At 41.7% G+C, this 112,226-nt stretch overlaps 2 protein-coding genes and 1 long non-coding RNA gene across 3 annotated transcripts; 2 read left to right on the top strand and 1 right to left on the bottom strand.

Moving 5' to 3' along the window:
* Window positions 1-8,532: 8,532 nt before the first annotated feature.
* Window positions 8,533-56,125, bottom strand: gpatch8.S (G-patch domain containing 8 S homeolog). Its single transcript, XM_018238055.2, has 8 exons — window positions 55,968-56,125; window positions 43,441-43,515; window positions 31,351-31,423; window positions 18,302-18,369; window positions 17,031-17,117; window positions 15,329-15,472; window positions 13,536-13,666; window positions 8,533-12,688 (listed from the first exon to the last, which is right to left on the bottom strand). Exons 1-8 carry the CDS (start codon window positions 56,013-56,015, stop codon window positions 9,073-9,075), a joined length of 4,242 nt encoding a protein of 1,413 aa, XP_018093544.1. The 5' UTR covers window positions 56,016-56,125; the 3' UTR covers window positions 8,533-9,072.
* A 1,911-nt stretch (window positions 56,126-58,036) lies between these two features.
* Window positions 58,037-59,333, top strand: LOC121398987. Its single transcript, XR_005964678.1, has 2 exons — window positions 58,037-58,538; window positions 59,267-59,333. It is a non-coding gene; the product is annotated as an uncharacterized LOC121398987 (long non-coding RNA).
* Window positions 59,334-77,504: 18,171 nt separating this feature from the next.
* fzd2.S (frizzled class receptor 2 S homeolog) lies at window positions 77,505-80,402 on the top strand. Its single transcript, NM_001090360.1, is given in 1 exon segment — window positions 77,505-80,402. A coding segment is annotated over 1 exon segment (1,656 nt). The 5' UTR covers window positions 77,505-77,900; the 3' UTR covers window positions 79,557-80,402.
* The last annotated feature ends 31,824 nt before the right edge of the window (window positions 80,403-112,226 follow it).

The raw sequence follows: 112,226 nt of genomic DNA, 5'->3' as shown, positions 1-112,226 counted from the left end.
GGCAGCGACCATTGCAAGAGAGGGAGATCAGGGGAGACGCAAAGCTTCAAGCAGGGAGAAGTCTGGGCTGGTGGGGCCCACCAGGTTTTTTCCCAGTGTCCTGCTGGTCCAGTCCAACCCTGGTCAACTGTTATTATTTTTTAAGATAAGGATTGAAGCTGTAGGATACAGAGGCTCATTATCGAATGCAAAACACCATCTTTTTACTCTCATGGGGCTTTCAATTATATCTCACTTGTCCCACAAGGGCTAGATTCCCTCTGGTCCGACCACCTATGGCTTTTTTTTTTTTACTCTATTCATGACGCAACACTCTCCTGCTTCCCCCCATTGGAATAAAACCAGAACAGGTGTCATCACAAAACTGGAAGTGACCTCATAGAAGGGTGTTTTCTTAGATTCCTCACTATAAAAGTGCATATACTTGGAATATCTTGAAAATTTAGTCAGCAAGACCTGGTGAGGAATTGCATTTGAATAATGAAGGCGAGTGTGGACTAAACACACACCTCACAGGCTTATTATTTAACGAATGAAAATGTTGATTACAGTGAGGAGATTAATGTGCGTGGCTTGGAAGCCAATCAGATCCTTTTTGCCAGGTTTAGAAGAACGAGAGGACAACCAAGAGCAACCTGAGATGTGAGGAGGGAAGATCAGGACAGAGACCCAGATCTGAGCATCATTAGCATAAAGATGGTACTGAAAGCCTACAGAACTGATGAGCCAAGGAAAAGTTCAGTAAAACGAGAAGCAGTTCAAAGAGGGAGTCTTAAGGGACCCCAATAGAAAGTTGTGAGATGGTTTCACCCAGGAAAGAGAGAGTAGGATCAGTTAGATCCAGGAGTATGTGCTGTACCCTGCATGCCAAGGGAGAGTTGGGTGTTACAGAGGAACTGATGATCTACTGCGTCAGAAGCAGCCGAGAGGTTGAAGTGTATTAGGATGGAAAAATGTCCAACTCTATATAGATATGTTTGCCTGAACAATGTTTCAGTATCCAGGCTGGTTGCATTTCTGATATCCATTAGCTACACCACATCGTGCTGTTTAAATATTTAGCCACTCACAGAGCAGCCTGAAGGAGGCAGAAGCAATCACAGAAAGGTCACGTGTCCCGCCCAAGATGCATCTCAGTTCCCACATGCTTCAACCACATTCATTCGCGTTCTTGGGCAATTTTGAAAAGTTCAGGCTGTCAAAGCGAGAAATCTCAACTAACATTCCCCAAAAGGTGCAAATATACACGGGCAGATAATAGCGATCAATGCATCATGGGCCCACAACGAACACCTTCAACTGATATCTGGTCAGGGTTCCTCCAGCCATTGATCAGGCCAGACAGGAAAACCCTGGAGAGCTGAAATGTCCCTGGTTTTTAATGATCTCCCTAAAACCCAACAATCTACCTTCTTCTGGTTTTAAAAGGAAAAATAACCCCTTTTAAAATAGTGTGTTGGTTTTTCAGATAGAGTACAGAGAGGTGGAGGCAGTGTTGGGAATGGGTTCACTTGCTGGCAAATTATATGTGGAGTCTGAGACCCTTCTTTCTTTGGAAAGTATACATTGCCCTCAATAATATTTGGACGTGATTAAAATGCACATTCCAGACTTTAATTGCAAGTTATTTGCATACAATTCAGTTTCACCATGTAGAAATGACAACACTTTTTAAACATATTCCCTCCCTAGTTTCAGGGCACCATAAAGTTTGGGACAATTAGTTCCCAAGCTCCCGGATCCGAGGACGTACGGACGCGCTGTGAAGGTGACCCCGGGCGCCAGTAGCCGGTTACTCCAACACTCAGGTGTGTTGCGTTGCTTCAATAGTGCAGGGATAAAACACCTAGGGCTTGCTTCTACCATTTTGGGGTCTGTAGAGTCTGCCTTTGTTCAACATGAGGAGAAAAGCTGTACCAACGAAAGTCTAGTAATCTATTATGAGGCTGAAAAACAAGAATAAAACCATAAGAGACATTGGTCAAACCTTAGGATTACCAAAATCAACTGTCTGGAATATCATTAAGAAGAAAGAATGCTCTGGTGAGCTCTGTAATGACAAAGGGACTGGTAAGCCAAGGAAGACCTCCGCTGCTGATAACCAAAGAATCCTCACTATGGTAAAGAAAAATCCTCAACAGCCTGTTTTACAGATCAGACACACTCTTCAGGGTGTGCCTTTGTCAGAGATTACGATCAACAGAAGACTTCATGAACAGAAAAAGAGGTCAGTCAGTGTCGGGCAGAGTAGGCTGGGGTTCCGACTATGTTGCTTCCTCTTGCTGAAAATTCGCTGCAGGTGGGGGGATTTATGAGTCCAAACTAGGGGAAGACAGCAGAAGAGGTACATGCCTGCACCGATCTACTGTTGCGCCCTAGGCACTTGCCTCTTCTGCCTACCCCTAGTTCCGGCCCTGATAGAGGCTACACTGCAAGATGCAAACTACTGGTTAGCCACAGTAGTTGTGAGAGTGACAGCAAGAAGAAATTGTGGAGACTAAAAGGAACTGCCCAAGATCATCTGTTAAACATGGTGGTGTCAGTGTTAAGGCTTGGGCATGTATGGTTGGCACAGGTGTTGGCATTCTCCATTGATGATGTAACTGCTGATGACAGTTGCACAATGAATTCTGAGGTGTACAGAAACATCAAAACTGCACAAGTTCCAGTAAATGCCTTCAAACTCATTGGACAGCACTTTATCCTGCAACAAGATAAAGTCTTTGTCCTAAACATTGTGGTGGGTATGTACGCCACTGTACTGCTGATCTAGGATGCTGGGAACTAAAACCACAGGGGAGATATCCCTACAGTGTGCACTGAACATGAATATATACAGGGTAGTGACAGCCAGAATATAGGAATGAGCAGTGCAGTGGATAACGAAGGTGTTTTTCCCAGGGTACAAGCCAAATGTCTTCATCAGAGGGCGTTCTTGTCAGGTGGAAGAATCAAAGCTAAAATAAAAAAAGATTTGTACATTAGTGGTCAACATTGAGCCAATGAGAAAGATTAAGAACCTCTACAGTGGTTCTATTGCACTTACCTTCCACATGACAAATACAAAATGTGCCAAGAGAAGAAGTCCTCCGAGGGGCCCCCACAATTATCCACCAAAGAGGGATCTTCTTCTGGCTGGAAGAAGATCGCTGCGTGGTGCTCACTGGAAGAACCCCAGGGCTGGTGCAGTTTTCTGCTGATAGGAGCACCGGCACGGGTTTTCAGGTAAGTCAATACAATCACTTGGGGGTGCCTAACATTTTTCAACCCCAAGTGGAACAAGACTTTCCTTCTCCTTTAAGAATGGAATCAGCATCCATAAAACAAGAGCTCTTCTCTAAAGGGAAGTCCTCAGCATTGAACCCATCCTGATCAACGTCCCCTAGAGGAGCAATGGAAGATCCAAAACGGCTGTAGACTTGGGAGGAGGTGGTTAAAGAAGATTCAGGAGGTTAAAGCTGAATCTTCTGTTTTCACTCTGTAGATACACGTTACGTATACCTGTCCAAACTCCTGGAGTTTCCGGCCAGTTACATGAAGAGAGAGCTGTCCCAACAGAACATTGTCCTTCCTGCAAACACAGTCATTTACCCCAGCAACCAAATAGCAAAATGCTCAAAAACCTCAAAATACAAAAAAATAAATAAAAGTTAGAGGTCATTGTAAAGGTTCTGCAATATGACTGGCTGAACTCTAGAGGGCAGCAATAGGATAGTATTTGCATTTAAGCGTGTTGCATGAAATAAATGCGTGTTTTTTAAAAGCATCGTAACTATTCTACACTTCAGTGTTATCTTTGCTTCTTTATTTGTTTACCTTTGGGCAAGACGCCCGTTGTCTCAATTGAGGGCTTATTTTCTGCTTTGATTGGCCACAGTCCTTCCAGGCTCTCAAACTGCTGCACTGGGTTCAAGGCAGGGACCCCAATTTAACCCCCACCAATAGAAAGCTCTGGTAGTCACACGCAAGTCTGTTTATAGAGGAGGACATCCACCCTGGTTAATAAGTTGGACCAAACGTACCCATTGTTGTAGCAGCAACAGTGACCAAAGGAGGAGGCAACCTATAGAGCAGAGAGTGCAGGTTTGTTAGCAAGACTTGAACCCTTTATGCTTCTATAGGAACAGACCAGGGGATTTCACTACCTGTGGGTTCCTCTGTGAACAGAACTAAGGATCCCTCTGAATTATGAGTATTTACCTAGTTTTCCTATGAAGCTGATAAAAAATTTCCATGGATAAGTAACGGTGTAGATTTTTTTTGACTTCTTTGCTTGAAGGCATAAAAAAAGTCTACTGCTAAACAGACTCCCGTAGGCTGTCAGTCCACATTGGGGCCTTCAAACATTTAACCATGGCCCTTACCTGACACCCCATGAATGTTTTTCATGCTTGTGCTGCTCCCCAACTCTTCTTTATCTATGAATGTGGCTCAGTCATTTTTATTGGGGTGCATGTAAAGCACAACACAAAGGGTGAACCCTGCATTAGTGGTGACCCTGTGGATAATAAAAATCATGCAGAAAACCTAAAGTTTTGAGCGTCTGCTTCAAGTGTGCACATGAAACATTGAATGCATCTTCAGAATTATCCAAATAGGTTGGCTCAATCCACCCTGCCCAGGGCACACATGTATAGAGCTTGTTGTACCCATTAAAGATGGTACTCAAGTCTCTACTCTGTGATGGTTTAAAACATGGGCTCTATTGTGATTAGAAGTTGTCTATGTGTCAGAGGCCTGGGATGAAGCCACAACCAAAGCATTGACTACCTAATTTCATCCAGAGACAGAACAATACAGTTTAAAAATCGTACATCAATTTTATTACTCACCCGAGCGACTAATTTCGACAAGACAATAGGGTGAACTGCCCAAGATGCCAGGAACCCGAGGCCTCATTTCTTCACATAATATGGTCATGCCCAGGCATTCATCATTACTGGAGGAAAGTGGTGAAAGAACTACACTCCAATCTAAGCTTCCCCCCAAGTTGTCTCTCCTGAGGTCTGCCTGATGGGAATTATTGATGACATAGTCCCCCAAAATAATCAAAGGTCTATGTTTCGCACACTCACGTATTAAGCTCGGAAACTAATAATCACAAAGTGGCTGTCAAACACAGTACCAGCACTTAAAGGGGAAGGAAAGTCTTATTATATTTACTTACCTGAAACCCCAGGCTGGTGCTCCTTTGTGTGGCTGCGCATGCGCATTAGAGTGAAAAGCCAAACTTTAACTAAAAAGTCGCTATTTCGTTCAACTGCGCATGCGTCTGCCCCGGGAAATTTGAAGAAAGAAGAAGCCGGAAGAGGATGGCTCCGTGGTGCTCACTGGTATAACCCCAGGCCGTGCAGTTTTCTGCTGATAGGAGCACCAGCCCGGGGTTACAGGTAAGTAAATACAATCACTTGGGGGTGCCTAACATTTGGCACCCCCAAGTGCAAGACGACTTTCCTTCTTTTTTAAGGAATGGAGAGAAACAATAACAACAGCACTGCCTCTCATTAAACTTACATATTGGTCTAGAGCAGTGGTCCCCAACCAGTAGCTCATGAGTAACATGTTGCTCCCCAACCCCTTGGATGTTGCTCCCAGTGGCCTCAAAGCAGGTGCTTATTTTTGAATTCCAGGCTTGGAGGCAAGTTTTGGTGCATAAAAAACAGATGTACTGCCAAACAGAGTCTCCTATAGGCTGCCAGTCCATATAGGGGCTATCAATCGCCAATCACAGCCCTTATTTGGCACCACCCAGGAACATTTTTCATGTTAATGTTGCTCCCCAACTCTTTTTACCTCTGAATGTTGCTCACAGATGAAAAAGGTTGGGGACCCCTGGTCTAGAGGCTGCCCCCCAGAAGCATGATAATATCTAGCAAACATGGGAAGATGCATAAGGAACCAGAGATCGTAAATCCCAACACCTGCACCCCACTCAGATATATATGTGATTAAACAAACCGTAAATGTGACCTCACTCTGATCCTGAATTCTTATGCACGCATGTGTGATAACATTGCTTATCCTCCGTTTTCTTTTAATTGATTCTTGTTTTGTTTTTTGCTCCTTGCGTTTGTTTGAATTCTTTAAATAAAGCCTTTAATTTTTTTATTACAGGTATGGGACCTGTTATCCAGAATGCTCGGGACCTGGGGCTTGCCGGATAACGGGTCTTTCCGTAATTTGCATCTTCACACCTTAAGACTGCTAGAAAATCATATAAACATTAAATAAAGCCAATAGGCTCATTCAGTTTCCAATAAGGATTAATTATATCTTAGTTGGGATCAAGTACAAGCTATTGTTTTATTATTACACAGAAAATGGAAATCATTTTAAAAAATTGGGATTATTTGATTATAATAGAGTCTATGGGAGACAGCCTTTCCGTAATTTGGAACTTTCTGGATAATGGGTTTCCGGACAACGGATCCCATACCTGTACTAATTTACTATTTATACTATTATTATACAAATATACTATTCGACTAGTGATGTGCGGGTCGGATTTTCCCCGATGATGTCACAAAAGGGGCGGGCCAAGCAGAGATGCAGCTATAAAACTGGAAGTCGGCATTTGAAGGCGAAGAGGAGTGCGAGGTCGGCCTGAAAACGCCCGACACGCGAGTAAAACTGCGAGTATATGGCCGGAACGCACATCACTAACTGATCGATCTGCAGGTTCAATACCATATGAGGGACAATACACAGTATGGCCACCATTGCAGTGTTTCTTTCCAACAGAATGGAATTTTCAATGCATAATACACTGTCCAATCGAGGAACAAACCAATAGCCATAGGGTATAGCCATCAGGCGTGTGGGTCAGCATATACATAACGTAAATCAGCCAAAACTAGTTGTATCAGTACCTGCTTAAAGAGCATTTGTTTTTTAGATGGGGTCGTGACCCCCATTTGAAAGCTGGAAAAAGTCAGAAGAAGGCAAATAATAAAAAAAACTATATAAGACCAATTGAAAAGTTGCTTAGATTTGGGCATTCTATAACATCCTTAACGTTGACTTAAAGGAGATCTAAACCCTAAAAATGAACGTGGCTAAAAATGTCATATTTTATATAGTGAACTTATTGCACGAGGCTAAAGTTTGAGCTTGTCAATAGCAGCAATGATCCAGGACTTCAAACTTGTCACAGGGGGTCACCATCTTGGAAAGTGTCTGTGACACTCACATGCTCAGTGGGCTCTGATTGGCTGTTGAGAAGCTAAGCTTAGGGCTCGTCCCTAATTATCCAGCAGAAAATGAGCTTCCCTGGCTGTAATATAAGCTGATGCTACAGGTTTGCTGATTATTCAATTCTGATGTTAATTGCACTGGTTTCTGTGCTGCCATGTAGTAATTATGTGTATTAATTACTAATCAGCCTTATATTGTGACATTTCTATTCTATGTATATTGTGAGTGGCTCCCTAAGCTCAGTAAGTGACAGCAGCACAGAGCATGTGAATCAGTGAATCAGCAGAAAAGAAGATGGGGAGCTACTGGGGCATCTTTGGAGACACAGATCTTTACTGCTAAAGGGCTGTGGTTGCCTTGGGCTGGTACAGAAGCACAAAACATCATGTACAACATTTCTACCTACTTCTTTAGTCAGGTTTTAGTTAAGGTGAAATCCATCTCCCCTTCTAGTAAAGCTGGCACATTTGAGGGCACCAAACGAAGGCTTCTTTCACCATTACCCTTATATCGGTCTTACAGCCACATTGAACCTTTATATTGCCCTTTCCTATATCACAAAAACCAACACTGGCTTTTAGACAAACGATTGTTCTTTTATTAGTCTCTTACAATATTATGTTTTACTCTGCAATCCTCAAAGGTTTTATTACTCTTTGTACATTTGTATCATACATAGAAACGTCAAAAAAAAAAAAGAAAAAAGATAAAATATACATGCCACAGCAGCAGAAATACATTTTTTTTTGCAAAGTAGCTGAAAACTCTACATGTTTACAATTCAGAAGTAGATTATTGTACAACTACAGCAAGAAACAAAAAACTAATATTTTATACAGAGTGCAGATGCCTTATTAAACATATTAATAAGGGGGTGGCTTCTTCCACCAGTACGTCCTCAGCTTTAAGTTCTGTTGACATCAATCTACTGCAACAATATGGGGGGAGGCCGATGCGTGGCTCGGACACTGCTGATAATAAATCATTTAACAAAGTGTGACGCACTGGTTTGGGGAGGAGCAGTAAATAAAAGTCTGCCACCTTCTGGCTGGTGTATTTCCAGATGCCCAGAATAAGAAGAACATGGGAGTTAAACCCTCACACTTAAAGGATAAGTAAATCTTAAAAATAAGTCAATGTAAAATTGATGAGGGGTCTATTCTAAGCACTTTCGTCATTTACATTCATTATTTATTTTCTTTTTATTCCGAGATATTAAGGGATACATGTGCTGTTAATATGAATGAATTATGTTACAACAGCGCCACCTGCTGGTCAGTTTCCCACCAGTCTGACCACCAAGTAGTCAAGGAAGTTGTCAGGAGAAAGAGGCTGATGTTCTTCTGCTTAGGAATAAAATTAGAAACCTTTCTCACATCTTTCCTAAGCAGAAGAACATCAGAGCAGCCTCTTTTTTTCTCCTGACAACTTCCTTGACTACTTGGTGGTCAGACCGGTGGGAAAACGACCAGCAGGTGGCGCTGTTGTAAAAAAAAATAATTCATATGAACAGTACATGTATCCCTTAATATCTTGGAATTAAAAAAGAATAAATAATGAATGTACATTGCAAAAGTGCTTAGAACAGCACTCATCAATTTCACATTCAATTATTTTTAAGGTTTACTTATCTTTTAAGGGCTAGCCTAATTACCAAGGGTGTACTTAAAAGGAAAAGAGGAGCACAGCTAATCTGAAATAATGTAAGAAACATGACAATGATCCACAGAATGTGCCCTACATTGTCCCCAGCTGGAAAGTGGAGTGAGTATGGAAGGGTAGTGTGGTCTTCATTTGTGGATAGTACCAGCTGTGTCATACACAGACACCCTAGTGATATATCAGGTGGACTTGTAACAATTAGGAGAGGTGTGCATTTCATGTCCCATGGCTTGGTGGGTGTTGCAGGTCTTGGCCTGAGAAAATAGGGTGAAGTAGAGGGTGAAGATGCAAAGCAGTGGCAGCAGCAGCGGCACTTGCAGGCCGAGGAGCAAGCAAAGTTGGATAAAGGGCAGCGTGGGGAACATGGTGAAAGGTGAGGGGTCCAGCAGGGTGAAGAGCGGAGGCAGGGATGATGTGTATGGGATGACTAGCAAGAAAGGCACCTGGATGGCCAGGGAAGAGGGAATGAGTTAGATGTGAAAGGGAGATTGGAGCAAAGTGGTGCTGAGGGATATGGTGCATTTGGGCTAAGTGTTGATGGTGCTGTGGAATGCCAATAGCTGCAGCGGCGGCGGCATGCTGTAAAATAGCATGCTGAACAGTGGTAATGGAGGTGGCAGATGCTTGCGGGGGCGCCTGATGTATGTGAATAGGCTGCAGAGCTGGGGAAACAGATTGGAGAGCCGGTGTAATGGCACCAGCTGGGAAGTTCTTAACTTGTTTGGCCAAAAGCTGCTGTTGAATATGCTGCTGAGCTGCCTGCTGTAGTTTGCCGTACTTCTCCATTTCCTCAGGGGTAAAAGTGATTGGCTGGCTCTCCAGTGGGGCCAATGAACCATCATCTTCATCTTCATCCTCTTCTTCATTATCATCTTCCCCTACAGTACGGCCTGAACCTGGATCTACTGCTATGGGTGGATAAGTGGGTGGGTGGAAGAACTCGGTCTCAGGAGGTGGGGGCATCAAACTTCCTTGAATCGGTGGAAATGGCAAATTTCCATTGCCTAGCGGATGCTGTTCTGTGCCCTCTCCAAAACCTGGTGGAGGAGGGTTGAAACAAACTGTTGCTTCAGGGTTCAAGTGCTCTGTGTTACTTGCAGGAGGATCAGGTACTATAGGGTTTTCCATTTTAACAGACTTCCCTTCTTGCTCCTGCTCTACTTCTACAGTTTCTGGCAGATCTCCTGTTTCATTCTCTCCCTTGCGAGGCGCCCCAACTTTTTGAGTCGCTGGAAGTTTTCCAATTAGCGGTAACGTCTGTGGTTTAGGACCAATTGCAGGGGGTAGCTTGGGGCCAAAATATCCCTGAGGAGGGTCTTTTACTTTAGCCCCAGGCTTACTGCTACCAGAGCTGCCTTCGTCTCCAGTGCACGAGTTTTTCTCCATTCGCCTTAACCGGATTTTTTCCAGTAACTGCTTAGCAGTCAGTGAGCCTCTCCCCACATCTTTTTCAGTGCTCCTGCGAGGAAATGTGGAACCACTGGCACCTCTTGATTCAGTCCCTCGACTACCTTCTCTTCTGCTTCTTGATCGGCTGTAATGGGGGGACTGTGATCTATATATTTTAGATCTATTGAAGTCCCTCCTGTCACCTCTACGGCTGTCAACGCTATCTCTCCCACGTGATCCTTTTCCAGAGTGGCTGCGGGCACTAGTGCTCCGATCTCTACTGTAGCTCCGGCTCCGCTTCCAGCTATGACTGGTTAGACTCCGGCTTCTCCTTTTGCTGCAACTTCGACTGCTACTACTTGACCTCCCTTTGCCTCTACCCCTACTCCCCCTAGAGCGGCTTCGACTTCTTGATCTACTCCTACTGTAATCAGATGAAGAGTATTTACGCCTAGTGGAATGTCTCTTAGAAGCTGCAGAGTCCGAGTCTGAGCCTGGTGAACGCTTGGATCTGTGTCTTGAGCCGCTGCTGTAGCCACTGTAATCACTGTCAGAGTAACTTTGGTTGCGGCTATATCTGCTTCTGTCTGTGGACCCTCCAGAGCTGGAGGAGTAAGAGCGGCCCCTTTTTGCTGATCTTGATCGGCTCCTGGAGCGGTCACTGGTTGAATCGTCCTCATCGCTGTATCGGGACATGGATTTTTTCCTGTTTGAGGAGGCATCATCTTCGCTGTCATAATCTCCACTGCTTTGCCGACTCCTGGCCTTGTTGGGGCCATGCCGATGGGAGGAGGAGGAGGATGGAGCAAGTGGAAGGCTAAGAAGGGGTGTTGGGTTATGTTCTGCTTTGGTCTTTTTATTCTTCGGTGGGTCTTTAGAGGAGACTGCAGGCTCTGGTTTAGTGTTGCTAGCAGCTGCTCCAGCTATATTATCATCTAGTGGTTTTTTTGGAGCAGTCTCTCTAGTGCAACTCATCTCTGTTGGAGACATTACAACCTCAGTCTCTTCCAACTTTACTGTGGTTTGGGAAGCACTCTTTGACTTTTTGTGCTTGTGTTTCTTTCTTTTCTTGGATTTCGGCTCGACTCCTTCCTCTGCTTCCCTATGTTTACGTTTGCGCTTGCTACTCTTCTTGTGTTTCTTTTTTTTCTTGTGCTTGTGTGACTTCCCAGTAGCATCCTCTTTGCTTTCATCTTGAGTGTGTTCAGGTTTACTTTCCCCTGTAACAGAAGTGGTAGGTTTCAACGGGGTCCTGCATGTGTGCACCGCTGAGTTGACTTCCTTCTTGACTTCAGCCGTACAACCGGGACTATTACCTTGCTCATTAACAGACTGAGTATCTTTGCTTGTCTCTGGAATATCCTTGGATTTCTCAGTTCCCTTGCCATCTTTGTTCCGGGAAAGCTTAAAGTCAAAGTATAAAGGATTGCAACTATAGGAGATGGGTGGATCAGTCTGGGTGAATATCAGGAGCTCAGAGGGCCACTGTAGGATAGTACTTTCATCCTTGCTCAGGACTGGAAAAAAAGGACCAGTTGGATGCTTGGGCCTCTCTAGCTGTTCCTTTTTCGGCACCTCTGACTCCTTGGCAGGCTCTTCGCTTAGTTTAAGGTTAGCCTTTGCCTGATCAACTACAGCTGCACTTTCTTTTTTTTCTGCTTTAGTATCACTGAAAGTAGCGCTGGTCTCCTGCTGCAATGCTGCTGCCTTTGCCTCAGTAACTGAAGACATTTCAGATTTATTCTCTGGGGATTTCCCAGTTTTGACCTTGCTTGGGGAAGCAGTTTTTTTTTCTTCCTTTTGAACAACATTCTCAGCTTGAGTTTGTTCTGTGGCTCTCATGAAGAGCAAGAACTGGAAGTTAGGTTTTACTTTACAGTGTGCAGGTGGCATGTAGTGATAATACTCTGGCTCCCCAGCCTGCCCCACTCTTTCCTCACCTTTCATCTTCTTCAGTTTCGATAAAGTGCTTGCAAGGGATGCACCACTATCAACTTGAGTTTCTTCTTCTTCTTCGTCTGCTGCTGCTTTATCGTCAATTGCTTTGCTGCTTTCCACCTCACCAACCTTAAGACTCCCCAAAACATCAAGAGGTGCTTTTTCCTCCTCTTTTTCCTCTTCCACTAGTCCTACCTCTTCTCCGACATCTTTGAAGACTGCAGCTGAAGATTCTAACTTCAGTGGAGTTTTTTTAGCAAAAGAGAAAGAAAAGCCCAGTTTCTGTTGAGAAGCTGCGTTAGCTGGGCTTTTGAATCCAAAGCTGACGGCTGGGGCAACAGATTGCGCCACAGAAGATGTTTGAGGCACCTTTTCTTCCTGTGTAGATTTAGGACTATCTTGAGCTGCTACGCTGAAACCTATCGATGTATCATCATCTTCAACGCCGTCCTCGTCAACAGCAATCGTGGTGGCTTTAAACATGGGACCACTACCCGGAGCACTGCTGCAAAGACATAAAAAAAAGAAAAAGAAAATTTTAATAGTCAGGAAGATAGTAAAAAGCATAAAGACCATCTATCATAAAAAATACATTATTACAGTTTAACTGCCTTGCATAGCAAGTTCAACTCAACATCAGAAATCATGGGGCTACTATTAATTTAAGAACTTTGAGTATTAAAAGTCAAAACACATCAATGAAACAATACCAAGCCTGAGATTCTGCATTCTGTGGAAAGTGTACCAAAAATGTTACATTGTTGTATATTATGCACAATATATTTCCCTGATTTTAAATTTTTCCTGGATTTTACACCATTTATTTCTGGTCCCCTGAAAAACATATAATCGGGGTTCTACTATATCATGTATGGACTATTAAACAATGGTCAAAACGTATGGCCCTTTCAGCTGAGTTTACATAGAAGAGATAATGAATAGCTATTTGGGACAGAAAACAGACCATGCACTAGAGCTCACAGGTTAGTAATGAAGCCCTACATTACTAAGGGTAGAAGGAACCACACACACTTATGAATAGTATTTTTCCAGGACTGTGGTGTACGGCACTACATAAATAAATTGCACCCATCAAGCCATACAGCTCTGTACCCACAGGGACAAATTAATTTTTTATGCATTAGTCTCAGTAGCAAAGATACAGATCCATAGGGCACCAGATTAATAATTAAGTACCATCTGCTAGAGTTCTCTGCATCACCCAACATGCCAATTACACAGCCAGTGGGTTTGTAAACGATGATAAGTTCTATTCTTTAACAGCGTCCAACAAAAAAACAGACCTTTCCATGCAGAAGTAATTCACGTGGATTAAAGAAATCTAAACTTACCATTCTGCTTGCTTACGCTGTTCTGCTAGCTCCAGTAACCGACGCAAAGCCTTTTCCTGCTTGCGCTCATCCTTCCTTGAGCGAGACGATACATTGCGGGCAAATTCTCTCTGCTTCAAGTCCTTAAGCCTCTGGAGAATAAATAAATCGGATAGCGAATTAACCATTTAAAGTCTCAGGAGTACCCCTATAGACAGCAGGGTGATTCGTCTGTGCCTATAAAACCCTGCTTTTCCAGTGCTTTTGTTTCTAGCTGCTCTCAGACAAGTCTTTCCTCTGCCATGTTCATTGTACTCCCTGGTGGATCTCCTATTTCTGGTGCGCTCTTAAACCTTGCCTTTAGTCTGTCTGCACTCATGGCTAGTCTTTCCCATGACACTGCTTATGGCTTGTCTGAAGTTACAGCCTGATGTCTGGGCCTATTTGTAGTCTACATTTAAAAAAAACAAAGTGAAGCAATCCTATACTTCCAAATCCGCACCAAATGTTTCTTATCTTAGGCACAATGTGTTTATCACAAGCATTTTTCATTAGCAAGAGGGTATATTTTCCCTTTATATAAGCGATGAACTTTCAAAAGTTGTGAACATTAACTGGTGATTAAAACAGTGCTGTTCATTAAAAGTAGGGATGCACCGAATCCACTATTTTGAATTAGGCTGAACCCATGAATCCTTAGCGAAAAATTTGGCCGAACCAAATCAGAATTTGCATATCCAAAAATGACAACTCTGTTTAAATATGTGGAAAGCTAATTTTCATATGCAAATTAGGGATGGGAAGGCAAAACCATTTTTACTTTCTTTTAATTTCCCTCACGGCCCCTAATTTGCATATGAAAATTAGGATTCGATTTGGCCAGGAAGAAGGATTCAGCCGAATCCAAATACTGCTGAAAAAGGCTGAATCCCGAACCGAATCCTGGATTCAGTGCATCCCTAATTAAAAGTAATTTCAGGGTCAAACATTGTCTATCTGCTGTAGTAATAATAATAATAATAACTGAAAGCAAAGAAAGCTGTAATATGGCTTTAAAGGAGAAGGAAAGGTTAAAATTAAGTGAGCTTTATCAGAAAGGTCTATATAAATACACCAGTAAACCCTTAAAGTAATGCTGCTCTGAGTCCTCTGTCAAAAGAAACAGCACATTTCTTTCCTTCTATTGTGTACTCATGGGCTTCTGTATCAGACTTCCTGTTTTCAGCTTAAACCTCCAGGGCTTGGGCTTGAGCTTGAGCATGCTCAGTTTGCTTCTCTCTCCCCCTCCCTGCTGTAATCTGAGCCCAGAGCTATGAGTGAGCAGGGAGAAAATCAGGCAGGAAGTGATGTCACACCAAGCTAATATGGCAGCTGCTATCCTAAGCAGAGTTCTAGAGCACTTTACACAGGTATGGTTAATCATTCTGCAGAATAAATATAGTATTATAGCTTGCACTATTGTGGTTAATCTATTGGCAATAAACTGCTTCGGTAGCTTTCCTTCTCCTTTAAGAGCTTCAAGAAAGAGCAGGACACTGCGTGTATGCAGCACTCCAATCTGCCTTCAAAAGGGTTAGGGCAGTATTTTAGGGAATAAAAGTTGCGGTTTATGAAATGTTGGCACATAAAATAGCGGTCAATCTGTAAATTATGTATAAATGATCTAGTGCTGGCTGTCTGCCTCCGGGAACATTGTCTTTGACCACTGCCACTGAAGAGGTAATTTGTTTCCTATAGGCTCTACGGCACAGCCATGTTTTCCCACACACATATTCCGGGATGTACGAGAGAGGGGATATAGAGAACAGTCCCACCTGCTTGTGTGCGTGGTCATAGGAGTTGATGTGATTGTCAAACTCCTGGTGCTTCTGGTACTGCTTGTCACACAGCTCACAGTAGAAGTTGGCCCGTAGCTCCTCCAGGGCCTTTGCTATCGCCTTTTCCTTGTCCACAAAATCCTACAAAAATGACACCTCTGTTTAAATATGTGTAATACCAATTTGCAGAAAGAAAAGGATACGTCTACACAGTGGCGTAACTAGATGTTGCTGGGCCCCACATCAAATTAATTTTAGGGCCCCCAACATATCCAGTGTTTGTCTTGTTTTACCAATATATGTTCAAATTGCTCATCAATGAGAGCCTCATGGGGCCCCCTGTACCTCCTGGGCCCCCCTGCAGCCGCAGGGTCTGCTTCCTCTGTAGTTACGCCCCTGCGTCTATAGAACTATTAAGCAGAGTTTTCACTTCCATATATTTTCCCTTTTATGTAAATTAGCCATTAGTTTTAATCAGCTTCAGGACAACAGACTAATGATGCACACGCTGATTTATGAATAATTAATGCCATGTGTTCTAAGCAAAGATATGCCTATAGGCTGCAATAAGTAAGGTTAAAGACCACGGATCAGAAAAGACTTGCTTTTGAAATGTCTTCGTTGGGCAACTCTAGTTCATCACCTGAAAGATCTATTCTCCTTAACATGGCTCTCACCCATATCACACACACAAGGAGAGATTTATTGAGTAAGTACACACTATGATCCCAACGGGTATTTTTTATAAAACCAACTGCATTGCACAGGCCTCTACTTAACGCGTGACTGGAGTGTCACAGACTGCTATAAATCCTTAAAGGGATACTGTCATGGGAAAACAAGTTTTTTTTCCCCAAAATGCATCAGTTAATTAGGGATGCACCGAATCCAGGATTCGGTTCGGGATTCGGCCTTTTTCAACAGGATTCGGATTCGGCCGAATCCTTCTGCCCGGCCGAACTGAATCCGAATCCTAATTTGCATATGCAAATTAGGGACTGGGAGGGAAATCACATGACTTTTTGTCACAAAACAAGGAAGTAAAAAATATTTTCTCCTTTCAACCCCTAATTTGCATATGCAAATTAGGGTTCGGATTCGGTTCGGTATTCGGCCGAATCTTTCACGAAGGATTCGGGGGTTCGGCCAAAATAATGGATTCGGTGCATCCCTACAGTTAATAGTGCAGCTTCAGCACTGAAATCCGTTTCTCAAAAGAGCAAACAGAGTTTTTTATATTTAATTTTTAAATCGGACATGGGGCTACACATTGTTTCCCAGCTGCCCCCAGTCATGTGACTTGTGCTCTGATAAACTTCAGTCACTCTTTACTGCTGTACTGTAACTTGGAGTGATATCATCCCCCCCCCAGCAGCCTAACAACAGAACAATGGGAAGGTAACCAGATAGCAGCTCCCTAACACAAGATAACAGCTGCCTGGTAGATCTAAGAACAGCACTCAATAGTAAAATCCAGGTCCCACTGAGACACATTCAGTTACATTGAGTAGGAGAAACAACAGCCTGCCAGAAAGCAGTTCCATTCTAAAGTGCTGGCTCTTTCTGAAATCACATGACCAGGCAAAATGACCTGAGATGCAGCTACACACCAATATTACAAATAAAAAAAAAAAATACACTTGCTGGTTCAGGAATTTAATTTTGTTTTATAGCACCATCAGTTTACAATATAAAGTACCTTGTATTTCTGTCTTTGTTCTTCTGTGTCTTCTTTCTCCACTTCCAAAACTCTGCGGCGCTCTGTGGCATCCTCTGCATAGTCCAACTTTTGAAGAAAAGAAAAAAAAAAAGAGTCAAGTACTCTCCTCTGGCTACACAAGAAATTACAAGAGAACAATTTTACTAGAAGTACATCTCATGGATGTAAATTTGTCCATGCAATGGGCCAGTGATCTGCAACAGCACATTTCCGAGGGCATGCTAGCTATTAGGGATGCCCGGATCCACTATTTTGGATTCCGCCGAATCCATCTTGGAAGATTTGGCCAAATACCGAACAGAAAAAGTGGGGAAAATTGGTTTGCTTCCTTGTTTTGTAACAAAAAGTCGTGTGAAACCCTGCCTTCCCCACAATTTGCATATGCAAATTAGGATTCGGATTGGCCAGGCACAAGGATTCGGCCGAATTCGAATCCTGCTGAAAAAGGCCGAATCCCGAACTGAATCCTGGATTCGGTGTATGCCTAGAACTATTTTGTCATTACCAAAAAGATCTATGGAGATCCTGGACATGTATGGGGTTCTACAAATCTCTAAGGGCCACATATATCCCACAGACCTCCAGTTGGAAAGCCCTGGTCCGAGGACTTGCAGTTTCTCTTTTATCCTATTTGGCAGAAAGGCTATTGCTGCATGTACATAGATACGGAAAGTTCAAACCTTCTTATTAAAACGATTCCATAAGGCCATTTCTTGCTAGTAGTGTAAGCCTACGGGACTACTTTACTACTAGTCATTCACGTGAAAGGAAAGTGCCTGTGAAGAGCCATGTTATCATGCAAGGTGACTATATAACCTACACAAATTCAATGGTAGGTAGGCATCAATCTGGAACACCACAAACTATAATTCAGGAGCCCAAAATTCAAAAAGTTTTTATTTTACATTATGTTTAAAATGAAACTGCCTTACGCCCTTCGTGTCATCCAAGGACACTTAATTATAGGTTAATGATTAGCCTATGATTAGGTGTCCTTGGATGACACAAAACACGTAAGGCCGTTTCATTTTAAACAATGAAAAAAACGTTTTGTATTTTAGGCTCCTGAATTATACTTTGTGGTGTTCCGGATTGATTCCTTGACTGCTATTGAATTTTTGTGACGTACTCCCCCCTTGTTGACGGTCTGGGGCATGAGCACCCAGACCCACCGTGGATAATTTAAAGATTATGACTTCATGTAATTGTGGAATATATGTACAATGATCATAAGAAAGCATTCCTCTTACCTCCATCTCCATGCGTCCCATTCCCATGACATCGTACTTGAGGACAATCGGGATAGGGTCTGTCCTGCCTAGAAAAGATGAGCAGAATCGGGCATTAATTACTAATCTGATTATACAAAATAATTACACAATGGGTTGGGGTGGTTAGAAAATCTTGCCTTGGAGTGCAGAGACCAGAAAGCTACAGTGGATCAAACTCAAGTCTTTCTCACAGCTTACATGTTTCAAGGACCCCCCATCCAACCCACAGACGCTTCAGGGGTTGGGATTTCTCTTCCTGGCAACCCAATATGATAAAATATCACAGTCATCAACTCATCATTCATGAACTCGGGGGCCTACTTTAATTCAAGGGCATAAAGCCGGATTACTGAACGGGCTGGACAGTACTACAAGCAGTAAAGTTATATTATAACGTGAATATAGACTAAATTGACAGGATTTATTGCCAAAGGTTGCAGGGAATTCCTACTCCCAGGAACTAAGCTGATGCGGTCAATGGTCAGTAAGCTGTGAAAAAGGCAAGATGCAAAAACCAAAAGGAGAAAATAAATTGACTTGACTAAATCAAACTAGCGGCAGATTTTATTTTATTTTTTTTTCTATTGTTTTCTTGCTTCGAGGAGTATCCAAAATCCACTCAGAACCAGCCAAAAGCAGGAGATGGGAGGAAGGTACGAGAAATGGGAAGGAGGGTATAAATTGGCACAGAGCAGGTAAGCAATTCACTATGGCATTGATTCTTTGGATTGGAGCAGATACCTTTTTATATGTTACATCTCCACTGGCGCTGAGTGGATGTAAGCCCAAGGGTCACTTACCTGTCTCAGCTGGTTACCTTAAGTAAAAAGACAGAGGGTTAACAAATGGAGCTTTCTCCATCTGCCTACGAGATGCGCCTGGATATTATACCATCGGGCTCACTTCTGTGCATATGGGCAAAGCACAAGGTCAACCTTGTAGCGGAAAAAAGAAACGCTACCATATCAGAAATGTATACACTGCTTTCTTTCACATTTGCAGAGACTGGGAGCCAAGTTCCACCAATACTGTAAGCGGAAACTTGAACGAATTCATTTTGTATTATCACAACATGATACGGACAATGGCACGCGGGTTAAATGGTCGGCTGGTACGGGATATTGGAACGGGACTTTGCTGGCAAAGTACAAGTTAAAGGGATTCTGTCATGACTTTTATGGTGTAGTTTTTATTTCTAAATTACACTGCAAATAATTCACTGTACAATATAAAATGTCATTCCTGAACCAGCAAGTGTATTTAGTAGTAATATTGGTGTGTAGGTGCATCTCAGGTCATTTTGCCTGGTCATGTGATTTCAGAAAGAGCCAGCACTTTAGAATGGAAATGCTTTCTGGCAGGCTGTTGTTTCTCCTACTCAATGTAACTGAATGTGTCTCAGTGGGACCTGGATTTTACTATTGAGTGTTGTTCTTAGATCTACCAGGCAGCTGTTATCTTGTGTTAGGGAGCTGCTATCTGGTTACCTTCCTATTGTTCTGTTGTTAGGCTGCTGGGGAGGAAAGGATATCACTCCAACTTGCAGTACAGCAGTAAAGAGTGACTGAAGTTTATCAGAGCACAAGGCACGTGACTGGGGCAGCTGGGAAACTAACAATATGTCTAGCCCCATGTCAGATTTCAAAATTAAATATTAAAAAATCAGTTTGCTCTTATGAAAAACGAATTTCAGTGCAGAATTCTGCTGGAGCAACACTATTAACTGATGTGTTTAGAGAAAAAACATATTTTCCCCATGACAATACCCCTTTAAATTGGCGGCTGGGATAAGGGAAAAAGGTACGGGATATTGAAACGGGACAGAAAATAACATCTACCGGCAAAGTCCCAGTTAAACACAGTTTGGGCCTACGCTATAAGGGTGAAGTCACAGTGGGTGTTTTTACGTTGTGATTTTTTAAAAACGAGAGGTTGAGTGTAAATACACACAAAATAAAGCCCTACTGAAAATAATGGAACACACACTATAGCAATTCCCGAGTCAACATCTGCCACGCAAGTCAGTATTTGCGGTTTTCCGCAGAAATGTCAATACGCCAAGGCAACGCCATATTATTGAGCTCTATGGCAGTGATCCCCAACCAGTAGCCCATGAGTAACATGTTGCTCTCTAACCCCTTGGATGTTGCTCCCAGTGGCCTCAAAGCAGGAGCTTATTTTTGAATTTCAGGCTTGAAGGCAAGTTTTAGTTGTATTAAAACCAGGTTCACTGCCAAAAGAGCCTCAATGTAGGTTGACAATCCACATAGGGGCTACCAAATGGCCAATCACAGCACTTATTTGGCACCCCAAGAACATTTTTCATACTTGTGTTGCTCCCCAACTCCTTTTACTTCTGACTGTTGATCCCTGCTCTATGGGATCTTGTATTATCAACATGGCGGGCAAACACTTGTGAGAGGGATTGTGTATATACGTATTTCTAACTTTGTCTGCTGGTGATGTAATTACGCTGTGTATTGACGATCAGTCCGGCAACATTTAAATGTAAATTGCTTTTCCGCTTGTCTTTTTTTTTTTTTTAACATAAAAGTTTAACAGAAATGCTGGGAACAAGAAAAACGAGAAATGCACATTGGGAAAAGAAAACTAGAGGCTGAAAAATGCACATTATCATGCGAGTGTGGTTTCATTGGCGTATTCGACCCGCGCTTTTTAAAAAAACGCAATGTGAAAACACCCAATGTGACCTAAGATCCACTGCCTCAGTCTCTCCCTGCTCACTCATAGCTCTGAGCTCAGATTACAGCAGTAGGGAGAGAGGAGCAAACTGAGCATGCTCAAGCCCTAGCCCTGGAGGTTTAAGCTGAAAACAGGAAGTGTGATACAGAAGCCCATGTGTACACAATAGAAGGAAAGAAATGTGATTTCTTTTGACAAAGGACTTTGATGGTTTACTGGTGTATTTAAATATACCTTTCTGATAAAGTTTACTTAATTTTAGCCTTTCCTTCACCTTTAAGCCTCTCAATCTCCACTGGCTGGGCAAAGATTACCTTACCCACCGCCCTTGGGGTGCAACAGCTGCTGCCCCATCATTTCTCTAAGATTGCTCAGAGACTGTGCAGATTGGTTCCCATATCTATTAAACAGATCTCCGAGATTAAGCAATAGAGATTGGATTCACTAGCTTGATGATTTATACAAGGGGTAAAGAACATTGAATTATCCAAAAGCAAATCCAGAAAGGTCTTACTGAAAGATAGATCTTTTACATCTAAACTGCAAATGTGAAAGCAAGTAATATCAATGTTAATACCCAAGATATAGCAATATCCACCAGGGGCTTGTGTGTATTTCATTTAGATTCTGACATGATTGTTGAGTTGTATCCAGCAATTAATCACATGGACAACATGAATATCTTGTAAATGATATCCTTAAAAATGGTGAGTTCTGATGTCATCAGTTATAAACAGTGAGTTCTGATGTCATTTCTGTCACATGACTCACTGTAATTTGTGTATTATAATTAAGTACCCCCAGTTGCAAAATATAAGGATATTAGAAGTTACCTCGGACTTCCATGACCTGTATAAAAACACTCGGCATTCGGCCTCGTACTTTTATATGGTCATGAAACTCCTCGGTAACTTTTTATATGGTCATAAAACTCCTTGGTAACTTCTTATATTCTTATATTTTACAAGAGGGGGTACTTTATTCACTATATATATATATATATATATATATATATATATATATATATATATATATATATAGATAGAGATAGATATATAGATAGAGATAGATATATAGATAGAGATAGATATATAGATAGAGATAGATATATAGATAGAGATAGATATATAGATAGAGATAGATATATAGATAGAGATAGAGAGATATAGATATATAGATAGAGATAGAGAGAGATAGATAGAGAGAGAGAGATAGATAGAGAGAGAGAGATATAGATAGAGAGATATAGATAGAGAGATAGAGAGAGATAGAGATATAGAGATAGATTATATATATATATATATATATATATATATATATATATATATATATATATATATATATATATATAGTGAATAAAGTACCCCCTCTTGTAAAATATAAGGATATTAGAAATTACCGAGGAGTTTCATGACCATAAAAAAACACGAGGTAACTTCTAAAATCCTCATATTTTGCAAATGGGGGTACTTAATTTATTATAATACTCAAATTTCAGTGAGTCAAGTGACAGAAATGACATCAGAACTCACCGTTTCTAAGGATATAATTTACAAGATATTTAAAGCTTTTGTGTAATATATATATATATATATATATATATATATATATATATATATATATATATATATATATATATATATATATATATATATATATATATATATATATATATATATATATATATATATATATATATATATATATACTGAGCCCAATGGTATAATAAAATAAGCAAAAGAGAGAGAGGAAAAGGACCGAATGGGTAAACTGGCTCTAAAGATGGCTATGACGCTACCATTTTTAGATGTAAGTCGCAGGCTTTGCTCTCATCTGGTCAAAGACACCCCACATCTTTGTTTTTGGTTAAAGAAGAGGTTAGAAGGCATTTTCCATGGGAAAAAAGGGTTTATTAAATGAATTTCAGGCCACAAATGCTTGACATTAGCACTGACAGTGAAGTCTTTACTACAATTTAATTGTGGCTTAGCAATCAGACATGCGTGATCTCACACCTTCATTCATCTACAATTTGTTAACTGGTCTCATGTGCAAGCCTGCTTTCCAAAACCTTCTGTCCTTTTCCACTTCACTGGAAGCAGCATTTAGCCTCCTATTGTCAGTTACAGCTAAAATTCTAGTATCCACGGCTTAAAGCAAATACGGATAAAAATCAATATGGACTTGGTTAGAATTTCTATTGATTTTCTGTACTGTATCATCTTAAAGGGGGACTATCAGGACAATGAAAATTTCATATAAGCTTGTTAAATACTGAAATAAGAAGTTTTCTAAATATAATCAATTCAAAATTCTGTAGCGTTTCTGAATTAATCAAGTTTATCCTCACTATTCCTCTCTCAGCATCTGTTTCTCTTCATTCTGTCTTCATGCAGCAGTTGGGTGTCAGATATTCATTGACAGTTAGATCCAATATATCTTATAGGGGGGCTCCTTTTGGCTAGAAGATGTATCAGAGCTCACTCTATTAAACTCACCAGACATCATGTCTCTCTACATGCAGAATTTGTGCAAAAGGCAGTTATTTAGAGTTTGTACTGGAATCAGTTATTTGAGTGAGCTCTAATACATCTGCTAGGAAAGGAAGCCCCCCTATAAGATATATTGGATCAATCATCTGACTCGGGCTTCCTTTCCTAGCAGATGTGTTAGAGCTCACTCAAATAACCAATTCCAGTACAAACAAACTCTAACAATAACTGCCTTCTGCACAAATCCTGCATGTAGAGAGACAGGATATCTGGTGATGTTCTCTTCATTCTCTCTTCATGCAGCAGTTGAGTGTCAGATATTCCTTGACAGTTAGATCCAATATATCTTATAGGGGGGCTCCTTTTGCCTAGAAGATGTATTAGAGCTCACTCTATTAAAATCACCAGCCATCGTGTCTCTCTACATGCAGAATTTGTGCACTGGGCAGCCAGTGATTTTGTTGGATTATTTTTTTTGTACTGGAATGATTTGAGTGAGCTCTAATACATCTGCTAGGAAAGGAAGCCCCCCCCCCATAAGATATATTGGATCTAAAGCTGGCCACAGACGTCTCCCGAACGACCAATTCTTGTGTAATCGCTCAAATTATAGTGGGAATTAAAGGATTGTGCATCTAACAATTTATCATCGACGGTCAGAAAATTGATCAGCCAGGTTAGAAAATTTTCATCAGTCACAGTGAAATCCATCTATTGTCCAATTGTTTGCAGGGCCAAGCAGGCAGCTACCCTCAGTTTTCCTGGCTTCAACTAGACAACATTGCTTGAAATGGTCTTTTTAGTTGATGGACAAATCGTACATTTAAACCAGTGATCCCCAACCAGTAGCTCGTGAGTAACATGTTGCTCTCCAAACCCTTGGATGTTGCTAACAGTGGCCTCAAAGCAGGAGCTTATTTTTACATTCCAAGCTTGGAGGCAAGTTTTAATTGCATAAAAACTAAGTAAGTGTAGCTGCCAGTCCACATAGGGGCTACCAAATATCTAATCACAGCCCTTTTTTTGCACCCCAAGGGACTTTGTCATGCTTGTGTTGCTCCCCAACTCTTTTAACGTTTGAATGTGGCTCACGGGTAAAAAACGGTTGGGGACCCCTGATTTAAACGATCGTTTCAAGATAAGCTTGGTCTTACGATAATGAAAATCCTATATCCAGTTTAACAGTCAATGAATATCTGAAACCCAACTCCCAAAGAATGAAGAGAAACAGATGCGGACAGAGGAATAGTAATTATAAACTTGATTCTTTCAGAAACGATGCAGAATATTTAAATGATTGCAGTTAGAAAGTTTTCTTATTTCAGTACGATGAAGCTTATATTTTTGAGATAGTTCCCCTTTAATTTCAGCTGTGAAGACTGAAGGAAAAATAGGGAGGAAGAGGACAGGTCAGGAGTGGGGAGGGCAGGCTGCATTTTTATGAAAACACCAAATAAAATGAAAAAGAAACAAAAAAGGCCCCGTTGACATGTTCCATTTAATGGACGAGGATCAGACACGTGTGCATGGAGAGAGATAGAGGAAGGACGTTCCAAGCAATATATGAACGTTACGACAGGACAGACGAGAGAGAGAAGGAAGCCTAACATTGTGCACTGATGACAAAAGGTAGTCAGTCTGAACAGAAAGTTTAAATTACCACGGCTAAGTTTACCATCACCACAACAAGTCCCGGGGTATTATGCTGTAAAAAAGAAACACGGTTGGTTAGGTAGCAAATCACGTGGTGGAGGGTGGAAGGCACCAATAGCAGGGCTTCTTCATCGAAAAGGGAGTGTTCTGAGCTTGAGCCCCAATCAGGACAGGGAAGGATAATTTAGGCAAGTACAGATGTGGAAGTGATGTAAACGTTATCATTATTCCATAGGTTTGGATTGGATTCCTATATATATATACAGCCCAAATGGCTTTGAATAACTACATCAGTACTAGTATAGTCAGCTTTCCTTACAAGCAATCAAGATGCCACTAATCAACCTCCACAAATCAATGGGGGGAATTCACAAAAGTGTCGTTAAAATACGTAAAGGTGGCCATACACGGGCCGATAAAAGCTGCTGACAGACGGCTTATTGGCCCGTGTATGGGGCCCCCCGACGGGCTTCAACGATCGAGATCTGGCCGAAAGTCGGACAGATCTCGATCGGATGGGACTAAAAATCCCGTCGGATCGCGGCCGCATCTATTCGTTGATGCGGTCCCGCGATCCGACCGCCCATTGCTATTAGTTAGGATCCGATATTGCCCACCTCATATCGGAGAGAGATCCGCTTGTTTGGCGACATCGCCAAACGAGCGGATCTCTCAGTGTATGGCCACCTTTAACCAGAAGTGGCAGTTGCCAAATTTGTAAAATGTCGTACAAACAGCAAATTCACAAAGGCAGGCGTTACCGTCTCTCAATGTCTCGTAATTTTCTTAAAATGTTGTGTATCTTTTCATCGGACAGACGACATTTTACCGAGCGTTTACAAAAGACAATTTGACAGACATTTTCATTTTGGAGAGCCCGTGTCGGAAAAATTGTCGGCAAAACAAATGAGTTTACGAGCAAAATGTCATAAAAATGTCGGGAAAAGTGGCGGCAAAAAAACCCACGGCCACTTTAAAAAGACGCCATTTCAAAAGTGTTGTACACGTCGGAAAATTAGCGGATATATGCTCTGTGAATTTGTAGACTGTTACTATGACACTTTCTACGAAAGACATTTTTTTCGTTCCAGACACTTTTGTGAATTCCCCCCATTAAATTCTACACCAAGATGGAAATGTACTTATTCCGTTATCCAGAAACCAGTTATGCAGAAGGCTCCGAATTACGGAATGGCCGTCTCCCATAGACCATAATCCAATAATTAAAATTTTTAAAAATTATTTCCTTTTTCTCTGTAATAAAAATAATTTAAACTATAGACTCCATTGTATCCAATAATTCAAATTAAAAATGATTTCTTTTTTCTCTAATAATAAAACAATAATTTAGACTAGAGACTCCGTTTTATCCAATAATTCTAATTTTTAAAAATGATTTTCCTTCTCTGTAATAAAAATAATTTAAACTATAGATTCCATTTTATCCAATAATTAAAATTTTTAAAAATGATTTCCTTTTTCTCTGTTATTACAGAGAAAAAGGAAATCATTTTTAAAAATTTTAAAATAATTTAAACTATAGACTCCATTGTATCCAATAATTCAAATTAAAAATTATTTCCCTTTTCTCTATTCATAAAACAATAATTTAGACTAGAGACTCCGTTTTATCCAATAATTAATTTTTAAAAATGATTTTCCTTTTCTCTGTAATAATAAAAATAATTTAAACTATAGACTCCATTGTATCCAATAATTCAAATTAAAAATTATTTCCTTTTTCTCGAATAATAAAACAATTATTTAGACTAGAGACTCCGTTTTATCCAATAATTCTAATTTTTAAAAATGATTTTCCTTCTCTGTAATAAAAATAATTTAAACTATAGACTCCATTTTATCCAATAATTAAAATTTTTAAAAAAGATTTCCTTTTTCTCTGTAATAAAAATAATTTAAACTATAGACTCCATTGTATCCAATAATTCAAATTAAAAATTATTTCCTTTTTCTCTAATCATAAAACAATAATTTAGACTAGAGACTCCGTTTTATCCAATAATTCAAATTTTTGAAAATGATTTTCCTTCTCTGTAATAATAAAAATAATTTAAACTATAGACTCCATTTTATCCAATAATTCAAATTAAAAAGGATTTCTTTTTTCTCTAATAATAAAACAATAATTTAGGCTATAGACTCCAATTTATCCAATAATTCTAATTTTTAAAAATGATTTTCCTTTTCTCTGTAATATAATAATAAAAATAATTTAAACTATAGACTCAATTTTATCCAATAATTCTAATTTTTGAAAATGATTTCCTTTTTCTCTGTAATAAAGGCCCCATCATCAATAAGTACTTGCCCCCTTTATCTTCAATGACATATTTTTCGGTTATCATCTATTGGCCCCCCAAATGCTTGGCATCTTTTAAACAGCCTAGAGCAGTGGTCTGCTTAACCGAAGTTCAAAGATTTTAAAGATGGTTATTTAATGAACAAATCAAACAAAAGTAGTGGATACTACTGTTCAATACGGAAGCCAAGATTTAATTCTGAGAAAAATTATAGAAAATATTTCAATATTTTTTTTTTAAATTAAAATAATTAAAGGGGTTGTTCACCTTTAAAAGAGTTTTTAGTATGATGTAGAGGGTGATATTCTGAGATAATTTGCAATTGGTTTTCATTTTTTGTTTTTTTGGTTATCTTTTGATTCAGCAGCTCTCCGGTTTGCAGTTTCAGCCATTTGGTTGCTAGGGTCCATATTCCCCTAGCAACCATGCACTGATTGAATAAGAGACTGGAATATGAATAGGAGAGGCCTGAATAGAAACAAGTATCAATAACAATAAATGTGTAGCCTTACAGAGCATTTGTTTTTTAGATGGAGTCAGTGAGCCCCATTTGAAAAACGAAGAAGAAGATAAATAATTTAAAAGCTTTGAAAAATAAATAATGAAGACCAATTGAAAAGTTTCTTAGAACTGACCATTCTATGACATAATTAAAATTTAACTTAAAGGTGAACAACCCCTTTAAAAGCCAGACACAATTTGCATTGTAAAACGTTTTATTTCGACTCTGGCGATCAAATGTAATTAATCAATCCTAAAGAGTGCAAAAATGCCAGGTATGGGATCCATTATCCGGAAACCCGTTATCCAGAAAGCCCTGAATTCCGCGACGGCCGTCTCCCATGGACTTTATCAAAATAATCCAAATTTTTAAAAATGATTTCCTTTTTCTCTGTAATAATAAAACAGTAGCTTGTACTTTCATATAGGAGTACACCCACAACCCTCCTTTTTTGTACTTGAGCCCAACTAAGATATAATTAATCCTTATTGAAGGCCAAACCAGCCTATTGGCTTTATTTAACGTTTACATGATTTTTAAGTGGACTGAAGGAATAAAGATCCATATTAGAGAAAGATCTGTTATGCAGAATACCCCAAGTCCCGAGCATTCTGGATAACAGGTCCCATATCTGAATCAGAAGAATGTATGTGTCTATCTTGGATCCATCTTGGACAGCTGAATTTGAATCTTGTTACAAATAAAATAATCTTGGAATGAATTCAAATCCCTTAAAACAAATGTGCATTTGGCACTTTATCATCTTAAAGAAACACAGTCAAAAAAACACGTTCAAAGGCTATTTGTTACAAGCAGACACAATAGGATTGTTAATGGCACCATCATGGAATAGGATCTACCTGCAAAGTTAATTAAAGCCTTTCATTCAATGACAGCAGCAAGTGCTCAGGTATCGAGGGATGGGATCAAGTGATTGGCCTGAGAAGCCTGGAGCCATCTTTATCTTTCACCCGATGCTCGAAGGTATAAAATAACAGACCAAGGGTGGGGACCCAGCAAAGATCTCAGAATATCACATGGCAAGGGATAGATTACCTAAATTGCATAAATATTCTATTCAGGTGAGGTGGCACAACATAAAGTCCGAGAGATATCAGCCAGGTAGAAGGCAGTGGTATGATACACTGTACATAACTCATTGCTGAAAGGCATTTTAGTTAAAGGGGTGTGTTCACCTTTAAATTAACTGTTAGTATGATATAGAGAGTGATATTCTGAGACTATGTGCAATTGGTTTTCATTTTTTACTATTTAAGATTTTTGACTTATTTAGCTTTTTATCTACTCCTCATTTTGCAATATCAGCCATCTGGTTACTGGGGTCCAAATCCCCCTAGCAACCATGCATTGATTTGAATAAGAGACTGGATTATGAATAGGAGAGGCTTGAATAGAAAGAAGAGTCATAAAAAGAAGCAATAACAATACATTTGTAGCCTTAGGGTCAGTCCACATGAGCAGTCCACGTCTGGTGACTAATCGCCTCTTCATCTGGGAGACAATCTCCCCGAACTGCCTTTGCATGTCTTCCCGTCCACTATAATGAAAAGTCGCCTGCACCAAAGCACACGAGGAGCTTTGTTTTCCGAAGTCGCCCGAAGTTTCCTCGTGAGGCAGGTGCTTTAACGCAGGCGACTTTAAATTATAGCGGATGGGAAGACACAGGGAGACACATGAAGGCAGTTCTGGGAGATTGTCGACCAGAAGAAGAGGCGATTCTCCCCAAATCTGCTTGTTTGGACTGACCCTTACAGAGAATTTGTTTTTTTAGATGGTTACAGAGAATTAGTTTTTTTTAGATGGGGTCAATGACCCCCATTTGAAAGCTGGAAAGAATCAGAAAAAAAGCCAATTAACTAAATAAATAAATAATGAAGACCAAATGAAAAGTTGCTTAGAATTAGCCATTCTATAACATACTAAAAGTTAACGTTAAGGTGAACTACCCCTTTAAAACAAGGTGAACAAGTTGGATGTCAAACCTGATTGGCCCTTGCCAAATATGCTAAAGGTGACCATACACGGGCAGATTTAAAGGAGAAGGAATACCATTTTAAAAGTGGGGTGCCAAGTTAGGCACCCCCAAGTGACAACTTTTACTTACCTGACACCCCGCTCCTATCAGCAGAAAACTTTTTAGTGATTCTCTTCCTGCTTCTTCGCTTTTTAAATTTCCCTTGGCACCTCCAAGTGTAAAATGGTATTGCTCCTTTAAGCTGCTGATTTGGCTCCTTTAGACCTATTTGGCAGCTTATTTGCCCATGCATGGGGCACTTAGACAGGCCTCCCTAATCAATATCTGGACAAAAATCGTCCAGAACTAAATCGGAGAAGTGGAGGACCGCATCGATGAGCCAACTTTTCCTATCCCCTTCTTTGTAATGCAATTGTTTGGCCCTAGAAGCAAATGATCGCATAGGCACGATATCACCCAAGCCTATCAGAAAATAGATTTTCTCGTTTGGAGACCTCATCGTACACGGGCATTCTTTATACTAACGGAAATTCCGAGTAAGCAGAAAGGTTTTCCAGTGCACGGCCTATTTGGTTTCATGCAATTGTCTCTGGTTTTGCACACGGGGAAGATTAAAGGAACAGTTCAGTGTCAAAGTAAAAACTGGGTAAATAGATAGAAAAAATGTTTCTAATATAGATAGCCAAAAATGTAATGTATAAAGGCTGGAGTGATTGGATGTGTAACATAATAGCCAGAACACTACTTCCTGCTTTTCAGCTCTCTAACTGTAGTCAGTGGCTATAAGGGGGCCCCCATGGGACATAACAGTTCAGTGCGTTTGTAATGTTTTTGTTTAGATTCAAAAGCAACAGTTATGACCCATGTGGACCCCCCCTCAAGTCACTGATTGGTTATTGCCGGGTAACCAATCAGTAGAAACCAAGAGAACTGAAAAGCAGGAAGTAGTATTCTGGCTATTATGTTACACATCCAGTCACTCCAGCCTTTATACATTACATTTTTGGCTAACTAACAATTTTTATTTTGCACAGCCTATTTACCCAGTTTTAGTTTTACACTGAACGGTTCCTTTGTTTTCCAAAGTTGGATCACAAGGAAACTTCAGGCGACTTCAGAAAACAAATTGCTCCAAGTGCCATCCCGACGGCGATTTCAATTCTAGCCGGCAGAAAGGCTTTTCCGGGAGATTAGGCGCCTGAAGAAGAGGCAATTTGTAGCCAGGCGACTAATATCCCCGAATCTTAGCGTGTGTCCTTACCCTAAGAAAGGGGTGGCAGGAGCAAATAGGAAAGGTGTAGGAGTATGGATATTGCAACAACATAACAGACATAGAAGAATGTATTAAATGTAGTCCTTACCCTGCATTGTTTTCCCAAGTCCTTGCCCAAGTTTCCAGCCATGCTTCTGTAGTAGTCTGTGTCCAATGTTATCCTATCGGATGAGGAGTAAAGGAGGGGAAAAAAAAAAAACGAAAATATTCCGGTAATAAAATCATCCCCCCGCCCCTCTTCCTTGCCATCAATTATACACCAGTGTTTGAATTTTGTGATAGTTGACATTCATGCAAAAAAAGGAGGAAAAAAAAAAAAGGTTTGCTATAATAATAATAATAAGAAAAAATAAATAAAAGAAGAAGAGAGAACTAGTGTACGGTGACATAAAACTGTGCTCCCTGGAATACAGACTGAACACAGGAGATGGAACTTTGATTAGTTTATTTTCTTAGAAGGCGTGCAAGTATTGTTTTACCAACTAGTAGTAAAGCGATGTGCAGAGACACGTGTTTTTACGATTTCCAAAGGTAAAACTGGGAAACAGGACAGTAAAACTCAAAGCAAACATCTATCCGTCACCTAAACCATAAAGTGCCGTCCCACTGAGGACCAAAGAGAGCGGCTGGCGGGGATTGGGCAAAGCTAATCCTCATAGGTCTAAAGGGTTTGTATCAAAAAAGAGATGTGTAGATACCCACTAGTCCCACTTTTATAGGTGGTCTAACTACGGAGCAGATTTATCAAGGGTCGAATTGAAAATTTGAATTTTCGAATTCTTGAGGGGTTTTTTTTGGGCCACAACTGTCAAATTCGACTAGGGAATTGTTAAAACTAGATTTGAGTTTTTTTAAAGGAGAATTCAACCTTTAATAAAAAAAACCCTCCCTCCTCAGCCTGCCTGAGACCCCCCCCGGGCAAATACCCCTAATTTTTTACTCACCCCTCCGTGCAGATTCTGACCTCGGGTTCAAGGACGCCATCTTCTTTCTTCGGAAGTTTAGGCGCATATACGCAGTTGGAGTAAATTTCAGGTTTTGAACCACTGCGCATTCGCAGACAATTTCCGAAGATTTACTCCAACTGCGCATGCGCGAAAAGGCCGTCAATACACAAAGATTACCGGAGAAGAAGAAGATGGCTGTCGTGAATTCCGAGACCAGAATCTGCACAGATGGGTGAGTAAAAAATTAGGGCCATTTGCCCCGGGAGGGGCAGGTAGGCTGGGGGGGGGGGGAGGGTTTTTTTTATTACAGGTTGAATTCTCCTTTAAAAATTTGAATTAGATTTTTTGAGATTTATCATACTCTGACCCTTTAACAACTCAAATTCGGCACCGAAAACCTGCCGAATTGCTGTTTTAGCCAATGGGAGACGTCCTGGGATCAATTTGGAGGTTTTAGCGGACATCTTGAAATTCAAGTTTTTTTTTTTCAGAGAAGAAACTCGAGTCAAGTTTTTAAAACTCGAATCGAACTCGACTCATGCTTTTGGGTCAATCCTATTCACTTGAGTTTAGAGAATTCGATTTTTTTTTAAAAAAAAAATAGATTACGATTGGTCTAATTTTGAGTTCATGGGAGTTTTAAAAAACGCCTATGAATTCAAAATGTAACCCTTGATGAATCTGCCCCCAACTGTCAGCTAAATATATTAAACATATAATTCTTTGAAATCGTGAAGACTATCCGTGCAATAACTCCTTCTTTCCCACAGCTGCCATTTCATTCTCTTTAGTTCTGCGTGGGCCGGCACACTTCAATCCAAAGTCATTTGGTTTCATTTCTTTTTTTTTTTTTTTTTTTTTAAAGGACCAATTGCGGTGGAACCAGAAGCACAAATATAGAAGCAAGGCCAAGGCAGATACTTGATTGGCTTCCGACTGCCTTTCTTGATTTATGTTGGTTTTTGACTTACACAGAACTAAAAGCATGCAGCGAAATGTTTTTTATTTTAAGAAACCATTGGTGTTAGTGTTCCAGAACAAAAGTAATCATGAAAGGGGAACTATAGCGAAAATGAAAATTTAATATAAGCTTCAGCATCCTGAAATACGAAACTTTGTCGATACAATCAAATATTCTGCATCATTTCTGATAAGTTTATCTTCAGTATTCCTCTCTCAGCATCTGTTTCTCTTCATTCTGTCTTCATTCTCTCTTCATGCAGCAGTTGGGTGTCAGATATTCATTGACAGTTGGATCCAATATATCTTATAGGGGGGCTCCTTTCCTAGCAGATGTATTAGAGCTCACTCAAATAACTGATTCCAGTCCAAACAAAATAACTGCCTTTTGCACAAATCCTGCATGTAGAGAGACATGATGTCTGGTGATTTTAATAGAGTGAGCTCTAATACATCTTCTAGGCAAAAGGAGCCATCACTCACATAACTGATTCCAGTACAAACAAAATAACTGACTTTGGCACAAATTCTGCATGTAGAGAGACATGATGTCTGGTGATTTTAATAGAGTGAGCTCTAATACTGTACATCTTCTAGGCAAAAGGAGCCATCATTCACATAACGGATTCCAGTACAAACAAAATAACTGACTTTGGCACAAATTCTGCATGTAGAGAGACATGATGTCTGGTGATTTTAATAGAGTGAGCTCTAATACATCTTCTAGGCAAAAGGAGCCATCACTCACATAACTGATTCCAGTACAAACAAAATAACTGACTTTGGCACAAATTCTGCATGTAGAGAGACATGATGTCTGGTGATTTTAATAGAGTGAGCTCTAATACATCTTCTATGCAAAACTGTCAATGAATAGCTGACACCCAACTGCTGCATGAAGAGAGAATGAAGAGAAACAGATGCTGAGAGAGGGATAGGGAAGATAAACTTTATTATTTCAGAAATGATGCAGAATATTTGATTGTATTTACAAAGTCTCGTATTTCAGTATGCTGAAGCTTATATTAAATTTTCATTTTCGCGATAGTTCCCCTTGAAAGAGAGGGGAGAGGAAGACCATGGTCTTGTAGGGAAGGGGCTATGAGATTGAGTGATGATTTACTGCATAGCCTCTAATGCAAAAGGATAACACAGGCTAGGACAGAGTTAACAGCCACGGGATGTTTAAATGCAAGGACAAAACATAACAGAAAAGAGGCGCAGGGGGATATGAGGGTGCCAGCAGAGTGTCTTATCTCCATGTAACATGGAATTTGGCTTTATACAATAATAGCAGTTTCCCTATACAGTATAGTCCTTGCTTGGTATTTGCTTTCTTGATATACAGGTATGGGATCCGTTATCCGGAAACCCATTATACAGAAAGGGCTGAATTACGGGACCCTTCCTTATAATTGAATAATCCAAATTTTTAAAAACTCTCTCCTTTTTCTTTGTAATAACAAAACAGTACATCGTACTTGATCCCAACGAAGATAGAGTTCATCTTGAAGGCAAAACAAGCCTATTGGGTTTAATTATTGTTCAAATACTTAAGGTATGAAGATCCTAATTAGGGAAAGACCTGTTATCTGGAAACCCCAGGTCCCAAGCATTCTGGATAACAGTTTCCATACCTGTATAATTAATGCTTATTGGACGCAAAACCAGGCAATTGGGTTTATTTAATGTTTACATGATTTTCTAGTAGACTTAAGGTATGAAGATCCAAATTAGGGAACGAACCATTATCCGGAAAACCTCAAATCATGAGCATTCTGGATAATCCCATACCTGTATAATTCCAGTAGCGATTTACCTTGTAACCACCCAGAGAACGACTTTCCTGTAGCACCTACACAGCAGTGGCGATGAAATGAACCTCCAATGGGATTTAAAGAATCCGCTGGAGCTATTCGCCTTTATTTATGGGGCAGCTAGTGATGACACTTATACGAGCAGTGTTTAAATGAGGAATTCATCCATAGGGAGGAGGCGTGCGTAGAGTCGGAAATGAAGGGTGGCAGCAAGCAGACGCCACTTATTCTTTCAAAGATGATTTGTGATCGTCTCCTCCGGCACAAAATTTCTATTGGTGGGTGATTTATGAGCTCAAGGGTTTGTTGTATAGACTGCAGATTAAAAGGGGAGATGCTCATTCTAGATTATACGTAGAGGAGGTACCAAACGGCACCGGAGGAATATAGAACAATAGGGAGACTGCAGGATGGAACAGCGCAGGGCCTTGTTCTGCAATATGATATGCAATGGTGCACTGCACAGGACATATGCAATGGTGCAGGACCAGTACATTGGGATGTTAAAGGAAATGTTCAGTTTAAAAATAAAAACTGGGTAAAATAAAAAATGTTTCTAATATAAACATTTAAAAAATGCATTGTATAAAGGCTGGAGTGACTGGATGTCTAACCGAATAGCCAGGATAACGAATCTTACCTTTTTCAATTTGGATCTTCATACCTTAAGTCTTCTAGAAAACCATGTAAACATGAAATAAAGCCAATAGGCTGGTTTTGCTTCCAATAAGGATTAATTATATCTTAGTTGGGATCAAGTACAAGCGACTGTTTTATTATTATTACAGAGAAAAAAGAAATCATTTTTAAAAATTTCGATTATTTGGATAAAATGAAGTTTATGGGAGATGGCCTTTCTGGATAACGGGTTTCCAGATAACTGATCACGTACCTGTTCTTAATCCCAACTAAGATATAATGAATCCTTATTGGAAGCAGAACCAGCCTGCTGGGTTTATTTAAAGGGGACCCGTCACCCAAAAAAGTTATTCAAAATCATATTTTATCACAGGGTGACAGGTCCCCTTTAATGTTTACATGATCTTCTAGCAGAGTGAAGGTATGAAGATCCAAATTAGGGAAAGATCCAATATCCAGATCTGGATGACACCTGTATAAGATACACAATGCATTTCCATGATATTACACCATTTCTTTCTGACCCCCTGGATAACGTAAAATACGGGTGAATGACATTTAGACGCAACTCTGGAAAGAAAAAGCTTCCCACATCTAAGTTTCCTATATAAATGTATTCATTTATCATCGCTTCCACTGCCATCTTTAATTGCAACTTATTATAGACATTTTCTTATTTTTACTTATTCCCAGATCAGGCTTATTTTTGGCAGATTTTCTCAGCCCTCGTGTGCTTCTCTACCACCGAGGAAGATAAATGTTTTTTTTTTTAATTCCATTTAAATTCCACTAAAATCTGGACACAAAACAAGGGGCTCGTGCAAGGAGAGGAGGCACTCTGCTGGATAAAGAAGGGGAAAGGTCGCTATGAGTGTTCTACAAAAGAGGTTAAAAAGACAGACAAAATGGGGGAAGCATTGCTAGTTTCCAAAAGAGAATACAAGTGGAGTGGAAATACGAACCTGGCTTTAAAAACAGGGCTGTCAAAGGAACAATTAAATGTAACACAGTAAGAAACACAGATTTGTCTTTTGTCTTTTTTTTTATTTTTGCATTGTCATCAAGCCACTGCTTGCAAGTTAAGGCTTTCATAGAGAGGTGAAAGCAGGGAGATGATAAAGGAAAACAGACAGGAAAAAAAAAAGAGATATACAAGAGGGCTGGATGGTGCAGAAGGGGGTTGACAGAAGACTGGGTTTAAAATATGAATAAGTAGGAAAAAAAAAAAGAAAAGTATTGGAAAAGAAAGAAAAGGTGTTATGGTGGGTGAGAGCAGTGGAAGCACTGGTCAGGTGTCAGCTTCACTTACATAACCAGTCAAGAGCCCGGTTCAACATATATTCCCTAATCATCAACTGGCATTCTAAAGCCCTCCCATTTCTCTGCTTAGGACTTGTGTATGTATAATGGGGAAAGAAGGATGGGAATAGCTGTGGGACATTGTGAGGGTGGAGATGGGCCGGTCACTGCAAGTTCCAAACAGGAAGTCAACGGGCCGGTCACTGCAAGTTCCAAACAGGAAGTCAATGGGCCGGTCACTGCAAGTTCCAAACAGGAAGTCAATGGGCCGGTCACTGCAAGTTCCAAACAGGAAGTCAATGGGCCGGTCACTGCAAGTTCCAAACAGGAAGTCAATGGGCCGGTCACTGCAAGTTCCAAACAGGAAGTCAATGGGAAATAATGAAGCTTATGCTAGAATATCGGAATACTCTTGAGTTCAAGTGGATTTAGAAGGTACAGGTATGGGACCTGTTATCCAGAATGCTCGGAACCAGGGGGTTTCTGGATAATGGATCTTTCCATAATTTGGATCTTCATACCGTCTACTAGAAAATCATGTAAACATGAAATGAACCCAATAGGCTGGTTTTGTCTCCAATAAGGATTAATTATATCTTAGTTGGGATCAAGTACAAGCGACTGTTTTATTATTACACAGAAAAAGGAAATCATTTTTTGATTATTTGGATAAAACTGAGTCTATGGGAGATGGCCTTTCTGTAATTTAGAGCTTTCTGGATAACAGGTTTCTGGATAACGGATCCCATACCTGTACAGGGATATAATGCAAAATAAAGAGAGGGGATAGTGCAATATTGAGGCCTGGAGAGAAACGGTGTGAGGATTACTTTATTTTTCTAAATTATAGGGATGCACCGAATCCAGGATTCGATTTTGTGAATGAGCTTCGTAAAAAAAAAAAAAAAATGGTTCGTAGAGGGCAATCTGAAACATATTAATTGGACTGCTAGGCAGGACACTGTATAGGATCCATTATCCAGAAAGCTCCAAATTACAGGAAGACCATGGTCTATGGACTCCATTTTAATCAAGTAATTAACTTCTAAAAATGATTTCCTCTTTCTCGATAAAAATAATAAAACCGTGCCTTGTACTTGATCCCAGCTTATTGATGGCAAAACAATCCTACTGGGTTTATTTAATATTTAAAGGAGAAGGAAAGCTACCGAGGCAGTTTATTGCCAATAGATTAGCCACAATAGTGCAAACTATAACACTATATTTATTTTGTAGAATGCTTTACCATAGCCAAGTAAACAGCTCTAGAAACTCTGTTTATTAGTTTGGTGTGACATTACTTCCTGCTCACTCATAGCTCTGGGCTCAGATTACAGCATGGAGGGGAGGAGCAAGGAGGAGAGGAGCAAACTGAGCATGCTCAAGCCCTAGCCCTGGAGGTTTAAGCTGAAAACAGGAAGTCTGATACAGAAGCCCATGAGTACACAATAGAAGGAAAGAAATGTGCTGTTTCTTTTGACAGAGGACTCAGAGCAGCATTACTTTAAGGGATTACTGGTGTATTTATATAGACCTTTCTGATAAGGCTTAGAAAGGTCTGATAAGGTTAGTTTTCCTTCTCTTCGTTTTCCTTTCCTTCTCCTTTACATTATCTTTTAGTAGACACAAGGTACGAAGATCCAAATTATGGAAAGTTCCCGTATCCAGAACCTGACTAATAGGTCCCAGACCTGTACTAGACCATAATATACGGGGCACGTTACAAAAAGGAGTGCAAGTCTAAGCGGATCTGGGTAATATCAATAGCGAATAAAGATGCTGAGAGAAAGCTAAATGGCATGGGGAATAGGAGAATTGGCAGATTGAGTGTGGGATGAAAGGAGAATTTTGCTGTTGGAAAGTGTAATGCAGACCCTACGGCTGTCCCGTCCCCGCAGCTCTTGAGTGGGTGTTAAGTTCTGCTGACCGTGCTCTGTAACAAGAACCGGATGCTCACTGTGGGATTCTCATGCAAATCGCAGGACACAGAGAGATTCCCCCAGCTCCTAAAAACCCAAATCCTGCAGCTCACTACAAGTTGACACCACCAAGGCCGGAGCAGAGAGGAAGCAGCACAACTAGGCTATGCCGACCAGCACCAGTACAACTCTCCCTCTCCAAGGACTGGCCCCACCCCTGTTTCACAACACTGCCACAAATGAGTGCCAGCAGAAGCACGAGTGTGGCCCGTGCAGGGGTACGACAGTCTGAGAGTCCACAGATCCTGCCAGTTGCATTCAGCCACAAAATGCCGATCCCTTCCCATTTTTCTGCAAAGCATTTAATATTAATTCCTTTGGAAGGAGGGGGGGGGCTAGCTTTCGGAAGGACCCGGGCAAAGGGAAACTCCATTCCAATGCCCTTCCAATAAATAGAAATAAAATCAATGTAACTAGCTGCTTATTTTTATACTTTACTCAAATAGATTGCCCCAAAGAGACTTCAAAAAGGAGTTTTTCTGTTAAAAGGGACAATAAAGTTAAAATATGTTGCTCTTATCTGAAAGAGTCTGATGGATGAGCAATACATATATATTTATGGGCAGATTTGTCAACGGTTGAATTATTTTTAAATGTATTCAAACAGTCAACTTGAATGTGAGGTTATTTAAAGTGGAACTATTACGAAAATGATAGTTTTTGTGAATGAAAAAAAAAACAGGTTTGGGGAACTGCATCAGTGCCATAGGCAGCCATAAAACGTAATAGGAATAATGTATGAAATTGTAGAAATGGGACTATGAGAAAACACACTTACAGCAGCCATTTAATGTGACCGAGACCTGGGCTGGGGAAACTTTACAAGGCAACTCGGGCTGCCTAAAATAACTTTTACGCAGATTTATATGCAGTGTCTCATCGTCGTCTTCTACACATTTTATATGCACATGTATTTTTATAGTTCTGTCCTATAGTAACCAAGCCTTCATAACTAAAAATTACTTTTGACTGCGGCTTCTGCACTCTCCCCCTGTCTCCCCCCCGTGCCAACACCCCGTGCTGCTACACTCTCTCCCCCCGTGCTGCTACACTCTCTCCCCCCGTGCCAACACCCCGTGCTGCTACACTCTCTCCCCCCGTGCTGCTACACTCTCTCCCCCCGTGCTGCTACACTCTCTCCCCCCGTGCTGCTACACTCTCTCCCCCCGTGCTGCTACACTCTCTCCCCCCGTGCTGCTACACTCTCTCCCCCCGTGCTGCTACACTCTCTCCCCCCGTGCTGCTACACTCTCTCCCCCCGTGCTGCTACACTCTCTCCCCCGTGCTGCTACACTCTCTCCCCCCGTGCTGCTACACTCTCTCCCCCCGTGCTGCTACACTCTCTCCCCCCGTGCTGCTACACTCTCTCCCCCCGTGCTGCTACACTCTCTCCCCCCGTGCTGCTACACTCTCTCCCCCCGTGCTGCTACACTCTCTCCCCCCGTGCTGCTACACTCTCTCCCCCCGTGCTGCTACACTCTCTCCCCCGTGCTGCTACACTCTCTCCCCCCGTGCTGCTACACTCTCTCCCCCCGTGCTGCTACACTCTCTCCCCCCGTGCTGCTACACTCTCTCCCCCCGTGCTGCTACACTCAATCCTGCACAAGTAAAATAACTCATTATGATGACTGTACCCTGCCAGTTCTAAAGCAGTGCTGTTCAACTTTCCCCATGTAGTGGGCTAATTGCCATTCCAAAGACTGAAAGACTGGAATATATTATGTCATACAAAAAAAAGTCTACGCAAAAGGGCCATTGAATTTCCAGGAGGACTAGTTTCAAAATGGTATTTAAAGCTAAAAATAAAATGATGTAAGTTTACTTAGCTCCTCTAAGCACTGCAGTGTGTATTCATGTTCTATTATTAGTGGCAGATTTAGCGAATACCAGCCTTAATAGTTCAATTTGAACTGCACCTTTATGATTAACTGCCTACAGGACTGCCGAGTCAAAAGCCTGGGATTAGCATCATAAAAGTGCTAGTATCAGACACCAAAAACACCCAAAAAACTAGAAAATGAAAATTAAACATACTCCTTTCCCCAAAAATGCTCATGAAATAATTATTAGTTTGCAGGCTTCCCTGCAAGAGATCAATGTTTTTACACGTATACATCCATTGTGCTCTTTCCTATAAGAACAACTATACTTTAGTGTTATTGCCCCATCATTTTTTTTTAATTCAGCAATACAGGTACGGGCAAGTGGCTCCCCAGGGCAGAACCCTCTTACGATCAACTCCCCCTTCTAACTGGTTTCCATTTAGCAGGTAAATTAAAAAAAGCCTCGTAGCTGGGATCTGCAGACTCATGGAGGAGGGTGGCCATAGCCTAACACCCTGCTCTTCCCCGCAGGTATTGCTGCAGAGGCCGGCTACCACCCCTGAAGTCTGCATTTATACACGGCAGGGACCTTGGCTTCACAGTCACAGATTCCTGGGGCAATAGGAGAAGCTCACTTCATAATCGAGCACTGGGAATGGCATTTCTAAACACAATAGAACCCTAGCATGATATTGGAATGACTGCTATCAGTCCACAGGTAGCAGATACATATTTGTACAGGTCTGTGCAGTGCAAGTCTGCAATATAACTTGCAAAGGTTGTGTGAAAAACAATGTAAAGGGTAGGGATTGCTTGGAATTCAAAGATTCTTGTACAGCAAAGAGCCATTTGCTTTCCTGATATTGCCTCCCACATTGGCCATTTATAATGCCAATAAAAGCCTATTTGGATAATGATTTTCTATAATAATTCATTAAAGGGGTTGTTCAGCTTCAAACCCTTTTTTCAGTTTCAGTTGACCAGAAATAAAGAATTTTTCCAATTACTTTCTATTTTCTAACATTGAAGTGTAAAGTTTCATTTTTCACCTTCTATAGCAGCTCTGACTATTTGATGCTACAGGGCTGATTAGTAAATTCTGATGCTAATTGCACTGGTTTCTGTGCTGCCATGTAGTAATTATTTGTATTAATTACTAAGCAGCCTTATATTGTGACATTTCTATTCTATGTGTACTGTATATTGTGAGTGGCTCCCTAAGCTCAGTAAGTGACAGCAGCACAGAGCATGTGCAGTGAATCAGCAGAAAAGAAGATGGGGAGCTACTGGGGCATCTTTGGAGACACAGATCTTTACTGCTAAAGGGCTGTGGTTGCCTTGGGCTGGTACAGAAGCACAAAATATCATGTACAACATTTCTAGCGACTTCTTTAGTTAGGGCTTAGTTCTCCTTTAAAACAACTGACCTGCAGTTTTTGGCCAATAACATTTTATGCATCTGCCAGGAAATGTCTATATCTAAAATTAACCCCACCTTCATTTTTGCAGATGTATCTAGAGCATGTTGCTAAGATGAATCTCCACGTGTGAATTGGCCGGTCTCTAACTGATGATATAAAACTAAGGCATGGCCCAGCCACTGAAAGATTGTTATTTTAAAGCAGCTGCGGGTTGTGGTGTTGTTCCTCTGCAGCATTACCTTGAGCAAAAATTAGCTAGCAACATGCCAGCACATAGCAGGGGGGGGGATTATACTATATATACCACACAGAAATATACTCAGTGCTCACTGGACCAGTACAAAAAGGAATAGGGAGGGGGAAACAGGACAGTCCTAGAATATTAATCCCCTTCTCTGCCAGAGACACCGGCAATACATGGTATTACAGGCCCCTCTAAGTAGACAAAGGGTTCGAATATTAAAAAAAAAAAAAAGTAGGAAAAATGTATGTATAAATATATAGAAAAAAGATATAAAACAAGGAAATAAAAAAATAAAAAAGGCAGAGCGTGCAATACAAACCAGGTCATGAGCAGCTTAGCTAATATTGGGATCAACTGCTGTGGAAGAGAAAGGCCAGATAGGGCCAAAGTTGTGTAAAGTTCTGTATACCATCTACACACGGACACACACACACACACAAACACAACACAGACCTACTCTTTCCCGAGTGTTGCACATTGATCTTTAGTGGTTCAAATAGAGTTCTGGGAATTCCTATGAGATCTGCTGCTGACTTCTTCCTCCCAAAGAGGATCATAATGTTGGCATGGTTTAAACTCAACACTTACCAACCACTGCAATGCCTGGGCCGTAAGATTGGATTGCCCATGAATCGTTTCAGTCTGGGACGGCTGAAAAGCCTTTATATGAAACAACATTAAGAAGGAATATCCAAAATTTCCAATGAACCTCTGTTTAGAGATGTGTGGGTTCCACAGCTAAAGTTCAATGTGCACTTCACTTAATTCACCAAGTAAGAAAGGTGGATCTCCGAACTCAGACAGAACCACCTGAAAACTAAAAGGACTTCATGAGAGCTACTAAATATCTAACCCCTCCACCAAACTTGTTATATCTCATGAGTATTTCCAAGATGCACTTGCCCTTAACCAGTTTGCACACCATACAAAGACACCACTAACTGATCTGGGGTGGGGGTCCTATGGTCTCTAAAAACCTAACCAGTTTGGGGCCAAATTAAAGAGTTATACAGAAATATAAAAGCCTGTCCCAAAATGCATCATCTTACCGGTTCAATTGGCTTGTCCAGAGAAGCTTGCTCAATCTCCAGGTGTCCATCTTCATACTGGTCAAAATGGTTACCCTACAAGGAAAGCACATCAAGAGCAACATAAGTGAAAATTCTATTTATCAAACGCTTTAGAGTGGGGTTGTCCTGCTTCAGTGACTAAAGGTGGCCATACACGGACAGACCAAGTCGGCAGCTTATTGGCCCGTGTATGGGGCCCCCCCGACGGGCTTCCCCGATCGAGATCTGGCCGAAAGTCGGGCAGATCTCGATCAGATGGGACAAAAAATCCCGTCGGATCTTGGCCGCATCTGTTCGTTGATGCAGTCCCACGATCCGACCCCCGTTTCCCATGCGTTAGGATCCGATTGTTGGGCCCACGATCGGATCAGCTCGATATTGCCCACCTCAAGGTGGGCATATCGGAGAGAGATCCGCTCATTTGGCGATCTCTCCGTGTATGGCCACCTTAATTCAATCTGCCCATTGAGGGTACTCATTCATTCTTGCACTGAAAGACTGAGTAGGACTAAATTTAGACTTCAGTTTAACAGGAAAGCCCCGTTTGCCAACACAAAGAAATAGTGCGATAGATTTATTACAAAATAAATATCTATAGGGTATTTTCCTCGCAGAGTCAGACGTCTCATACACACATATCTGAGCAGATAAGAGTACGAAAAGAGCTGGAATGATTTATGAGCTTGCTGTTGCTGCAGTGCAGGGATCCATTGGGATCTGTAATATCTATTTGTGGATGGCACATGCAACCCAATTTTATAACAGCTGTAGGTTCACCATCTCTGCTTTATATCCATAACAAAGTATCACAAGAATGCACAGCTATCCAATAAAGATTAAACGATATAGGAACCATGTTGAAACCGTCTTTTAACAATTAAGAATCAATCTGACCTTTAATTTATAAGTACATTTCATGTAAGGCATTATTTACCTTCTGATAGTCTGGGCACTGGTGCTGCCATATTCCTGAACGATTTAAAGGGGAACTATCGCAAAAAATGCAGATTTAATAGAAGCTTCATCATACTGAAAGAATACACTTTCTAAATACAATTGTTTAAAAATTATATACGGTTTCTAAAATAATCAAGTTTAACTCCACTATTCCTCTCTCGGCATCTGTTTCTCTTCGTCTAGCAGAACAGGTGGCTAAAGCCAGACACCATGTTTGAAGGGGAAATAAAGTGATAAAGAAATTTTTATATAAACTTTGTCATACTTGTATAAGAAACTTTCTAAATACAACCAATTAATTAAATTCTGCATTGTTTCTGAAATAATCAAGTTTATGTTCACTAATCCCTATCCCAGCATTTGTTTTTCTTCATTTTCTCTTCATACAGCAATTGGGTGTCAAATATTCATTAACTGTTAGATCCAATATGTCTCATAGGGGGGCTCCTTTAGCTTAGAAGATGTATTAGAGCTCACTATTAAAATCACCAAACATCGTGTCTCTCTATATGCAGAATTTGTGCAAAAGGCAGTTATTTGTTAGATTTTGTTTGTACTTTAATCAGTTAATGGAGTGAGCTCCAATACATCTGCTAGAAAAGGAGCCCCCGCTTCACATATTGGATTTGGCAAATTTGGTCCCTGGGTAGCAAATGTCCTCTACATCGTCTCCTTTTATTCCAGAATACAAAGGGAGAGCAGCCAAGAGTAGATACCTTTTTAAACTATATTCTTATTTTCAGTAATGATTTAGTGGCACATTAAACAGAGAAAGGTTCCATTAGAGCAGAAGAATATCTGCCGCCTTGGGAGACAGTAAAACACTTGGGGCTAATTAAAAACGTGATGCAAGGATAAAAATAATGCTTCCCGGAAACATCATCTCGTCAGTTCCCTGGTGATAGAATGGCTACGCTTTAGACTGACAGACAGTCCTTGGGCATGCTAGTCACCGGTCTCATATACCATTTATTCCTGTTAGGAGAAGAAGTGTCTGTAGAACATATTGCGAGATGCACCTACTATATGGAATTATATCATGAAATATTTTGTATTATAAAGCCCTAGCCCATCATGGTTTTGTTTTTGCCTTTACAGCATCACTGTTCTATGCCTAGAACAATGGATAGCAGCCTAGAACAATGGATAGCTGCCTAGAACAATGGATAGCAGCCTAGAACAATGGATAGCAGCCTAAAACAATGGATAGCAGCCTAAAACAATGGATAGCAGCCTAAAACAATGGATAGCAGCCTAAAACAATGGATAGCAGCCTAAAACAATGGATAGCAGCCTAGAACAATGGATAGCAGCCTAAAACAATGGATAGCAGCCTAAAACAATGGATAGCAGCCTAAAACAATGGATAGCAGCCTAAAACAATGGATAGCAGCCTAAAACAATGGATAGCAGCCTAGAACAATGGATAGCAGCCTAGAACAATGGATAGCAGCCTAAAACAATGGATAGCAGCCTAAAACAATGGATAGCAGCCTAGAACAATGGATAGCAGCCTAGAACAATGGATAGCAGCCTAGAACAATGGATAGCAGCCATGCTCTGTCAAGGATTGCGCTATAAAGAAGCTCATTATACAGAAGGCTTATTTGTAGGCTGCCAATCTGATTAACTGCCTTTTCCCCTCACAGAAAGTGTAACTGTTCTTTTAAAATTTTAATATTTGCCTGTTTGGCAAATTAAATAACCAACAAAAACATATCTGCTTACTAAAACAAGAGACAAACTGTATGTTCAGCACAAGGCCTTTTCACTGCCCTTGTTTTGAAGTTGCTATACTGATCCGTTAAAGGAATACTGTCATGGGAAAGCATTTTTTTTTTCCAAACACATCAGTTAATTCTGCACTGAAATCCGTTTATCAAAAGAGCAAACAGATCTTTTTATATTTAATTTTGAAATCTGACATGGAGCATATAGACAGATTGTCAGTTTCCCAGCTGCCCCCAGTCATGTGACTTGTGCTCTGATAAACTTCAGTCACTCTTTACTGCAAGTTGGAGTGATATCACCCCCTCCCTTTCCCCCCAGCAGCCTAACAACAGAACAATGGGAAGGTAACCAGATAGCAGCTCCCTAACACAAGATAACAGCTGCCTGGTAGATCTAAGAACAGCACTCAATAGTAAAATCCAGGTCCCACTGAGACATCCAGTTACATTGAGTAGGCGATACAACAGCCTGCCAGAAAGCAGTTCCACCCTAAAGTGCTGGCTCTTTATGAAAGCACATGACCAGGCAAAATGACCTGAGATGCACTTGCTGGTTCAGGAATTAAATTTTATATTGTAGAGTGATTTATTTGCAGTGTAAACAGTGTCATTTAGTAAAACGACATCATAATCCCTTTAAGCATTTGCATCACAAGAGCCTGTTACACTGATAAGGTTATAAAATCCTCCAATGAACTGATATAGTTATGCTAAACAACAACAAGGGCAGGTCCCATTAGGTGTCTACTCCCAGGTCACCAGTCAGGACAAGAAATTATAGAAACAGATGTCTGTTTTCCAGGCTGGGTTATTTGTGCATTCCAAGCATGTCTCTCTGAATGTGCAGCACAAATGATCAGTGTATGTCAATGAGAGACACAATGTTCCATTATCAGCAGCCAGTAATGCACAAATGGCATTGCCTTCATGAGAGCCGTGCTTATAGCTATGTCAATTCAATTTTACATTACAATACATTACGTGGATTCTTTTAGGGCCCTGGAAGAGCTAAAAGGTTCACCTAGCATATTATTTGTTTTGGAGATCCTTAGGCTTGCACTTAAAGGGATACTGTCTTGGGAATACATTTTTTTTCAAAACACATCAGTTAATAGTGCTGCTCCAGCAGAATTCTGCACTGAAATCCGTTTCTCAAAAGAGCAAACAGATTTTTTTTTTATATTTAATTCTGAAATCTGAAATAGGGCTAGACATATTGTCAGTTTCCCAGCTGCCTCCAGTCATCTGACTTGTGCTCTGATAAACTTCAGTCACTCTTTACTGCTGTACTGCAAATTGGAGTGATTTCCCCTCCCCCCCAGCAGCCTAACAACAGAACAATGGGAAGGTAACCAGATAGCAGCTCCCTAACACAAGATAACAGCTGCCTGGTAGATCTAAGAACAGCACTCAATAGTAAAATCCGTAAACAGTGTAATTGAGAAATAAAAACTACACCATAACAATCATGACAGAATCCCTAGAAAGAGGCATGATGTGAAAGCAAATGCTAACTAAAGTGGCCAGCCATTCTATCAGAATCTATGTGGCAAAAGTACTTTTGAACGACTGATTTTAGCCCGACCAATCCTTCGAAATTATCGTGCGGTTAGTGGGATTCGAACGATCGTACATCTTACGATTTTTCGTCCGACATCTGTCAGGAAATTGATCGGCCAGGTCAAAAAATCTTTGTCGGTCCCAGTGCAATGTATCTATGTTTGCAGGGCCAAGCAGCTCCCCTTTGTTTTCCTGGCAAATTGGTCTTTTTAGTTGATGGTAAATTCGTACGATCGTTCCGAGAAGATCGTGGTCTCACGATGAGGATCTGATCTTTTAAAAATCTCAACATCTATGGCCAGCTTAAGTTGCAAGGGTTAAAGTTCTGACCCTGCAGTTTCCAGGGCAAAGAGTTTCTTGGCGTTTCATAGAGCAGATTACAATACACACAATAAGGGGTTTATTTATAAAAATTAGATTTTTTCCAATTTTTTAAGTAAAAAAAAGTCAGACCAAACTAGAATCCACAATTTGACCTTATTTATCATTGAAAAATCAGTTCAGAAGAGAAATTTAAAAAATTGCGGGGAAAAAAAAAACAACAAGTTTTATGCCAGAAATGCTTTCGTGAAATCGCTCTGGATTATTGGCCAGAAACTCAGAGCAGACCATGAGATCTTCAAATTCTTAATTGGACCATTTGCCATTGACTTACTTATACATTGGACTTTTAGCAGCCTTGGGGTATAATAAATCATGAAAGATTTTAGGTTTTTTTCCACTAAAAATACGGATTTTATAGTTTGAAAAACTAAAATTTTGTAAATATTGGCCTTCAAACTTTAATAAATAACCCCCTCAGTGTTGCCCCAGGGTACCAACTCATATGACTTTGAGATCAAAACCAGTAGTAAACGGGGCATTTCTGGACATAGCAAATTGTTTTTCTTAGTCCAAAATAGGCTTCCATTTCCCTCTTTAATGATAGAAGGGTCGTTAGCAAGCAAGTGATTTTGAGTGACGGTTACAGGGGGCAATGTTGGCCGATTCAGAGCACTCTGTTGCAGATTTGTGGCAGATGCATCCTCATGTACAAGCCATAAAAAGAGAGCCAAGAGCATTGCTCGACGTTACTATATCTTTAAACTAGCTCTGTATGTATCTAAATTGCAGATTTAAAGAGCAGAGCCAGATGGAGCTGTAAGGAGAGCAGCTGTTGCAACACAAAAGTATATCAGCTAGGCAAGTTTCCATTGAAGTCACACTTTCAATAGTGACTCTAATCTAAGATCCAGCAAACAGAGATCAGTACATTGCCTGCGTACAATCTGAACAACGGGCAAAAAAAGAAAAAATCTCCATTTCAGGCGGAACACAAACGCCCTGTTGAGCGGCTACACGCAGGAGAGCCAAGGCATAGAGCAATTACTCGGGAAAGTGAGGCTGAGAACAGCTGACAGTTCACTGCCCCTTCCCCAAATAGAAGTGATGTCACCCCCGAGCAGGGGATCTGCTGCTAAATGAAACACATGGGAGACGGGCCACTCTTTAGCTATTCCAGGATAAGAGAAGCACGGTGTGGTCTGGTATAACATGACAACTCACTTTGCATCAAGAATCCATAGGAGCTGCTGCGTAGACATTTATATAAACTGCTTATCTGTTATCTACTGTGTATCCTGTGCTTGAATGGCTGCCCCCATGGCTACACAGCAGCTTGTTTATATAAACTATAGTAGTACTTATCTGTTATCTACTGTGTATCCTGTGCTTGAATGGCTGCACCCATGGCTACACAGCAGCTTGTTTATATTAACTATAGTAGTACTTATCTGTTATCTACTGTGTATCCTGTGCTTGAATGGCTGCCCCCATGGCTACACAGCAGCTTGTTTGTATAAACTATAGTAGTACTTATCTGTTATCTACTGAGTATCCTGTGCTTGAATGGCTGCCCCCATGGCTACACAGCAGCTTGTTTATATAAACTATAGTAGTACTTATTTGTTATCTACTGTGTATCCTGTGCTTGAATGGCTGCCCCCGTGGCTACACAGCAGCTTGTTTATATTAACTATAGTAGTACTTATTTGTTATCTACTGTGTATCCTGTGCTTGAATGGCTGCCCCCGTGGCTACACAGCAGCTTGTTTATATAAACTATAGTAGTACTCATCTGTTATCTACTGTGTATCCTGTGCTTGAATGGCTGCCCCCGTGGCTACACAGCAGCTTGTTTATATAAACTATAGTAGTACTTATGTTATCTACTGAGTATCCTGTGCTTGAATGGCTGCCCCCATGACTACACAGCAGCTTGTTTATATAACCTATAGTAGTGCTTATCTGTTATCTACTGTGTATCCTGTGCTTGAATGGCTGCCCCCATGGCTACAGAGCAGCTTGTTTATATAAACTATAGTAGTACTTATCTGTTATCTACTGTGTATCCTGTGCTTGAATGGCTGCCCCCATGGCTACAGAGCAGCTTGTTTATATAAACTATAGTAGTACTTATCTGTTATCTACTGTGTATCCTGTGCTTGAATGGCTGCCCCCATGGCTACACAGCAGCTTGTTTATATAAACTATAGTAGTACTTATCTGTTATCTACTGTGTATCCTGAGCTTAAATGGCTGCCCCCATGGCTACACAGCAGCTTGTTTATATAAACTATAGTAGAGTGGTTGGTCACTTTCCAACTTTCCTTTTCAGTTTTCAGATTGATCACCAGAAATAGATTTTTTTCCCAATAGATTTCCATTTTTTTTTTTTTACCGTGTTTCTAAAATTAAAGTTGAATGTTTTTGTTGTTCTAGTCTGGCAGGTCAGTGATCCGGGAGCGGATTCTGAACTGTTACAATTTGCTCCATTAGCGGATACATTTCTCAGCCGTATCTGTGGAATATCAGCAACTATTGTATCAATTCTAACAGTCGCTTTTATTGAAACTCAGGGATTCTGCTCAGCAGGGACACAAATAAGAAATGTATCCACTTAATGTATCCATTAAGAACTGTTTACAGAGTCGGTGACCCCTGCCCTGAGCTGCTTTAGAAAGACATAAGAAGGTGAAACTTTTTTTTTTTTTTTTTTTTTTTTTTAAAACCTCAACATTACAAGAACGGTGACAGATAGGAAATAGAAAGTAACTGATAAAAAGCATTTATTATTTCTGGTGAACTAAATGAAAACAACTGACCTTAAATCATAAACATTATGTAGATCAGACTGAAGTAGAGGAGACTTTAGCCCCGGTTTAAATCAGATATATAAAATGCAATTGCTCATGCAATGTGAATGGAAACTATCCTATATTTAGAAGTTGCCTGAAAGAACCTGGCGCATAGGGGGGAGGTCAGGGTTTTTTTTTTTCTCACTTATGGAGCAACAAACACCCCAAATGTGCCCCTGTGCTATTGCCCTACAGCTGATCTCAGGAGCTTGCCTGAATCAAGGATTTCTTTGGGATTTGGATGAATTGCAGGATTTTTTTTTTTCAGATTCTGGTGGATCCTAAGTGTTCAGCCTAACCAAATCCAAAAATGATGGATTTTGTGTATCCCTACTTCCCAGGAAAAGTCCCCTAGGAACCAGGGATGCACTGAATTCAAAATTCAGGTTCAGGAGTCAAACTGAATCCAAGTGTCTGGCCGAACCAAATCCGAATACAAAAAATCACAAGTTTTCATCAGAAATTGTTTTGACCATACGCTGTTCGCCCTTTTCCTAACTTACATATGCAAATTAGGATTTGAATTTGGTTCAGTATTCGGCCGAATCCCAAAATAGTGGATTCTGTGAATCGCTATTAAAGGAACAGTAACATCAAAAAATTTAATTGTTTTTAAAGTAATAAAAAATATCATGTACTGTTGCCCTGCACTGGTAAAACTGATGTGTTTGCTTCAGAAACTCTACTAGTTTATATAAACAAGTTGCTGTGTAGCCATGGGGGCGGCCATTCAAGCACAGGATACACAGTAGATAACAGACAAGTACTACTATAGTTTATATAAACAAGCTGCTGTGTAGCCATGGGGGCAGCCATTCAAGCACAGGATACACAGTAGATAACAGATAAGTACTACTATAGTTTATATAAACAAGCTGCTGTGTAGCCATGGGGACAGCCATTCAAGCACAGGATACACAGTAGATAACAGATAAGTACTACTATAGTTTATATAAACAAGCTGCTGTGTAGACACGGGTGCAGCCATTCAAGCACAGGACACACAGTAGATAACAGATAAGTACTACTATAGTTTATATAAACAAGCTGCTGTGTAGCCATGGGGGCAGCCATTCAAGCACAGGATACACAGTAGATAACAGATAAGTACTACTATAGTTTATATAAATAAGCTGCTGTGTAGCCATGGGGGCAGCCATTCAAGCACAGGATACATAGTAGATAACAGATAAGTACTACTATAGTTTATAGAAACAAGCTGCTGTGTAGCCATGGGGGCAGCCATTCAAGCACAGGATACACAGTAGATAACAGATAAGTACTACTATAGTTTATATAAACAAGCTGCTGTGTAGCCATGGGGGCAGCCATTCAAGCACAGGATACACAGTAGATAACAGATAAGTACTACTATAGTTTATATAAACAAGCTGCTGTGTAGCCATGGGGACAGCCATTCAAGCACAGGATACACAGTAGATAACAGATAATTACTACTATAGTTTATATAAACAAGCTGCTGCGTAGCCATGGGGGCAGCCATTCAAAGGAGAAAATGTTTAAGTTACACAGCAGATAAGCTCTCTATTGCTACGCAGCAGCTTGCTTATATGAACTATAGTAGTGTTTCTGAAGCAAACAGATCAGTTTAATCAGTGCATGATATTTTCATAAAACATTTTCATTTTTTGGTGTTACTGTTCCTTTAAGAACACAGGTTCGGTGACCCCAAGCAAAGAACTGCATTTCCAAGGACATACCTGCAAAGAGCAGTATCCTTTTAAACCTGCATCTGAAATGCGAATTTTTTGACACAGAACGGCAGCAGTATATCTTACAATAACTGTATCTACCCTCGGTATCTGCATGAAAAGGAAAAAAAGGAATATTTTCACTGATGACAATCATCTCTCTGCAAACAAGAGGGAGTCACCATGGCGTCTTATAATAAGAATGTTTAAAAAAAAAAAAAAAAACAGCCGACATGAATGCAGCTATTGTATTTCAGGATATTAAAGGCACTGGGGATGAACAAATAAAAAAATCCTTTTCATTTGGAACGATCCCAGAAGCCAACAGTGTAAATGGTTCCAGCTACAATGTAGCAGGTGGATCCAGCACACAGAAGAGCTCTGTTACTAGAGGAGACGAACAGTGGAAACATGTGAAGAATAAACAAGGCAGGGAAGGGAGAAGATGAACAGTAATAAATATAAAGGAACGCAGCTCGACATCCTTTATAAATACAAATGCGCCGACCCTGCTGGAGAGATATTGCGCCTAACTACGAGTTACTTGCACATCTGTCATATGCGATGAATTCAACAGGACAAAAGTGCTACACAAATATAATGCCAGTAGTGAGAGAAGATCAAAAATCACAGCTACGTAGGTTTAATGACTGGCAGGGGAGGGCAAGACAAATTATTTCTGTGAATCGCTGCCACTAAGAAGGTTTCAAGGGATGCGATCAGCTTTTAAGGCTTACATTAAAGGGATTCTGTTGTGATTTTTATTGTGTCGTTTTTATTTCTATTTAACATTATTTACACTGCAAATAATTCACTCTACAATATAAAATTACATTGTTAAACCAATAAGTGTATTTAGTTGTAATATTGGTGTGTAGGTGCATCTCAGGTCATTTTGCCTGGTCATGTGATTTCAGAAAGAGCCAGCACTTTAGGATGGAACTGCTTTCTGGCAGGCTGTTGTTTCTCCTACTCAATGTAACTGAATGTGTCTCAGTGGGACATGGATTTTACTATTGAGTGCTGTTCTTAGATCTACCAGGCAGCGGTTATCTTGTGTTAGGGAGCTGCTATCTGGTTACCTTCCCATTGTTCTGTTGTTACGTTGCTGGGGGGGTGATATCACTCCAACTTACAGTAAAGAGTGACTGAAGTTTATCAGAGCACAAGTCACATGACTGGGGGCAGCTGAGAAACTGACAATATGTCTAGCCCCATGTCAGATTTCAAAATTAAATCGAAATTAAAAAAATCTGTTTGCTCTTTTGGAAAACGGATTTCAGTGCAGAATTCTGCTGGAGCAGCGCTATTAACGGAGGTGTTTTGAATTTTTTCCCCCCATGACAGTATCTCTCCCCATAGACGCGACGATTCTTCTTGCCGAACGACCGATTTTAGGGAAGTCCGACCAATTCTTCGAAATTATCGTGCAGTTAGTGGGATTCGAACGATCTTTCGGCCGACATCTATCAGGAAATTGATTGGCCAGGTCAAAAACATCTTTGTCGGTCCCAGTGCAATGTATCTATGTTTGCAGGGCCAAGCAGGCAGCTCCCCTTTGTTTTCCTGGCAAATTGGTCTTTTTAGTTGATGGTAAATTCGTACGATCGTTCCGAAAAGATCGTGGTCTCACGATCAGGATCTGCTCTTTTAAAAATCTCAACATCTATGGCCAGCTTTACAGGAAGGTTTGGGCAGAGCTGAAATCAGGCAAAAAAAAAAATTTGGACACCTTTATGTGCCATAGGGACCTACAGGGATACAGGTCATTGGGGTCAGAACGGCATCAAATCAATGAGGATATACTAACCTAAGTGGAAATTCAACAAATTAACTCTATTAACCCTGCTTCAGGGGCCTCCAAACCTCCCCTCGCAAGCAGCAAAGACACATCAGGACCGCAATCCCCCTCCGTGCCCGGAACCGAGTTCAGTGAGCAGCGCTAATAGTGGGTTTGGCCCAGTCCGACCCTGTCCAGAGCTAGGGAACAGGACGACTGATACTGATTGTCGAAGCCCGTCAGAGGCCCCATACACTGGCCAATAAGCTGCAGCTTATATCCCTGGCCATAAGGACATGACACTTATCACTTATAGGAGCCAATACAAGTCATGTGACATATTGAGACGTCCCCATCTCCCTGGGTTTCCTCTGCACCATAAGCCACAAACCTACAGCCACGTTGATCTCCTATTGGTCAAATGAAGCCCAAATGTGCAAGGTAAGTAGAGTGTAAGCTCCAGTGTGGCAGAGACCGGTGAGGATGAAAAGCAGTATCTGTAAGGGCAGTGGCAAACGCTGCTACTGGGGGAGATTATTTGCCCAGCAACAAATCGTCTCTTCTTCGGGCGACTAATGTCCCCTAAATGTCTCCCCGCCAGTTAGAATGTAAATCACCGGCAGGGATGACTCTCTGAAAGCTTCATTTTCCAAAGTCGCCCCACGAGAAAACTTTGGGCGACTTCGGAAAGCCCAAGTGCTCCAAGTGCCATCCCACCGGCGATTTACATTCAAACAGGCGGGGAGGCATTTAGGGGAGATTAGTCGTCCGACGAAGAGATAATTTGTTGCTGGGCGATAAATCTCCCCCAGTAGCAGAGTTTGCCACTACACTAAGGGCAGAGACACACGTGGAGATTAGGGGAGATTAGTCGACAAATCGCCTCTTCTTCAGGCGACTAATCTCCCTGAACTGCCTTCCCGCCGGTTAGAATCTAAATCGCCCGCGGGATGGCACTCAGAACAATTCGGCTTTCCGAAGTTTTCTTGCGAGGCGACTTCGGAAAAAACGAAGCGTTGCGAGTGCCATCCTGCCGGCAATTTCGATTCTAACCAACGGGAAGGCAATTCAGGGAGATTAGTCGCCCGTAGAAGAGGCGATTTGTCTATTAATCTCCCCGAATGTCCATGTGTGTCTCTGCCCTAATACGGTGGGGCCCTAACAAAAGGAATGTCCAGACAGGGAGCTGAGGGGCGGGGCAATCAACAGGGGGCGGGGCAAGCAGGAGGGGCGGGACTGGACAGCCCATACAGTGTGTACAGTACAAATATCCAACTATTGTTACACAGTCTCCTCCCACAAGGGACCCCTGAGGGCCCAAAGCAAATACCATCTTTGCCCTTCACAGATACAGGACTAAACGGCGGAAAAAGAAAGCAACACAGAGAGAAGGGACAATGGGTCCGAGTGCGAGTTCATCTGAGGTAAAATTCAGAGGGGATCGGAATGACGCCCGGGGGTCGGACAGGCACTAAATCCCTTAGGAAGGTGACGCTATACGACAGGATATAAATAAAGCGCACAGGCCGGTTCCACTGCTCACAGCCAATCACACGACACACGCTGCTCCCCCTTTTCGGCCCTACGGTACCTGGAAGTCCCGGTCTTCGTTAAATCTGGAAAATCTATCAGCGGCCATCTTACTGCGTCTGTGGTGGATGAGCAGCGCATTCGAGGAGTCTCCTCCTCCCTCTCGTGGACGCGCACGCTGTAACCACGCCTGACAGACGAGGACACGCAAACAGCCGGGAGTCGTAAACAACGCCGTGGGACGTAGGAACGTTCCAGCCCCACCCACATCCCTGCAGGCCACGCCCTTTGTCCAATAGAGCCGAGGAAGCAAAACGATTCTCCATCGCGGTGGGCGGGGCTTTTCCCGTGTTCCTCCTGAGAGAACTGACGCGCGACATTATTATTATTGTTATTATTATATCTCTGCAGACTTTCGTGTTTCCCCTTCATAAACCTCGTAACTGAATTAAGACCGTGTCTCTCTGACATTCGGAGGAACCCCTCGTCTAAAAGGGATTGGTCCTTAAAGTGAAAAGGGTTGTTCCCCTTTAAATGAACTGTTAGTCTCATGTAGAAAGGGATATTCTGAGACAATTTGCAATTGGTCTTCATTTTTTATTACTTGTGGTTTTTGACTTATTTAGCTTTTTATCAGGTTGCTAGGGTCCTAATTCCCCTAGCAACCACATTTTGGAAATGTTGGGAGGGACAAAAATAGTTGCCGGTGAAAAACAATGACCACTTCCCTTTTTATGGCCACACCCCCTAATTACCAGGTCCATTTTACAACATTCGGCAGGTTCTGAAAGTCTGAACACATTTCTGGGGTTTTAATGTGTTGTTACATTTTTTGAAGGTGAATTGCCCTTTAAGCTGCGAGTCACAGTTTCTCCAAGAGACATGTTCTTGGCTTATCTTAAATTGTTACAAACATATCTAAGTGCTGCATATTCTGGGCTCTCTGCCAAAAGCCAATTAAGTTTGGGAAACGTTGTATCTTTTTCTGGCTGTTCAGTGCAGGAGATCAAAGAGAAAGTGAGGACGTTTCAGTAACAAACTCGGGACTGTGGGCTGTGATCGGGACGGTCCCACTAATAATGGGACAGCTGGGAGGTATGACCATTAAGGTGGCCATAGACGCAAAGATCCGCTCGTTTGACGACATCACCAAACGAGCGGATCTTTCCCCGATATGCCATTAACGAGCATGGCTATATCGGGGGTAATCTGAACGTTTGGCTGTACGGCCGATTACAATGCGCAATGGGCTCCGGCGGGATCGGTTGGGTCAAAATCAAACCTGTCCGATCGACCAAACGACCAATCTCCGCCGGACGAAAGATGTCGGCAATCTCCACACACGATCCGAAAATCGTACGAATCCTCGATTCGTACGATAGGATCTGTGCGTCTATGGCCAGCTTTAGGGATGGTCATACGGAATTCGGCCTTTTTCAGCAGGATTTAGATTCGGCCAAAATCCTTCTGCCTGGCCGAACCAAATCCGAATCCTAATTTGCATATGCAAATTAGGGGTGTGGAGGGAAATCCGTGACTTTTTGTCACAAAACAAGGAAGTAAAAATGTTTTCCCCTAAATTAGGATACGATTCGGTATTCGGCCGAATCGTTCGCGAAGGATTCGGGGGTTTGGCCAATCCAAAATAGTGGATTCGGTGCATCCCTAATTGCACCATGCATTGATTTGAATAAGAGACTGGAATATGAATAGGAGAGGCCTGAATTGAAATAAATTAACAATAACAATAAATGTGTAGCCTTACAGAGCATTTGTTTTTTTAGATGGGGTCAGTGACCCCCATTTGAAAGCTGGAAAGAGTCAGAAGAAGAGAAATAATTCATAAACTATAAAAAAAAAGAAAAGAAATAATTATGAATGCACCGAATCCACTATTTTGGATTCAGCTGAACCCCCCATTCTTTCGCGAAAGATTCAGGCAAATACCGAATCCGAATCCTAATTTGCATATGCAAATTAGGGGTGGGAAGGAGAAAACTATTTTGACTTCCTTGTTTTGTGACAAAAAGTCACGTGATTTCCCTCCCCGCCCATAATTTGCATATGCGAATTCGGTTCGGCTGGACAGAAGGATTCAGCGAATCAGAATCCTGCTGAAAAAGGCAGAATCCCAAACCAAATCCTGGATTCGGTGCATCCTTGGAAATCATGAAGGCCAATTGGAAAATTGCTTAGAATTAGCCCTATTATATCATATAGGCTATAAGCTCTTTGGGGCAGGGACGGGACGTCTATATTGAAACTCATAAGGGCACCTGTCACTTGGAAAATGTCATCCCTAATTCTACAAGACTATGTCCTGTAACTGTCACTTACTCCTGGGCTGCGCATTGGGTTGTCACTGGCCAGTAAAAATGATGGCTGATCCCAATGTTATTAATAGGGAAAAAAGATTAATATATAGGCTGGTGTTTTTTTCCAGAAAAGGTGGCAACCCTATTGTCTAATGCTGCATTTCCTTTCACTAGACATTCCCTTGTATTTGCTCCTAGGAGCTAGGGATGATGGGAATACCAAATCCTTAACTCATTAAAGATGTTCCCATTTTGCTGCCCTCCTGCCTTGGCCCTCAGGTTACCGAAGCCCCACTTAAAGAACTAAAGCCTAAGAAGTAAGTAGAAATATTGTACATGATGTTTTGCGCTTCTGTACCAGCCCAAGGCAACCACAGCCCTTTAGCAGTAAAGATCTGTGTCTCCAAAGATGCCCTAGTAGCTCCCCATCTTCTGCTGATTCACTGCACATGTTCTGTGCTGCTGTCACTTACTGAGCTTAGGGACCCACTCACAATATACAGTACACATAGAATAGAAATGTCACAATATAAGGCTGATTAGTCATTAATACACACAATTACTACATGGCAGCACAGAAACCAGTGCAATTAGCATCAGAATTTAATAATCAGCAAACCTGTAGCATCAGCTTATATTACAGCCAGGGAAGCTCATTTTCTGCTGGATAATTAGGGACGAGCCCTAAGCTTAGCTTCTCAACAGCCAATCAGAGCCCACTGAGCATGTGAGTGTCACAGACACTTTCCAAGATGGTGACCCCCTGTGACAAGTTTGAAGTCCTGGATCATTGCTGCTATTGACAAGCTGAAACTTTAGCCTCGTGCAATAAGTTCACTATATAAAATAGGACATTTTTAGCCATATTCATTTTTAGGGTTTAGTTGTCCTTTAAGCCCATAACCAGGTCATGGATATAGAAAAACATTGATCCAGACACAGTCTCAAGAATATCCAGGGATAGAAATTAAGTTTTCACCTCAAATCTCATTCTTATTAAAGGCCGCTGGGTTCTTTGGAAATTAATGTTATTTTTTTGTTTCAGCACCAGGGGGCGAACATGAACTGCAAATTGGGGGAAAGGCGCATGTGCTAGTAGTGCAACAAACTGAGAAAAAAAAGAAAAGGTTTGTTAGTGTTACTGTATCTGAACTGAAAACTTTGATTCAACAATAATGTTTTACTTAACAGATATTGTATATCATTTAAAGGGATGGTTTAAGTTTAAGTTAGCTTTTAGTATGTTATATAGGGTCCGGTTCACTAAAGGTCGAAAAAGTGTGTTATTTATAGCATGTCTTAAAGGATAAGTCAAATTTAAAATAAGTGAATGTAAAATTGATGAGGGGGCTATTCTAAGGACTTTTGCAGTTTACATTCATTATTTATTTTCTTTTAATTCCAAGATATTAAGGGATACATGTACTGTTAATATGAATGAATTTTGTTCCAACAGCGCCACCTGCTGGTCAGTTTCCCACCAGTCTGACCAGCAAGTAGTCAAGGAAGTTGTCAGGTGAAAGAAAGAGGCTGCTCTGATGTTCTTCTGCTTAGGAAAGATGTGAGAAAGGTTTCTAATTTTTTTCGTAAGCAGAAGAACATCAGCCTCTTTCTTTCTCCTGACAACTTCCTTGACTACTTGCTGGTCAGACTGGTGGGAAACTGACCAGCAGGTGGCGCTGTTGTAACAAAATTCATTCATATTAACAGTACATGTATCCCTTAATATCTTGGAATAAAGGTAATTATGAGTGTACATTTTACCAATGTTTTTTTTTTTTAACTTGTGGGGGGAGCTGTGAATTCTGATGTTGGCCCTGATGTACAATAATAGAAAGCATATAGAAGCAGAAAATACTTCTTTCTAAAGCACTGTGAAACCAAGGAACATAAGCTATATCTATCTATCTATATATAAATATATCTATCTATCTATATATCCAAATATATATATATATAAGATAATCAAAGGACTCGCACTCCAATTCCTTTTTCGTGAATAAAAGTGTTAATTTATTTTTAGTTGCATTTTTCCAACATTTCGGCCCACATTAGGGTGCGGAACATGTGCATTATATATATATATATATATATATATATATAGACAGTATATAGTGACATAGTACCGCACTAAACGGGAATACTTGTGAAAAAAATCAAGATTTATTGAAAAAATCAGACGTTTCGAACACCAACTGTGCTCTTTCTCAAGGATATCCTTGAGAAAGAAAGAGCACAGTTGGGGGCCAATTCACCAAGCTCGAGTGAAGGATTCGAAGAAAAAAAACTTCGAATTTCGAAGTGTTTTTTCGGCTACTTCGACTATCGAATGGGCTACTTCGACCTACGACCTACGACTTCGACTTCGAATTGAAGGATTCAAACTAAAAATCGTTTGCAGGGGCGTAACTACAGAGGAAGCAGACCCTGGGGCTGCAGGGGGGACCAGGAGGTACAGGGGCCCCATGAGGCTCTCATTGATGAGCAATTTCAACATATATTGGTAAAACAGGACAAACACTGGATATGTTGGGGGCCCTAAAATTAATTTGCTGTGGGGCCCAGCAACATCTAGTTACGCCACTGATCGTTTGACTATTCAACCATTCGATAGTCAAAGTACTGTCTCTTTAAGAAAAAACTTCGACCCCCTAGTTCGCCATCTAAAACCTACCGAACCCAATGTTAGCCTATGGGGAAGGTCCTTCGATCGTTGGATTAAAATCCTTCGAATCGTTCGATTCGAAGGATTTAATCGTTCGATTCGAAGGATTTAATCGCTCGATCGAACGATTATTCCTTCGATCGCAGTTCTGGCGCTAAAATCCTTCGACCGATATTCGGAGTCGAAGGATTTTAATTCCCAGTCAAATTAATTAACCCTCGATATTCGACCCTTGGTGAATTTGCCCCTTGGTGTTCGAAATGTCGGATTTTTTCAATAAATCTTGATTTTTTTCACAAGTATTCCCGTTTAGTGCGGTACTATGTCACTTTATTTACCTTATTTACCAGCACCTGGGCAAGTTACTAAACAAGTTTAGGGTGTGCTCCTCCATGTTTATATATATATATATATATAATATATATATATACATATATCTTCAATGAAAGGGGTTTTACGTGCAAGTAACTGTTGGGATATTCCCAGAATTCATGTCCAGCAGCAGTCATACATACTCTTTAGGGAGCTATTGAGATGAATTATATAAGGCACTTTATTCCCTTGAAGCACTTTATATTTAACTAACCAATGAATTTATAAGGAATTGTAATTACAGCATTGAGACACCCACATGATGAACTTAAATGCAATTGATACACAATGAACTATTTGATGATCACAAATGAATTTTGTACGCATGAAATACATTTATTTAACTTTCTTTTATTACACCACAATCACGGCATATGGATGGTGCGACGCATTATAACTCTTCTGCTCGTTCTCTTCTTTGTAACCCCCATAACTCTTCCCATTGTTCCGTGTAGCCCACCTTAATTATATGCCTCATAGTTCAGAACATCCCTGAAATCCTTTGCAAAGGGCAGGACCTGAGCATTATCTTGTACTAGTTTGTCAGACTGGGGTAGAACCCAACAGGCAGTTGCACAGAATGTAGTTGTGGCAGAAAACCACCCGGCTCTTCCTAATGTTTTTGTATAAACACAACAAGTCATAATGAATCCCCTCCATAACATCTTTCCCTATGAGCCCAGCTATAATCGCCTGTATATTTTCAAGCTGCCGAGGGGGCTAATCCCAAATCCGTCTGGGGAGGAAGAGGAGGGGGAAGGATTTTCTCCCTGAAAGCAGACCCTTTTTTTTCATTGTAATTCATTGGCAGTGTGAGAATGGGGGGCCCTATTATGTATTATGAATCAGTAATTGCAATTTAATGAGGCCTTATTTCTAGGACTGGACCAGCACGAGGGAACACTCTGCTTCCCCCTTGGTCTCTGTCACCCATAGATGTGACACTAAGGGGCTGATTCACTATGGGTTGAATATCGAGGGTTAATTAACCCTCGATATTCGACTAGGAATTGAAATCCTTCGACTTCGAATATAGAAGTCAAAGGATTTAGCGCAAATGCTACGATCGTACGATCGAAGGATTATTCCTTCGATCGAACGATTAAATCCTTCGAATCGAACGATTCGAAGGATTTAAATCCAATGATCGAAGGAATATCCTTCGATCAAAAAAACTTAGGCAAGCCTATGGGGACCTTCCCCATAGGCTAACATTGACTTCGGTAGCTTTTAGCTGCCGAAGTAGGGGGTCGAAGTTTTTTTTAAAGAGACAGTACTTCGACTATCGAATGGTCGAATAGTCGAACGATTTTTAGTTCGAATCCTTCGATTCGAAGTCGTAGTCGTAGTCGAAGGTCGAAGTAGCCCATTCGATGGTCGAAGTAGCCCAAAAAATACTTTGAAATTCGAAGTTTTTTTACTTCGAATCCTTCACTCGAATTTAGTGAATCGGCCCCTTAGACATAAAAGGTTTCCGATTGTTCCTTCCAACTTGGATCCCTGTGACATTTGTCGCTGTTGTAGAATGGAGGGGACAGGGGGATTAGCTCTGAGGGGCCCTTTACAGAAATGCATTATGGGATAGCCAACTCTCATGGACACAAGGCATTCTGGGAAAGACTGGGGTGGATCACAGACATGTACAGCAAGGAACATGGTAAAAAAAAAACAAAACTAAATTTGAGTTCTATTTATTATTTATTTATATATTCCTACAGTGTAAGGGTATCAGTGGGATATATCCTGGTACCTGTATATTAGAAATGGCTGACGGGCCCTTACCCAGATACCCCCTCCCTCTCACTCCTCCAGGGTCATTTATGAACGACCCACAAGTGCAGCTTGTCCAGAATGGATGCAATGGGGAGTACATAACAGTTAGGTACTTGCACCCAAAAACATGCCCATTCATCTGACCTGTGGGTGCAACTGCATGTACTGATGCTGGGGAAATATGGAACTACCGCCGCCCTGCTGGTATAGACTGTGATATAGACTGTTATATAGAATGTGATATAGAATGTGATATAGACTGTGGTATAGACTGTGATATCGACTGTTATGTAGACTGTGATATAGACTGTTATATAGAATGTGATATAGAATGTGATATAGACTGTGGTATAGACTGTGATATCGACTGTTATGTAGACTGTGATATAGACTGTTATATAGAATGTGATATAGAATGTGATATAGACTGTGGTATAGACTGTGATATCGACTGTTATATAGACTGTGATATAGAATGTGATATAAACTGATATAGACTGTGATATCAACTGTTATATAGACTGTGATATAGACTGTTATATAGAATGTGATATAGACTGTGATATAGACTGTGATATAGACTGTGGTATAGACTGTGGTATAGACTATGATGTAGACTGTAATATAGATTGATATAGACTGTTATATAGACTGTTATATAGACTGTGATGTAGACTGTGATATAGACTGTGGTATAGACTGTGATATAGAGTGTGATATAGACTTTTATATAGAATATGATGTCTACTGTGATATAGACTGTAATATAGACTGTAATATAGACTTCTATATAGAATATGATATATACTGTGATATAGACTGTAATATAGATTGTAATAAAAATTATCTTTGCCATGTGCACTTGCAGTGTTGGACTCGGCTGGGGCCCACTGGGAAAAAATCCAGTGGGCCCCGGCTCTCATGGGCCCCGGTCGCTGCAGCACGAAGGAATAGGTAAGAGTGGGGGGCCAGAAGGAGCCGTGGCTTGGGGGAGAGTGCTTGCGGCTGCAGGGCCCAGGGGTGTTGTGGGGGCCCCTAAGACAGCAGGCCCCCCAGTCCTATTGTGCACTTGTGTTCTTACATAACCACTATATCTGTGGATAGGCAGGAGTTAAAGGAAAACTACACCTCCAAAATGAACACTTAAGCAACAGATAGTTTACATCATATTAAGTGGCATATTAAAGAATCTTACCAAACTGGTGTATATATTTAAGTAAATCTTGCCCTTTTACATCTCTTGCCTTGAGCCACCATTTTGTGATGGTCTGTGTGCTGCCTCAGAGATCACCTGACCAGAAATACTGCAGCTCTAACTGTAACAGGAAGAGATCACCTGACCAGAAATACTGCAGCTCTAACTGTAACAGGAAGAGATCACCTGACCAGAAATACTGCAGCTCTAACTGTAACAGGAAGAGATCACCTGACCAGAAATACTGCAGCTCTAACTGTAACAGGAAGAGATCACCTGGCCAGAAATACTGCAGCTCTAACTGTAACAGGAAGAGATCACCTGACCAGAAATACTGCAGCTCTAACTGTAACAGGAAGAGATCACCTGACCAGAAATACTGCGTCTCTAAAGGTGGTCATAGACTCAAAGATCCGCTCGCTTGACGACATCGCCAAATGAGCGGATCTTTCCACGATATGCCACTAACGGCATGGCTATATCGGGGGTAATTCGAACGTTCGGCCGTAAGGCCGAACAATCGAATTACGATGCACCAAGGGGCTCCGATGGGTCGGTCGGTTAAAAATCAAATCTTCCCGATCTATATCGTGGCCAGATATCGATCAGAAAGACCCGTCGGAAGCCCCCATACACGGGCAGATAAGCTGTCAAATCGGTCCAAACGACTGATATCGGCAGCTTTATCTGGCCGTGTATGGCCACCTTTATTGTAACAGGAAGAGATCACCTGACCAGAAATACTGCAGCTCTAACTGTAACAGAAAGAGATCACCTGACCAGAAATACTGCAGCTCTAACTGTAACAGGAAGAAGTATGGAAGCAAAAGACAGAACTCTGTTAATTGGCTCATGTGACCTAACATGTATAGTTTGTTGGGATGTTTGTGTGCACAGTGAATCATACGATCCCAGGGGCCGGCCCTTATTTTTTAAAATGGCAGTTTTCTATTTATTCTTACCCAATGGCACATACTACTAGAAAAGTATATTATTTTGATAATGGTTAATTTACATGAAGCAGGGTTTTACATATGAGCTGTTTTATACAATATCTTTTTATAGAGACCTACATTGTTTGGGGGGTATAGTTTTCCTTTAATATGTATGAGGGATCAATTATCTAGCATATATGTACAATTACATACAAATAAAGAATTGTGTTCCTTGGCTGATTCCTTAAACAACACTCCTATTTTCTCTCCCCTCTCTGTCTCTCCCCTCTCTGTCTCCCCCTGGCCCCTAATCCCTCTCTCTCAGTGGGAAGGATTAGCACTGCCATTCACTGCACTTCCTTAGCTGCTGACTTGCATCGTTTTCAATGGGGGAACCTGGCAGGGGTCTTGTCCGACATGCAGACACCCCCAGTCCCCTGCAGGGAAGGTCAAGCTACACCCAGCGCCAGATTCACCATATTGATGCCAAGTAACCCTGTCACTGCAAGTGTATTGTGCTCCATTCAATCAAACACCGGTGCATCAGTATAATAAGCCCCCTTTTATCATGGGCTGCTCTTAGTAAATGCATGAGTTAAAGGTGTTATGGTGTCGTTTTTATTTCTAAATTACACTGTTTGCAAATAATTCACTGTACAATATAAAATGTCATTCCTGAAGCAGCAAGTGTATTTAGTTGTAATATTGGTGTGTAGGTGCATCTCAGCTCATTTTGCCTGGTCATGTGCTTTCAGAAAGAGCCAGCACTTCAGGATGGAACTGCTTTCTGGCAGGCTGTTGTTTCTCCTACTCAATGTAACTGAATGTGTCTCAGTGGGACCTGGATTTTACTATTGAGTGCTGTTCTTAAGGTGGCCATAGATGTAAAGATCCGCTAAACGAGAGGATCTCTCCCCAATATGCCCACATATAGGTGGGTGATATCGAGCTCATCCGATCCGACCTAGGGCCCAACGATTGGATCATAATGCATCCGATACGGGTGGTCGGATCGCGGGACTGCATAGACACACAGATGCGGCCGCGATCTGACGGAATTTCTTAACCTGCCCGATATTTTTGGCCAGATATCGATCAGGGAAGCCCGTCGGATGGCCCCACACACGGGCCAATAAACTGCCGTCTGTCTGCAGCTTTTATCTGCAGATCTACCAGGCAGCTGTTATCTTGTGTTATGGAGCTGCTATCTGGTTACCTTCCCATTGTTCTGTTGTTAGGCTGCTGTGGGGGAAGGGAGGAGGGTAGATATGACTCCAACTTGCAGTACAGCAGTAAAGAGTGACTGAAGTTTATCAGAGCACAAGTCACAAGACTGGGGGCAGCTGGTAAACTGACAATATGTCTAGCTCCATGTCAGATTTCAAACTTAAATATAAAAAAATCTGTTTGCTCTTTTGAGAAACGGATTTCAGTGCAGAATTCTGCACTATTAACTGATGTGTTTTTTTTTTTGTTTTGTTTTATTAAAAAAAACCCCAATTTTTTCCCATGACAGTATCCCTTTAAGCCTGCAACTACACATAAATTGCACAAGGGCAGTTGCCAGTAACAACCAATCAGGGTTTGCTTAGCTGAATTCATTTAAAAGATAGGCACTGCAAATTGTGTTATTCCCATTTATACCCCATATAATCACCTTTCCCCATATTATAAGTCGAATGTTTTGTGAGAGGGGTTATTAACCCCTTGTTAACTGGGCAGATGATGTTATGGTAAGAAGCAGCTGGCTCAGTGTGTATCTAGCAGGCATGATGGATATGGGAAAGGATAACACTCGTGTCTATGTGGGTTGGAAAAGGGGAAAATCTATCAGGGTCCTCTGACCCCGGCTTTTAACCCCGTCACGGCAACGAGAAGCAGTGAATCTGGGAGAAGTGTGAACCTAATAACACACAGTCGGGGACAATTCATCAGTCGCAGGACAGGAGAAAGACAGGTGGTTGGAGGGGTGTGTGAGCGACACTTTAGACCTGGAAGATCTTCTGTTGCATCCTGACTCCGGCCATGAGTTCCAAAAACATATAAATATACGTACAATCGGCACAAAATGTTTATAGACCTAAAATGTTGGTAGAGGGACAGGATTTCTACTCATAGTCTGTCGGCTATGTGATAACTTATAAGATAACTTCAAAGATTTGATTTATAAACATTGTAAGATTGACTATATGTGATACTGAGATAGATTGATTTAATATACCCCACTGATTTAATATACTATACTGAATGGCTACTAGGATGCTATGTGTATTAGCCTTCTATGTAACAGATGAGCGGTGTTATTCCGATTGGTTTTTAATGTGGGAGGGTTTATTGAGAGTGTATAAATATTTGAACTTTTTCACTTGTTCCTGAGATGCCTATGCAGGGCCAGACTGGGGGGCCAGGGGCCCACGGGACTGCTGTCCAGGGCTCCCCTACTGTGATGCACCGATCAGAGCGCATTCTTGAACGCCACGCGCATCCGTGAACTGCGTTGCTTGGTGATGGCACTGCGTGGAGCTGAATTTTATATATTTTATATATTTATATTATTATTACTACAGAAGTGAATACTTGGCAAATGCAAGTGGCATAATTATAGGGGGCACACAGGGTGTTCTCCACATAACCAGGGCCGCCATCAGGGGGGCAGTACCGGGCCCAGACCTTAAGGGGGGCCCAGCTGTGCTGCACTTTTTTTTTTAAAAAGCTGGGCCCCCCTTGACAGCACCGAAGCTGTGGCACCTCTTCCGAAGTCCTGAAAAGTCAAACAGCTGAAGTCCCAAAACTTCGAAAAGACCCAAAGCCACGAAAATAGACGAAGTGGAAGTCCTGAATCGGCGAAAAGACCCGAAGTCACTAAAACAGACAAAGTTGAAATCCTTAAGCGCAAAAAGACCCAAAGCTGCGAAAATAGATGAAGCTTAAGTCCTGAAGCGACGAAAAGACCCAAAGTCACTAAAACAAGTTGAAGTCCTTAAGCGGCGAAAAAAAAGACGTGAAGTCACGAAAATGGACAAAGTTAAAGTCCTAAAGCCACCAGTTCAATTCTACTGAACACCACTGTGTCTTTTTTTATTTTTTTAAACCTCGGGCCACCAATGTATTATTTTAATACTCCTGGGGTGGGAGGGAACTAGGGGGCCCATAAAATTTTCTGATTTTCGTGATTTCTGATGGCGGCCCTGCACATAACCCTCCCTATTAATGATGTGTGGGCCGACCTGTACATCACTACTCCCTATAACTCCACTTCTAACCCTTCTATGGGCCTGTCTAACTCCATTCACTGACCCATGCAGCCCCTTCCAATTACTCCAATGTATGTGGAACACAATGAAACGAGAAGAAGTGAGCAAATTAACCCCTTTGCTGCTTTGACACTTGGACAGATGACTTGACGGCTCAGAGCAGCTGTTTGTCTGACAAACATGATGGACGTGGCAAAAGGTTGGTCTGTGTGTCCCTCCTGTCTGCGCGGGTCAAGGAAGGTCAAACGCTATCAAGGTCCTGTGACCCCATTTTTTAACCCCACCACAAAGATGAGTAGGGGCAGAATCCGGAACAGCATGAACTTAATAACACACAACGGTAGACAATTCATTAGCACAACACATAGAGGGAAACGCTAGATAAGGGACTGTGACACGTCAGCTTTCATTCACTTTCACCTATACAGTACAACCCCCATTTTAAGTTTTTTTCAGGGGACCCGGAAAAAATGAGGTAAAATCAGGGAAATGTGTTAAAGTAATTTTTTCTTCAAGTACTGAAAGGACAAAAGCACAGGAGTCCGTTTTACTTTAAGATACAATATTTACTGTGTTATTAACAAGGCTTAAGCATTGCAGTGTTAAACATCAAAAATGTTTTTAAAAAAATTCATTAGTAAACCACGAAAGAAAAACACCAAGACACATTAAACGTTTAAATCGCACTGCCTTTATTAAGAAATAACTTACCGAAAATCCGCTTGCGCTCCTCTTCAGAAAAGGCGAAACACGCGAAGACCATCGTTCGGCACTCGATTTCTGCTCCCCGGCTATCTCCTATAAGGCAGGGAGGAGAAATCGAGTGCTGCGCGATGGATCGTCGGGTCGCCTTTTATGAAGAGGAGCGCAAACTGAGTTTCGGTAAGGGCTCTTACTGACGGTTGTAGCTGGACTCCCCTGCGTTCCGTTTCTCGTCGTTCAGCCGCAGGGGAGCGCAGGAATAGACGCATTACATTTTTTCCAATGGGGCTGTAGCCGCTGAACGCAGGTTGAGACGCAACATGCTGAATTTTCCTGTGTTCGGCGCCTACACGCGCCTGTGTGAGTACAGTCCCATTGGAAAAAATGTAATGCGTCTATTCCTGCACTCCCTTGCGGCTGAACGCAGAAAAACAGAAACGCAGGGGAGCGCAGCGACAAACGCTCGTCAGCAAGAGCCCTTAGTTGTTTCTTAATAAAGGCTGTGCGATTTAATAGTTTAATTGTAATTTAATTTGTCATTCTATACTAACAGATTTTTTAAAAACATTTTTTTGATGTTACTGGTCCTTTAATGTTACACTATGGGGGGCATGTGCAAGACTCTCTGTCAGTCACAACCTAAAACCATAAGTAATTGGTGCAGGACTGTATAAGGGGCAATTGACCATTTATAGGCAGATATACCTGGTTAGGATTTTAAACCTCTATTTCTCAAATAATAAAATTTGTCGAGGATTAAAAAAAAGCAGTTTTTCGGTACATCAGGACAAAATTTTGATGTAAAATCCGGGAAAACATGACTTAAAATCAGGGAATTTAAAAGGCGTTATAAATTGGTGGGACCACAAATAAAAAACATAAAATGACGGGAAAACTTACAATCAGGGTACTTAAAATCGAAGTTTTAATGTGTTGTGAATCTGACCGCATCCTTGGACTCATCAATAATCATTAAATACGGGCAAAATTGCCTCCGACAAATAGCCATGCACTGGTGCCTACATACACTCCTTTATACTTGCGCTCTTGCGTTGGATGCAGCATGCACTGGCCTAGGGGAGCCCTGTATTTTTTTGTTTGTTCTTCAAGTGCAATCACCACCCCCTCCCCCAAAAAATGCCGTATTTACAGCGTAATTGCGGTAACCAGGGTTAGATGCATTAAAATGGACACACTTGCACCCGGTTGGCATCATATTCAGTGTGAGAGGGACGCATGCCGTTGCCTGGTGGGTTGTTCATGGTTCCCAGGCACCAATAAGCACAACATTGAATGAGAACAGGAGGCAGTAGGAAGGAAGTCATACTCAGTACAACTATATAAAGTGCAAGAAGCACATACTTTGATTTAATAGGGTTTTTCTTGCAGCTGACTGCAGGCAGTAAAGTAAATGACCCCTATGGCATTCCTGAAGCGGCACACCCCCAACTTTATCAAACGGGTGCTACTTTTGGGACCAGACCAGAGTCAATGTGTAGCATTGGACACAAATTTTACAGCCCTGGCTTTCCACATGTCTTAAATTACACCCTAATACTACTCCGTTCCACCCTTTTCTAGTTTTCTGAATAACCAACATAACGAAAAAATATTTTAAAATGCATTGTGGGTGAGAATAAAAAGCTCAGGTTGAAAATGTGGGTTCCTTTCCAGGAATTCCTTGTGCCAAACCAAGTTGTTGAATAACACACTCAGGATCAATACAAAGGGTAATGGTAGGGATTAATCAATACGGGTGCAAATATGAGCGATAGACGTGTGGGTGGGATGACTCTATACATCAGCTAAAGTGCATTCTCTTACCCTATGATCCAATTAATCCCTATTATTACCCTTTGTATTGATCCTGAGTGTGTTATTCAACAAGTTGGGTCTATTAGTGTTTGCTGCAGCTTTTATCCACCACTCGAGGGCCATCGGAGTGTCCTTGCAATGGGTCCTTGTACTGGTCAGTAAATAAGATCCTCTATTTGTATTTGAAATGTTTGTAATTCCAAACTTACCAGACAGAGCCTCCCCTGAGAGAGAGGGAGAGGAGGTCCGGGCAGACAGGGGGGAAGGGAGACTGAAGAAGGGGAGGAAGGATAGAGAAGAGAGGGGGGATTGAAGAGAAAGAGAGTGGGGGTGCCTAGGGGTATATATACATGGGAATGATACAGGGGGTTGTATACTCAGCACATGAGTGTATAGAAAGTTGTATTCTTACTTTATTGCTGAGGATTAATAACGTATTCATGTAGGACCCTGCTTCAAGAACTTACAATCTAATTTGTGTCTGTATGGCTATAGGAATCATATGTGATAGAAGCCATTGAGCCATTCCTTTTACATAAATTCATCCCTGTGTTCCCAGAGACTAATACCCCCCACTGTGCCCCATCTATATTCCTGCCTGCCCCGTTCCTATTTCATCTTCACACACAGCAAATACTCAGTGTAAATGTAACTGGACTTCATGCTGAAGCCACTGCTCAAAGCCCCATCAGAACGGTCATGGGATCCGTTATCTGGAAACCCACTATCCAGAAAGCTCTGGAATGCACAAAAGCAATTTCCCATACACTCCATTTTAATCAAGGAATTCAGATTTTTAAATACCCCAGGTTTTATGGATAACAGGTCCCTGATACTTATGTGGAACACACATGGTGACTATAGTTATTATTATCCTTTATTTATCTAGTGACAGTATATTCCACAGCACTTGCGCAGACAACATCACGTCGGCCCCTGCACCAGCAGAGCTTACAGTTCAAGGTCCCAATAACATTCGCAGTTTTATCCGATGACAATTAACCTTCTTGTATGTTTTTGAAGTGTGGGAGGAAAGTGCAGTACCCAGGGGAACCCACTATTGTGTTAATTCAATGTAATGAACTTAATTATTTCATCTATGTTCCTATCACTCATATTTCCAACAGTGATACCCTTAGTTTGTTGTACGGGGCCTACATTAGAGGGGCCTTTACAGAAACGGAGACACTCGCTGTACACTGCTGGTTCCTACATGGTAGTGTCTAAATCTGGCTTTGTTAGATGGATCCAATGATCGATACTGGCATGAGGTCCAACTTTTCCAACCCATTACAAACATTTCATTTCATCTTTCACCACTTAGTCTGTTCTAAACTCAAGCCCAAGACTCATCCATCTCATTGTTCCAGCAAATCCCTTCAATGGCTCCCAATTTCATCTCCAATTGAATTCAGACATCCAAGACTAATATTCAAAGACCTCAACAATGAAACCCTACTCTACATTTCAGCTCTAATCTCAAAACACACAACTTTATGTTCTCTGGGCTTTACTTCTGACCTTCTGGCATCTGCCTGTCTCTGGAATTCCTTGCCCTTTCCTCCAAACCTTCAATTGGTCCCTTTAGATACACCTGTTTAAACACTAAGAAGCCTACTTTATATACCCCCTGGATTATCAGAAGTCAACATACCATAAAAAATAACCACAACAACCCTTAACATCAATTGTCCCAACCATTTACATTGTAGACTCAAGCAGGGCCCTCCTTCTTCCTTCCCACTGGAGCAACTATATGAGCTTAACATAAGCACCTTCACCAAGGTAAACTGCCTCCTATGCAACATTCACCATCTCTTCAATCACTGCCTTCAATATCTAATGAAAGTAAAGAGAAATCCATCATTCTTAGGGGAAAATAGAGAGGCTGCTCTTATGGTTACCAGATGGAACCACTTTGTGTTCAAGAGAAGCCCTGGGCCATGCAGAGGAGCAGTTGTAGTTAGAAAGAGAGGGGGAAGGCTTGGTAATGTGCCCCAAGTTCACCTTTTCACAGTTCATATAGAACAGAAGAGCCTATAGTAGAAATGGGATTTCAATTCTGGGAAGGGATGAAGTGTAGAGTCAGGGCAAACTTCACCGACCACCAATGTCAGTTTATTAGCACATTCATTATTTGAAATATTTCCATGAAGTTCTTATTATAGCTTAACATCATGGGATCGATTTACCGATTTATATGAGCTATCACCTACATGACCTCAGCAGGGCCCAACAAAATGTTCATTGCCCCCACGGATAGTCTTTATGAACATATGTTGCAGCTGCTCCTACTATACCTGCTGTGGGACAGCAGGTCTCTGGGAAGGGAGTGTGACTGTGGGATAGCAGGTATAGTAGGGAGAGATGTGTCTATAGTAACAGTGGATAATAGTCTCTGGGAAGGGAGTGTGACTGTGGGATAGCAGGTATAGTAGGGAGAGATGGTGCCAATAGTAACAGTGGATAATAGTCTCTGGGAAGGGAGTGTGACTGTGGGATAGCAGGTATAGTAGGGAGAGATGGTGCCTATAGTAACAGTGGATAATAGTCTCTGGGAAGGGAGTATGACTGTGGGATAGCAGGTATAGTAGGGAGAGATGGTGTCTATAGTAACAGTGAGATAATAGTCTCTGGGAAGAGAGTGTGACTGTGGGATAGCAGGTATAGTAGGGAGAGATGGTGCCTATAGTAACAGTGGATAATAGTCTCTGGGAAGGGAGTGTGACTGTGGGATAGCAGGTATAGTAGGGAGAGATGGTGTCTATAGTAACAGTGGATAATAGTCTCTGGGAAGGGAGTGTGACTGTGGGATAGCAGGTATAGTAGGGAGAGATGTGTCTATAGTAACAGTGGATAATAATCTCTGGGAAGGGAGTGTGACTGTGGGATAGCAGGTATAGTAGGGAGAGATGGTGCCAATAGTAACAGTGGATAATAGTCTCTGGGAAGGGAGTGTGACTGTGGGATAGCAGGTATAGTAGGGAGAGATGGTGCCTATAGTAACAGTGGATAATAGTCTCTGGGAAGGGAGTATGACTGTGGGATAGCAGGTATAGTAGGGAGAGATGGTGTCTATAGTAACAGTGAGATAATAGTCTCTGGGAAGGGAGTGTGACTGTGGGATAGCAGGTATAGTAGGGAGAGATGGTGCCTATAGTAACAGTGGATAATAGTCTCTGGGAAGGGAGTGTGACTGTAGGATAGCAGGTATAGTAGGGAGAGATGGTGTCTATAGTAACAGTGAGATAATAGTCTCTGGGAAGGGAGTGTGACTGTGGGATAGCAGGTATAGTAGGGAGAGATGGTGTCTATAGTAACAGTGAGATAATAGTCTCTGGGAAGGGAGTGTGACTGTGGGATAGCAGGTATAGTAGGGAGAGATGGTGCCTATAGTAACAGTGGATAATAGACTCTGGGAAGGGAGTGTGACTGTGGGATAGCAGGTATAGTAGGGAGAGATGGTGCCTATAGTAACAGTGGATAATAGTCTCTGGGAAGGGAGTGTGACTGTAGGATAGCAGGTATAGTAGGGAGAGATGGTACCTATAGTAACAGTGGATAATAGTCTCTGGGAAGGGAGTGTGACTGTGGGATAGCAGGTATAGTAGGGAGAGATTGTGTCTATAGTAACAGTGGATAATAGTCTCTGGGAAGGGAGTGTGACTGTGGGATAGCAGGTATAGTAGGGAGAGATGGTGTCTATAGTAACAGTGGATAATAGTCTCTGGGAAGGGTGTGTGACTGTGGGATAGCAGGTATAGTAGGGAGAGATGGTGTCTATAGTAACAGTGGATAATAGTCTCTGGGAAGGGAGTGTGACTGTGGGGTAGCAGGTATAGTAGGGAGAGATGGTACCTATAGTAACAGTGGGATAATAGTCTCTGGGAAGGGAGTGTGACTATGGGATAGCAGGTATAGTAGGGAGAGATGGTGTCTATAGTAACAGTGGATAATAGTCTCTGTGAAGGGAGTGTGACTGTGGGATAGCAGGTATAGTAGGGAGAGATGGTGTCTATAGTAACAGTGGGATAATAGTCTCTGGGAAGGGAGTGTGACTGTGGGATAGTAGGGAGAGATGGTGTATATAGTAGTAGTGAGGATAATAGCAAATACACAGGAGTTTCACAGTGCAGCCCCAGGCAAATTCTGAGTTCTGCTTCAAGAGAAAACATCCTGGGTTTTGTTTTGCTTTCCTTTCTAGGGAATGTAGATTTAATGTCAGTAGTAGAAGTATGTTGAGCACAGGTGGAGTGTATATGCACTTTCTCCCCTGAGATCTGAGACAGGTGAAACCACCTTTACACTCTCCCCGCTGCTTTACTTCAGAGCCAACAATTGAAAGGTTCAAGACCATCGATTTTGGCCTTTGATTTTTGAAGCCGAGGCACCTCTCCCGCCCCCTCGTGTATAAGTCCCCCCAGCCCTATGGTTTCAATTACCTTGTGAAGTCACAGGGGCCTCTTTGCAGAAAGCTCCCTGATTGTTACCTCTGCCTGGGACACCAGCTAGAGTTACACGGAGAAGAGGGAGAGGAGAGGGGGAGAGAGAAGCTAAAAGAAAAAGAAAATGATAAAAAAAAACAAGAAATAGAGGGAACTGGGGGCACTTCTTTATAGGAATAAACATATTTATATCATTTAATACCGTATCATACACAAGCTTTGTGAAAAGTAAATTAGTAGTAAATGTTACACTGATCAGATGATACAAGGAAACATCTCACTGGTTACAACGGGTCACAGGGCTGGAGTTATATTTGCATTTCTACAACTTGAAACGTGTTTTTTTTTTATCATGTGTTTTTCCAAAATGAATTAATAGAAACATTTCTACAAATTGAATGGGTGGAGTAGTGGGAAAAGATAAAGAATGAAAGTAAGAGCAGAAAGCGAAGGGGAAGTGCTGCAAAAATAAATGGAGAAAAAGGCAAGAGATTATTCGGCATTATCTGTACATGAGACACATCACACCCCAGAGGTATAAGACAACGACAGAAGTGATCATTAAAGGACAAGGAAACCTAAAATCACTTGGAAGTGCAAAGTATTAGGCACCCCCAGAGTTTGTAGTTGTTTTTCTCCTACCCAGGGGCAGCACTTGTCTATAGAGTGAGTAGTAGGCAGAGAGTACAGCAGGCTATAGAGTAAGTAGTATGTAGAGAGTGCAGCATGCTATAAAGTGAGTAGTAGGCAGAGAGTACAGCATGCCAGAGAGTAGGCAGAAAGTATAACATGCTAGAGAGTGAGTAGTAGGCAGAGAGTACAGCATGCTAGAGAGTGAGTAGTAGGCAGAGAGTACAGCATGCTAGAGAGTGAGTAGTAGGCAGAGAGTACAGCATGCTAGAGAGTGAGTAGTATGTAGAGAGTACAGCATGCTAGAGAGTGAGTAGTAGGCAGAGAGTACAGCAGGGTGTAGAGTGAGTAGTAGAGAGTACAGTAGGGTGTAGAGTGAGTAGTAGAGAGTACAGCAGGGTGTAGAGTGAGTAGTAGAGAGTACAGCAGGGTGTAGAGTGAGTAGTAGAGAGTACAGCAGCTTGTAGAGTGAGTAGTAGAGAGTACAGCAGGGTGTAGAGTGATTAGTAGAGAGTACAGCAGGGTGTAGAGTGAGTAGTAGAGAGTACAGCAGGGTGTAGAGTAAGTAGTAGAGAGTACAGCAGGGTGTAGAGTGAGTAGTAGAGAGTACAGCAGCTTGTAGAGTGAGTAGTAGAGAGTACAGCAGGGTGTAGAGTGAGTAGTAGAGAGTAGTGAGTAGTAGAGAGTACAGCAGGGTGTAGAGTGAGTAGTAGAGAGTACAGCAGAGTGTGGAGTGAGTAGTAGAGAGTACAACAGGGTGTAGAGTGAGTAGTAGAGAGTACAGCAGGGTGTAGAGTGAGCAGAAGAGAGTACAGCATGGTGTAGAGTAAGTAGTAGAGAGTACAGCAGGGTGTAGAGTGAGTAGTAGAGAGTACAGCAGCTTGTAGAGTGAGTAGTAGAGAGTACAGCAGGGTGTAGAGTGAGTAGTAGAGAGTAGTGAGTAGTAGAGAGTACAGCAGGGTGTAGAGTGAGTAGTAGAGAGTACAGCAGAGTGTGGAGTGAGTAGTAGAGAGTACAGCAGGGTGTAGAGTGAGTAGTAGAGAGTACAGCAGGATGTAGAGTGAGTAGTAGAGAGTACAGCAGAGTGTAGAGTGAGTAGTAGAGAGTACAGCGGGGTGTAGAGTGAGTAGTAGAGAGTACAGCAGGGTGTAGAGTGAGTAGTAGGCAGATAGAAGTAGAGTAGAGAGTATTTGAGTAGTTGCAGAGTAACAGGATCCGGAGTTGATAGGATGGGGGTGGGTTGAGTTCCAATACTACAGACTCGCTGCTGATTATACAGAGGGGCGAGCAGGACCCCCCTCTCCAGGCTAAATGCGGTCACCCGATTGGCAGAAGAGAATATTTTGGGAAGGGTTTTGGAAGCTGTGAGGGGGGGGGGGTGAGGGCGGTTTCAAGGCGGCCCCTAAGTTTTGGCTGAAGGGAAGTCTCATGTCCCGGGACAGAGGGGACTTGAAACCGACAGAAGTGAAGGAGGAGAGAGACGCGGAGCACAAAGACAAAGTGATCGGAACCGCGGGGGAAGCGACTGGACCCAACTCAGAGGCTCGTCCTACAGACTCGGCTCAACTTCCACCAACAACAAACACTCGGCTCGGGACAAACTTCCCAACTGAAGCGGAACAATCAGGCGCCTCCTGACAATGAAACTGCGGCTCAACTGGACTGAGTGGAGCTAAAAGCACGAGCTGGAGCCCAGAGGGATCTTGTTCCGGGTCTGAGAGCGACTGTCTGGCAGCAGCAGCGACACTATCGCACCGACCTCACTCCTGCAACTCATGCGCAGCGACTCCAGCCGTTTAATTGAACTGCAGCCACTTCACTGACTCAGTAGCCCCTTTACTGACTCACTCGCCCCTTTACTGACTCACTCGCCCCTTTACTGACTCAGTAGCCATGCAGGGTGTCACCAGAGCCTCCATTCTTCTGATTATTTATCACCTCTTCACCCTCAGCCTTGGGCAACTCCATGGAGAAAAGGGCATCTCTGTGCCAGAACATGGCTTCTGCCAGCCCATCTCTATCCCTCTCTGCACAGACATTGCCTACAACCAGACCATCATGCCCAACCTCTTGGGTCACACTAACCAGGAGGACGCTGGACTGGAGGTCCACCAGTTCTATCCGCTAGTCAAGGTCCAGTGTAGTTCTGAGCTGCGGTTCTTTCTGTGCTCCATGTATGCCCCGGTTTGCACGGTGCTGGAGCAGGCCATCCCTCCGTGCCGATCTATATGTGAGCGGGCAAGACATGGCTGTGAGGCCCTCATGAACAAGTTTGGCTTCCAGTGGCCTGAAAGACTAAGGTGTGAGAACTTTCCACGTCATGGAGCGGAGCAGATTTGTGTTGGGCAGAACCACTCTGAAGATGGAGGTCCTACTCTTCTAACCACCAGTCCACCCCATCATGGCACTCCTGGGCCACCCATCTATGCCACACTGGACCACCCGTTTCATTGTCCTAGGGTGCTGAAGGTCCCCTCTTACCTCAACTACAGGTTCTTGGGAGAGAAGGACTGTGCTGCTCCATGTGAACCAACCAAAAGCGATGGTTTTATGTTTTTCAGTCAAGATGAGATCCGCTTCGCCCGCATTTGGATTCTCATCTGGTCTGTGCTGTGTTGTGCATCCACCTTCATTACTGTGACCACCTACTTGGTGGACATGCAGAGGTTCCGCTATCCAGAAAGGCCCATCATATTCCTGTCTGGGTGCTACACCATGGTGTCCGTGGCCTACATTGCAGGGTTTGTACTGGGCGACAAGGTGGTCTGCAATGAAGGTTTTTCAGAGGACGGCTACAAAACTGTCGTACAGGGGACTAAGAAGGAAGGTTGCACGATCCTCTTCATGATGCTTTATTTTTTTAGTATGGCCAGCTCAATCTGGTGGGTCATCCTCTCTTTGACTTGGTTTCTGGCCGCTGGTATGAAATGGGGGCATGAGGCCATAGAAGCCAACTCGCAGTATTTTCATCTGGCAGCGTGGGCTGTACCTGCTGTGAAGACCATCACCATACTGGCAATGGGTCAAATTGATGGAGACCTCCTGAGCGGGGTTTGCTTTGTGGGCCTTAATAATATTGATCCACTTAGAGGTTTTGTGTTGGCTCCACTTTTTGTCTACCTCTTCATTGGAACCTCCTTCCTCTTGGCTGGCTTTGTGTCTCTCTTCAGGATCAGAACCATCATGAAACACGATGGCACCAAGACGGAGAAACTGGAAAGGCTCATGGTGCGCATTGGGGTCTTCAGCGTCCTCTACACAGTTCCTGCCACTATTGTTATCGCGTGCTACTTCTACGAGCAGGCATTTCGAGAGCACTGGGAGCGTAGCTGGGTCAGCCAAAATTGCAAGAGCCTGGCCATCCCCTGCCCTCTCCAGTATACCCCACGTATGACCCCGGATTTTACTGTATACATGATCAAATATCTCATGACCCTCATCGTTGGCATCACATCAGGATTCTGGATCTGGTCAGGCAAGACTCTACACTCCTGGAGGAAGTTCTACACAAGGCTCACCAACAGCAAACATGGGGAGACCACAGTGTGAGGCAGGAGATGATGGACAACCCGCTCCTTTATCATTGGACTACCACTGACTGTGACATATTTTCTGTCCCATATTCCTGGGATCCCAAGCAAGTCTTTATAGTCATCGGGTGGAAGGCCCTATATAATGCCATCATCAGGTACATCCCTTTGGATTTGTGAGAAAAACTGTAAATAGTTTTTTTTTTGCCCCCATAAATGTAATTATATATTTCTATTTAAAATATGGGGCAGAAAATTGAGAAACTATGAGGGGAGGCAAAAACTCTTTTTTTCCCCTCCCCCCTACACTTTTTTTTTTTTTTTGATTCAACAGTGCCTTCTGTATAAGTGAAGTCCTATAGCCTGCAGTCCTTGGCCTGTACTTGCCCTTTAATTTTACTTGGTTCAACGTTAAACCCTGAAAAAAGTGTTATTGGTACGAAATTTCCTCTTGAACTTGAAGGTTTCATTTAGAAGACAACCAAAGAACTCTGGAGTTGCTTGTGGGAGATGATGGTCGAGCATGGGCTTTACTACTTTGGGGAGGAGGGTCCCTGGAATTCTTTGGGGTTACCCACAACTTTCATGGACTTAGCAAATCCTCGTTGCCGAACACGTTAGGGACAGACTATTGACTTGGGGAATGCAAGGGTTACATATGCAAAGTATTAGAGGGGAAATACCTTATTAACCCCTTGTTTGCTGAAGATCAACTCTTCCCTGTCCTGGTGGGTCTTCTCTAAAAACCCGTCAGGTTGTTGATGATGTTGACGTGTTTCTTTGTGTTTTGTTTTTTTCTATGTGATCTTATTATTATTATTATTTTTGCCCCTTTGAAATAAAAAAAAATATTTTTTGTTAAGAACAATCAGAGCAGCTCGATGCTTCACACCTGTTTGGCCGGGGTCGGGGGCAGGGGCTTCATTGTTGGCCGGGTCACGGCTGGACTTTTGGCACATTTCAAAGGATAATGCTAAAGTGTAGATTTATATACTTGTTATCTTACCTAATATTCTCTAGAACAATGTAGTAGTTGCCTTTAAATGGATAGATGATGCTGAAGGGTAATTGCCTTCTAGGCATGATTTTATATATACAGGGATGCACCGAATCCAGGATTCGGTTCGGGATTCGGCCTTTTTCATCAGGATTCGGATACGGCCGAATCCTTCTGCCCAGCTGAACTGAATTTACATATGCAAATTAGGGGCGGGGAAATCACGTGAATTTTTGTCAGAAAACAAGGAAGTAAAAAAATGTTTTCCCCTTCCCACCCCTAATTTGCATATGCAAATTAGGGTTTGGTTCGGTATTCGGCCGAATCTTTCACGAAGGATTCGGGGGTTCGGCCGAATCCAAAATAGTGGATTCGGTGCATCCCTAATATATATATATATAACCCTTTGCGAAAGATTCAGCCAAATACCAAACCAAATCGCATATGCAAATTAGGGGTAGGAAGGGGAAAACATTTTTTACTTCCTTGTTTTCTGACAAAAAGTCACGCGATTTCCCTCCCCGCCCCTAATTTACATATGCAAATTCAGATTTGGTTCAGCCTGGCAGCAGGATATGGCCGAATCCTGCTGAAAAAGGCCCAACCGAATATATATATTCTATTATATATATATATATTAGGGATGCACCGAATCCACTATTTTGGATTCAGCCGAATCTGCCGTGAAAGATTTGGCCAAATACCGAACCAAAACATAATTTGCATATGCAAATTAGGGGTGGGAAGGGGAAAAATGTGTTACTTCCTTGTTTTGTGACAAAAAGTCACGCGATTCCCCTCCCCACTCCAAATATGCATATGCAAATTAGGATTTGGATTGGCCGGTCAGAAGGATTCGGCGAATCCAAATCCTGCTGGAAAAGGCAGAATCCCTAACCGAATTCTGGATTCGGTGTAATATATATATATATATATATATATATATATATATATATAAAGTTTTTTAAAACGAAACAAGCTGAAGTGCCACTCCTCACCTTTCTTATTGGGTGCACGTGGGCAAGGCTTAATTTACATACTAAATAAAGTTAGCCCCAGCACTCAATATATAACCCCCTGAAAAAATATTCCTGCACAACTGAACTGTAACTTTCTTAAAAAAAGAAATTTTTAGTTACAAAGTTTGTACAAAGCATGCATACGCTGACGCGTCAGTCCTATCCCACGTGCACCCAATAAGAATATATATTAGGAATGCACCAAATCCACTATTTTGGATTTGGCCAAACCCCGAATCCTTCGCAAAAGATTCGGGCAAATACCGAACCGAATCCTAATTTGCATATAGGGGTGGGAAGGGGAAAACATATTTTACTTCCTTGTTTTGTGACAAAAGTCACGCAATTTCCTTCCCCGCCCCTAATTTACATATGCAAATTCGGTGTTGGTGGGCAGCCGAAAGACTACACAGTAAATGTGGGTTGAATGCTTATTTTCAGTCCTAGATATTACATGAAGGCCAGCTGGAAGTGGAAGAGTTTGTACGGAGAGCTCTTTGGTTTCTTAGATATACAGGTATAGGATCTTTTATCCAGAAAGCTCTGAATTACAGAAAGGCCGTCTCCCATAGACTCCATTTTATTCCGAACAATCCAAATTTAAAAAAAATGATTTCTTTTTTCTCTATCATAATAAACAATGCCTTGTATATGATTCAACTAAGATACTGTATAATTAATCCTTATTGGAGGCAAAACCAGCCTATTGGGTTTATTTAATTTTTATATGATTTTCTAGTAGACTTAAGGTGCGCAAATTACGGAAAGATCCATTATCCAGAAATCCACAGGTCCCGAGCATTCTGGATAACAGGTCCTATACCTGCACCTTGTACATGATCCCAACTAAGATGTAATTAATTCTTATTGGAAGCAAAACCAGCCTATTGGGTGTATTTAATGTTTATATGATTTTCTAGTAGACTTAAGGTGCGAAGATCCAAAATACGGAAAGATCCATTATCCAGAAATCCCCAGGTCCTGAGCATTCTGGATAACAGGTCCCATACCTGTTCTGTACAAGAGTATAAACGCATTAATCATTCGGGTAACTGAACTGCTGCCACGGGGTGAATGGGACTAAATGTTGAACCAATGGGGAGTGCGGGGCTTGAACCCACTGATTTAAAGGGAAAACAATGTTGTTGGCCAAGTCAAACAGTAATGCACTTCCTGTTCTTTGTAATCAAACCAAAATGGATCTATTAGGACTCGCCCCTGACTCCACAATCAAATATGGAAGGATAGGGCACAAATGTGCTCCACCCAAGCTTGGCTCCGTAAGCTCCTTGTGAGTTTTATATAAATAAAGGGTAAGAATAACTGTGTTGTTTATTTCCAAAAGTATTTGTATCTGCTCAGTAAACTGCACGCACACAAGAGATCATCTCGCCAGCTTTCCAGCTTGTTCTGTGGGAAAGGCTCTCAGTAACGTCCTACCCTGTCCTCTCGTATAACACAATCACCCTAATTACACCCCCCTCCCCAAAACTTTTACCAAGTTATGATAATGAGCTGCTTTGATGACAGCAATTAAGCTTGGCTGCTCCTTGCTCTTCAATTAAAGTTCAAATAAAGTTCTTTAACGTGCGGTAATCCTGAAGGACATCGGTGTTTCAAAGGAATACAGGTATAGGATCTGTTATCCAGGAACCCGTTATCAAAAAAGCTCCAAATTACAGAAAGGGTCAGTCCACACGAGCAGATTCGGGGAGATTTAGTTGCCTGGCGACTAATCGCCTCTTCTTCTGGGCGACAATCTCCCCGAATCTGTCTTTGCATATAATGAAAATTAGCCTGCGCTAAAGCACACGCGGCGATACGTTTTCCAAAGTCGCCCGAAGTTTCCTCGTGCGGCAACTTCGGGCGACTTCAGAAAACTAAGTGCCACGTGTGCTTTAGTGCGGGCGACTTTTCATTATAGCGGACTGCAAGACATGCGAAGGCAGTTCGGGGAGATTGTCGCCCAGAGGAAGAGGCGATTAGTCGCCAGGCAACTAAATCTCCCCGAATCTGCTCGTGTGGACTGACCCAATGTCCATCTCCCATAGACTCCATTATAATCAAATAATCCGAATTTTTAAAAATGATTTCCTTTTTCTGTGTAATAATAAAACAGTTGCCTGTACTTGATCCCAACTAAGATATAACTAATAGTGATGGGTGAATTTCTCCCGTTATGCTTTGCCGGAAAATAAGCGAATTTCCAGCGAAATTCTCGAAACGTCAAAAAATTTGTGAAACTTGGAAAATGCCATCCGCGTCAATTTTGATGCCAGCATTAAAGTCAATGAATGACCGAATAGCGTCGATGTGTGCCGATTTTGGCATGAGCGACTGTCCGAAATTTTTTTGACACTGGCGAATTTTCACGGGAGTTTTGCACTTTTATTCACCTGCAGCGAAATGCGGAATTTTGACGCCAATTCGCACCAGGTGAATTTATTCGCCCATCATTAAACCAGCCTATAGGGTTTATTTCATGTTAACATGATTTTCTATTAGACTAATGGGGTGAAGATTTATGGAAATTACGGAAAAACTGTTATCCAGAAAACCCCAGGTCCTGAGTATTTTGGATAAGAGGTCGCATACCTGTGCCTTGTACATGATCCCAACTAAGATATAATTAATTCTTATTGGAGGCAAAACCAGCCTATTGGGTGTATTTAATGTTTATATGAGTTTCTAGTAGACTTAAGGTGCAAAGATCCAAATTACGGAAAGATCCGTTATCCAGAAATCCACAGGTCCTGAGCATTCTGGATAACAGGTCCCATACCTGTACCTTGTACGTGATCCCAACTAAGATTCTGACTCATTTCACGTTGCAACAGAGCTGCAGAAATGATGATGTTTTGTCTTTACTCTTATGACATTTTAGTCGTTGGGAAACTGTACCTTTAAAGGGAGCTGACCCCATGGCCTGGGTTCTGCTGTTCCCTGACCCCTCAGGGATTAGGATGAAATGTTTGGGAGGCACAACTGCCGTGTGACCTTTAATTGTTCTGGTCAACGGAAGCGCCGATTTTGTTATTTTTCATGACTTCAAGGTGATGTAAAAGGTCTGGCTTTGGGCAGCTCTGCTTTCCATCATAAATGCCCAATTAATGACATTTTAATAATGGCTTCCATGGGTGCTTCATCGTCATGGGAAAGTCAGCCGTGGAGACCTTTAACGTACGCCGCATATTAGGGGAGAGGGGTGAAGAAATAAGCGGAAACAAATGGTCTGTGGATTTGCCTCCTTGAAGATCCAATGTTTCAACCCTTTGACTGCCGGAGGGGGTCTGCGCCGTCTTTGCTGCTTACGAGGCTCATGTCACACAAGGTTTGTCTGTTGACATCTGTAAATGCGGTTTCACTAACAAAGCCTTTTTGTGCACCCATAGAAGTGGATCGGGTTGGCTGAAAAAAACCCCATCATTCTCTTTTCATAGGTTACCTTTATGTAAGCTGGCTCTAGTGCAGTGATCCCCAACCAGTAGCCCATGAGTAACATGTTGCTCTCCAACCCCTTGGATGTTGCTCCCAGTGGCATCAAATTAGGGGCTTATTTTTTAATTCCAGGCTTGGAGGCAAGTTTTGGTTGTATTAAAACCAGGTGTCCTGCCAAACAGAGTCTCCTGAGGGCTACCAGTCCCTATAGAGCAGGGATCCCCAACCTTTAGAACCTGTGAGCAACATTCAGAAGTAAAAGGAGTTGGGGAGCAACACTAGCATGACAAATGTTCCTGGGGTGCCAAATAAGGGCTGTGATTGGCCATTTCGTAGCCCCTATGAGGGTTGTCAACCTACATTGAGACTCTGTTTGGCAGTGCACCTGGTTTTTAAGCAACCAAAACTTGCCTCCAAGCCTGGAATTGAAAAATAAGCTCCTGCTTTGAGGCCACTGGGAGCAACATCCAAGGGGTTGGAGAGCAACATGTTACTCACGAGTTACTGGTTGGGGATCACTGCTATAGGGGCTACCAAACTGCCAATCACAGCCCTTGTTTTGGAGGAACGTCATTTCGTTTCTACTTTATTTACTGTATATTGCTGAAATGACAATAAAATCCACTTGACTTGACTTGACTTGACATCCCCATGGACTTTTTCATGCTTGTGTTGCTCCCCAACACTTTTAAATGTGTCTCACTAGTAAAAAAGGTTGGGGTCCCCTGCTCTAAAGCTTGATCTTATACACAAAGCCGAAGTTGCCATAGCGCATGGCATTCTCCAAAGACTCAAGGCCAACACCAAAACCCTGTAGTATTTATTTCTAAATGACACATTTTACACTGCAAATAATTCACTGTACAATATAAAATGTCATTCCTAACCCAACAAGTGTATTTAGTTGTAATATTGGTGTGTAGGTGCATCTCAGGTCATTTTGCCTGGTTATGTGCTTAGGGCTGGGCCAAGGTATTTTGGCACCCTAGGCAAGGGCTTCAATCTGTGCCCTCCACCCCCACCTGGTCCAGCATTAGCATTTCCCATCTTACCATTCATATTGCACCATATACCTTTGTCAGCACCAATGGTATTGCTCAGTTAGTACCTGTGCCAATGGCAGTCAATCGCTCAGATCTGTACCTGTGCCAGCATACGCCAAATCATATTGTTACCATCAATCTGTACCTATCCAAGCGGCAGCCAAAAAAATCCATCATGTTGCCCCTGATTTGTACCTGTGCCAGCAGCAGCCAAATATCCATTATATTGCCCAAAACATCTGTGTACCTGTGCCAGCAGCAGCCAACAAAATCCACAATATTGCCCCCAAATATTTACTTGAGCCAACAGCAGCCAAATATCCATCATATTGCCAGCAGCTGCCAAGAGGGAGGTAGAGAGTGCTTCTACCCGCAGTACGAATCATGGAACAGGTGAAAAAACTATTAAAGGCCAAGCAAATCAGGGTTAAAATAAAATAAAAATTCCCCTTAAAAGTGCACCCTCCCCATGGTTGCGCCCTAGACGGGCTCCTACTCTGCCTACCCCTAGTTCGGGCCCTGCATGTGATTTCAGAAAGAGCCAACACTTAAGGATGGAACTGCTTTCTGGCCGACTGTTGTTTCTCTTACTCAATGTAACTGAATGCACATTAGCAGACAAGCAAAGTTCAGTTTTCAGAATATATCGACCTCTATATAGAATTACAATACCCCTGCGTTGGTTTGGGCCTACAGAAGGGAACAGTCAAGGCCTATATGTACTGCACACCTTCCTACAGGCTGCAGCTGCTTGCACCACAAAGGGTTAACTCAACCCCCTCCCCCCCTGCATCTTATTAGGTACCAGGTCCCCCCTCCACCTCCACAGCCTTCCACCCCAGTCACAGGCCTGGAAAGTGAGTTGTGTTTTTGCAGCTGCAGTCAATTAGAGGAGGCAGGAATGGAGTTGTGTCGGAGAATGTGCTGTTTGGCTTTAGGTGCCTTGCCCTTTTATTCTTTTATTTGGGCTTTTTAGAGTGTTTGTGTGTGTCTGTGTGCATTTTAGTGTCCATGTGCCTCTCAATATGCCCCCCGGTTCTATTTAGAATTAAAGGAAGTCTTAGCTTGCCCTTTACAAGCTGTAGGTCGGCAGATTTAAAATGCTATGCCTTTCCAAAAGTTCTTGTAGATTGCAAGCTCTATGGGGTAGCGACCTCCCTCTTGTTTCCTAGCGCATGGCGGTATATTTATAGTTATTAGTCTGTATGTAATGTAAATAAAGATTATCTATAGCCACATATACTAGCTGTGTGTATTTATATAGTGAATATATAATAATAATAATAATGCTTTTATACAGGTCATGGAACTCAGAGGTAACTTCTAATTAGGGATGCACCGAATCCACTATTTGGGATTTGGCCGAATCCCTGAATTCTTGATGAAAGATTCGGCTGAATACCGAACCGAATCCTAATTTGCATATGCAAATTAGGGGCAGGGAAGGAAAAAGTGGAAAAAAAATCTTATTTTCTGACAAAAAGTCACTTGATTTCCCTCCCCGCCCCTAATTTACATATGCAAATTAGGATTCGGATTCGGTTCTGCCAGGCACAAGGATTCGGCCGAATCCGAATCCTGCTTAAAAAGGGCGAATCCTGAACCGAATCCTGGAATCGGTGCATCCCTACTTCTAATATCCTCATATTTTCCAACAAGGGGTACTTTATTTATTAGAATACATACGTTTTAGTGAGTCATGTGACAAAAGCGACATCACTACTCACCGTTTATAACTGATGACATCACTAGTCACCATTTATAAGGATATAATTTACAAGATATTCATGGCTTTTGTGTATTATATATATATATATATATATATGAATAGTGTGAGAGGGAGGGTGTCAGTTGATGTAATAATTGGGTGGCTATATTCCCTGGCTGTGCTACGGGTGCTGCGGGTGCTGAACAGCTGCTCAGGGAACAGATGGAAGTGGAGGGTGGGGAATTTTACAGTTGCGCTCCTGTCTTTCACACTTTGTCCCTCTTTCACAAGTTTCTGTTTCCCCTCCCACCTTCTTTGCACAAACACCTCACTCTGAGATCCTCAATGTCCCACTCACTGCCCCCCCAGCTCCCATTCCTGCATTTTCTGTCTTAGGTTTCCCGGCACCAATGACTTAGTCCCACACTCACTGTCTGTTCAGACTCTGCAGCAGCTGCACCCGGGGCCGCAGGTGGGTTTCATGCGACAGCTCATGCGACTCAGAGGTGACTTCTAATACCCTAACATTTCATAAAAACATTCTTAAACAGGACCCGCTCCCAACCCCAAAAACTGTTTTTTGCATAATGGGAAAAAAAAAAGTGATTGCAAGCCTTCATCCCAGAAATGTGAAAGTGTGTGTGCGCTGACAGGCCAAGGATGTGAGAAAAAAACACCTAGGGGGTTATTTATTAAAGTCCGAATGCCAACAATTTTTTTTTACCATAAAATCCAAATTTTTAGTGGAAAAAAAACCTCACATTTTTCAAGTTTTATACCCAGAAGATGGAAAAAGTCAGAATCTGAAAATCCCCCATCTCAGCCGGAAAATCGGACTATTTCGGAACAAAAAGCCGAAACATTCATGGCTTTTTGGGAACAAGCCCAAAAAAATCGAGTCGTTCGGGATAAAATGTACGATTCGGATTCTTGCTCGATTTTATCTAGTTTGTTCCTGACCCGATTAAATCGTGCTTTTTTTTTTTAAAAAAAACCAATTAAGGTAAAATTGTGGATTCTAGTTTGGTCTGACTTTTTTTATTTGAGTTTATTTGAGATTTTGATAAATAAGGCCTTGCCTTTTTAGTCTTTAGGGCAGAGACACACGGTCAGATTCGGGGAGATTAGTTGCCCAACAAATCTTCTCTACTTCGGGGGCTACTAATCTCCCCGAACTTCCTTCCCGCCGGCTATAATGAAAATGCCTCATGAGCAAACTTCGTGCGACTTCGGAATTCGATTGCCATCTTTGGGACTTTGGGTCTTTGGGACTTTGGGTCTTTGGGTCTTTGGCTCTTCAGGACTTTCGGCAGAGCATCATTTCCTCAATGGTAAGGGGGGCCCGACTAATTCAAAAAGTGCAGCAGAGCTGGGACCCCCTTGAGGCCCGGGCCCCCTTTGCCCCCTGAGGGAGGCTATTTGATAGCAGTATGATGAGAACATTGCTGTAAATACATTGTATACACAAACAACCAGGGCAATGGCGACACCAACAGGAGGCAAAACAATGGGTGCAGGAATATTATCAAACTCATATGGAATAGAAGCCAAAATAATATTGTATGGAAGTCCCTATAAACAATACTTCCTGCCCTCCTAATATCATCAGAGTGAACTGAGTAAAAATGCCGGATCCTATGGGTTTCATTGGCCAACTGCCAGGACTAGAAAAAAGGGGTTAAGAGCCAATGAAATAACAAGAAGATGACTCCAATGAGAAACTCTGAGCAAGAGAAAGGAGCCGATTGGGCAGCTCCAGGAACAGATGAAGGTTTGATTCTGCCCAGGGAAGCGGAAAGTAAAATAAAGACTTCAAGCAACAGATCAAAGAAAGAAAGTGGAGCTGGAGGAAAGTCAGAGAACAATGTGAGGGAGCAGATACAGGAGTGACCCCCAAAGGGTCCCCACATACAGATGTTCTGTCCGTTATGCAGAATCTCATCCTTTTTATGAGTTTTATTCATCCCTGCAGAGGATTCAGATAAACTCTCCTTAACAAAGGGGAAAAGTCTTTGTGTGCCGCATAGGGAGATCACAGAGGAGCTCTGAATAAACGAATGTCTGCTCTTGGGCTGTTATGGGTTGATTTTTCATTGAGTTTAACAATATCTAGATTTAAAAGTGTAGTTGTGCAAGGCACAAAGCTGTTTTTACTTGGATTAAAGGGGGTGTTCACCTTTAAATTAACTTGTCGTATGATGTAGAGAGGGATATTCTGAGACAATTTGGTTTTCATTATTTATTATTTGTGGTTTTTGACTTATTTAGCCTTATATTCAGTTTGCAATTCATTTCAGCCATCTGGTTGCTAGGACCCAAATTCCCCTAGCAACCATGAGATGATATCATTGATAGGAATAAGAAACTGGAATATGATTAAGAGAGAAATAAAGAAAAAAATGAAAGATTGTAATAAAAAGATGAGTAATAAACAGTAGCAATAACAATACATTTGTAGCCTCACATAGCATTTGTTATTTAGATGGGGGTCAGTGACCCCCCTTTTGAAAGTTGGAAAGAGTCAGAAGTAAAAGGCAAATGATTTAAAAAAAAACTATAAAAAACAAATCATGAAAACCAATTGAAAAGTTGCTCAGAATTGGTCATTCTATAACATACTAAAAGTTAACATAAAGGTGAACCACCCCTTCAAAGCAAGTACAAGTATGGGATCCATTATCCAGAAACCCGTTATCCAGAAAGCACTGAATTACAGAAAGGCTGTCTTCTGTAGACTATCCAAATTTTTAAAACCAATTTCCTTTTGCTCTGTAATTATCAAACAGTCGCTTGTATTTCATCCCAACTAAGATATAATCCTTATTGGAAGCAGAACCAGCCTATTGGGTTTATTTAATGTTTATATGATTTTCTAGTAGACTTAAGGTAAGAAGATCCAAATTACGGAAAGATCCGTTATCCAGAAAACCCCAGGCCTGACCATTCTGTATAACAGGTCCCATACCTGTACTTGATCCCAACTAAGATATAATTAATCCTTATTGGAAGCAAAACCAGCCTATTGGGTTTATTTAATGTTTATATGATTTTCTAGTATGGAGATCCAAATTACGGAAAAATCCGTGATCCGGAAAACCCCAGGTCCCGAGCATTCTGGAGCATTCTGGATAACAGGTCCCATACCTGTACAGGTATGGGATCCATTATCCGGAAACCCATTATCCAGAAAGCTCGGAATTACGGAAAGGCTGTCTCCCATAGACTTCAGCCAAACGAAATGCAGATGCACACCTGGTCCCTCTTTCAACGTTCACGGTGCATGGATCATAGGAGGACGGCACCCCCAACGAAAGGTACGTAATAATTAATCCAGCACACGAAGTTTGCTCAAGGGTTATTACCCGTGTTTAATGTCAAGCCAAATAGGTTACAACGTTTCGGGGGACCTGACGAAGGGGTACGCCCCCGAAACGTTGTAACCTGTTTGGCTTGACATTAAACACGGGTAATAACCCTTGAGCAAACTTCGTGTGCTGGATTAATTATTACGTGTCTCCCATAGACTCCATTTTATCCAAATTTTTAAAAATAATTTCCTTTTTCTGTGTAATAATAAAACAGTCGCTTGTACTTGATCCCAACTAAGATATAATTAATCCTTATTGGAAGCAAACCCAGCCTATTGGGTTTATTTAATGTTTATATGATTTTCTAGTAGACTTAAGGTATGGAGATCCAAATTACGGAAAGCTCTTTTATCTGGAAACCCCTATATCCACAAAGTTCCAAATTACAGAAAGGCCAGCTCCCATAGACTCCATTTTATCCAAATTTTTAGAAATGGGTTTATTTAATATTTACATGATTTACTAGTAGACTTAAGGTATGGAGATCCAAATTATGGAAATATCCATTATCTGGAAAACCCCCAGGTTCTGAGCCTTCTGGATAACAGGTCCAATACCTGTACTTCTGAATCAGTCATTTAGGGTTGGAGGATGAAAATCTGATGAATGTGACTCATAAAACAGACTAACAGTCATATTTTCAGTTTATTGCAGCCGAGAGTCTCCTCTTGCTCAATCAATGTTGATGGTAAGAATCTGACCCTGCGACTTTTACTGGAATTTCGGAGACACGGGGGGGGGGGGGAATTACTAAGCCTGTTGTCAGCGGGGAGACTGATATTGCTCAACAGTTATTGATGTTTTGATTGACAGCGCTAACACTTTAAAAATGATGTAGTTTTTATTTCTAAATGACACTGTTTACACTGCAAATAATTCACTCTACAATATAACATTTAATTCCAGAACCAGCAAGTGTTTTATTTTGGTTGTAATATTGGTGTGTAGGTGCATCTCAGGTCATTTTGACTGGTCATGTGATTTCAGAAAGAGCCAGCACTTTAGGATGGAACTGCTTTCTGGCAGCCTGTTGTTTCTCCTACTCATTGTAACTTGAATGGGGCCTATTCACTAACTTCGAGTGAAGGATTCGTAGTAAAAAAACTTTGAATTTCGAAGTGTTTTTTGGGCTACTTCGACCATCGAATGGGCTACTACGACCTTCGACTACGACTTCGAATCGAAGGAATCGAACTAAAAATCGTTCGACCATTCGATAGTCTAAGTACTGTCTCTTTAAGAAAAAACTTCGACCCCCTAGTTCGCCATCTAAAAGCTGCCGAACTCAATGTTAGCCTATGGGGAAGGTCCCCATAGACTTGGCTAAGTTTTTTTGATCGAAGGATATTCCTCGATCGTTGGATTTAAATCCTTCGAATCGTTCGATTCGAAGGATTGAATCGTTCGATCGAAGGAATAATACTTTGATCGTTCGATCGCACTATTTGCGCTAAAATCCTTCCACTTCGATATTCGAAGTCGAAGGATTTTAATTTCCAGTCGAATATCGAGGGTTAATTAACCCTCGATATTCGACCCTTTGTGAATCGGCCCCAATGTGTCTCAGTGGGACCTGGATTTTACTATTGAGTGTTGTTCTTAGATCTACCAGGCAGCTGTTATCTTGTGTTAGGGAACTGCTATCTGGTTACCTTCCTATTGTTCTGTTGTTTGGCTGCTGGGGAGAGGGGGGGTATCACTCCAACTCACAGTACAGCAGTAAAGAGTGACTGAAGTTTATCAGAGCACAAGTCACATGACTGGGGCAGCTGGGAAATTGACAAAATGTCTAGCCCCGTGTCAGATTTCAAAATTAAATATAAAACAAAATCTGTTTGCTCTTTTAAGAAATGGATTTCAATGCAGAATTCTGCTGGAGCAGCACTATTAACTGATGCATTTTGAATAAAACTATTTTTCCCATGACAGTATCCCTTTAAAGCTGATGATGATGACTATGAATTCTGCCCTTTTAGGCATTGCTGCGCTGTCCATAAACTGCTGACTTTGAATGGGTAAAACTGTCATTTATACTCCCGGGAAGGCAGGATAAGTCATTTTGTGGGTTTCTGATTTGCTCATACAAATTCAGGGTGAAAGAACCTGCGCCACAGTCACATGTGATCCTAAAAAAAGATTTCAGTACGATGATGCCTTATACACTTGCTCCCTGTCAGCGCAGGCATTAGCTGCTTGTATCCGTAACCACACGGCACGGCCAATATGCAGAGTGTCCGCATTTAATCGCTTTCTGCAGCGAATCTTGGTGTTTTCCAACATATTTTAAAGAAAAATTGTAGCGAAAATGAAAATTTTATATTCGCTTCATCATACTGAAATAAGAAACTTTCTAAATACAATCAATTAAAAATTCTGTACTGTTTCTGAAATAATCAAGTTTATCTTCAGTATTCCTCTCTCAGCATCTGTTTCTCTTCATTCTGTCTTCATGCAGCAGTTGGGTGTCAGATATTCACTGACAGTTACATCCAATATATCTTATAGGGGGGCTCCTTTCCTAGCAGATGTATTAGAGGTCACTCTATTAAACTCACCAGTAGTGATGGGCGAATTTGAGCCGTATAAGGGATAATGTACCCCCTACTGTAAATGATAAGGATATTAGGAAGTCACTGAGGGGTTGTTCTATGACCATATAAAGGCACAAGGCTGCAGGCTGAGTTATACAGGGAACTCTGAGTATCACTCATGTATTATAAGGGATAATGTACCCCCTACTGTAAATGATAAGGATATTAGAAGTCACTGAGGGGTTGTTCTATGACCATATAAAGGCACAAGGCTGCAGGCTGAGTTATACAGGGAACTCTGAGTATCACTCATGTATTATAAGGGATAATGTACCCCCTACTGTAAATGATAAGGATATTAGAAGTCACTGAGGGGTTCTGTGACCATATAAAGGCACAAGGCTGCAGGCTGAGTTATACAGGGAACTCTGAGTATCACTCATGTATTATAAGGGATAATGTACCCCCTACTGTAAATGATAAGGATATTAGAAGTCACTGAGGGGTTCTGTGACCATATAAAGGCACAAGGCTGCAGGCTGAGTTATACAGGGAACTCTGAGTATCACTCATGTATTATAAGGGATAATGTACCCCCTTCTGTAAATGATAAGGATATTAGAAGTCACTGAGGGGTTGTTCTGTGACCATATAAAGGCACAAGGCTGCAGGCTGAGTTATACAGGGAACTCTGAGTATCACTCATGTATTATAAGGGATAATGTACCCCCTACTGTAAATGATAAGGATAATAGAAGTCACTGAGGGGTTCTGTGACCATATAAAGGCACAAGGCTGCAGGCTGAGTTATACAGGGAACTCTGAGTATCACTCATGTATTATAAGGGAGAATGTACCCCCTACTGTAAATGATAAGGATATTAGAAGTCACTGAGGGGTTGTTCTGTGACCATATAAAGGCACAAGGCTGCAGGCTGAGTTATACAGGGAACTCTGAGTATCACTCATGTATTATAAGGGATAATGTACCCCCTACTGTAAATGATAAGGATATTAGAAGTCACTGAGGGGTTGTTCTGTGACTATATAAAGGCACAAGGCTGCAGGCTGAGTTATACAGGGAACTCTGAGTATCACTCATGTATTATAAGGGATAATGTACCCCCTACTGTAAATGATAAGGATATTAGAAGTCACTGAGGGGTTGTTCTGTGACCATATAAAGGCACAAGGCTGCAGGCTGAGTTATACAGGGAACTCTGAGTATCACTCATGTATTATAAGGGATAATGTACCCCCTACTGTAAATGATAAGGATATTAGAAGTCACTGAGGGGTTGTTCTGTGACCATATAAAGGCACAAGGCTGCAGGCTGAGTTATACAGGGAACTCTGAGTATCACTCATGTATTATAAGGGATAATGTACCCCCTACTGTAAATGATAAGGATATTAGAAGTCACTGAGGGGTTGTTCTGTGACCATATAAAGGCACAAGGCTGCAGGCTGAGTTATACAGGGAACTGAGTATCACTCATGTATCATAAGGGATAATGTACCCCCTACTGTAAATGATAAGGATATTAGAAGTCACTGAGGGGTTCTGTGACCATATAAAGACACAAGGCTGCAGGCTGAGTTATACAGGGAACTCTGAGTATCGCTCATGTATTATAAGGGATAATGTACCCCCTACTGTAAATGATAAGGATATTAGAAGTCACTGAGGGGTTGTTCTGTGACCATATAAAGACACAAGGCTGCAGGCTGAGTTATACAGGGAACTCTGAGTATCACTCATGTATTATAAGGGATAATGTACCCCCTACTGTAAATGATAAGGATATTAGAAGTCACTGAGGGTTCTGTGACCATATAAAGGCACAAGGCTGCAGGCTGAGTTATACAGGGAACTCTGAGTATCACTCATGTATTATAAGGGAGAATGTACCCCCTACTGTAAATGATAAGGATATTAGAAGTCACTGAGGGGTTGTTCTGTGACCATATAAAGGCACAAGGCTGCAGGCTGAGTTATACAGGGAACTCTGAGTATCACTCATGTATTATAAGGGATAATGTACCCCCTACTGTAAATGATAAGGATATTAGAAGTCACTGAGGGGTTGTTCTGTGACTATATAAAGGCACAAGGCTGCAGGCTGAGTTATACAGGGAACTCTGAGTATCACTCATGTATTATAAGGGATAATGTACCCCCTACTGTAAATGATAAGGATATTAGAAGTCACAGAGGGGTTGTTCTGTGACCATATAAAGGCACAAGGCTGCAGGCTGAGTTATACAGGGAACTCTGAGTATCACTCATGTATTATAAGGGATAATGTACCCCCTACTGTAAATGAAAATGAACAGAAGGATTTCTGTGACCATAAAAATGTATACGGGTGAAGATGACTTTTATTATCCTCATATTTTCAGCACTTTCTCTCAATTACTTGAACGTTCACTGTAGGAAGAGAGGGGAGTTAATTAGTCCCTGCTCCTATTTGTTGCCTCGTAGTATAATTCATTCATTGTAGAATAAACTGCTTATGTACAGGCAGAAAAGGTGGGGACGTAGGAACTAGTTACCTAATGACTCCCCAAAACCAAGTGGGAAGATAATAATATAATGTTAAAATAAAAGAAATGATGGGAGATTATTCCAAACAAAAACAGAGGTGTCTATTGCCCCTTTAAACTCCAACTGCCAAGTGACAAATCGTCCAGTTCCAGTGAAAGTGTTTTAGTGATTAGCCACTAAATGCTCAATAAAACCCCAGACCTTCTTTATACCCCTATTAACTGCCTCAGCTCTGCGTCCCATTATTCAGCACTCTAAGAACAATCTGCATATTTGTCTGACTATATACAGCGGAATTCAACGTTGCCACCAATGTGTTTTCACTAGCCACTCCACGTGGTCAAAACATGAATTCGATTAACTAACCCCAGAACTATAGAACTACCCCCTTTTATTATAATGCAGTTTCATTACTTACGCACGCTGGTAGAGTCTTGTGTTATTGTCTGTCACATGAGAAGGTCAGAATTTAGATTTTTATTGAATTTATCGAATACTTTTGTTTAGTCTGCCCCAGCGAAGCTTTTATTTATTATTCACTTTCCTTGTTAAATCAGCCTGAGGCATTTCCAGGCATCAGTGTAGTAAACAATAATGGTCCTTTCATGTAAAGGGGAACTGATCCTGCTCTTTGGAAACTTGCGTGTATCTAGCACCCCTGCCATAAAGCAAGGCACGACTGCTGTTGTAGTAAACAATAACGGTCCTTTCATGTAAAGTGGAACTGATCCTGCTCTTTGGACACTTGTGTGTATGTAGAATCTCTGCCATAAAGCAAGGCACAACTGCTGTTATAATAAACAATAACGGTCCTTTCATGTAAAGGGAAACTTATCCTGCTCTTCAGAAACTTGCGTGTATCTAGCATCCCTGCCATAAAGCAAGGCACAACTGCTGTTGTAGTAAACTATTACGGTCCTTTCATGTAAAGGGGAACTGATCCAGCTTTAAAAACGAATAAATTAAAAGCCGCATAGGATGGTAAGTGAGGGAGGGAAATAGCCGCTAATTGTGGCGGTCTATTCTATATCAGTTACAGCCATTAGTATTTTCATTCTAGCCCTATTCTACCCTCCTTACCCATGTAAAGGGGAACTGATCCTGCTCTTCGGAAACTTACGTGTATCTAGCACCCCTGCCATAAAGCAAGGCACGACTGCTGTTGTAGTAAACTATTATAGTCCTTTCATTTAAAGGGGAACTGATCCAGATTTTCAGACACTTACATGTATCCAGCATCCCTGCCATAAAGCAAGGCACGACTGCTGTTGTAGTAAACAATAATGGTCCTTTCATGTAAAGGGGAACTGATCCTGCTTTTCAGACACTTGCGTATATCTAGCTTCCCTGCCATAAAGCAAGGCACGACTGCTGTTGTTTGTCAGAAAGGAAATCATGTGAGTACCAGGAAATGAAGTCCCCCATGAAAGTATAAAATATGACAATAACTTATTTATACAGCAACTTGCTGCTGCCTCCCCCCTCAACTTTTTGGCTCCTGAGGAGGTCCAGGAGGGTCTGGTTTGAAAACAGGAGATTTGGCCAGTAGCTAAATTTTGCCGCATTACCTTATTTATCAATAAAAACGTGAAAAAATCAGACCGGGAAAAAAATCCGCCTTTTACAAAAAAAAAAAACACAACTTTTTCGGATTTCCACATGGAAAAAAACCAATTATAGTATCGGACAAGTGACTATGAACTATGGAGCATTGTTTTAGACTGGGGCCTGAAATATTCCTTGATAACCTGCAACTGCCCTGTGGGCCTCCAAGTTGTATCAGTCTTTTCTCATGAACCAATGTTGTAAAAAAAATGAGTGTGCTTGTCCTTTAAATAGGCTTCAAAAATGGCAGAACATGAATAAATATTTAAAATACAAAGGCTTAATAAAAACTCACTGTTGTGATTTCTATACATAAGAGTATTGGATACATTGCATGAATAACCTCAGCAATATTTCTTTTGACACTGACCATGCAAATATGTGAGAGCCAGAACACGTCACATTTTCCATCCGTTTAATATGCGCTCGATTTGTCTCCACGCCCCGATCATCTTCACAACATAGTCTATCTGGCCGATCATGCAGAACCTCAGCATTTTTACATAATACAAAAGGAGAGGTCAAGGAGACCATGATATGGAAAGAAAAGCAGAGAAGTATATATATATATATATGGGGTTTAGATTCACTGGATGGGAAGGGTTGTTGTCTCTCTTTATAATGGAATAGTAAGGCCAGTTGAGGGTTGTAGTAAAGTTTGGCCCACACACATACAATCAAACTAGATAAAGTCCACCATCTGTTAATAAAAGGAAAGGAGGATGACAGACCCAGATTCATAGCTATCTCCTCCTGGATGAACCAACACCACCTCAAGCTCAACTTGGCCAAGACTGAGCTCATGGTCTTTCCACCCAAACCGAGCCCTTCTCTTCCTTTCACTATTACTATTGATGGCATGACTATTAACCTGGTTTACTCAGCCTGCTGCTTCGACCAGTTCCTCTCCTTCTCTAATCATTTTAATAATACTGTCAAAACCGATCACTTCTTCATTTCTTCATGCTTCTGCCAAAATACTAATCCATGCCCTTATCTTATCCCTTATCTTATTGACTATTGCAATCTCCTCCTAACTGGTCTTCCTGACTCCCAGCTCTCTCCCTCCAATCAATCTTAAACTCTGTTACCAGGATCCTTCTGCTCTCTCCTAAAAGGGAACCTGCTCAACCCCAACTCAGATCTCTAGCATGGCTGTCTGTTAAGCAAAGTATAGTATATAAAACCCTTCTACTAACATTCAAAGCCCTTCACTTCTCTGCTCCTCACTACATTTCTTCTCTTGTCCCAGGTTCCTGGTTGTCTTCTCCGCTCCTCTCAGAGCCACCTTCTCTTCACACCATCCACATCCACTGCCACCTCTTATCTCAACCCCTTCTATCTTGCTGCTCCTTACCTCTGGAATTCCATCCCTGCATTTCTCTGTAAGGAAACCTCTCTCCATCTCCTCAAGAAAGTCTACCTTTTGGATCACTAGAACATTAGCCCAATCCCGTGCCTACTGACTATGCCTTAACTTGTGCACTTTTTCATCTCCAATTTGTGCCTGTATGTTGTTAGCCTTTTATCCACAGACTGTAAGCTCTACGGGGCAGGGGCCTCCTTCCCAGGAGGCCCCTTCCTGTGTATATTTATTGTGTGATGTGTCTTCCCCATGTATACTTTTATATATATTGGACATTTATGCATTGTACAGCACTGCGGCTCCGTTATAAATAAAGTTATACATACATACTTACATACATACATGACAGAGTGGTCAAATAGAAACTCGGAAGAGTTGGACAAGGAACTATAGGGAGATTTAAATATAGGTTTATATAAACATATAAGTGAACCACTCTGGATGCTCCGTCACCAACAACTCTTTTATGGACAAGCAGGAGATCAGAATGAAGGACATTTGATGTCGGCACGCAGATTCTAAAAGGTGAGAATGGAAAGTTGTGAAAATCTCTCTCTGGAGTGGCTGGACTATATTTAAACAGTAGAATATTTTTTAGCAACTGTGATAAAAAAGTTACTAGTATTTATGCACATACAGAAGTATAATGTTGATCAAAATACTGGTACAGCCAGAAAGGAATGTCTCATCCATGTTTTGTCGTAGTAGTGTCTTCCTCTGGATCATACGAGGAGAATAATTCAACAGAAAATCATTTTTCACTCCAAATCCTATTCTAATTGATATTTATGGTGGACTTTCAACTGAATCTAGAAGAGCAAATAACCATTCTCCCAATATTTTACCCTAACAATTTGCCATCCCCCCAGTAATTATACCTTTCCTTCTCCTTTAATCATAACTGGATGAAAAGAAGTCAAAGTAGAAAGAGATAGGAGGTGCTTACAGGCCAACGGAACTCACAAGTCCAGGCACCGGGATAATCATAACTCGTCATGGTGGTTAAATTGTGATGAATTGCCACATGTCCAACAAAAATTCACGCGAGATGCTTCAGTGGTCTTTAAAAAAGAGTAAATTGGTCTCCTAACAAAAATTCCTTCCCAACCACATTCTGCTGCTTTATTTTATCCGGGTGTTGCCCATACAATGACGCCACACTGAACTCTTATTCGGTGGAATTCAATGGCGCTGGTTTTCAGCATGGAGTGCAGGTATAAGTCACTTTATAAATACACTTGTGACCTGGGTGTGAGGGAAATGGGATACAACTTGCTGACACTATTGAGATGAATTCTGAGAAGTCTGAGGCAACACCCTTATGGGCAAACATCTGAGGAAGCTGTGGGCGACAACTTGCCTCCTTGTATACATTGTAGGCCTTGTGATACAGTTGTGGTTTGACACTGGGGCATGTGATACATTTCTGAGAAATTTGTTTCAGAGGACATTGGGATATATACTGTATATATCATTCTTTTGTGCACTTTTTCAGTTCAAGATCCCAGTTTTGGTTTGGAAACAGAGAACATCTAAGCTCATAACAAGATCCCAGATTTTGGTTTGGAAACAGGGTACCTCTTAGCTCATAACAAGATCCCAGCTTTTGATTCGGAAACAGGGTTCCTCTTAGCTCATAACAAGATCCCAGCTTTTGATTCGGAAACAGGGTTCCTCTTAGCTCATAACAAGATCCCAGGTTTTGATTCGGAAACAGGGTTCCTCTTAGCTCATAACAAGATCCCAGCTTTTGATTCGGAAACAGGGTTCCTCTTAGCTCATAACAAGATCCCAGCTTTTGATTCGGAAACAGGGTTCCTCTTAGCTCATAACAAGATCCCAGCTTTTGATTCGGAAACAGGGTTCCTCTTAGCTCATAACAAGATCCCAGCTTTTGGTTTGGAAACAGGGTTCCTCTTAGCTCATAACAAGATCCCAGCTTTTGGTTTGGAAACAGGGTTCCTCTTAGCTCATAACAAGATCCCAGCTTTTGGTTCGGAAACAGGGTTCCTCTTAGCTCATAACAAGATCCCAGCTTTTGGTTTGGAAACAGGGTTCCTCTTAGCTCATAACAAGATCCCAGGTTTTGGTTTGGAAACAGGGTACCTCTTAGCTCATAACAAGATCCCAGCTTTTGGTTTGGAAACAGGGTTCCTCTTAGCTCATAACAAGATCCCAGCTTTTGATTCGGAAACAGGGTTCCTCTTAGCTCATAACAAGATCCCAGGTTTTGATTCGGAAACAGGGTTCCTCTTAGCTCATAACAAGATCCCAGCTTTTGATTCGGAAACAGGGTTCCTCTTAGCTCATAACAAGATCCCAGCTTTTGATTCGGAAACAGGGTTCCTCTTAGCTCATAACAAGATCCCAGCTTTTGGTTTGGAAACAGGGTTCCTCTTAGCTCATAACAAGATCCCAGCTTTTGGTTTGGAAACAGGGTTCCTCTTAGCTCATAACAAGATCCCAGCTTTTGGTTCGGAAACAGGGTTCCTCTTAGCTCATAACAAGATCCCAGCTTTTGGTTTGGAAACAGGGTTCCTCTTAGCTCATAACAAGATCCCAGGTTTTGGTTTGGAAACAGGGTACCTCTTAGCTCATAACAAGATCCCAGCTTTTGGTTTGGAAACAGGGTTCCTCTTAGCTCATAACAAGATCCCAGCTTTTGATTCGGAAACAGGGTTCCTCTTAGCTCATAACAAGATCCCAGCTTTTGATTCGGAAACAGGGTTCCTCTTAGCTCATAACAAGATCCCAGCTTTTGGTTCGGAAACAGGGTTCCTCTTAGCTCATAACAAGATCCCAGCTTTTGGTTCGGAAACAGGGTTCCTCTTAGCTCATAACAAGATCCCAGCTTTTGGTTTGGAAACAGGGTTCCTCTTAGCTCATAACAAGATCCCAGGTTTTGGTTTGGAAACAGGGTACCTCTTAGCTCATAACAAGATCCCAGCTTTTGGTTCGGAAACAGGGTTCCTCTTAGCTCATAACAAGATCCCAGGTTTTAGTTCGGAAACAGGGTTCCTCTTAGATCATAACAAGGCATGAGAAAATCTAAGTGTATCAACCAGCCAAGAATATCTAGAACAACACATTTTCACTGCAAATTTTATCCTAATTGGCTGGACTTTCAGTTGTATCTAGAAGACCAAATAGCTGTTCTCCTTCAGGCTGAGCTCCCCTTCCTGAGCACCCCACCCCCAGTTTTGGAACCAAGGGTCTATAGGGTAGAAGTGGGTTTGTGATGCCGTTTTGGATTTACTGTGTGGGAACTTTGGTGCATTTCTGGTGCAAGCCATGTATTTCTGAGCAAAACATTAACCCCCCGGTTTTTTCCATGTTAAAGGAATTCTGTCGTGATTTTTATGATGTCCTTTTTATTTCTAAATGACACTGTTTACACTGCAAATAATTCACTGTACAATATAAAATGTCATTCCTGAACCAGCAAGTGTATTTAGTTGTAATATTGGTGTGTAGGTGCATCTCAGGTCATTTTGCCTGGTCATGTGATTTCAGAAAGAGCCAGCACTTTAGGATGGAACTGCTTTCTGGCAGGCTGTTGTTTCTCCTACTCAATGTAACTGAATGTGTCTCAGTGGGACCTGGATTTTACTATTGAGTGCTGTTCTTAGATCTACCAGGCAACTGTTATCTTGTGTTAGGGAGCTGCTATCTGGTTACCTTCCCATTGTTCTGTTGTTAGGCTGCAGGGGGGGGAGGGGGTGCTATCACTCCAACTTGCAGTACAGCAGTAAAGAGTGATTGAAGTTTATCAAAGCACAAGTCACATGACTGGGGGCAGCTGGGAAACTGACAATATGTCTAGCCCCATGTCAGATTTCAAAATTAAATATAAAAAAAATCTGTTTGCTCTTTTAAAAATGGATTTTAGTGCAGAATTCTGCTGGAGCGGCATTATTAACTGATGAAAAAAAAAATTTTCCCCATGACAGTATCCCTTTAAATGAAAGAAGTGGCCAGGGGCAGTTTTCACTATACAAATACAGACATGTCAGGTACGTGACGTAAAAGACCAAATATGTTATCTCCTGTCCTACTCATTGTAGCGTGACCCTTTTTCCTTTCATGCCTCTTACTAACTTCAATTACAGTCACTGCCTTTTTGCTTTTTCCTTCCAACAATCCAATCCTATACAGTTGTAACAAATGTGAGTAGAGAGGAAGAGAAGCCCTACCAGCAGACACTTACAGTAAATGGCAGCCCTGCAATTGGTCCAATGGATCTTAGATACCTGGCAATAAAAAAAGGTATTTTCTTTAATATTTAGTTATTTAAAAGGAAGTGTGTGTCTAAAAGCATTTACACCTCCCCCCATGGATTGCAAGGGTTAACAACGGTATCTGACTTAAATTTCCTCCATCCTCTAAGGCCCTTTTCTCCCATCCCCCAACTCATTTAGGACACCTGCTTTTTGTTAGACTTTCAGTCTCTGGACAACTCTCAGGAAGTAAAGGGGGGCTATGGGGGTTCCAAATTAGGTGGGCTACATTCCTCCCCAACCTCAGGACACACAAAGCATGCAGGACAACTAAAATACTGATTTGTTTGTCTTCAATTCCACTAATAGCTACATTTACAGTAAACATGGATCTATTTTAAGGGTAAGGGCACACGCTAAGATTCGGGGAGATTTAGTCGCTTCTTCTTCGGGTGACTGATCTACCCAAACAGCCTTCTCGCCGGCTAGAATCTAAATCTCCAGCAGGATGGCACTCGGAGTGCTTCGTTTTCCGAAGTCGCCCAAAGTTTGCTTGTGAGGCAACTTTGGGCGACTTCGGAAAATGAATCGCTCCGAGTGCCATCCCGCTGGTGATTTAGATTCTAGCCGGCGGGAAGGCTGTTTCGGGAGATAAGTCGCCTTAAGAAGAGACGATTTGTCGGGCGACTAAATCTCCCCGAATCTTAGCGTGTGCCCTTACCCTAAGGGCACTTACTCACGGGCGTTTGAAGCTGCGCTCCCCTGCGTTCCAGTTTTATCCATTCACACAGACACATGTAAGCGCCGAACGCAGCAAAAATGCAACATGCTGTGTCCCAACCTGCGTTCGGCTCTTACATGCGTCTGTGTGACTACAGCCGCATTGAAAAGAATTCATTGCTTCTACTCCTGCGCTGCAGGGGAGCGCAGCTTCAAACGCCTGTGAGTAAGGGCCCTTAGGGCTCTTACTGACGAGCAGTTGAAGCTGCGCTCCCCTGCGTTCCGTTTTTCTGCGTTCAGCCGCAGGGGAGCGCAGGAATAGACGCATTTAGCTTTATTCAATGGGGCTGTACTCACACAGGAGCGTGTAGGCGCCGAACGCAGGAAAAATGCAGCATGTTGCGTCTCAACCAGCGTTCGGCGCCTACATGCGCCTGTGTGAGTACAGCCCCATTGAATAAAGCTAAATGCGTCTATTCCTGCACTCCCCTGCGGCTGGACGCAGAAAAACAGAACGCAGGGGAGCGCAGCTTCAACCGCTCGTTGGTAAGAGCCCTTAGTGTCCGAGGGGAGGGATAATTTCAGATTTAACCATTTAGTAATTAATGCTAATTACAAGACAGCGAGCCGACACGCAGAATTACACAGCATCGTTGATCCCGAAGTCTTGCCAGAGTTTCTAATTTGCGTCTAAAAAAGCCAACGAGATGCAGATGGAGCAATTTCACTTCTAAATCTCCCAATTGCTATTGAGCACTGCTTAAAGGGGTGGTTCACCTTTGAGTTAACTTTAAATATGTTAGGGCTCTTACAGGCAAGCGTTTTTACCTGCGTTCCACTGCGTTCCGGTTTCATGCGTTCAGCCGCATGGGAGCGCAGGAGTAGACGCACTGAATTCTTTTCAATGGGGCTGTACTCACACAGACGCATGTAAGCGTTGAACGCAGGTTGGGACGCAGGTTGGGACGCAGCATGTTGCTTTTTTCCTGCGCTCCGCTCTTACATGATCTGTGTGAGTACAGCCCCATTAAAAAGAATTCAGTGAGTCTACTCCTGCGTCGCATGCGATTTGACGCCGGCGTTTTGTTGCAGGGCGTTGGATCGCGCTGAAAACAACCATGTAGTCCTACCCATAGGCTACAAATGTGTTGTTATTACTCATCTTTCTATTCAGACTCTCTCCTATTCATATTCCATCTTAACATTAAGCTTTAATAAACTACCTGCCCCAATCCCCTCTGGCGTGTGTTGTCTATTGCAGAGCACAGAAAGGTAAAAATAAATACGATGTTAAGGCAAACAGCTGTCTTGTTGCATTTAATAAGTAAATATATATGTTTCAACTTACAGACAAATTCAACTTAAAGGAGAAGGAAAGCTACAGAGGCACTTTATTGCCAATAGTCACAATAGTGCAAGGTAGAACTCTAGATTTATTCTGTAGAATGCTTCACCATAAACAGCTCTAGAAGCTCTCTGTTTGTTTAGGATAGCAGCTGCCATAATAGCTTGGTGTGACATCACTTCCTGCCTGAGTCTCTCCCTGCTCACTCATAGCTCTGGGCCCAGATTACAATAGAGAAGGGGAGGAGGAGAGGAACAAACTGAGCATGCTCAAGCCCTAGCCCTGGAGGTTTAATCTGAAAACAGGAAGTCTGATACAGAAGCCCATGAGTACACAATAGAAGGAAAGAAATGTGCTGTTTCTTTTGACAGAGGACTCAGAGCAACATTACTTTTAGGGTTTACTGGTGTATTTATATAGACCTTTCTGATAAAGCTCACTTACTTTTAACCTTTGCTTCTCCTTTAAGAACAAACCTACAGACCCTATCTTGTACGTAATCCGGGACTGCCTGTAATTCGAAAACAATAAAAAAAAAAGAAGTCTGAATATGCTTAGTATTCTAGAATGTGCTAAAACTACCCCTTTGAGGCAGAATTTTTTAAGCTTTCGGGTCGGGTACCTGCGGGTTACCAAAGTTTCAGGTGCGGGTATAGACGCGGGTCAGTTTGTGGGTCGGGGGACTTCTCAATAGTGAGTTTTACTCCTTTTATCTGGTCACACCTACTTCTAATGATGTCACTTCCGGTTTACAATGACAGCACTTCCTGTTTCTTGTTGGTCAGCGGGTCGCGGATCGGGTTGCAGATAGTGTACTTGAGGGTCGGGTAGCGGGTCCAAGCAGGAAAGAATGCGGGTTGCGGGTCCAGGTTGCGGGTCGGTTTTTAACAAATTGGTTCTGCGTAGGACTCTACCATAGGGTGCGGGAATATGATATGGACCTTAGATTAGAGTCCTGCGATGACCCACCCCGCCGATGACTTTACGATGACATCACAAAAGGGGCGGGGCAAGCAGACGCGAGACTATAAATCCGGAACCGGAAGTCAGAAGCCGGCATTTGAAGGTGGTAGGCAGGGAGAGCAGGAGAAGAGCTCAACCCGCACCCGCCCGCCACCTGCGAGGTCGACCCGAACCCGTCTGACCCGCAGGTAAACCCGCGAGTATTGTGTCGGCCGCACATCACTAGTCCCCAGCCACTTCACATTACACAGAGGAAAATACAGGGCTACGTATGTTCCGATGATATTTCCAGCAGATTTTCCAGATAAGATGTTTTATTTAGTCTTTTCGCATTTCAAAGGCTTTTACGGCTTTTAGGCTTTGGAAAGGAAAACGGTTACGTCGCGGCATTGGAAGGATCCCAAAGATTAATGTTACAGCGGCTGCAGCGGAACTGGGGCGATATATTCAATTATTCATTAATGATGGTAATTTAGGCAAGGCCGTGGGATACCTGCCAGAGGAGCTTCTTTTAATCCCACATAGGAATAGCGTGAAGTAAACGCCAAGAATCAGCGAAACGCGCGGCTTTATTTACGAATCCAGTCAATGGAGAGACAAGAGGTATTTGTAGGAATGGGCCAGGGTTTTCCTCCCGCCCGCTGCGTCCTGCCGTTAGACTCCAACACTCGACTCTTTGTAGCTTTTCCAAAGTCTCAAGTGCAAAACACCTCATTTATCAAGAAAAAAATAAATGTTCCCTTATGGGGGCTGGTAAGTCTCATTCATTGAAATCAGCAGCGCTCCCCTCGGACAGACAGATGTACAACTTCAAACCGCACTCTCTCTTAGGAATCTGCAGCGTTCCCTCTCTTATAAACATCATCCGACCCCATGTCCGTTCCCTTAGCAGCACAGTTAGTCCTTACTCACTCTCTGTTACTCACTCTCTGTTACTTGCTTTCTATTACTCACTCTCTGTTACTCACTCTCTATTACTCACTCTCTGTTACTCACTCTCTGTTACTCACTCTCTGTTACTCACTCTCTGTTACTCACTCTCTGTTATTCACTCTCTGTTATTCTCTCTCTTACTCGCTCTCTGTTATTCACTCTCTGTTATTCTCTCTCTTACTCACTCTCTGTTATTTACTCTCTGTTACTCACTCTCTGTTACTCACTCTCTGTTACTCACTTTCTGTTACTCACTCTCAGTTACTCACTCTCAGTTACTCACTCTCTGTTATTCACTCTCTGTTACTCACTCTCTGTTATTCACTCTCTGTTACTCACTCTCTGTTATTCACTCTCTGTTACTCACTCTCTGTTACTCAATCTCCGTTACTCACTCTCTTTTACTCACTCTCTGTTACTCACTCTCTGTTATTCACTCTCTGTTATTCACTCTCTGTTATCCATTCTCTGTTACTCAATCTCTGTTACTCACTCTCTGTTACTCGCTCTCTATTACTCACTCTCTGTTACTCACTCTCTGTTACTCACTCTCCGTTACTTACTCTCCGTTATTCACTCTCTGTTACTCACTCTCTGTTACTCACTCTCTGTTACTCACTCTCCGTTATTCACTCTCTGTTATTCATTCTCTGTTACTCAATCTCTATTACTCACTCTCTGTTACTCACTCTCTGTTTCCCACGTATACAGTTCCCATACATTCGTCTACATGACACTTGCTGTTAACGGAAGCCAATAAAAACAAAACGTGTTTTGGTTGGAAATCATTCAAAATATAATAAGCCAATGGCAATTATAATATGCAACATGGAATCAGTTCAGACTGTAAGCTCTGTGGGGCAAGGACCACTTTTCACTTAGGGGCATATTTATCAAGGGTCGAATTTATATAAAAACTCCTATAAACTCTAAAAAAAACCAGCCAATCGAAATTAATTTTAAAAAAAATCGAATTTTTTAAATTTGATTCGAGTTTTTTCACCAAATATTTTTTTTTAAAAAAAAAATTTGATTTTCAAAAGTCCACCAAATGACTCCAAATTGATTGTAGGAGGCCCCTCGTAGGCTAAAACACCAATTGGGCAGGTTTTAGATGGCAAATAGTCATATTCGAATTTTTTTTTCCAGATAACGGATCTTTCTGTAATTTGGATCTTCATACCGTAAGTCTACTAGAAAATCATATAAACATGAAATAAAGCCAATAGGCTGGTTTTGCTTCCAATAAGGATTAATTATATCTTAGTTGGGATCAAGATCAAGTAAAGGGGAACTCTGCCCATCAACTTTGATTTTTCCCAAAAGAAAGGAAATGTAATTCTAAGCAACTTTACAATATACATTCATTAAGGATTTATTGTAAAGATTTTTTTTTTTTTTTTGCAAACTGCAACTGAAAGCAGCGTTTGACTCATGCAACAATGGAGCAGCAGTCAATTCTGCCTGAGGTCACAATGAATGTTAGAAAGCTGCTTAGAATGAAATGCTCTGGCTGCGGCGCATGCTGGTGATTCAGCATTACTGGGTGGGGCGCAGTCCTATGGTTTAGACTGGAGAGGAGCAGAGTCAAAAATACTCAGCGCATTCTTAGTCCAACCACAACTAATGACGCCCCTTCTTATGCTCTTAAAGGAACAGTAACAGCAAAAATGAAAGTCTTTTAAAGTAATATCATGTAGTGCTGCCCTGTACTTGTAAAACTGCTGTGTTTGCTTCAGAAACACTACTATAGTTTATATTAACAAGCTGCTGTGTGGCCATGGGGGCAGCTACACAGCAGCTTGTTTATATAAACTATAGTAGTACTTATCTGTTATCTACTGTGTATCCTGTGCTTGAATGGCTGCCCCCATGGCTACACAGCAGCTTGTTTATATAAACTATAGTAGTACTTATCTGATATCTACTGTGTATCCTGTGCTTGAATGGCTGCCCCCATGGCTACACAGCAGCTTGTTTATATAAACTACAGTAGTACTTGTCTGTTATCTACTGTGTATCCTGTGCTTGAATGGCTGCCCTCATGGCTACACAGCAGCTTGTTTATATAAACTATAGTAGTACTTATCTGTTATCTACTGTGTATCCTGTGCTTGAATGGCTGCCCCCATGGCTACACAGCAGCTTGTTTATATAAACTATAGTAGTATTATCTGTTATCTACTTTGTATCCTGTGCTTGAATGGCTGCCCCCATGGCTACACAGCAGCTTGTTTATATAAACTATAGTAGTACTTATCTGTTATCTACTGTGTATCCTGTGCTTGAATGGCTGCCCCCATGGCTACACAGCAGCTTGTTTATATAAACTATAGTAGTACTTATCTGTTATCTACTGTGTATCCTGTGCTTGAATGGCTGCCCCCATGGCTACACAGCAGCTTGTTTATATAAACTATAGTAGTACTTATCTGTTATCTACTGTGTATCCTGTGCTTGAATGGCTGCCCCCATGGCTACACAGCAGCTTGTTTATATAAACTATAGTAGTGTTTCTGAAGCAAACACAGCAGTTTTACCAGTGCAGGGCAACGCTGCATTATATTTGTATTACTTTAAAAAAACTCTCACTTTGTGATGTTACTGTTCCTTTAATGGGTTATTGGCCAACTGAACTGCTTAGTGAGTCCCATAGAAGACAAGTAGCCACATTAACCAGAGCTGGGGGTGGTGCTGTCTGACTCGCGACCCCTCTCCCCAGTTCAGTGGGGGATTTGCGACTCATTTCAGTTTCTTGGTCCAAGATAAACACAGACCAATGGGCAGTCGCTTGTCAGTTACGTCCGGCTCTGCTCCCAAAATAAACTGCCGTGTTGCTTCTCACTGTCACAGGTTTGGGGTCAGACCAACGTATTCCCTTGATGTCGAGCCCAGTGACTCAGTGAATTAGTATGTGACCGGGACTCTGGCTACCAACACGTGTTTAGATGCCACTGCAGCCCTTCCACTGCTTAAACATCCCAACCTTGTGGCCTCAATAAAAACCCCTTAATCACTCAAGGGTTCAACTCAACGACTTCTTTATTTTAAAGGGATACTGTCATGGGAAAAATTTTTTTTCCTCAAAACACATCAGTTAATAGTGCTGCTCCAGCAGAATTCTGCATTGAAATCCATTTCTCAAAAGAGCAAACAGATTTTTTTATATTCAATTTTGAAATCCTACATGGGGCTAGACATTTTTTCAATTTCCCAGCTGCCCCGAGTCATGTGACTTGTTCTCTAATAAACTTCAGTCACTTTAGTGCTGTACGGAGTAATATCACCCCCTCCCCTCCCCCCAGCAGCCTAACAACAGAACAATGGGAAGGTAACCAGATAGCAGCTCCCTAACACAAGATAACAGCTGCCTGGTAGATCTAAGAACAACAAAATCCAGGTCCCACTGAGACACATTCAGTTACATTCAGGGGCATATTTATCAAGGGTTGAATTTCGAATTTGAAAGACTTCGAAATTCGAATTCAAAAAGACCAACTGAAATTAAGTCAGAGTTTTGTTTTGGCCGAATAGCTCCATTTTGGATTGAATAGGTCCGTATTCAGACAAATTAGAATCGTACGAATCAAAGTAATAGCGCATTCGATCGAATTCGAATCAACGTTTTTCCCCAAAGAAACTTTGATTTTTCAAAGTCCACCAATTGACTCCAAATGGGTTCTGGGAGGTCCCCCATAGGCTAAAACAGGAATCAGGCGAATGGTCGAAGTCGAATTTTTACAGAGACAGTACATGATAAATTTCAATATTCGAATTTTCAAATTTTTTTCAAATTCGAATCGAATTTGGACTATTCCCTAGTCGAAGTACACAAAAAAATAGCTTGAAAATTTGAAATGTTTTCATTCGAAAATTCACCTCACCTTTGATAAATCTGCCCCTCAGTGTTGGACTGGCCCACCAGGATACCTGGAAAACTCCTGGTGGGCCCAGGTGTCAGTGGGCCTCTCTTGCATACATGGACAACGGTTTTATATATTTATGGGATTATTTATTAAAGTCTGAATGCCAAAAACTTGGAAAATTAGAGTTTTTTGACTGTAAAATATGAATTTTCAATGAAAAAAAAAAAGTAGAATTTTTTTTATTTTTTTTTTGGATAAAAGTCCTAATCCGAAAATCTGGCATCTCAGAACTGCTGAGGTTGCATATAAGTCAATGGGAGAGATCCCGGAGATATCGTGATCTGCGCTGGGTTTCGTACAAAAATCCGAAGATTTGGAAAATCAGAAAAATTCATATGATTCAAATTTTCGGACGATTTTCAAGAGTTTTTTCCCGCACTGGAATTTTTGGAGAAAATTTATCGATTAGGGATGCACCGAATCCACTATTTTGGATTCAGCCGAATACCCGAATCCTTCATGGAAGATTCAGCCGAATACTGAACCGAATCCGAATCCTAAATTGCATATGCAAATTAGGGGCCGGAAAGAAAAAAAAGGAAAAATATTGGTTTACTTCCTTGTTTTGTGATGAAATGTCACGGGAAATCCCGCCCTGCCCACAATTTGCATATGCAAATTAGGATCTCTAGATTTCTAGATTTGGTGCATCCCCAGTATTGATAAATAACGGTAAATAACCCGTGTGGATTTGGTCAGAGTATATTTCAGAAAATAATGATCTAAATTTGGATTTTGGTAAATAACTCCCCTTAGTGTGACTGTAGCTTTAAGAGTGCCTTGTTGCTGAGCTGGGCGGCTAGTAATAAGAGGCTATCGGCTTTCCCTTGCTTCCTGGTCACACTTGCCAAGATATTCCTCTGATTTGGCTCCAAGCGGAGAGGAGTAACCAGAGCTGAGCTGGAGGGAGTGAGGGGAAGAGGGGAGGCAGGGGGAGGGTGGGGAGGCCACTTGGGGAAGAA

The sequence above is a fragment of the Xenopus laevis genome, chromosome 9_10S (assembly GCF_017654675.1).
Source record: "Xenopus laevis strain J_2021 chromosome 9_10S, Xenopus_laevis_v10.1, whole genome shotgun sequence".
Lineage (NCBI taxonomy): Eukaryota > Metazoa > Chordata > Amphibia > Anura > Pipidae > Xenopus > Xenopus laevis.
Note: the sequence above shows the minus strand (reverse complement) of the source record. Positions and strands in the feature narration are given on the sequence as shown.

Coding starts and splice junctions, on each gene's coding strand:
- gpatch8.S (XM_018238055.2), bottom strand. CDS start 56,015: ATGGCCGCTGATAGATTTTCCAGATTTAACGAAGACCGGGACTTCCAG. Junction 43,516..55,967: donor ACGAAGACCGGGACTTCCAG/GTACCGTAGGGC, acceptor CTTTCCTTGTAG/GGTAACCATTTTGACCAGTA. Junction 13,667..15,328: donor ATGACCACGCACACAAGCAG/GTGGGACTGTTC, acceptor TTTATTCTCCAG/AGGCTTAAGGACTTGAAGCA.